The 144,179-nt window shown below is 45.8% G+C and overlaps 1 protein-coding gene and 1 long non-coding RNA gene across 4 annotated transcripts; both read right to left on the bottom strand.

The window, feature by feature from the left end:
• Positions 1-4,165: 4,165 nt before the first annotated feature.
• Positions 4,166-89,008, bottom strand: RCOR1 (REST corepressor 1). 2 transcript variants are annotated; one of them, XM_065063440.1, is made up of 12 exons: positions 88,580-89,008; positions 88,422-88,481; positions 46,825-46,908; positions 28,174-28,226; positions 24,184-24,345; positions 21,424-21,542; positions 17,773-17,851; positions 13,430-13,624; positions 12,527-12,604; positions 11,766-11,823; positions 11,015-11,244; positions 4,166-8,582 (listed from the first exon to the last, which is right to left on the bottom strand). In XM_065063440.1, the coding sequence occupies exons 1-12, from the start codon at positions 88,764-88,766 to the stop codon at positions 8,541-8,543; spliced, it is 1,347 nt and encodes a 448-aa protein (XP_064919512.1). In that variant the 5' UTR covers positions 88,767-89,008; the 3' UTR covers positions 4,166-8,540. The 2 variants fall into 2 exon arrangements, with proteins under 2 accessions (XP_064919512.1, XP_064919513.1); XM_065063441.1 differs by lacking the exon at positions 46,825-46,908 and having other exon boundaries at positions 88,580-88,998.
• A 9,270-nt stretch (positions 89,009-98,278) lies between these two features.
• Positions 98,279-119,426, bottom strand: LOC110361373 (uncharacterized). 2 transcript variants are annotated; one of them, XR_010472747.1, is made up of 4 exons: positions 114,865-119,426; positions 114,109-114,228; positions 109,388-109,553; positions 98,279-106,420 (listed from the first exon to the last, which is right to left on the bottom strand). It is a non-coding gene; the product is annotated as an uncharacterized LOC110361373 (long non-coding RNA). The 2 variants fall into 2 exon arrangements; XR_010472746.1 differs by lacking the exon at positions 98,279-106,420 and having other exon boundaries at positions 109,278-109,553.
• Between the last annotated feature and the right edge of the window lie 24,753 nt (positions 119,427-144,179).

A 144,179-nucleotide genomic window follows, 5' to 3' on the forward strand; every position in this document is an offset into this window, starting at 1 on the left:
TGGACCTGACAGCTCTAGAGAGCCCTCCGTTCCCTGTTCTCACCCGCACAGCTGTCAGCCAGAGCTTGACCCTGGTGCAAGCTCAGACTCTAAACCCACAGCCAGCACACTCTTACACACTCACAGCACCTCTGAAAGCATTGGCCAGCTGCATTGGCTGCATTGGCCCCTGTCCAGAACAGGGGAAGACTACAGATATGATCAGAAACAGGTACGTCTCCTGGAGCACCTTTCCACCAGAAGCTGTTGCCCTGCCAACAGTACAAATCCCCTGACGCAACACCACTGCGCTGCCGGAAGGACAAAACCAGCTGACCAGTAAGTGTGGACCCAACTGGCAAACAGGAGCTTGCCCAATACCCTTCTGTACCAAGAAAAATTCCTTCACAGAAAGGGTTGTCGGGCAATGGAAGAGCCTGTCCCAGGGAAGTGGTGGAGTCACCACCCCTGGAGGGGTTTGAAAGGTGCGTAGATGAGGTTCTTAGGGACAGGGTTTAGACGTGGACTTGACAGTGTTAGGTTAATGGTTGGACTCAATCATCTTAAAGGTCTTTTGCAACCAAACTGATTCTCTGATTCTATGAACAGGGAGCTGGGGAAGAATCTTCTGCCATATAGAGTTTAGCTCAGCAACCACGGCACCTCCCTTACATACTTTCAGAGTTCACGATTATATGTCGAGATTTGTCCCCAAACGTAGAAGAATCACCTCACTAAGGTTATGGACTAAAATCCAGCAAAGCTTTTCACAAACGTGAACCCATGACCCCTGGGTGCCACTTACACAAAACAAGCACAACCCTGCAGCCCTTCCTCCACCTGCCCGAGCAAGCCAAGCCCATTCCCATCTGTTTGGGCAGACCTGACTCCCAGAGGATGAGCCAGGATTGCAGGCAGTACCCCAGAGGAGCTTTCCAAAGCATTGGTGTGACAGCATCAACATTTCTTGTTGTTGTACCTTGAAGTACAATGATGCCTAGTGCTGCAGTGAGGGGTCTGTGTCCTCGCCCCTCCTGGGGTCAGCCCCAGAACCCACAGCACTGGTGTGATTTGTGCCCAGCTCTACATCTGAGACAGAGCTCCAGGCTTGGTCTATAACCTATAATAATAAGAAAAATAAGCTCTTTCACAGGATGTGATACATTAGATCAGTTTTCAACATTTAGCTTAGGGTTAAATTAATCTCACCTTAGAAAAGTTTACTTCTCTCTAAGGATTCTGGACAGCGAGCACAGGCAGTGATAATTCGTATCCACTGTGATGAATCGCACACCTTGTGATTGACTAGTCAGGCACAAGTCTTTCTCTGGCAAACCCATTTCACCCATTCTTCTATTTTATTAATTCACCAAATTCTTCTTTATATAATGATTTATTGTAAATCTTGAATACACAAAGCAGTATCATGAAGTCTGCTGCTGCCTAGATCTTCTATTCATCATTTTCTTTTTGAAATCAGTTCAGTTTTGTCAGACACATACTATCATCTTCTATTTTAAAAGCTTATTCGGGACTTGCTAAGCCATAGAGCTTCATATGCTACATGTCAGAAAAACTATATCTGCTTCCCCAAAGTGTGCAGATGGGGAAAGTTCCTCCCAGTTGACCCACACACATTTTATGTCCATCATCCCACACACCTTCTCCTGTTCCCAGCTACCTTAGTGGAAAGTGCCCAGCTGGATGCAAACAAACACCCCTGGCTCTCCTTCACCGTCACCTCCAGCTGGGAACAGCAGTCAGCATGACATGTGTCAGTTCTCTCCCTACTCCCATTTTCTGATCTCAGTGTAAACTCCTGGGCTGATCAATGGTTTTTCCCATCTTCCAAGTCCTTGCCCTCTGCTGCCCTTTCTGGGCTGCCTGCAGCCTTCTTGCATGCCAACACCTCCCCTTTTAGTCAGGGAAACTTCCAGGTGATTTCTCCATCTTTCATAAAAGCTCAGACCTCCTGCATGTTACTGTCCTCAAGATTTCCCCTCTTGATGGCTTCAGAAACTGGTTCCCTTAATATTTTACAGCAATTCTGTCCCTGGCCCTTCTACAGTAAAAGCAAACAATCTCCTACCCCAGCAGCAGGTTTGAGGGATGCTGTTTGGTTGGGGTTTTTTTACTTGTTTGTTTTTACATACAGGCACATTTTGTTTAGTGTTTACGAAAAGCAAGATGAGAAATTACATTTGCTTTTATTAGTTCAAAGAGGATTTTGGTGGATAAGACAGAGCATGGTTTAGAGGGGAATGAGATCAGCGGTTTGATACCCAGTTCTCAAACATCACACTATCTTTCAGACTGGAGGGTGGTTTATGAAATAAAATCCATGCTTATAGAGTCTTATTTCATAAAGCTGATACTTGGGGATGAGATTAAGATCTCAGTGCACAAACAGCACCAACGCTGAATCCCTTCCCTTTCAGCCTGCACTCGTATCACATCCTGCAAGGCAGCTCCTATCCTGAGGGAGAAAGCGCCCGGTGCTGCCGTGTTGTTCACACCCCACAGCCTGCAGAGGGGAAGGGCCACGAGGACACCCACATGTGCTCTGGAAACTAAAGTCTCCCTATATCCACATGTTCCTCACCTTGGTTCAGGTCCAAAGCTTAATTAACGTCAGAGATTAAAGTCTAAACCACAGTAGTTGCAGGAGTGCTGATGCCTTAAGACTTCAACACTGTAAGTTAACAGACACCAATTTGTTATGTAGGGAACAGGCTATCAGGAATACTAATTATAGCTTTTTAACTCCATTTGGCATTAATTCAACACTGCATTTCCATTCACAAATACATATCATTGCTAGGTAGAAATGTAGCACCTGTGTTTTTATAAGTAGTAGCCTTACCTCTGCTTTACCTTTGCTTCTGGGCTCCTCAGGAGATTCCTCAGGTGTGTATTTGGGCAGATGAAGTCCCCATTTCCTCACCTGCCCGTGGCCCCTGATTGACAGGAGAGGAAGTTCCTCCTTTTTTATTTGTTTCTGTTTGTTTTGCTTTGGGGTTGGGAGGGCACATGGGCAGGAAGGGCTGGGTTGTATTGAAGGTTAATGGCTGAAAGATCTTTGAGTCAAACAACTTCATTGAAAGAGCCCATCACTACTTTATGGTACTGGTACCAGATTCTGCACCACCAGAAAAATGACAAAGACTATTTCCAGTAAGGAAACACCCTCAACTCTTAAAAATGCTGCCTGTGCTTCCAAAAGCCCGACACCAACTCCCTCCCCACCCCCCTTGCTTTACAACATAGAAGGGCACAGCTGATTCCTGCCCTCCATAAACTACAGCATTGGAAACCACCTCAGTATCACAGTGTCTTGCTGTATGAGTTCTGCTGCATTTAACACATGTCAGGAAAGGAGAAAACTCCTCACCATTTGTCCTGGGCTAACACCCAGACTCACAAGAGTGCCCAGCCTCCGGAATGTCCCAAGACAACACAAAGCAGTTTCCCTCGTAATGTCTTGTCTGTGCTTCCGCATTTAGTGCCTGGTTGCACCCAGCACGTGAAGGCAGAACACACCGCCTTCCTGAAACGCCCAAAGTTCAACCCCAGGGCAAAATTTCCCGCAATTCTGAGCATCTGTGATAGCAACATCTACACACTGCTATAGTTGCCTTTTCCTGTACATTTCAAATGCATTTCTTTGATTGCAGGACAAAGATGACAATCTTGTTAGCATGTACAGCCAAGTGCTGGCCCTTTGCATGCAGCAGCCAGCAGGGCTTTTTCTTCTTAAAACAGCGATGACTCCATCAGCTCATCTCCATCCGTTCTCTACGAGCTGGACTCCAGCTCTACCGCCCAGGACCAGCCAGCACCCCAGTCCCACCGCTTCCCAAAGCCGGGAGCTGCCAAAGCCAGCGGGGCTGCGGAGCCCGCGGCTGCACGGCCGGGGAAGGGACGCGCTGCATCCAAACCAGGAGCCACAGTCGCTCCAGGGCCACCGGCACGAGTCCCCTGGGGTGGCTCCAGCTGGCAGCACCCGCTGAACGCGGCTCAGCATCCCCAGAGCCCGGCGCTCTGCCCAGAGCAGCTGCCCTGGGCTCCAACACCTCCGACATCCTGGTGACGTGGTATGGGAAGGGACAAGCCCCGGGGGGTTCTCCTGACCAAAATTTGAAAGGTAACAGGATCGATTACATTTCAAAACCACATTTCGCATCAATAACATTTTACTACATATTTTATTACATCAATGGCTTGAAAAAATTTTATTTGATGTCAGCAAACATTGGAAATCATAGAAAAATGAATTATGTAGAATTTCACAAAGGAATTTACCCCACTATAATTCCTCATACAGTAAAATAATTCAAAACCAAATGTTACTTTTCAGTGGCTAAGCAATTTTATAATGCTATGAACATTCATCACAGTAAGTGTGCTGAATAATAGAAAACAGGCAAAAAAGACATTTAAAATATTACTTACAACAGCATTATTACAACATACTTTCTTTAAAATCCCAACGAGTATTTTGTCACTTCAAAAGCTATACAGCATTTCCATTATATTTGCAAACTTAACCTTATACATCTTTTAAAATCTTGAAAAAACTTCTTTTAAGCAATCTATAAGCAGTTAACAAAATTGATAAAATCTACATAATGGAATACTATACACTCCAGTATAAATTTTATTTTAGGAGAATATGAATGTAAACACTCATTATTATACAACATGCATAGACTATACTGACCTTCCATCTTCTGAACTGTAACTTTCACTGCAATTGTGCTTTACTATCAACAGGAAAAGCTGCATTAATCCAGGGAGTGGCAGAAAAGTATTTGCTTTAGGGGCATTGCACAAGATCACTAGATTTTGACTCGCTGAAGACAAGCTGGAGCTAATAAAAACCCTTCTTTTTTTTTCTGTTAAGAGTAAATATCAGGCCATTCATCGCTGAACGGGCTACGCATAATTTTATACAGATTTGAAAAAAACGCATGCTCAGAAATCTCCTACGATAGTTTTGCGCTTCATTGACTTGGAGATTTATGTTCACAAATCCAGTGATCAAGTTAGTGTAATGCACTGTTTGGCTCATATTTGGTGTGCAAGAATACCAACAGCATATTAGCGATTTGGAGAATAAAAACTGAAATTTAAAGTGACAATGAGCATATTTTACTACATAATGTTTCAGATGTATTTGTACAGGAAAGAAAAATGTTTGTCAGGACATTGCTTTAAGAGAATAAGAGTCTCACTCTTATATTACCTATTTAAAAAGTGTTCTAGTGGATATTTATGGGGTCTTCCTGGTTGCAAACTTGTAAAAATATATTAAGAATTCACTATCCCCATTGGTATTAAATATATCAAGACACAACCGTTGTGGTTGCACTACCAGTTATGGCTACTATGGTCTCAAGCATCTGATTGTACTTTGTTGCTATATTGTTAAGCACAACTGAGGCATGTATTTTTTTCCCTTGGTTATAAGATTATATTACAAAAATTGATCACTGTTTCAAACCAGTTAAACACGAATATTCAAGTAACAAGGTTGTTTTAATGGAGAAGCGAAAAAAGAAGTTACCTAGCACTTTACACAACTACATAAAAATTAAATAGAACAAATGAAATTTGTTTATGCATATGCAATACACTTTTTATATCTTTAAGATTTCTAAAACTAAAACTTAAACTATCATTTTCTTTAACGATACCATATTTTGCACAATAACTTATACTTAGGAGAAATAATTTCCCCATTTTCCACAAAATATATATAATTATGACATTCACATTGATAGTTTAAGAAACAAAATTTAAGTGAATATTCTATCTTATGCAGTTATCTTTGTGGACCCTTCTAATCAGAATGCAACCAGTTGATGTATCTAATGCTTGACCCACGTGAAAAACAAGAAGAGGGTCTTCACCTAAACAAGACCAAATCATTTAAACTTTCAAAAGCTAAAATGATTTCTTCGCATTTAAAAGATAGTTAAAGAGGACATAAAAAACTATATGTTTAAAATACAGTGCTATTATATTGTATGTATCAACTACAATAAGATAGCCGTCAACTGAAAAGTAAACAACTTTTTTCTTCCTAATATCACGAATTATACATGTTTCCCCCTACCCTTTGGGGATGAAGCCAAAACACAACTTTTCTCATCATACAATGGACAGATTGAAGGGCAAAAACCGATGGGAAGTTCTCACAGGTAACTCAACTCTCCAGCAGAAGCCTCTCCGGGTGAGTTTGATCAGCTGGGACGGGAGCTCACAACCCTTTCCCACCAGCGAGGACCTCTCTCCACGCACTGGTACCAGCGGGAGGTTTAATACTAGATTATTTCTAATGAGCGGCGTTGCTTTACACCAGAACTGTCAGCTGAATTCACAGTGCTATTTGCCCATCTTTAATTCATACTGGCTAATAACTAGTGTCCGTTCCCACAAGATACTCCCAACTCCAAATGGACTGAAAGAACATCCGCAGGGCCACCACCAGAGCCTCCAGGTCACTTCAACAGCTGTATAGATGCTGCCACAAATTTGGGATTACAGTTTCCAATACAGATGACAGGGAATAGTACCTTTCCATCCTCCCATCGCCTCAAAGGATCTCTCTGGAGCTACCAGAATGAAACTGCTCAGGATCAGCTCCAAAATGGCTGAAACACTCGAGCTTGCCCTAAGAAATGCCTACCCCTCCTTCGCCTGTGCAGCATTGCTCTATTTCTGATGATGAATGACTGTCCTCACACACGACACAAGGAGGACACCGTCTCAGTGGTACACGACACTACCTCCCCGCCTTTCCTTGGGTTGTGTCTACGCTGCCAGAGGTGCAGTCACAGCTGGCTCTGTTAGCCAGCTGGCGCTCGCCTGCCTCGTTTCAGTACAGGGAACAGAACCACCACAGCACACAACACAGCACAGCCCGGCAGCTCAAACATCAGCACCAAGCTCGGACTGCGAGCTGCAGCTCCTCAGCTGCAGGCCAGGACACAGACTAGCTCGTTTCAGGTTGTGTTAAGAGGCTGGTGCCACACTTCGCTGTGTGCTGCCTTGGCTTGAACCCTCTGCAGAGGAACAGAGGCAAAGGTCCTTTTTTCCCCCACACAAAGACACCTGGTGGTTTCTTCCAACATCATTAAATTAACCATTTTTAAATACTTTGTGACTAGTGTTATTTTGCAGCTTTCCACTGGACAAGAAGTAATACTGCTGCTTCTAGCTTCTCTGAACACTGTCTGCTCAGCAGTCAGCAACCGCCTTGTTCAAGGTGCAAAGTCCTCATATGGGACTTTCAAGAGCAGCTCCAGTTCAAGCCAGCTAGATAGGCCACAGCACATGTCATCCGAGCAGAGGGCTGGGGATTTGAAAGCTGCATGCACCAAGTACTCAGAAAAGCACCTCTTAGATTTTAAATTGCATATTTTGGTTCAGAACATGAAAGCGATGTGTGCTTCAGAAGGGTTAAAATGGCCAATGGAATTAACCTGGTTCTTCTCCATTAAACTTCTAAGAGACCAAAAACTACCTGAAGGTTGAATTTTGTGCTCCAACCCTCATCCAGACTTGCAGTGGGAGAAGCAGTTTGATGTCTTTGGCAAACAGCGCTCTGAAGAGGAATGAGACACTGGGACAGAAAGCGACCTATGGTAGCCAAATGTAAAAAGGCACATATTCCAAAAGGAGAGGCACCAGAGAAAGTTGTTTTGACTTAATCCCGCAGAGGATCAGGAAAAAGAAAGTTGTGTAGCGCTCATTTAACAAGTTACAATGCAAATGCTGAATGCCAGGGGTTAAATAGTATATCAAACAGTTTCAGGTTACTTATTCCCTTTTGCACTAAATAAAAGCCATTAAAATATACAGGAATAAAATGCTCAATTAGGGAGCTTTCTACGAAGCAAGATCACACAAATACAGTGTAAAGAATTGCACAAACCAGACGTGTAATGAGCTATACGTTTACAACCTTGGGCTGAGCAAACCTTAGAAATAACATTTCCTATCACTTTGTGTTATTCAAGATTTCTTGTTAACATGCCCTGTCATTTCAGAACAAATCTGACACCACTGGCATGTGCACAGACCTCTCCTTTATAGAAAGCTCACTAATAATAGTGTCATCGTAAGAATACACAGGAAGCGGAGACCACAAGGCCATGCAGCAATATGTACTTATACCCTACGGACCAAGTATTACAAGAACTCCTAATGTGTAGAGTTACTGTGGGGCTGCTAAGGAGCTCCTTGTTTTGCAGGTTGGTCAAAATTTACAGACAGGTGTTACTGGATCTAGAAATCCCCATGCTTTAAGCAGGACAGGACGTTGATGAAATGGAGAGCTGAGCTACCTGGGTGCTTGTGAAAGAAAGTGGAGGCAGTATAGAGAAAATGAGGGGAGATTAAGGCAGATGTAGCACGGGACTGGAAGCGTTTGCCTTTTTTTGGTAATAGCTGCTTGTCCACAGATATGATGCAGATGGCTGTCTGAGGTTTGCTAATACCTGATATCCTGGATAACACAGTAGTCAACACAAATTGTTCTAGGCTACAGCACCTTCTCACGAAGCAGATGCATATCTGACATCAAGAACAGAAGTAGCCTGGAGGGAAGGGGGAGGGGGGAGAAAAAGGAGATGTTTAGTTCAAAAATGAATACACATCAGCTTTCCTGCATCTCCAAACTTCGCCCCAGATCCACGGTACCAAAAGCAACAAAACAGACAACACTGGCGCATGGGAGCAATCACAGCAGCTTCCCCTACTCTGAGCCACACTGGGATTTGTTGGGAGTATAAACACACAGAATTAAGACTGGAGTTGAGGTTGCTTTATAATCAGCAGTCTCACCTCCCCCCTTAAAAAAAAAAAGGGAACTGTGGCCACTTGCTGTGAAAACACACCGAAGGGGAAAGCCCAGAGCAGTCAGAGGGCTGACAAAGCTTTCACTAGGCCAGCAGCCAGGCACACATAACAGGACAGGGGAGAAAGAACCTGTGGGACCGCAGTGCTAGGCCAACAAAATCTTCTCCTGGCTACTGCTGAGGCCACCTGACTGGACCAGCTGCCTGTGCAAGTGCTGTCAGGAGCAGGCAGGAGCTGCACAGTACTGCACAGCTCAGGAGGGACCAGGAACCCCGCTCCTAGCCCATACAGCTCACCTATATGATAGATAATCCCAGTAACGTTTCACTTTTCCCCAGAACTGCTCAGACAGGCACCCGGTCAGCACCGTGCCCATGTCACCTCTGAAGGCAGGAGCACCACATTTATAGCCAGCCTGAAAGGCAATGTCTGATGTGCTCAGAGAGCATGGTGGTCATTCAATGTCCACTGTGCAACACCCTTGTGTTCCTCCTTCGTGCATTTTCATAAAGAGCTGCAGGCTTGGTAATTAAAATCCCTTTCGTGCTGCCAGCACCTTCCTCCTCCCAGCCGTGACACAGCGGTTCCTGCTGTCCAGAACAGGCTTCAGCAAGAACCACAAGCCACACAGTGCTAGTGTAAGGCATACGTGGTGTGTCACGCCTGGCAGCTCACTGCCGCCCTGGTGCAGGCAGGCTCTGCTCTCATCCCCAACAGTACTGCAGGACACAGTGAACCGCCTGGCTCCCACAATAGCTGCCTTTTCTCTAGACTTTGCAGGTATTCCCACCAGCCCATTGTTTTGGCCCCCTTTCTACCACCCAGCACTCTCTCAAGCTCCAGCCTGGGTACTTTTCATCACTAGTCTGGGGTTGTGAGTGCTGCTCCACCAGACCTTGCTGTCATGCCTCCACTCTCCCTCCTCTTCTGCTAACTTGTCTGGGATCCACACACTTGGCCACATCAGCACATTCCAGCTAATGCTGCAACCATTGTCTTCCTATCTCAAGTGAGACTCCCCTTTTTTGTCTGTAACTTCCAGGATCAAGGGCATATTTGAAGCCAGGAATAATTCTGGAGGTCTCAGAGAAAAAGAGCTCTGCTGTGCCAAGAGGTATAACTTTGCCAGTCACAGGAAGAGGCAGTGACACAAGTAGTTTGAGTTTGGTTTTGTTCATCTGCCATACCTTTGGACCTAGTCCGCAGATATAACCATCTTTGAATAACATGTTATTAGGATTTGTGAAGCAATGAAGTTCTGCTCTCAGTGTCTGAACAGCAACATACAAATGAGCCAACCAAAATCAGGGCAACAAAAATATACAGTATACTAAGAAGTCTTTAGTCCATGTAAGACCAAAATCTGCCTTACACTGTTGACTGTGCTTGCATTTAGAAGATACAGCTTTTGTGCCAAGCTGTCTTATAAAATTAGGCCAAAGGGAGTCCTAGATCGGACATTTTTAAACATACAAACCTCCAGCAGGGTTTTCTTTTGCAAGACTCTGTTAATATTACATATTTGTAACTAATTTTCATTTTTAAACACTCTACAGTCTCTTAGTCAACTTTAAACACACATTGTCTTTGGAGAAGTGTTAACTCCATGAAGCTCCATCAAGGAGAAGCTGTTTCTAGAATTTCTGTCTTCACAGAAACTGCTGTAAATCAAGGAAACTTTGTCTCTAGGTAATTCCAGAACAAAGAGTTTCACACACTCGCCTTGTTCATAGCTTTCTTCCCTTCCCCCGAGTGAAACCACTCCATTGTCAAAAATGAAAGAGTGGCTTTGCCTCAGAAGACTGTACGGTCCCATAAAGCCAAACCTAGAACAGCTTGGAGAACTGAGTGCAGGGAAAACATCCAAGTGAGATAAAGATGTATGGGGCGTCAGCAGCAAGAGGCATTAAAATGTCCATGTGCTGATGAGATACAGTTACTGTCAGAGGGCTGCAAATTAACTGTTCTCTTTCCACTTTCATACATTTCTGGAATTCCCAATTCCAAAATCGGTAATGGAATCTGTATATCCAGAGGAAGTGAAATATGCTCAGACTGAAGATTGTCAAAAACTGCTTTCGCAAAAAGAGTATCTATATAAATATATACATACATTTATCTGAACTGAGCTCAGATTGGGAATTTTATGTGACTTTTAAATTGGATTTACCTCATCTTCCTCTTCGGACATTTTAGTGGAATTATCTGGGGATTTTACAGGCTTCTGGTTATTGGTTCCATTTGTCTCCTCCTTGCCATGCTCTGCCTCCCACTCCTGTAGAACTTCATCTATGTTGAAACGACGTCGATAATTTACAAAAAAGTTTTTCACTTGCACCACAGATTTGTTTCCAATCACATCAGAGATTGCCTGAAAGTCTCGTCCGTATTTCCTGATTGCTAAAACCAACAAAAACAAAAGTAATGTGTTATTTCCACAAAGACTACAAATCAGGCTCAAGTTACAGCATGAGGTCCCTAAGATGAACTTCCGTCAACATTTCAAGCCTTTCTCAGATTAATGCAGAAAAAAATAAAAAGTCTAAAATGGGCAGGAGACACAGTTAAGACCAGCCCTTGGAGAACAGGAGAAAATAAAGATGGGCAGAGCCAAATCTAGAAGACCTGTGTAAATCTGCCTGTACTACTTGAGAAGCTGTGTAGGCAAAGACTCCAGGAGAGTTTCACTTTCTGAAAGCTTGGACAAGCAGAGATTATTTGCAAACATTCATATTGTACAATTTATACTGCCCCAGAAGGGGTAGGGGGTGATAGTGTTTCCTTCTTAAATTCCATTCTTTGGGCTTTAATGCACAGCAATGACAAAATCCTTCACTAGCCGCTAAGGGTAACACATCTCTGAAACACAGTTGGTTTTGATTACCACCAACTGAAGGACAAATAGACTCATAGTGCCATACCTTGCACAGCAAGAAGCTGCTCATCCGTGGTCCAACGGGCATTAAATTTCTGAACGACCTAGACATCAAAAAAAATTAGGTAACTTTATTTACATAAGCAATAACTTTCCCTTGTGTCTAAGCTCATAAAAACCAAACAAGGAATTGGCTGTTCATCAAACTGTATCATTCCTTTTAGTAGCAACAATGTTTTCAACAAAGAACTGCGTTCGGCATCCATTCAGTTAACTGTGACACACACAGTGCCTCTAAGTCATGGGAATACAAAAAGACAGGGAATGGTCTGAGCAGATAACCACAAGCCACGCTCTTCCAAAGCACCTACTTGTTTTGATCACAGACACCCTCTGTAATCTTGGTCAAATTATTTCCAGCATGAGGTACCAGAGTTGGAAGGAAAACAGCAAAAGCACCCAGTGCCAAGAGAAGGATGGGTCGTTAACATCCTCTCCTACATTTCTCGGTATTCAAAGCAAAGCAACTACCTCTCTCACAAGGGCACATGGATACACCACTGACAAAATGTGGCATATCTGGGATACCTGTACTTCTGTTAGAAACCACTTTCACGTGTTAAACACTGCTCTTTCTTCTCATCTCTTATTTCTGTTACACAACAGTGAATATGGTAATGGTCTTGATTCACACTGACAACTAGTAGGGCATTGGTCCTACTTTACTGGAAACCAGAATAGACCTGGTATGTAAACACAGATTAGCATTTATCTCCACAATAAACAAAGGTCAGAAAGTGATCCTACCTCTGGAAGTCTGTATTGTTCTACACCACCTTCAAGTTTTTCTTTGAGTGCACTGTTTGTCTGTTTGATATTCTGAATCTGTAAAGAAAGTTTCATCTCTTTAACAGGGACAAAAGAAATCTTTGGACAAGCCTTCCTCCAGCAGCCCCAGCAGGAACCCCACAAGCTCAGCATTCCAGTTCTACTCACAACTCCCCTTTTCCAAAAAGAAAGTTTGCATATTGGAATAAAGGAATTCAGAAGGAGCTGGTACATCAGGAAATCCCATTTAATTTATTCAATCCAGTCTGCAAGTTATTTGGAGCAAGAATTGCCCCAACTTCCAGGTCTGTATAAAGCCCAGCATAAGAAGGCAGGCCCTGTTCACAAGTAATGAATCAAAGACTGCTAGAGAGCTCTGCTTCTCCCAGAGTGCCAAGAAAAAGGCTTCAGGCCAAAATACCAATTCTATTAAGTTTAATAAAGAGCTTGAGCCAGATCTCTGCTCTAAAAACAGTGAAAATGTTCAGATCTAGGAAACAAACTCATGTAGTAAACCTGTCCATACTAACAGATATTTGAAAAACATTTGTTTAAAAAGCAGATCCATCAGGGAAGCAAAAGGCACCTAGGGAAGTTTGTATGATGCCTGTCTAAGAAAGAATAAAACAGACATCTGCCTGTTCCACAAGTACTGTAGGCAAAGGAAACTGACGGTTACAGCTGGAAATCAGATACTGCTGAAATCAATGTCTTCTGGGGGAAGTCCACCATTAAAACATAAGCAACTCTGAACTGCAAGAAACACTAAACACCAACACATGTTCCTTCACTGTCAAGCTACAAATTCCTGTGAACTACTGCAGACTATGATGGGCACCACCATCAAAACGAGCAGCTATTCTTGAACCATCCCATCCCTACCTGTCGTTTGATTGAGACTAATTCCATGTCCAGTTGTCTGAGTACAGTGGTAGCAGCTGTCGCATTGGCAGAAACGGCCTCCACATCTTCTTGGGAAAGGAACATTCCTTTGGGAGGTTTCCTCTTTGCTCTGTTCTTGGCCTGTGTACTGTGCTTCTCCTTCTTCACCTGAGGAACGGTTTCAGCAGGTGGCACCTGGCAAACAGCAGTCATTTTACTAAACTAGCTGATCTTTAAAGGTCCCTCCCAACTCAAACCATTCTGCGATTCTATGACTTTTAGCCATCCTCAAAGGCTGGAGAATGAAAAAGGTTGCCTGCGAACAGGAAGACATTTTTTACTGTTTGTATGACATGCCATTTATAGCATCTTCTACAAACCTCTCTTCTAGGCAGCTTTCAATATTTACATAGATACTGGTTGTCTTCTCTGCCTCTTCTCAGTTTGGGAGACACATGACCAATTTTCCAGCAGCTATTTTCCAAGACTCCAAAACCTCTATTCTTGCTTCTATCACCAGGCCTCAACACATCAGTTTAACTGAACACCAGAAGGAAACAAAGTGAAGTTTGGAGACAGGGGAAGGACACAACTAGAAGAGTTTACAGAGACTTGTTTTTCTACCTGTCAGGACAAAAAATAAACCCAATTTATTTAAATAAACTCCATAGATAAAGGAGTGAGGTGACTACAAAATGATTCTTAGATCATTACGCTGTTTCTTGGAACTGGCAGTTTTGCCCACAAATAAAAGTTAGGTCTCTTTTGGAAAAGGGAATATTTCACATGCCACTAATTATTTTTGCCTTCTGTATAAAGCAAGGAATTAGGCACACACCTCTAACAGGTAGATTAGCTAGGATGCTACACTACAGATCCTTCAGGAGCACATTCTCTAATACCAAAACCATCTCTTCCAGTAGTTATTTTCAACAAGCAACTCATACCCAAGATTTATTACCCAGTGGCTGGAGCTTGGCCAAGAACACAGAACAGAAGAAGGGTGGCGGGGAAAAGAAAAGCAGAGCGGGGAGGCCACACATCTGAAATCCTCTGCTTGATCACTGCCAGCTTCAAACACATTGGCTTCACTTACCGCTATTGTTTCCCTCCTAATTTGCAGCTACATGTAGTTTTTACACAGTTTGCAGCATTTGCTCATTAGTGAGCATTAAAACACTCACATTCAAATCCACATGAGGCTGAGCACAAAGCCCCATGTAATCATGAGGCTCTGCCTCCCAAAGACTGGAAGACCCCAGCACAGCTGCTGGCAGATAAAAACTTGCAACCTCTTCATGGGCTCAACAGCCAGAGCCACATGGGAGCAGCAATGTGGACAACTGCCTGTTCTCAACATTTTTTTATTCCCCCTTTTAGTGCCAATGACTCTGTGAGAGATGATGCCTAAGGCAAGCCCAGGAGCAAGAAGTAACTATTGCTGTTGCAGGATGGATATCCTATTTCTTTTTGCAGAAGGGAGTGGGGAGCAGGAGAAACCAGACTGGTTTAGCTATGTAGATGTGAGGTAAGCTCAGTGCTTCACAAGTGAGCACTTTGATAACTGAGCCAGGTAAATTATTCAACACAGATAGACATTTCAGATTTATTCATATTTCATCTACATAGAGAATTTCACAGGATGATGCAGTAATGCCTCGCCACAGATTCAGGCTGTAAATTGACCAACGTGCAACACCTGCAGTGCAAATATCCCAGAAGCCTCAATATTAAGGAAAAATGAAAGCAGTTTCAAATTATTATTTTACACAGTTCAAAGAATATGAAGCTCTTTTGTGCTGTGGACAAGAAGCCAGAAAGCCTGAGCTCCAGCAGAATGGTTTTTGACAGCTCCACATGCCTCTAGGCCCCAGTGATATTGCATAGACTCTCTAAACTCGAACGCCAACCCCATCTTGGAAACTCTTGCTTTGCTGGCCACACATGTCTGTAGAAGTAAATCAATTCATGAAAAACAGAGAAAATTAAAATGTAGATATTTAACAGTGCTTCTCTGTTTATTTAGATATTGCCACTGCTATCCAGCACACTTCAGTCTTACAAACCACTTAATACAAAGTTCCCTTCCCCAGATTTCCAAGTGTAAAGAGAAAAGACCAAGCTATCTCAAGCTATGTAAAAGCTGAGACGAAGCGGGAGGTGCTTCCAGGAACAGGGAAGATGCGGAGAAAGCAGCTCTAGTTCATGACCTCAGTATTATAAAGTCACTGTCTGAGGAAACCTGCACTAACACTGAAAGTACCTTAAAAAAAGGGAAGATTCCCCCTTCAATGATCCCCAAAAGAGGAAACAATGACAGATTTCAGATACTCTGAGAAATCCCAGTATTACTTGGCAAGTCATACAGTAACTGACATGTCTCAGAGCTGGAAAAACCATCTCTGCGGGAATCGGACAGGGAGGTTCTTTACGGTAAGAGTCCTGGGGTAGTGGAACCGTCACCACCCCTGCACATCTAAAATGTAACCATCACAAAATACCTGCTTGCTCTCAAGGCATTTTCAATCAGCCCCAGGCTCAGGTACTGCAAAATCACATCAAACAAACAGGCTACACAGGTTATCAGCTTCATTTCACCCACCAGAAAAGCCCCCACAGTGCCTGTCATTGCATATGCAGCCAGACTGCACGTGCTCCTTGAGCTCTGGTCACCTCTTTCTGATTGGTTGAAGTGCCAGGGCCTCTGTTAGCGTGACAGGGAGGGCAGGCAGCCTCCTTGCATACAAGACTTTCTACAGCAATGTCTTGATGGCATCTGTCAGCCATCTGCTCCGGTTTGGCCTTACAACAGAGACAGCCAAGCTGGCAAAGAACCCTTCTCTCTTCGGCAGCAAGTTCAGAGCATGCCAGCATTGGTAGGGAAGGAAGCAATCATCAAGGGGACTGAAAGGAGCTCTCTTACAGATGCAAGCTTTCAAAGAGCTTATGGAAAAATCTAAGCTTGAACACATCAGAATAATGGGAAATGGGATTATAGTATTAATTATTTACAGTGGAGAGCTGCAGCATATGCAGCTGCAACTTAGGCCAGTGAGAACCTTTCCGGTTTGGGTATTGCTGAGGTTTTTGAGAACTCAGCTTCTTGTAAGGGTGACCGCGAGTGGCTTCACATCTGTTGTGCTCCTAGGAAGTCATCAAGGATGCCAGCTCCTTCGGTGGAAGCAACGGCTCGGCTTTTCTGGAATGTCTAGAGAGCACCCTGGCACGGGTGAAGAACAGACTAGAGTGCTGTGATCTCTCAGTTATTTCCATTCAAAATAATTTATTACGGGAATTAACCTCACTGACAGTGACTGGCAAAGCAGCTCCTTTAGGCCCTTGGTTTTGCCTGTGTGCAAGCATGTTTTCAAATAATTCTAGTATTTTTTTTTCCTACATATACCCTTAAAAAAACCCAGAAAGACAACAACCATGAAAGAGAAATCAGGCTACGAGAAATCAGGAAAGGGAGCTACTTCAAGGAGTGAAGGCCTTAAGGTAAACATCTTCCTGTAGCACTAACTCACACATACAACCCATGCTTCTGCTAAACGGCAAAGCTTTTTGATTTAGTAATAACCAGCAGGTTATACACATGAAAATAAAAGCATACACTTTCCTGTTAAGCACCACAGACTGTATTTTCAAAACTATTGCATTTGTGTGGCTCTATTTTTACCTAGAACTGTTTGCCTGCTCAAAATGAAATACTTGAAGTGAGGTGCCAGTGCTACATTTTAAGTAGAAAAAATACTCTGGGCATAACAACAGGCTAAGGCCCCTCTGACAGACAAAATGAACTGGCCACACGAAAGCTTTCTCCTCTACTGGTCACCACTGGTTACATTCCTAGTGCTACTGAAATCCTGAGAACTATCGCTGAAGATTTCAGTACATCAGTAATTTAACTTAGAATCTAAGGCATAGATAAATACACTCTTGCTAGTCTACCTTGAACAGATTAAAGGACATATTTTCCCTCCACCAAGCTAACTCAGTGGGGACACTGAGTGCTTCTACTCCATCTCCATACAGTTAGGTTGATCTAAACCACCACTGACGGTGGTTCAAGCTAGCACAGCCAGGCTTGAATCAAAGAGACTAGAAAGCTTCGCATAGTACGTTATCATGCGATGGTAAAGGCTTAAATTTTCCCAGCTCCATCTATAACAACTTATTTGTCTATGCTTGTCTTGATCTAAGAATAATTCTGAAGACAATTCTTTTCTTGTACGACAACTATACAATGCACAAATAAAGAAAATTAGATACTGTCAGCTTCTACATGAAGCAGCTCGTAAGTAAACACTTTCATTTGTACAGTAGTAAGAAAAGAATTGTACCTCCTTTTTGCTCTCCTTGTTTTGTTCAACTTCTATATCAATAGGGTTATTTCCATTTGCTTCATCCATTTCATCCTCACTGGAAAACAAAAGCAAGCAACACTGTATTAGTTTGTGAGGCACTCTTTTTTTCATAAAGAGCATGCTAAAAGAAATGTATGGGTGCAACAGCAAGTCCAACAGCTTTCCTTAGTTTTATTGGGTTTTTTATGCGGTTGGGGTGAGGTGTTTTTGGTTCGGGTTTTTTGTTTATTTGGTTTTGGTTTAAGTCAATAAATCCTTAATTGTAAAGATACTATGGACCATGTCTTGTAAAGAAAGACTTCTCCATAGTGTACTTAGGCAGAATAAGTCTGCTCAAATGAAGGCAAAATACATGAAACCAATTGCAGAAGTTATCTTTTAAAGAACATGGGACATTGAGAATTTAACTTTAGGCAAACTGAGACAGAAACAAAGAATTACAGAAAGCAGCTAAAACACATATTTCATATAACTCCTTAACATTTAGCAAAATAGCCAGGCACAAGATGAACTCCCCCAAGAACAAGCATAAAAAAATGTGGTCCTTTGTTTTCTTTTGTTTGTTTGTGGTTTTTGTTTGTTTAGTTTGGGGGTGTGTGATTGTTTTGTTTTGTTTTCCAGTGACAGCCTCACATTTCATTCTCTCCTGGAAAAGAAAGAGAGGTTATCAGTTACAGAACAATAATAGGCATGAAACTGGGGCCGTATCAATAGTGACTCTGGCACACCTGGCCAGTTTGGCTTCATTGGAATTTTAATCAGACATTAAATCAAATATATTTTCATCATTTAGAATTTTTGTACTGTACACAACTAAAGTTAATTGCACCATTTGGGATGATGCCCAGAAGAGGAAGAAATACGGAAAAAAAAAAAAAAAAGGCTTTGATTAGGTCAGCTTTTTTTTAAATTATTAATCAATTTTTTCATGTCAAACTTTATATAGCCTGGGCCGAGGAACTCGGGCTGGTGCAGGCAGGTGACAGCGGCAGCACACGGCGGGGCTGCGCAGAGAAACCCCAGGAGAAGCTGTGCCGGGCTGCTGGGGCGCTGGGCTGCGTTGGGAGGAATTGGGGACAGCAGGCACGGCGGGGACTCTGAGCACGGCGGCGGTACCAGGGCTCACTCGCAGCCGTCCCCATGCTGCAGTGACCTCCTGTGCAGAAATACCCCAAGGAGGAACGTGCCGCTGGGTGGTTTGAGCTGGAGTCTGTCTCCACAGGAGCAGTCACTTGTACAAGCCGCTGCTGCTCTCGCAGGCTGCCTGGCTCACCAGCTGATACACAAGGCATTTAGTTCATGTAATCATGATGCCAGAGAATAAACTCACAAGAACTCCCTCCCAGGGCTGCACACATGAAACTCATCAGCTACAACTAAGAAGAGTCACCGAAAACCTGGTCCCAAATGTACTGGGAGCTATTTTAGTGACAAACTTGAGGAGCTGGGGAATTTCCCTGCGAAACCACAGAAGAGATACAGCAGCATTTGACTGAGATACCTCAGACTGCCTCTCCAAAAAAGCTTCTTTGTGTTCTCACCTAGGTTCAAATTTCAGCCTTTCTGCAAAGGGCAAAGCGCCACAGGCTTCACTGTGGTCATAGTTTGCTCTTCTATTCCAGCAAGTTCCCTAGATATGAGCTAGACCAAAATCCACCCGCTCATTTCTGCCATTTTAGACATTGATACTATTAATTGAAGAACATTTCTGAAGTTTTTCAAACACACAATGGCACATTACGACCTCAAAATCTGGGCACCCCAAACTCACACAGCTTTATTTCCATGCCCCGCAAGGCTGCACCAACAAATCCTTTGGGGGTGTAGAGCTCTGACTATTTTACGTAATGGAGGGGAAGAAGGGAAATCAAACACCAAGCTGATGGCCTGGTGCTTAGCATGCTGCAGACGCAAACCAAATTAGACATTTCCAATCCAGCTGCCTTCCTCACAGGTTACACAATTACAGCATACAGCAGCCCATAGTTCTTTCCCAATCACCAGATGGTCTGAGGTGCTGCTTTTCCCAGCAAACAGGCATAGATACCAGAGAGGTGTATTTCCAAATTGCAGTAATTTCATTTATGAGCAAAAAGCAAAGATAGAGAAGTAGTATTAAATGTAGTCTAAGACAAACACATACTTCTTTTAAGAGATTTTTCTACCCCCCTCATAAATTAGTAGGAAAGTTAAAAAAAAAAAAAGGCAGGAGGGGGAGAAGGAAATAAATCCAAACAGCCTTGCAGAGAAAGGAAAAGAAGAGAACAGAAAGAGAGACTCAGGTCAAAGAAAGCCAATGAAATACTGGACAAGTTAGCTGGTAGTATTCTCCCTGGCCCTGCCTGCTAGGCAAGCATTGCTGATCTAGTGGAGAGATGGGAGAGGCTGAGTGACTCACTGGCGTAGTACTGCTCAACCCTGGAAACACGTTTCTTCCCCCTTCCCAAACAGGGCTCACTCATATACCCTAGAGCCAGCGTACAGCTCCTGGAGAAGTGCTAGAGCAGCAAGTCCTTTGAGGGAAAAGCTGCTGCAGAACTTTGCACCATTATGCTAGGAGTTTTCCAAAGCCAAGCACACCCCAAATTTGGTCTGCAAATACATTAACTGCATCTTAGAGCAGGCTGAGAAGGCACCTGCAGCAAGCCGATGGATTTGCTGCTGTTCGAGTGCTTGGTTTTCTCCCCACACGCACCTGAGGTCACCACTTTTCTGAGGCCCTTGTCAGCTCCAGAATCAGGTAAAGTCAGCAAGTGGCAGTTCTAACTGTATAGATGCCTCCAGCAATACGCACAAGGCCACTGCGTGACCCACCTTCAAGGGTTTGCAGGGGTATCCAGGAGGGTGAACTTGCAGACAAAGCTACACAATCAGGAGTCAAGCTCATCTCCTGAAGCTCAGTGGCAGTACCTCCCTAACACCACCACCCTCCCCCAAATCCTAATGTACCCAGCTCTCCTTGGGACACCTCTGCCAGAGAACTCAACTTTCCCTGCGCTACCCTCTTCTCAGTCACTCAAAAATATGGCCTTAACTTCATCTTTCTCAAGGAACAGGGCATTGGCTTGACAGCCTTATACTAGTAACAGTTTTCCAAGGACAAAGCAGGGGAAGTGTGTGCGCATATGCACAGTCTGAGGGGTTCTGCACCGGAGCCTGTTCCTCATCAGCTGCGTGTTCTCACTCTACTGAGCATCACATGGTGGAAACAACAGCAGATTTCTAGCTCTTTCATTACCTCCTTTTACTGTCCTGCTTATCAGCTTTTCTGGCTCTGCTGACAACAGTGCCAATCAGCTTGTAAACAGTTTTAATTCCATTTTCTCCACCCTCAAGCAGCATCAGAGAAAAAGCTTCTAAAGTGATGGGACAGCAATCACTGCACTAGAGGGCAATCGGGAATTATACAGTGTTGAAAAAGGGAGAACACCTAACTGCCAACAGTTTCCTTTTGGCTTTAAGCAAAGTAACACATGCACAGCAGGGAAGATGGGTGGGGAAAGAAGGTGCGGTACCAGGAAACATTTTGGGGGAAATCCTACATGTGGTTTCTTACAAGCTAACAGGAATCTCTGAGAGAGTCTAAAGAAATCAGTGTGCGTCAAGCCTTTCTGCTTGCAAACCTACCTTTCCTCACGTTCCCTTTTTTGTTTACGAGCATGACGGTCCATCACGCTAGTTTTAGTCCTTGTCTTCTTCCAGGAGTAGTAAAATTTCACCAGGCTGGCTATTGATTTGTCAGGAAGCTGTAAATTAAACATGTATCCTTTTATATGTTTATATGTAAAGTATCCCCAGGAGTTCACACACAATCAGTCTGGTTTTGTCAAGAAACATCTGATCTCTCTACCTTGATTCTCTCAAAGGCTCGAGTAAGGCAGTTCTGCAGCCTTTCCAAAAATTATCTGCGGGGGAGTGCTTTGGGTTAGTGCCAACTATTTAGGACATCAAAATCTTTAAGAGCATCTCAGCAAGCCTCCATTCACCAGCCAGGTAGCTGGTTCCCTTCAGAATAGAGGAACATAGCAAGAGCAAATCCAAAATGAGGCCCGGAAACTGAGATAACAGTTTTAAAAGCCAGCAGAGGCATGTGTAAGCAATCACAGTAACTGCAGGCTACATCCTAAGCATATCTTTGAAATTTGGTTAAAAAGCCTTATTCACACCATTCACATGAAGAAGTCTATTCAAAGGTCTCAACAAGAGATGTTTTCAAAAGATGAAATGTTACTGTATGCTGACATGAGGATATGGGAAAAACACGAGTCTCAGATTTTTCTATCTGCCCTCTTACACTAATGCCATTGCCCAGTAGCCATGAATGAAAAGTCTGTCTCCAAAAAGCATAAAACTACATTAAGACTAATTCTCTACTTCACAGGTAGTCTGCATGGATGTTCTTACACAGGACTTCCACAAGGTAGAAGTCCAGACTTTCTTGCTGATAAAATATATTTTAGGTAAGTGTCTGATTCAGCTTGGAGGGCAGGACAGATTGTGAGGAAAACAAAACTGTGAGCAAGAGCCAGATCTCTCTTATTCAGATACTGCAGTTTAAGCCTTCACTTGAGATAAACTTGGTTCCCAGACTGCAGGTTGACTTTAGGTCCTAATAATGGCACCAGAACTACCAACCTGGCCCACAGGTGCACACAGGCATAAATCTGTCTGTGCTGGGAAAGCACAGGCACTGTGTCCATGTTGTGGTGCCAGCAGCCATGCAGCAGGCTGGTATGCTGGAATTAAAGACTTCCATAGAACAAACTCGGGGACAAGGCGATACGTGACAAACATCAACTTGGCTACAAACACTTGGCTACATCAAACAAGTTGACTACATCAACTTGGCTAAGGGTGCCAAAATATCAGAACCAGCTCCAGTAAATCACGTAACTTACTTTTAGTTCTCTGGCTTTGATTATTTTCCCCTCAGTTTCAAGCTGCACTGGTGCTAATGGGGCAGCATATAAAACTAACTAACATGCTCCCGAGCCATTGATTCCTGTCCCCTGCTAAACACAAAGCTTCATGCCATTTAATTCCTCTCACACAGTATGGCTTTTCTGGGAGCAACAGTAAAAAAATATCATTACCTAGGGAACAGTGCATGAGCTTGGCATCCCTGTATTGGAATGCACTTCACTCAGGGACAGAGTCATGCTTCTGCACATAAACTGAATTGAGAATTTCTTGCTTCGGCATTTAACCAAGCAACAGGACAGGCTTTATGTTCTCTGTCTTCCCCAGGACATTCTCCTCCCCCTTTCTTTCCCCCGCTACATAAGAACAGAGGAATAAAGAAGGAAACAGCTTTACTCTTCAGAAGTCCACAACTCTCCGGTCTATATCAGCTGTCCATAGTGTGTGCAAGCCCCAGCATCTGACCCAAGGGAGTGGGAGACCCTAGGACTCCCAGAACATTTGGAAACAAACACTAGTGAAGGAACATTCAAAGAGGACATGAGGAAAATGAGCCACTCCCTGCCACCCTTTTGAAAAGGGACCTGGCAGTTTTGCCTCATACTTAGTTGCCTTTTGCTTTTCAGCAGGATCAGCAACATAGACCTTCACACGTGCTTTAAAGAGGCTGAACAGACTGCAGCAGCCTAGGCTCACTTCAAAGGGTCACAACCAACATAACCAGCTCCTGCTGGAACACTCAAGAGGCACTTTACTGAAGGAGAGCAAAGAACAAAGGCTAGTTCCCACCCAGGTGATGAACCACTTAAAGAAACTCTCAAGATATAATTAATAAAAAAATGTTACATCCCATCCTCTCCCTCTTTTGAAATAAAGTTGTACACACCCCAGTAGTTCCCTTTCAGGCTGAAACCTACCCTTGAATTTTTCAACTACAGTTTTAAAAAATATCACTACTAACTGAAAGCAAAGGACTGAATACTTGCAATGATGTATAAACCTCCACCACAGCATCCACTGACAGTCCCAAATCACATTAAGCACAAACTTCACAGTCAAATAAAATGAATTCCTAAAAAGCAGGCTGTAAGAAAGAAAATCAACTTTGCAGAGAGATGATCTTTACTTTGTGTGTGGTTGGGCACGTGTGTACAGACCATGCCTGAACTCCAGCTGAGACAAACACTACCATGGCACGCAGGGGACTGACTGAAAACTGTAATTTCCAACCAAAAGAATTGCACAGACAAAGTTTATCTTGAATCTTTAAAGCACTTCAGGAAAACACCTCTACTGAGACTCTGGAGGCAGTGTTCTTCCTTTCTATTCACAGGATTATTTTTCTTCTCACATTCCCTTTGGCCTGTTCTCTCCCCAAGAGCATTAGACAGGAGTGCAGCACAATCAGCACTGAAGATGACGGTCCAACCGACTGCTCTGTTTTTCCATTCCTGTGACACCACTTACCATCTGCTGGATCCTGTGAAAGGTTTTCCCATGGAAACTGAAGGCCTGTTCAAACAAGACCTTGTCTTCCACTGTCCACTCATCTGGGAACGGAGTAAAGTTTGGCAGATCTGCCAAAGACTTCTCGATGTTGTGCTTGTGCCAAAACAGCATCCCAAGGGCCTAGAAATAACAAGGACACCAAAGGGACAATTGTAACCACAAGAAACACTACTATATGCATGCTAAGGGAGAGTCACAGCATTTTTCTCAGGCAACACATTAGATGAATGTAATTCTCACCTATATCAGACACTTTCCTGTGTGCAAGAAACCTGGAATCTGAACCCCATCCTGACGGGTTGTGAAGACCAAATTTATCCAAACCACACAGGTAGTAATGTAATAAGAGAGCAACAACAGAAAGGAGGGAGAAGAAAACTGAAGAAATTACTCCAATGTTACTGATCGTGGTGTGCACAGGAAAGCTAAGCAAAGACTTGGGAAGACTACCTAAAAACCAGGCTGGACTAGAATGAAGCCTCTCACCAGCGAGTGCAACTAGGAGGATGGTCTAGTTGACTGGGGGCTGGTTAAGTGGCTCTTTCTGATGGCAAGGGGGAAAAGTGAGAAAGGATGAGGGAAGATCTGGAAGAAAGAAAGGCAGAGAACATGCACAACCTTGACTTGTTGCTAAAGTGTCCCTGGCCTGCAGGAGGAAAAATTCTTGCTTGTTTTGTGCACTCACTGCACTTCACCACCTGCAAACCGTCCTCCTCCCACTGTCCAAGATGCTCACTCACAGCCACCCCTCTCCCAGGGGTGCGCAGCCCCTGTGCGTTATGACACACCACTACATCTGGCATGCCAGCCACCACTGCCAGTCATTTTGGGAAGGCCTAACTCTGCAGAACTAAAATCCAGCCTTTTGCAATGGCTGTAAAGTGAAAACAATCTGTAACATGCTGAGTAAAACATGAGAGTAACCTGCTTGCCATATGCAAACTCAGCTTTGGTTTCACAGCCACAGTTACCCTCATCTAGTAGTTTCGCCCTGGCTGCTCAGAGCTACAAAATCCCTCCAAACTCGGGGTTTCCCCAGTATGCTTTGCTATGCAAAAAGCACTTCCTTTATGGGATCTTGCTCCCTTGAGATTCTGCAGAGAGTAGGCATACAAATTAGTGTTATCCAAGATCTTGTCCTGGCCCTCCCAGCCTCTCGGTGCTGCACAGGCACTCTCTGCTCCTTTTCTCCACCGTGCAGAACACGAAGCAATCTTGGTTGCAGTGCAGTCACTTGAGATGTCACAGCAGCCACTTGTGTCCATCCACTCTGGCAAGCATGAGGCCAAATAAACTATTTTGCAGTCATGAAGGACTGAGTTTTCTCTCCCCTGCCATTCCCCACAGCTTCAGGCATGAGCTATACCAAATATCCCTGTGAGAAAGCAAGGGAAAAGCAAGGAGGGAGACATTTTGGGAGGGCACAGCAGTGTTAAATACCACCAAGGTGCTAGCAACAGCTGAGAGGACAGCTGCTTGCACAAAACGAAAGGTAAACAAAAAGGTTTTCCTTATCAGTTTGTTTAACAGGAGAGCAGCACTCCTCCTCTGCTCCATGCTGCCCTAGGAGAGCTCTGCACTCATCCACAGGCAAGTACACAGCTTTTCCAGCCTCCTTTGTCCCAGGGCATCTGACAGGGGCTGGCAAGAGAGCACAGCACCCAGCCAGATTTGCTGCCATGCTCCCAAAAGCCTGTGACTGCCACAGCTCAGCACAACCACCTACTGCAGTTTGCCCACACCAGCTGAAGCGCGTTTGCCCTCGACCTGGCGAGGCTGCAGGGACTCGCCCCAGCACAGCCCCGATTCTCCAGCCAACAGCAGGGCGTTCGGCCACAGGCACAGGGAGAGAAAGGAAAGAGCTATGGGAGCCACGAGCGGCGCAGATGCAGCCAGCTGGATGGTAAAGCTGCTGCACAGAGGAGTGCCGGTGCGTGCCCCAGCCACCCTGCCAGGCAGCTCGTCCCTCCCATCAACAAACTGGCAAGTCTTAGTCTGCAAAGGTAGGTTTTGGGCAGGAGGCACAGACAGAAGAATGGGGAATCTCTGCGTGATGACTGTCAGCCAAGCCACCTGCACAGGGGTCCAAAGAGAATGGCTGTCAGGCATGTGTAAGAAAGGGCCACTTTGGCCAGCAAAGCCCAGAGACAGTGGCCAAATGCTGAAGCAAGCTGTGACTGGCTTCCAGGGAGTCCACATCGGCTTGTCCAGTTACCCAGCCCACAGCAACCCTGACAATACCTGCTGAGAAGTGTCCCTTGGTGGCACAACAAGTCATCCTGATTTGAAAGCCTTGACACTTGACCCTGTGACACAAAGTGAGTACATGCCTTCCAGAGTGACACAAGATAGAACCTCTCCAGTTATTCCTGGAAGTGCCTCGCTTAGCTGTCTAGGAAATCCTAAAGGACGTGGGAATATTAACTCCAGAGTATTACGTGAGAGTACTAGGGAAGGAATGAGAAATTTTTTAGAAGGAGGGACATTTTTTACAAGCTGCTCAGCCACTTGACATCCTGGTATGGCAATTCCCATAACTTCCAGACACAGAGGAAGTGAGAAAAACTGGGAGAAAGACTTGAAGGCATGAGTGGGAGGTCTGCATTTCTGACATGAAAATGAATGCAAATCTCTGTTAGCCAAATCTAAATTTTGCAAAACAGAAGAATTCAGTGTTTTTTAAAAATTTGCAAGCTTCATTTTGATCAGTCTTCACTCTCCAAACAACACTTCTCCACTAAAATAATGAAATCCATTTTTATTACCCTGAGACCATCTCTTTTGGCAAATAATACCCACAATATCCAATACTAGAATATATGCCTCCCAAGTGAAATGCAAGGTACCACCCTTATTTTCATTGAAGTCTGCAGCCTTTTGGTGTCTTCGTGTACCTTTTATTTCTGTTTCCTGCTCTTAAAAACTATAAATATCAAGTCTGATCATTCCTGGATTTGCTGGAAATTTTGTTGGCTATCTCAACTTCAACATTCTTGTTCTACAAGAAGTCATTTTGAGCGTGAGTACCAACCACTGAAAGTCTGACTCAAAGACAACAGCAGGGTCATTTAAATAGAAACCCTTGCCCATTCAAATCACTGGTTTCTGTGCTCATGGCCTTTACCTAAATAATTTCATTAACTTTCAAGTTTGCACAGAAGCCCTCCATAGAGACAGCACGTGATTTGCCAATACAGTAAGTCATGAAACTCCCCACCTTCCCTTTCCAGGCAAGGAGGAAACTCCACAGAATTCAGAAGTGCTTCCCAGGCACAGGTCTACTTGTCTCCCTGTTGAAATTGATGTTATTTACATGGTGAAGATTAGCACCCAGCCCTAGACCATGTGGAATAAAGGAGAGGTCTGCTCCTCAGACCAGGATTTCCATTCCTCGGCTAAAGGCACCAGCTAACCTCATCCACTGCTACCACACCAACATCTGAGGTGCTCATCTAACGAAATACAAAATGATTTTCAGCATGGGTTTAAGGTAATTAACCAGAGATATTGGTTTGCTTCAGAAAAGCATATAATGGTTCAATAGCTCATTAATAACTGCAAAGACATCCATGAAGCAGAGATGAAGCAGTCGACTGGAAACTGCAATGCAATCAGGCAGCTGTCCAAAGACAAGCCAATCTTTTTAATGTTATTTAGGGGTTCTGAAAGTGTTCAAGACATAGTCACCATAGGAAGCAAAATACTCATGTCCAAACTCCACTAGAATTACAATGGTTTTGTTTTTCTTCTTTTCACACTTGATGTAAAACTAGGGATGAACTCCATATCCCTGGGGCACAGGGTACAACTAGGAACAGTCAGGCTTTGGAGAAGCGGGAAAGGAGAAAACAGATGGTACAGAAGAAGCAGTTCTAGGCAGGCACTTTAAGTCATGTCTTAATACCTGCTGAAAAAGATTTTAAAATAAACTATTCAAAAGGTTGTTACCTGCTCCATATTGTATCCATGCTTCTCTTTAGCAATGGCAATATATTCGTCCACTGAAAAACAAAGAGAAGGCATGAGAGCATTTCATATATATCTTCTCTTCTTCCCAGTCTAAAACCCAGTACTGCAGCTCTGACTTCAGTCATGGTCATTGCATCCTCCACACATCTCAGAATATTATATACATATAATAACATTATATGTCACCAAAACTGTAGACATGAATGTCTCAGCTACCTTTAAAAAATAAATCCCCCAAAACAGTTGGTTTCTTATGAACAAAACCCCCCAGACACAATCCATATGTTCCAATACTGCCAGACTCCTGGTGTTGCACAACCACTGCAGATATCTTGGCAATTTTTTCAGCCCTTATGCCTCAGCAGTTTTCATCTTGGACCAAACCCCATCTCTATATATCATTAAGCCCCCACAAGCTCTTAACCTTTACAATATGAAGATGTCCAAAGGACTTATATTTTGTATAAATGGGACTAAAACCAATATGTCTCTTTCAGTATGACTGAGCTTGTATTATATCTATCAGCTCCCACTGAGAGGACTAGATCAAAGCACCAGTGGTAGTGTTCTGAAGTCTGTGCCCTTGTGCTTGGTCATTATTAAACTCACTGTAATGTTAATGACACCCTTGGAAAAGAATAGAAGCTAAAAGGTGAGATTCCTGCTTCATCTAATGGAGAAGATGATGCTAGAAGCACTGGTTGTCTTGTAGGATCCCCAAGGTGTCAGTACCCTGAAAGGCTTAGAACCGGTACACAGAGCCAGAATTCTCATTCTTATAAAAATTTTGGACTTAAAGATGAGTCACTTCGCAATGAACTCAAAAATCATTCCCCCCTCCTTCTCTGCAGATACCCAAGGAGGGACGCAAATTCCTGTGCTGAGCACCCGACTGATGGGGAACATGCGCAGCACCCTGGAAGGAAACTGTTCTGTGCGCTCTGCAGCTCGGGAAGCCACATTTCCCACCATCTGGGCCTTAGGATTAACTTCAGCTCTCAAACGTACTTCTCCAATGTTTTTTGTCTTTATCAGAACTCTCGCACGGGGTCTTTGGCATCTAATAACACAGCATTTCTTAAAGTCTTTCAAATTGGGACACTCCTCAGTTCTTCTTTCAGCTGAGCAAACTAAGCAATAAACCCAAAAGTTATTGGGAAAACAGAGGATAGATCAGAAAATGCAGAGCAGGAGAGCAACAGCCTCTTATTTTCAGCTTGTCATCAATACAAAGAAATTTAATCTAGGTACTTAAAGTAAACATCCCTTCTTACTAGACAATATGAGATTTTATATCAATGCCGATCCTTCATTTGGAAAGGAGATGCATTAGTTAATTTTCAAACAAAGGTGTTGCAAAAAAGGGTTTTGTTAAGTGCCATGGAAGTGTCCATGAGAACACTAATACAGCCACAAGTTGTGGCAGGAGAAGAGCATGCAGTAAATACAGACAGTTCCACATCAGCAAGGGCACTCCATGAGGTTCTTGCTTTTCCAAGCTCCCACCTGCACACAACAGGCACTCACAAGGGGCTGACAGACCTGTTTGTTGGACCACATCCTAGATGTGTTCAGTACAAGTTGTATTAGCCCTTTGGAGAAAGGTGTGGCCACAGTCACTCATTTGCACCCCAGCAGCACAAATGCATCTGTCTAAATCAACATATTGTTTCTAAGGACCATACTAAACTGGGATGAAAACTATCCCTTCTTACAAACAACCTTTTCTTGCACAAGGGAAACATAATAAAGTAGTTGTACTGACAGTGGAAGTGATAGAAATTTCTTAGGCTGAAATCACTGCATTGCCTAATTGAACATCCTGATGGTTACCAAAGGGTAGAAACCTTGAAAATCAGCTAAAAAAAAATTGCAAAACCACACCCCAAGGTGAGAACATGATCCAGGAGGACCACACAGGGGAAACAGTGACAGAGAAGGGAACTGCCTCCTCCCCACACACACCAAAGAGGGCAGGGAACATCAGCAGGCTGTGGGCAGAAGAGCGACATCAGATGCTTCCAGATTTTATAACCACACCAAAAACAAAGGCTGCCTCTAAACCCTAAGTGGGGTATTTTCCTGTACTTCAGCTAACTGTTCTCGATTTCCTTAGGACAGGTACTGCACATGCAGTGTTATATATTTTGTCTGAGGGGGAGGTGAAGGAAGAAGGAGGGCAAGGAACTAAATTCTCTGAAGTTCAAGGCTGAATTAAGCTCCTGAATGCTAAGTATTGCTGCATTAACTAGCTCGCTTTCACTGTGGAAAGATCTACAGTTCCTGATTTGACTTCAGCATCTTATCCTTTAATAGATACAGAGAAGAGATGAGGTCCTTCTCCTTTCCAGCATATTACATTTCTTACGCCAGATGCTATAAGCAATGAAAACATACTTCCTTCCCCTTGCTCCCCACCCCCCAAAAAAATCATTACAATATTCTCTCTCCTAAGCAAGAACATTAGCAAGGTTCCCCCATATCAATAGTATTTCTTTTGAGTCAATATAGCACAGAGCCTAACAGTAGACTTTGAGTGATCAGACACTATGAAAGGAAGCAAAATGCATTTCTCGCCATAGTGGGATCTGAAACACTTCAATGTTACACCTCATTGTTACAGAGGAGGAAGAGAAAACAAAAATAAGAAAAAGGCAATAAGGCAGTAAACTGTCCAGGAGGAGCACACAGTGATGCTCCTGCTATACACTAAAAGAGTGTTTGTGGATGAAGGAATAAAGGACAAGGAGTACATCATCGTACTCTACTCTTGGCTTGTTCCCTGCCTGCTTACTGACAATTCAAGCCCATTCTGCTTGTCATTTCTTGGCTAATTGCAGGCTCACTCACTTTGATGCTTGCACCATCTAAGAGGTATGACAGCCCCTTGAGCAATCTTTCTGATTGCTCTTTCTTTACCATCCCCCTCCATATTAAGTGAGCAAGAAAGAGCAAGATACCAGCTGAATCACAGGATCCCTTTAGTCTCCCATACCAGTAAAGCCTGGAATTGCCATAAGCTTAATGCTTCACATGCCACACCAGATAAATAAGCGCCCTCTTCCATCGCTGCCTTCCCCATGCACCTCTAGCAAGCCCAGGGCAGCAGGCACGTGAAATTCTGCTCCACTGCATTTCAGTGGCATTTGGTCACGCTCAGCGTGTAACCCAGCAATCTGTTTAGACATCAGAGTTGTGAGCCAGAGGAGCCTGGGGCGGAAAGCTCTGCTTACACCAGAAGAGACAGTTTGCCAGCACGGCCCTCAGTGGCTTTCCAGAAGAGAGGAGGAGCAGCAAAGCAATCCCATCCTGTTTCTCCCAGCATAAGCTACACCACCATGCACTCTTTCTACCAGTGTAACTTTTCTCCAAACAGGGCAAACAAGAGCATCCTCCCCTCCCACCCACCTCACTCCTCTATGCCAGAACGATATTTAAGCACAAACCAGGCCAGAAAGACAACAACGCTTGAACAGTCGTGTGACACGGGAGATGCATTGCTCCTGTGAAAGCTCTTGTTGCTACTAGAAACCAGATGGGGGGAGGAACAGAGAAGAGAATCATAAACTGGTATTTCTTCACCTATTTGGTTACATTGCACTTGCATTACTCTTGCACTCATTTTAGCTGTGTGGGGGTGAGCGGGACACCTCTGTCTGCCCCGCACCCAAAAAGTAGCGAAGACTGGCCCAGAGAGCCCCTTCCAACAGCCAGTCATGCTCAGGAAGGCAGAAGTAGCACAAAAGGTGGGGACGCAAAGGGAACAGAGACCCACATACACATTGTCACCAGCAAAAAGAAGCAGAAAGTGTGCAGATGACAAAACACACCTCTCCCTAATACACAAAGTGAGGTCTACAGTGAGATGACCAATGACCCTGGGTGTAGCACTAAAACAGCCAAAGAGACGAGGGAAATGGAGGGCAGTGGAAAATGAAGCAAAGAAAGATGCTTCCTCCCTGCCATCTAGAGAGGAGAGTTTCTGACCAAAATGGTGCTGTCAGTCCCCTGAATTTTGTAGTCTTGTTTCCAGCTGTCTTTCTCATACGCTCTTTTCTTCTGCTAACCATCTTCCTGCAAGAATTCATCACTAGAGACAAAAGAAAGGGGACTCTCTTGGCTGACAGAGGGAAGGAGAGACAAAAGCAAACAACTGCATTGCTGATTTTCAGTCCCGCATCCTAGAACAGTGACTTGAGAGATGTAAAACAGGAGCATTAATTTCAGGGGGTGAGGGAACTCTAAAAAGAGAAATGCCTGAAAGCAATGATTCCCCTTATCACCATTTGATCAGAGTAAATGACGTTTGAGTGAGTCTTTTGGGAGAATTTCTCCCCTGTACCCAAATTGCTTCTTAATGACCCCACAAACATATCATATTCAGTGGACTCAGTGACCCCAAGGAGGGTTTGCAGCAGAAAGGAGTGTGCTAAAGCCTATAGAAAGCAACAGGAATGCAGAGGTAGAGCTGTTGCTGCAACCTCAGTTCACCCCTATTACTGGGGTACTGCAGGAGCTCTGAACACTTTGCATATTACGTGATGCAATAGCCTGACAGAACGGGGTGAAATGAGGACAAAAGCAGCAGCCTTCACAGCCTCAGTAATGTGCTTCACAGGGTTTGATCAATGCTGGAACCTGTGAGGAATTCTGGATGCTGCTGTATATCTCCCCCTCCCCTTCATCACCCTTAAGAACAGGGGGGTTGGGGGGAAATACAAAAATCAAGATCCAGAACAAATCAATGTTACATAAAGAAAATAAGAAGCATGGATTAGACACATACATGTGAAATTCTTCCCAATTTCAAAACACAATTACAATAGTACACAAACAACTAAGCAGAGTTTTTGCCTTGGCTGTAAAAAAGAGCAGCTGCATTGCTGTCCTGCTGTCCTCACAGCATCAGTGGAACAATCCTGCCACCTCGTGGTCCCAGCATAGGCGAGGAAGCTGCAAAAAGCACAAGAGTTTGGACAACAAGTGTCTAACAAAAGCCAGCTGCAACAGGAGGCAGGGGGGAGCAGGCAGAGATCAAAGCACTTTTTCTGAGGAGAATCACTTAAAAGAAAGGTTGCACCAGATGATGCTTGTTGTCCCCTTCCAACGTGGTATTCTATGATTCCATGAAAAGAAAATAAAGCCTGCCTATTTAAAAGGGTCTTCTGCCTCTGAAAAGCTGTTTCCTCTTATTCACAAGATGTGATGTGTGTCACAGGCAGGAGAGGAACAGAGAGCTGGAACACAGCCGTGTTTTGTGCCCTGTGCTGCACCCACCTGGGCAGGCATACGGCCCCTTTAACACTGTTTCTAGGAAGAGAGAGCTTTAATTACACAGGCACAAAGACTACTTAAAAATCAGTTCATGCAACTGAAGGCAGAATAGGGCTTAGGTCTCAACCCTGCTGCATATGCAGCAGGTGAGGAAAATGTCTGGATGCAACTGCAAGGCAAAGGAAAACCAACCTTACCTGGAGAAACTTACTTGAACAGGAGCAAGAGAAGATACTCTGCAGCAGGGCAGGGTACCTTGAGTCACAGGACCCACAGTATATTCTCAGCCTCCCACCCACTTAACTCTCTGCAGCTCAAATTTTACTTGTAAATCATCTCATCTACATACCAAGTACCATAGGGTGTCATTGCATTCGAAGTCTCTTTTGGCAGCAGGGCCATGTTAGGCACCCCCAGCCTCCAGCCACCCCCTCCCACCTGGGAGCACAAACATTTGCCTGGACCCCCAGGGAGCCGGACTGGGAAACTGTTCCACCTGAAAACCAACCAACCTCCTCCTGCTGCGTTAGGTCCCTCAACCCAGGTGGCAGTGAAGCCATTCAAGCACTGAGCAGTGGTGGTTGAAAGCATGGGGATGCTCTCACCTAACAGGAGGGACAGGCCCAGGCTCTCCTATCACCAGCCCAGCACAGCGAAAGGACAAGCAGGTGGGCAGGAACACACAGGGCTACGTGAACTAGTACTAGTGAGGCAAGGGCTGCTCCTGGAACCTGGAAACCACAGCTTCAGAGGGCAGAAAACAAGGAATAAAAGAGATTTATCCTTTTAAAAGCTCTGATACCTACCAAAAGCTTCCTTTCTCACACAAAGGCAACCAGTCCCCACCCAAGCAGTGCACACTAATAAGCTAGAAAAGAAACTCTAATTCCACACACACACACACTTTTTATTATTAGTTGGTTTGTTTTTTTTTTTAATACTGCTCTTTGCATGGCCTGCATCTAAGGGCAAGTCCAAAGTTGAATGTCTACTGATGGTTAAAGACCTGACTCATCTGCCTTTCGATTTTGCTATACCAGCAAGAAAGCTGTACAGCAGACACAGGTGTACTGACAAATCTAGCAAAGGCTTTTATATCTTGCCAAAACTACTTTAAACTGTTTGTGAGGAAAGGTCTTTTGCTAGTAGACATTTGTTGCTTTTAAAGCTTTTACCAACATATGCTCATTCCTAAAGTTGCACCCTCAGCTAACACATAAAGAAAAGGCTCACCATGGTGTGTGTATACGTGTGGGTTGGTGTATTAATGAAGGCCATACATGGACATAACAGTATTTAAAAGGGGCCTAATAAGAAAGATGGGGACAGACTTTTTAGCAGGGCTTGTTGTGACAGGTCAAGGGGTAATGGTTTTAAACTAAAGGAGAAGAAATTCTGGCTAGACATGAAGAAATTTTTTTTACAATGAGGGTGGTAAAACACTGACCCAGGTTGCCCAGAGAGGTGGTGGATGCCCCATCCCTGGAGACAATTCAAGGCCAGGCTGGACGGGGCTCTGAGCAACCTGATCTGGTAGGAGATGTCCCTGCTCATTGCAGGAGGGTTGGACTAGATAAGCTTTGAAGGTCCCTTCCAATCCAAACTATTCTGTGGTTCTTTGATAAATCCAGCACATGGTAGCTTCTGGCAGAAAGGGAATACTTATTCCCACATATGACCTTCCAAGACAGAGACAGGAAGCCACAGACAGGATAAATGCACAGAATACACACCCAAACAAAGTGAGTTTACAGCACAACAGCTCTTTGCATTATTCAGCACAGCGCTCTCAATTCAGTCCAAGGAGCCCTAAAGCCAGATTTATTCTGCTGTCAAACCATGGCTTGAGTTAACTCTGACAGGTTATAGCCTCAGATTATATACTTCAACTACAGGCAGCAACATGCCCAAGCAATGCAAGTAGCAACATTATCAATACAGTTGTGACAAGGGGTAGAATATATATTAAAAAAACAACTTGATCAAATGTTTCACAGCAGGAGATGGTAACCTGGATGAGAAGAAACCTCCCTCATGCAGATTTTCTTACAGAATTTTTTTCTTATTGCTCTCCTTGAGAATGCCTGATCCAGTGCATCCTTTCCAAAAGCCAGATTCACTAATTCAAAAAAAACAGTTTGACACACGCTGATATCAGAGTCAGTATGGAGACCAGAGATTCAGACTACTAGCAGTCTTATACGAGGCTTTGGTACTCTACCTCGGAACATTTCATCCATGTCATGCTATATACGCTGAAATTCTTGGTCTGTAAAATAGCACAGACTACCATAAAGCTTGGTCAAGCAACCTGCTGCCAACCAGATTCAAAATACACCAAGGAATATCCAGACTCCAAGACCTCTAAAGAGGGTGAAGCCTTCCACAAGGCCCATTTTCCATCCTCCACAAGATTCTGAAAGCTCATGTCTAAACCCAGAACTGTTATATTCCCTGATGTAGTAGGAATACAAACTAACAAAAGTACTGTATCAGAGCCAGGTTTCCTAAACAGCACGGGTAACCACTATTCCACGACACGGGGTCTTTGTGCAGGATAAGGGCACACACACAAGAGGCGTGTGGGAGCAGAAAAGCCCTCAGGTTAAATTACAGCTCATTATTATTGTAACTATAATAAAGCCAGTGACAAAAGCACAGAAGCCATGCTGACCCTCTTTATAATGGACAGAAAAGCAAAAGAAGTGACAGGTTTGGCCCCTAGCTACCTCCTGGAAGGATGTCACTTGGGCAGAAAGGAAGCATCAGGCAAGCCAGCAGGCAGTGAAAGGAAGGAGACAAGTCAGAGTCAGGCAGAGGAGCTGCCCTCAGTAGATGTGCCAAGAGTCAGGAGCTGCCACAGATGAGAGAGACAGCCAGCCAGCCTCCAGCTGTAATCACCCACATCCAGCTCCTCAGCAGCTGCCACAGGAGAACCCCCTGATCCTGAATGGTGAGTGGGTCAGGTCACAAAAGCACCACTTGCTATTTCAGTTATTTCTTGCAGCCAATCCCCTCACTTCCAAGCCCAGCTGTATGAGCAACATAATAGTCTCAGCAACTCAGGCAGCCTCCGCACTTGTGAATAAGTTGCACGAAACTTGTTTCCAGCAAAATCAGATGAACAATGATAGGGACTAAATGGAGGCAGCTTGATGTCAGAGAGGAGCTAATCCTTCAGTTGTATTTTCTGAAGTATTACTGAGATGCTTTTGTTGCTTCTACATCTACAGTTAAAAACCTATTTTCAGATGTTTGGGGTTGTTCCCCTTCTGAGAAGGCAATGGCCTTTCCATAACTCCACTCACTGCACTACTGCACCTGCGTACTAAGAATGAAAAAAATAGGTATCCAACTTGCTTTGAAAGACCCCATTTTCCTCACTTTCACATCAGCTGGATGTGAACAAGTTAGTGGGAAGCAGAACAGAGACAGGACAAACACTTCCAACGCACAGAGCGCTGCACAGCCTAAGGGAACAGCTTATCTCAAGAGCAGCCGTGGCTCTGCCCCTGCTGTCCGCCCCAGCCCTCTCCTCAAGCCTCCTGCAAGAACAGTTCGGCTGCTTGATTCAGCAGCTGCTTAACCACTTAATAAGGCAGGCCATAAACTAAGGCAACACAAACAAGCACGTACTGCAGGTTTAGGTGCAGCAGTTCACGAAATTCCCAGTACCTTACCCCACACAACATGAGATCCTGGACAATAAACAGGTTTAGGTGAAGAGCCCTTTCTCCACCAGAGATCAGAAGCTACCTACAGACAAACTCACAGGGATTACTCCACTGTAGGCAGGGACTAACACTCAACACATCCATTCTTGCACTTGCTTACTTCCTACAAGTCTGAAACCAAAGAGATGCAAAGAAGTGTTTTTGACCCCACCAAGCAGTCTATGCAGAAAGACAGCAAGCTTACACAGCCAGATCATGGACAGTAAGTATAATCTCTATAGTAGACTCAAAACAGAAGTATTAGTGTTATGTTGACTGATATTAAGGTATTCAAAAATACATTAAATTAAGTCAATTTAGAAAAAGTCAAGTTACAGACCCACACAGCACATGCTGAAACGTGGATTACATACAGGCCTTCGGCCTTCAAAGCTGATCCTAAGAGACTGAGTGGAAAAGTCTACAATAAACCAGTGTCTCTAACTAGATCCTGGAGCATCAGTGGTCACACTTTTAAAGCCAAGATTTAGAAGCCCAGTCCTCACTGAGAACTTATTACGCTTTACTACTGATGTTTGCAGTGCTAGAAAATTCACCACTACCCTATCATAATATGAATCTGCATGAGAAGCACATGATGGGGAAAGTAACTTAACATGGAGTGCACAAATAAGATTACAGGAAAAATAATTAGCAGGAGTGGTTCCTAGAATAATTAGAGCATATAATGCCACAGCAAACACATTATGGTGAGGGAAGCTCTGGCACACATTCTTGAGAAAGCCTAGCTGTTCTGCCTCCTGCACTAGCACCTCTGTAAAGGTCACACTCAGCAGCATATGAACTCAGCAAGCAGTTATGACCATGACCTCTTTGCGCATGCCTCAGTGGAGAACATAGCCCACAAGAGCTCCTCCCTGCCTGTTCACAGCTCCCATCACATCCCTATAAACATGCTTCCCGTCGCTGCAGTTGCTGACTAACCTTGCTGTAAGGAGAGAAAGAGAGTTACCCTCCAATCCCTTTCTTTCTTCTTCTTCCTCTCACAGCTACAGTAAGAGACAAGTGGTCAGGGAAAAAAGACCTAGTCCTCTGAAATGCTCCGAGTCTGTTGTTCCCACCAAGACCAGCAAGACCAGAGCACACTGAGTCCGTTCATCCCAGGGCTGGCTCCAAGCAGCACGGGGTAGCTGCAGCCTGCTAGTTCTCGTCATACTGGTCCTACAACTCACAAAGCGCCTATCGGGCTGGCTAAGTCTGCTCCCAGACATGTTGCAGATCAAGGCTCGCTGCCAGGGTAACTCTTAACACAGCTATCATCACTCCATTACATTCACATCATCCTGTCTCTAAACTCCTCTCAGGAGAACAGCTCTTTCCCAGTGCCAGCGTTAGTTCAGTTCCCGCAGCAGCAACGGTAGTGGCAGACGGCATTTTCAAACTGGGTCATCGACACGGTCAGAGATGGCCTGTTCCACGCTGCAGTAAAAAGGAGGAACAAACAGGTGGCAGGAGAGAACAAGGCACACAGGGAAATTCATGACTGTCACCCATCAATCCCATGTGCCCCCTGCCCTCCCAGCACAGCAGCAAAAACTCCTCCAGGGTACCACAGCTGCCTTAGATAAGATATTCTTTTCCTGGATACTCTCCAGTACATTCTCTCCTTCAGGACTTCTGCTTGTGGGTTGTTGGGGTTTTGGTATGGTTTGGTTTTGCTAAAAAAACCAACACAGACACCAACACAATCCACTGTACCTTGGGTGAAATCCATCCCGAACACAGACCCTAGTCCTTTCAAACCAAATTGCTTTCCCAGCTCCAATACAAAACACTGCTGTGAAAGGGTTAAAATATCATCTTAATTTAAATATGCATTCAGGATCCAGAAATATCAACCTGCAGCAATAATGATGAAAGAGCTGCTGTGAGATTTCCACACAGCATTGCAACAGCAACAAGCACAGCAGATGACAAAGGGGAAACTGCAGCTAAGTTTGAGGCAACTCAGCCATTTCTGGGATACACCCATTGCCTTTGAAGCTTCGTATTGTGAGCTTGCTGCTCACAATATTGCTACTATAAGCATCAAAAGTTGCTTCAGCTAAAATGAAAAAATGCATCCCTTCATCTTTTGAGCATTTTTTGAAGTGCGGCAACAGCAGCTGCTGGGAGAAGTGGCCATGACTATATTATTTCTACAGCTAAACTCAAACAGAATCTTAAATTAAACACCAGTTCTCTCATTTCTAAATTCAGAGAGTTGCATTCTTCAGCTACTGTATTTGCATCTAAGCTTCACAGCTGCCAGGTTCACTGCAGAACATGGAATTTGGATTAGGGATAAACATAAACCCAATTCTTCTTTTCCATTAATCCTTTTTGCTGTCACTTGGACAGCCAACAAACTGGTATTTCTAGGAAAGGAGCACATACAAACAGCAAGATCATGAGGTGGTATTTTTTGGTTGGTTTGGGGGTTTTTTTGTTTTGGTTTGGTTTTCTATCCTCACTTGGGTGACTAAAAGCACACAGCTAGCTTCACACAATTATAACCCCTGAAGTCCACCTCTCAAAAACCGAAAGTCTAGACTCTACCTGGCACCTATTTTTTTAAGGCTAACACTATTCCTATGACCAAAAAAAACAACCAACCAAAACAAAACCAAACCAACAACAAAAAACACCACAAAAACCCACAACAGTAACAAAAAACAAACCCACACCTCAACAAAAACACTCAGACACAAACAAGCAGAAAAACTCCAAGCAAGAAAAGCACAATACATAATACATACACTCCATCTTCCAAAACCTTCCACAGCAGTTAAATCACCAAAAAAAAAGAAAAGTATGAGCTCAGCTAAGAGTTCAACAGTACTCTTCTCTCTGGTGGCAAAGCCTAAACAGCTCCCACTGTCCCATCCCTGCCCATGGTTGCTGCACTCTGAGCACCAACACAACCTTTCATGGGGTTGTGTTATAAACCAGGTCACAGAAATTACAGGGAGGGAAGAGGGGACCAAAAATAAAACCACAATTCCAATTGTTTCAAGGATCCTGCTTACAGCATGATGGAGAGGAGGGACCTAAAAAGCAGATTTGCTGATGCTCAATACACACTGGGGTACATCCTCTCCCCCACTGCTACTGCCCAGGCAGGGGTGCCTGTGCACCAGGGAGGGGTGGCTCTCGGGTACCTCTGAAGCACTAATCCCTTCCAGTTTAAAAGCATCCTCTGAAACAGGGGCTTCATTTTCTAAAGGGGAGATTTTAAGATCAACACTCTTTCCCACTTGTGGTTTTCCACTCACATTTATTTATTGCTAGGGCACCATACTGATGATGATAGATGGAGTTGTATGCCCACAGAATTCACAGGCCAAAATAAGTGCTGAAGGAGAAAGGATATGCCCTAGCAGACACCCTTCTTAAAACAGCTACGGCTCAGCTACGCACTGAAAACAGAGACTTGTCACACAAAGCATGATCAGACACACTCAGCAACCTGAGAAGACCTGTCTTCTACTCTAGCAGTCATTTTAAGTTAGAAAATTCAAAGATGATTTCCAAGCTTGTTTAACATCCCCTTTAAAAGAGAAAACTAAGAATAATCATAGCCTGTTCTATGCAAAGATCATCCCTTGAACCATTGTACAGCTGGAGGCAGACTCTTGCCACTTAAACCTGAAATTTGCTCTCAGAAATGTTGGGATTCACCTCACCTTCATGACAGAGGACAGCTACCAAAAGTCATTCCCACCCAAAGGCAGCAGTTGACACACTCAAGACCAGGACACACTTACAGACCTGGTTGGGACATAGGCTTTTGAGATCCTGAACGCCAACTCATAGCTTCTTAGGGTGGAGCACCACTGTTCCACACTCCCAAACCGTTACCCAGCCTGTGGCACAGTTAACTAAACCTCACCCATCCAGACACCACAGGGTTAATATCCTTAGTAACCATAGCAACCAGCACTTCTTCCTCCATCTGAGCCTCAGCTGGCACATTGCTGCCTTCCCAGCATCAGGTTTTGCAGCACATTTAGGGACCCTTCCCATGAGGTTTGGCCAAGCACATCACGAGGATGTTTGTGCAGTCGCTGCTTTACCTAATTCTGGCATTCCTCTGTCCCCACGTCCCCTGGGCACTTCTACCTCCCCCTCTGTAGGGGGAAGGAGGCTGTCTCAGTTCTCTCCAAGTGCACCAAAGCGTACATAACAGAGAGCAGGGAGCCAGCTGCAGCCTTGCAGGAAGAGATGCCACGGGGTAACAGAGGGAAGAACTGGTGAGCGTCCAAATTTGGCACACCGATCAACCAGGTCAAACAGAAGCAGCACTGCAACACCAGGGGACTGCTGCAGACCACAAGCCACTGTCCCATAGGTACTTGGGACAGCACCTGCCTCTTCAGTGACACCCCATAAATCCACTGGAGACGCCCACCAAGACATCAGTGAGAAACGAACTCCCATCTAGCAGCCACATGTATTTTGTTAGGAAAAGAAAAATTACTTTCAAAACAGAGCTTATCACTAGCAAAACAATACATCTTTCTCCTCTTGTAGTTCACCTTTGAACTGCAGATGCATAAAAGCAATCAGCACATCCCATCCTCCCGCCTGGTTCCCATCCCTCACTTCTGGGCAGCTGCAGCATGCCAGCACTTGCTCATTGCTAAACAAACCCAATGTCATTTTTATGGTTCCACCCATTGGCGTACCTGGCACAGAGAGACACCACTGGTTTATTAATAGCTTCATGCTGGCCCAGCTCTATCCTGTGCAGGATTTCCACAGCATCATTACAATGCATTTTTCACTATTTGCCCCCCCCACCTTCCACACCTGCCACTAAGGAGAGCAGATGCCTGTTTTCCATCTAGCTGTTCCCACTCCTCAATGTCACCTTGCTCAAGACCTCACTCCTCCTCTGTCTCCTTCCCCACCCTCCATGACAGTGCCCCAGCACAGCCAGAACAGTTGCCCTCTGTGCACCATGTACTCAGAGTGTCTCTCAGGAGTGTCACTTTAAGAGCAAGCCCTTTGTAAGAGGTGCGACACCAGCCACAGCACACCGGGTATTTGGAGCAGAGCTGGAAGGGGAGCACCATTATTTTAAGTCCAAATGTTTGGTAACTGCACAGTGAAATTTCTTTCTTCAAAAAAAGGCTTTGTAAACTACTCACTAATGGTGGCAACTGCTATGCAAGTGACCCCTCAAAGGCAGAAGTCCGGAAGTAGATACGGAACATGCTGGCAGCTGCCCACTTTGGTATATTGCCGAGAGAAATCCCATCAGAGTTCCAGACCCGAGCGGACGGAGGAAGAAATGCAGCCAACTCAATATGAGTGATAAAGCATACTTCAACTTTATTGCCCGAGATAGCGTGCATTTATACCAAATACCATAATTATGCATACTTGTCTCTATTTAATAGGCTAAGCACATTTACTTACTCCACCTACTTGGGTTTAGCTAGCTATGCGCATCCCACATTCTTCTGACTCTTATCTCTTCAAAAATATCCTGACCCTGCCTTAGTTAGTACTTTTCCGTTCCCCCCTTTCCCACGGCCTAATAGACAAGCTAACTAAGGCCTACTTGTGTCAACTAAAATGGGCTCTGCTCGTACAGTTGCTTGGTGGACTCATGTCTGTGCTCCTTGAGCCAATCCCCGACAGTATATGAGCAAGGCAGTCAGTGCTTTGTACCCAGGATTAATGGTTAACAAGGCACAGGATAAAAAAAGTGATCAGTGTGCCAACACATACTTCTGTTTTCGTCTTCTCTACCACATCCATCATTTCATGGCACCCAGGCAAAAGGTTTCTCCAACATGATTAAAACATTGCTCCAGCATGTAGGGTGCATGGGACCCAAACAAGCTTGAACTAACAGTATGAGCCTAGAGCATCAGGCATGCAGATACCCACCAGGTCCTGGCTGACACACTGGTCTTTCCAGGACTCATTTCAGCAGCTTATAGAGGACCCTCCAAGAACCTCCGCCAGCTTGGCCAGCCCATCAGTGTGCATTACCCTGAGCATCCCCACAGATTTGCTCATCATGTTTTGTAGCACAGATTCACCTTTACTGGAGGCAACTTCCAAGAGCTCCACTGATTGCACAGAACTGTCCTGCTCACAAGAGTTCCCACTTCACCCCGGGCAGAGAGCTAACTGGTGCTGCACTAATTTCTGTTTTCATGTTGAGCCACAGTCACAGGAACAGAGAAGAATCCTATGACTTGAAAAGAGTTCACCACAAGAACAGGCACAGGATGAATTAAAGGCTTTGGAGTACAAATGAAAGTAACCAGACACAGGTACCAACATGCTGCTGATTGGAAGGATTTGTTCACCCACACCTCAGCCTGAACAGCAAAATTAAGAATGGATGTGCTAGCCAGGGTTCATAGTACTTGCAGCCCAAGGGGCTACATCAACCTCCCAGAGACCACAGCTCTTCCTGCTTGCCATTTTACACTGCCAATGATTCCCCCCACCAAGGATAACACACACACCACATAATTCATGGTTTAAAAAGGCATCAAGAAACAGAGAATCCATCACTTCCCTGGATAACTTCCAATAGTCAATCATAAAAAACCTACACGCACTCAGGCATTTCATTTCAGTCCACATGGACTTATTTTGCAGCCTCTTATTTGTATTACACATCTCTTATTATGTCAAAATTTCCCTTTGAGAAAATAATTGACAATAGTCCCCTTTCAGTCTCTCTTCAGTAAGCTAAACAGATGGAGTTTGCTTCATCTCCACTTTCCAAAATGTTTCAGTAGCTCCTGTCTCAATCCATTTCTCAGTTTTTCAACATTAAAGCCGTTATTCTGAGGTTCTTTTCCATGAATGCTACTGAGTGCAGGGGCAGCAAACCATTCCAGTGACTCTCTCTCTTTACACTCCCATCCATTGGGTCACACAGGACGCCAGGAAGCTTTGTCAAATTACCTGCCCACTATGTCCCCAAAATTGCTCTCCAAGTCACTTCATTCCAAACATCAGACTTGATGCAGAAGATAAAGCCAGAGCTTTCAGTACCAATATTCAGAAGCCTGCACTTGGGTCATTAAGAGCCCATTGCGTTGGCATCAGTTCAAGTTAGGACAAGACCCAAAGCACTCTACAAGACTATCGGTAGCATCCATTTTATTTACTGTCCTGTCAGTCTGTGGTTCATCCTCAATTTCTCTCCAAAGCAATTCTGTATCAATTCCCATACCACTGATAGAAATGTTGATCATCAACAGTTCTCTTACACATCCCCAGGGACCCCATTTAATTATGATTCACTGTCAACAATGCCAAGACTTGTCAGTGAACTTGAGATCAGCTGAAGAGACCTCTTGTCCCCTGATGTTAGTTCTTCATAAACCATAAAACTGATTAGAGAACTCTGCTTGTAATACATTTAGTAAGTACTGGTACTTTGGAGGAGGTTCCTGTCTTTTGAAAGGAAGGGGGATTGAATCAGGTTCTCATGCAGTAGCAAATCAATGCCTAACAGCTTGCTGAATACATTAGAGCTATAAAGTTATTTCTACCGATCAATCAGTTTCTAGTCTCAAAAAGAACAAAAGCAGCTACCTTCAGCAGGATTACTTTTTTACAGTTCATTTTTAAGTAATGCCACACAGAGATAGGAATAACTGATACCTTTTGGTAGTGTCAGCTCAAACTGACACAAGACAAATCAATGACCAACCAGCCCACTCTTACCCTGTTCTCATTCCCTGCACAGCTGCCCTCTCCCCATCTGCTGGAGCTTTCCTGTCACCCCGAGGTCCCCTCAGCCACCTCTTCCAATGCTCCTTTGTTTTGCTGGATTTTTGTTTTGCTTTGGGTTTGGTTTTTTTGTTTGGTTGGTTTTCGGGTTTTTTTTTTTACTACTACTAAATGCTCAATTTCACAACTGCATCCCTCTATATTGATTAGGCACTTGGGAGATACTCAGTGTGTCATGTATGGCACATATATGCAATTTCTCTACCCCAAATACCATATGAAATATTTTTTTTTTCTTCTGTATCTTTTTTGGAAGGTGAAATCACAAATGAGCATACACTCACTAAATTTTTTAATCTTACGAGAAATTTCTTCTTGCCCTCTTCTAATATTCATATTGTTTTCCCCAACTTTTTTATTGTACCGGCAAGAGTCAACTGCTACCTAGTTTTTATTTAACGATGCCATGCTACAGTTTTAATTACCTCTTAGGTTCATGACATCTTCTTAGTAGGTATTATATCCTTCTTATGCTCTATAATATCCTTGTATATTTTTGTGCCAACTGCCACAGAATATTTGGGTACAGGTTACTTTACTCAATTCCACGTATCTTCACTCCTTTTTCTTCTGCATTCCCTCTTCCCTGTTCAAGAAACCTGTTTCCTATCAGGCAAAAGTTAAATGTTTCAAAGCTGAGCCAAGATTCAAAAGACTCTCAGACTCGGGAGGCAGCTACAAGAATGCCATGTCACAGATGACCCATGAACAGTCATGCCTTTTGGTGGAGGCAACAATTTCTTGCTTTCATACCTTTTTAGAGTTTCTAGCTGTGGATAAACACTAAATATATCCCTGTCCTCATCAGTCTTATTTAGTTCACCATACAACCACCAGCAGGGAGCAGACAAGACACCACTGGTAGGAGAGAAGGCAGACACAATCCTTGGAAAGCCCTTTTTATCTGCAGATCATAGTACCATCATCCTTCTGTAATTCAAGGGGCAACTTGCTCAGTGGAACAAATGCCCCAGGGCGGAGCCCAGCCCTTTCATGACAGAGCCAGTTTGTGCACAGTTTCTGCTGCCTTAATTTGTGTCTTGTGATGCATCTTAGCTCTTGGGTCTGGGGCAAAACCAGATATTAACTCAACAGTGCCACCACAACTGCAGAGGAACAGGAATGCAAGATTCTTATTCTTGGTCCCAGAATCAGAAAGGAAGAAAAAAAAAAGTACAAACACAAAATCAAAAATAGCTCTGTTCAGCTCCCTCCCCCAAAAGCACTTAGGTGTAGTTACTGCATTCAAGCAGCAGCCCTTTAATCAAGGAGTCCTACTTATTCATGAGAACTGTAGCTAGACAAACCTTTCAAACACTAGTTCTGCCATCTGGCAGCAGCACAGAGACTTGTTCCCAGACACACACAGAGCGCTGGTAATTGCCCTCACGTGGAATTCCAAGGCACTGCAATTGTTCTGCCATTTAAACCTCCATGGGCTCCAGATGTGGATTTTATTTGTGTCTTTGTGGGGAAAAAGGTACTACTAATTACCATATATTCCTCATCCCCCAAATACTTTTCATTTTGCTCTCCCCAGTTATTTCTGTCATCTTCTACAGCAGAAAAGCAGATTGTGTAGGCCCATGGATAAGTACCTTAAAGAATTCATACTAGGGAAGAAAGTGTGCCACATTTCTCCTGGTTTCCCTGCCTCTGTGGATTCAGCGCTCTGAGCAGCTGCCCAGTGGGAAACAAAGTTCTTCTGGGGATTGCTTTGTAGGCTTTTCTTCTTTCCGATGTTTAAATTAATTTCAGATCATAATGGAAAGGTCACAGACATAACCTCTCTACTGAAAGTGGCAACTTTGCATTCTCGTGGTGATATACGTAAGGGAAAGGGGGAATAAAAGTATTTGAAAAGACTTACATTTTGCTTCAGACAGATTCTGGTTAGGTGACCAGACCAGCATGCCGAGATTCTCTCTCTCCTGACTTCGCCGTGCAAGTTTGGCTTAAGAGAAAACAGATACAAACCAAGTTACAGAGAAAGTCATTTCAGATGCAAAATGGATACAAAAGTCACTTACCACATATCTGGAGCTTTTAATCAAGATACAAAACCCATCTGCAGAGTTAAAACCCCATCTTCACAATCAGACCTAAGGCTTTTCCTTGTTTATTCAATGCATCACCCCTATATAACATGACAGATACCGCACACTCAGTCTTTCATGCAGTACACTAAGCAGCATACGTTGGACCTAAATTAAAAGTTAATTAATGTTTCTCTTCCAGTATACTTGATTATTTTTCTTCCAGCCATCATTAAATGTAAAAGGGAGGAGCTAGGCTCAAGCAGCAGGCTCCAATCCCTTGACATCATGAGACCGTACTGTGCAGCTAGATTAACACTTTGTAGGGTAGACATATGCATGAACCTCCTGGGTTTCACTTCTGAGCGCCTCCTCCCCTGCCCCAGCAACCCTTCTACACCTCCATTCCCAGACAGACAGGAATGTCCACCAAGGTGACACCAGGTTCCCCCAGGTCAGAATCAGGTCGTCTACTCAACCGCTCCAGAGAAATTCTTATGCATTCCCTCCCACGCTGGGTACACACACCGACATTCAGAAACCAGGTCTGTTTCTAACCAACTTAACACCTGGTTGGCATGAGAGCTCTGAAAGTCTGACTTGAAGAACCACAGCTGCACGTAGTTTGAAAGAGCAACCTCAAGCTACATTTCAACTGTGAGTTCTTGTGAATCTGCTGTTGTTCGTTCACAAGCAGTCAAGAGGAGAAGAGAAAAACTTGCTCCGTTGAGTCAGCACACGCACAGCCAGCTCAACCACCCGCCCTGGCCGAGGGAAACTTGCAGGTCTTGTTATGAACAAGTGCCTGCAGTGCTACTTCCACTGCAAAACGTCACGTAGCGCTGACATTTTAGGCAATATTTCAACACAATGTTATTTTCTCGGTGCTGTGCTATTAAGACATAACCACCACTTCATGACGCATTAAAAAAATCCACTAACACCGCAGATGCAATGCCAGGACACTGTCTCATGGCACAGGGGTTGAAATCACAACATTATCTGCTCGTGTGTGCCTGCTGCAGCAGGAGGCCTGGCAGCACCCAGCCCTTGCTCATCTGAACACAGCACAAAGTTTACTAATTACAATGCTATGAACACTCATGGTTTGACCATTTTCAACCCAAAATCCACTCAGCTAAGAACAGTCAGGGTTGAGATGATGAAAATATTGTAATATTAAATTTAAATCACAAATAGCATGTATTAAAAATAATTAGTTGCCAGCAACATATTTACACTGAACTTTTTCTTAACTGCCCAAACATTAGTTTACGTTGTTTCTCATTCCTTGCCACAATAAAACAGAAAGTTTACTTTCATGACTAATTTCTGGATTTTCATGACAAACACCATGATTATCTTTCACATAGTTTTTTTTCTTTTAAAGAAGGTTAGCAACCACACATACAAGACATTTTGTGCACTGTGCCTGTTCAGTATTTCCTATGCAAGGCAGAAAAACAGGAATGAGAAAAGACAACAACAGCCTCTGGTGGTGAGAGATGGGGGTGGAGTCCAGATATATACAAAGAACATGAAGGGTGTCTGAATTTGTAATTTTAAATTCAGTATTATAATGATAACTGCACCAAAAAAAAAAAGTCTTGAAACATTGGTGATCAAATTTTACTTTGTCCCTAATTTCAAGTCTGTGTCATGAATGCCAAAGGCAACCTTAACCTTCCCCTCTATCAGCTTCTGCCCCTTGCTCTCCCTACACCACAGTCTGTCCAAATAAAGACTAGTGTAGAGTTCAAAACATGGGAAGAAAAAAAAAGTCTCTCTCCTCACTTTGCATTGCACTGAAAAGCATGTCTCATCCCATAAAAATATTCAGAAATCATCAGTCAGGTCTCCAGGAGGTCAAACACTTTGCACCCAAATCCCAACACACCTCCGCACCACCAGTAAGCCAATGTAGTTCATGAGCCTGATGCACAAATTCTGCCAACAGGGCTTAACACAAGGCACATCATCAGCCTGGCTTTACCACAGACTCATTCACTAAACCAGCAAAACCCACCTAGCTCAGGAAAAGGGCAAAGTTTTCTCCTAGTTTCGCAGGCTGAACATCCTCCCTGACACAGCAGGTGGACATCCCAGCCCAGCTGTCCCATTCTGGAGAACACTGCCTGCTCAACTCATCACAGGAAAGTGATGTTTCACCTCCCCAGTTAAAACCCCAAGTTACACTTTAGGTCAAAGGCAGTGCCTCAAGTCAGGAGCTACCTACCTTCCAGCCCCAAATCATCGCCCTACGAGTCAGGAAAAACACAACTCCCTGTGTCTCACACCCAGAACCAGAATCCCCTGCAGATGCTGGACATCATGCAACCCCCAGAACCCCCTTTTTGCCCAATTCTCACAGCCCAGCTTCTTCCCCTCTGCCTTTCTCCAGTTTCTTGGTAGCAACCATGAGCCAAGTTACACTGCACTTGTAAAAGGGTGTGAAGCAGCAGCTCTGGTATTCCCACATCTCTCCTGCCCTGCCTCTCCACCCAAGCCCATGCACATCCACCCTCAGGAGAGGTAGAGGCCAATGCAAGGCACGCTCTAAGGGTCAGTTAAAATTCTCTGCTGAGGACAGAAGCACCTGCAAAGGCCAACACACATAAAAGGGTTGGGATCCTCTAATATCCGCAGAGGCATAAACTCCCTCCCTAATATCGCTGGTGACTTAGCCTGCGACCCAGCTACTTCACCTTCCAGCACCACATCCTCCCCATCACCCCTTCTCCAGCCCACAGACCCACGTTTACCATCCCTCACAAGCAAGGCAGACACCACAGGCATTCTTCCAAGTCCAGTGTTGACCCCATCACAAATACACACAGCACAAGTATTCTTGCTACATGACGTTAGCAAGGAAGAGATGAAGAGCTTGCTCAGAATATGGGAGCACATTGGAGTAGTTATTTCAGAGCAACAGCCATGGGAGGAGAGGAAGGGGCTTATAGCAGAGCGGTTACTGCATCCCTTCCCTGCACCTTTCCAAGCACAGCTGCAAGGCTCACCAACACAAGGGAATTCTTTTCCCAGTCCCTGCTTCTGGGCAAAGGATCCCAGAGTGAATTCAAACACACTGCACTTCAGTGGCAAAGCTAAAAAGTTAATTCAATTTAACCCAATATGTGTTTCATATAAAAATAGCCATGTAAGGAGGGCAAGGGTCACTCTGTTTTAGGGGAACAGATCAATTTAGGATCAATGGGGTTTGTTTGTTTAAATAACTGCAGTTAAACCAGTGCAGCTTGTGTTTGGAGAAGCTGTACACCGGCAGATGAGATCAACTGACATTTCAGTTAATCCTGCACTTTCATCTGGGCTACTCACCAGGTATTTGTAGTCTCCGCCATAGCCATTAGCTCCCCATTCTAGCTGTTGTGGGAGCACTGTTACCACTTTGTCACTGCTGGCTCTCCTCTCTGTCCCATGTCTGGGAAGAATCATGGATGCCTCCTCCAACCCCAAGAAAAAGACCCTCTATTACAAGTAGCATCCCCGAAACTTAGTTCCAGTGCCAGAATTCACAGGGGATGCAAGTTCCAAGTGCCTTTACCCAAGCAGATGTACAGGCCCAACCAGGCATGCTATAGTGTTGCCTCTTTCACAGTACTTCCCATTCCTCTCTCTTCCCTCATCCTCTAAATGTACCCATATCCAAGGAACCATATGCTGAAACACAGGAGGGAACTGCTCTAAGTTAAAACTCACTTTGTAAACAAAAGGTTACTTTTAAAGTTGGTGCCATTTACAGATCTAGTTTACTGCCCAAGTCCAAACACAGTTCAACTGGCACAAGGGAAGAGATAAGCCAGGGTAGAATATCCATAAGCCAACAGTATCCTAAAAAAAAAAAAAAAAAGCAGCTGCGGGGGCTTTTTTCCCACCCCCCTGGAGATGAAGGCACATCTCAACACCAGCATGTGGTTGACCATACTGTGTGTAGGAATATATTGATTTGCACAGCAGAGAGACACATCGCTGTTGGAGTTTATCACTTCTGCCCGCAGGCTGAGGCTCTCCATCCCTGGGCTGCCCATGCCAAGGGACTGGCCCAGCACCTGCAAGAGCAGAGCAGCACAAGGACGTGAAACCCTGACCTCCAGCAGCTACGGCTCTTCCCAAACTTTTGGAAAGCTGTTGCAAGTCTGCTGCAGAGAAAAAACAAGAGAGGCTTCAACCAGCAGCAACAGTCAGGTCAGACTCCAAGAGGTATTAGGCTGGCAAAAAAACCCAAAAAAACCCAGCAATACACCACACCACGCACACCCCAACCATCTCGACTGAGTCTTTAAAGGAAGCCTTTTCCCCACTGTGAAGGTTACTAGACACAACAGCCTCAGTCCCCAGCATCTGTCTGTCCAATTTTCACTGGCATACAGAAATATGTCAGTCTTGCTCTCCCACTACCACCCACAAAGTTTAAAGCCTCAGGGGTAAATCCACCTTAGACCCCATACCTGAGTGATACCAGCTCACACAGGAGAAAGAGGGGAAGAAAAAAAAAAAAGAGTAAAGAGAGAAAAAATACTTTCTTTTGTCAATACAGAAAAACGAAAACAAAGCACACACAAACAACAACAACAAACAAGCCCAGACACCATCAAACCAGAGTCAAAACTCTTAAAACTCACTCCCTTCCTCCCAGAGCCACACTCCTCTGCCATATCTACTCCACATCAGAGAGCAGAGGGTCAACTCTGCTAGGACTGTCTGCAGAAACAGAGGAGAAAGGTGGAACTTGCAGAGAACTTAAAGCACACCAAAACCCTAAACACTCTTGTGAGTCCTCTGATGTGTTTATTGCCTTAAATCCTGGGTTTGGAACCCTTCCCTACAGCAAGAAATCTGCATGTTTCTCCTTACATCTGAAGGGTTCTTCTGCAGATATTGTAACTTCAAATTTTCTCTTTGGCAAACCAAAGTTGCACCAAGTGCTGTATGAATAAGCTCAGTGCTGAACATGCTGCAGAGTTTGTCATCACGAATACATTTGTGTTGACATGAAACCACAGATCTTTGTTCAGTCTCTCTCCAGAACGTTGCAAGAGAGCCAAGACACGCGGCACATGCCCTGCAGGCTCCTCAGCCAGCACACTTGGCAGAGTTGCTGCAAATGGACAACAAAGCAGGGCTGAAAGCAACAAGTGCGCTGCTCTCCCCACCTCTACCAGGGTGTTGGCAAGTTAGGACACCTACCAAAGGTCGCTGCACCATACACATGAAGTCCCCACTACAGGTCAGAGAGACCTTCCCCAGCCTTTTGACCTCTCCTCAATTTGAAGTTAGCCATGGAACAGCTGGCATCTGTACAGAAGGAAAGCTCTGCCTGGCAGGAATACCACTCCCTTCATCCCACCTAAATCTCTTTTTGGTGAGATGAACTCAGAGCCTCTGAAGAGCTGTGTCAAAAAGCCAGGGGGTGAAGTTTGTGCTTCACAGCTTGAATCCATCCAACACTTCACCACTTCTGAAGGGACAGGAGGTCCTGCTTAGCCAGCATTGTTCTGAGCTCCTGACATGTGCTCCCTGCCTCTCTCCCGTGTCCTGTGTTGACACTCTGGAGTTTATCCCTCCAAGTCAAGCACATTTGCTAGAAGCAACCTGGCAAAATAGAAAGCAAATAGCAATTTCCCCAGTTATTAAATCAAATCAGGTGGCTGCAAGATGAGACAAACAGCCAAGTGCATGCACAGGGAACAGCAGGCCCACACGGACAAGGATCTCTCTGCCTTTAACCCAACATGATAGCTCAGCAGCACCACTGCAAAAGAGGGAGGGAAGCTTTTTCCCCTTCCACCAACACCCACTTGATAAACCAAAGCAGGGAATCTGAGCTAAAAAGAAAACAAAACAACCAAAAAAAAAAAAAAAAACACCCCACACCACACAAAAAAAGCAGTTAGTTTTAACTCACATCAATTCCTAGTTTTCTACCACCTATCCTAAGATACAAGGAAGGGGAATGAGAAAGCAGGGACAAGCAGGACACCTCCGTCAATCACAGCACCAGTTTAGGCTGTCTGAGGGACAGCTGGTGCAATGGCAGCGTACACAAAGATCAGGCAGGAAGGCAATGGAGCCCACCAGTGAGCAGGAGCCGAGAGCTGCGCATCTCCAGCCTTATGCATCCCATTTTATTTTTCTTCAAGTTAGAGAAGAAACGTGCCAGAATAAACTCAGTGGGAGTAGAGGCCTCTCAAAAGAGCCACCAATCACGCTGTCGCCTATTATTTTGCTTCTGTGCAAGGCAGTGGTGCCAGCTCCCGCTTGAGTTCCTGCACTTGAGAGAGAGCTGCTCCGTCTCACAGCTCTCCCCAGGGATCCTGCACGTTCCAGCTGTGGCTGTGAGCTGTTCAACAGCACTTTGTGCTCTGGTTTTGGCACCTGTACTAACCCCTCAGAGGGATGATCTCTGTCTCCTGCAGATTCCAAGACACACTTAGCTTCCAGTTCCATCCTGCCCAAGTCGGGGTGAAGCTCTGCCAGGAGGTCTCCAGCATTCTTCCTTATCCATAACCCTTTCAATATTCTCTGGTGTGACTTTTTGCTGTTGCTGTTTGCACAAGCCCTCTGAGTTTCAAAGTAAAGCACACTAACACACGACTATGTGAGAGCACTGCAACACACACCATGAAGAGTGGGAATTAACTGCTAGTCAGTTCCTCCATTATTTAGAAACGGCAAAGGGTAACTCGGAAAAGCACATCCACTGTCAGGTGCTCAGAGATACACACTTCACTATCTTCTTTGGAAGGCAAACATGAGCAAATCAAAGTTTAAAAAGCACTTGCCATAGAAGTATAGGGAATTCTTCAGGTACTCATCATTTGCAAAGCAACAGGTAAGAAAAGATTTCCAGATTTAAACAACGTATTGAATGAAATTGTTGAAGTTTACTGAACAACTGAAATCCCTAAGGTACAGGATGGCAAGATTCTCATCTACAAAGGCTACTGCATTACTAACAGCACTTACCGATCCCCCCATAACTGCTACAACTCATTTTTAAATCACATACTACAGGTTTAAAAATAAAGACTAAGAAACACCTGTTTCTTTTAATATTTAACCCTCAACATTATATATAAACTTAACCCCCAACACTATATATAAAACATTGTATGCATAAAGCACTGTATAATACCCAAAGGTGAATAGGTGTTTTTATTGCTTGGGGAGGATTCTGGAACTGACATATAACAACTCAGCTGTTGAAAGCAGTTTTGGACCAAGTCTCAATGTATTTACTTCTAATGAAGTGAGACTAAACAAGTGCTCCTGTTCCCAACCCTGTATCTTCTTTATCAATGCAGACTGTACATTTATTGCATATGGTGAAATCCCCTGCTTACAGTACCCATGATGAAACAAAATAAGGCAAAGGAGGAACTGGCTCCCATAGTTTAAAAAACTTGCTCTCACTGGTTCATTGATATCAGTCAGGTTCACAGCGTAACTGTAAATGCACAGTTGCAATACAGCAACAAAACACCCATGTGGCACAAGAGAATTCAAACCAATTTTAGAGTCAGAAGAAAAGCTTTTTCCACCCTCCTTCCCCGCTGCTGGCACTGGCGTCTCAAGCAGCAACTCAAAGACGTCTGAAGAACTCTGCTGCCCATCTCCACCTCCTTCAGCATGTGACTTCTCCTCGAGTCAGCAGATAATGCTTGTGATTCCCTTTCATCCGTGTTTTCTGAGGACTGCCTAGATAGAGGAGCTAGTACCTCACAGAAATACCATCTCTGTACACGCTATAGCAGCATGAAACGCAGCAGATTTTAGACTGGAATAATGCAAGTCGAGGAACGTTTTTTAATTAAAAACTTAAAAATTAAGCAGCAGTTAGCTCTTCCTATACATGACTACACCCGGGTGGCACTATAATCTATATGCAAATAAAGTTCTGAGAGCATTTTTGTATCTGCCTAGGGAAACAAAGGTGACTCTTTGGGTTTCTATACAGAGCAGCAGCACTGGAAATGCAGGCTGAAGAGCTGTATTGCCTCAGAATAACTGTAGGTGCTATGCTACAAAAAACCCACAGTATCACACATTACAACAGTGTGAAAAATATTGCTTCAAAAATTACTCAGTTAAAGATTAATCATCCAGCAATCATTACAAAGGTCACTCTGCAGTGATAAAAATTATTACCATTAGAAGAACTGGAAGAGAAAAATGAGAAACTACAGCTAGCAATACAGTTTCTTTTTCTTTAAAGTAATCGAGTTCAACCCATACTACGTCTGAACTTCACATCTTTGTATTTTTGGTATTTTTCAAATTTTATTTTAAACTTTAAGAACATATCTGATCCAAGATGCCTTTGCAGTCGAAGAGCTAGCAATAAAGCAAAAGCTGTGGCCTACATTTTCCCCACAGCCCAGGCCAGACCAAACAATAAAGCCTGAACAGATGTTGAGGCCTCGCCTTGATTTCTTTTTCCTGAATAATAGGAGTCTGCTCATTCTTTCCTGCAAGCAGGTGGCACCAATGTGCAGCCATAGATGAGGTCTGAATAACTACACAAGCAAACAGGCTTTCAATACACACTTAAGTGTGTAAAATTATTTTTTCTACATGCATGCAATTCCAATCAGAGCTCTGCAGCGAGTTCTGCATACAAAAGCCCTGCAACCCATACAGGAGCAGGAAACACATTAACATAACATGATAAGTATGAATATACCCCCACACGCACTCAGTACCAAGAAGCACACCTCTGCTAATCATAACAGGCTTTTGTCTAGACATGGCTGGGGTTTTGTACTGAAATGTGAAAGGGAATTTGTTTGAACAGAGAGTTGAGTATAAAATTAAGAGGAGAAAATGTACATTTGATTAAGATTTTACCACAGATCTCTTGAAAGCCTTTTAACAATGTAAAAATTTGCACCACTTTTTTTCAACGAGGAGGGCTAGTAACTATACTACAGTGATCCTGAATGTAAAACCAAAACACAGAACAAAGCAAAAGCCTGCAGCACAGGCACTGGGTTGGAGCTCCAAGGCTCGCCTGCCCTCCTAAGCACGTTTCTCCCCCTCAGTATCACCAAAGGCAGCCCTGGCCTCCCCCGGCTGCGCTTCAGAGCCGCAGCAGCTCCAAAGCCCTATCAGGAGGGCTGGGATGGGACTGGACACGTGCCACCATGCTGGTCAGCAGCAACAAAAGCAGGGACCACACATGGGGACTCATGGGCCCCACACAACCTGTGGCTACTGCCCCATAACCCATGGCTACTACACTGGGCCCCATATCCTGGGAACCCCTGTGCACTCACAACCCTGAAAAAAACAAACAAAAACAAAAACACTTTAAAAAAAATGCAAAACCTCCACAAAGCCACACACTGAACCATTTTAAAGTTTGTTAAAAATAGGTAAATGCATGCACACAATTCGTTCTGCAAGCCAAGCTACAAGGAGCCAACTACAGTAGGTTTCTGTTCCATCTCCCTGAACGCTGTCCCAATAAGATTTCCTTCCTTTCCCCCACACTATTTCCCTTCCACTTTCATTTAGGTGACCAAGAAGTCACACAGACACGCCTACACATATGCAAGTAATACCCATGTAGATAATTTAATTTACAAAATAGGAACAATCATCATATAGCACAGTTCTCTCAAGTGCCAGGTCTCATGCTGCCAACTCCGTTGCCAACTGCCAAATCTATCTGAACCCAAACAGTCTACTGATGAGGAAGCAAAGATAAGGCAAACACATCTTCCTCTTTCAATCACAGACCTTGATTCCACAGTGTCCCTTGTTCCTTGACAATCAGTAACTCCTACACGCACAGCTCTGCATTCATATGGTCTCCCATTTCTTCAGCAAGCCAGTCCTCAGCTCTTCCCACCCATTGAATGAGACCCTCTGTTGTGTTTCCTTACCCTCAGCAGCAAGAAGAGCTGTTTGGGCCCAGTCCCACCTGTTATTCACAGGCAGCACTTAGGAATACCAAGACCAGGACCAGTAAAGAGACTTCCTGTGCCTGGCACTGTCTCCGCAACATTGGATTTAATGGCCCTTCTTAGGATCAGGGGGGCAAGGGGGAAAGTCCATCAAATCATCTAATCCTTTTTGAACCCATTTGTAATTTTGGCATCTACAACATCCTGTGGCAGAGTGCTACAATTTAATTATATGTTTATTGTCTGAAGAAGAACAAAGAAAGCCCATGCACAGACTCCCTTCTCAGCTCTGATGTTGCTAGCCAGTCACTTCATTTGGTGGCCCCATTTCCTGGCTTATTAGAAGCAGAGAATAACTGCGCCCCATCCATCTCCTCCATGTCTCTTGCTGTTTCACAGACCCTCTACCGCGCTGCTCTCAGTCATCTGTTTTCCAAGACAGTCTGGGCTTTTCTGCTTCTCCCTCATACAGAGCCAGGGAATAATTCCTGTACTTTACCTAGTTACCTTACAGCTCTGAGAAGCATGTCTGCATGGGGGAGGGATGGAAACGGGGCACAACCAGAACTGTACGCAGTGTTCAAGAAGAGGGTACACCACAGGATTTATAAAACATGCCATAATGAGGTTCTGTTTTGTTCTCAGATGCTTTCATAACAGCTTTTAACAATACACTTGCCTTTTCACTATTACCATTGAGTCGATGAAAAAAAACCACTATGACTCCCAAGATCTTTATCTGGAAAGGCAACAGCTAATTTAGAGACCACTACCGTAAACATACAGTTAAGGGCTGTTACACCCTGCCCTACCCCCCTCCCCAAATATTATGTAGCACATTACAACAAGTGTCACCTGTCATTCCTGTAGCCATGCTGTCACAAGACTAAACAGGTTGCCCATTCCTCCATTCAGCAGATATCCACACTGCCTCTGCAACCCCCTCCTCCCATACACATACTGTCTTTTACACAGACAAAAGGACAATTCAGCAGTTAGTAGTAAAAATAAAAAGCAAGCAACAAAAATAACAAGATATGTAATTTTAAATGGAGAACACCCAAGTGTCACTTTATTCAAAGAGTGAGAAGTACATGGTGGCTCAAACCCCCGGCTCCACAACACCTTGCGTTTCTCCCAAGGCTTCTTCCCCCAGGAGACACGACCAAAGGAACAAGAAGCCAACAGAGTGCTTCTCAAACCTTGCAGTTCCCACCATCCCCTTTCCCACCAAAGCAGCATTACCATTCAGACCACTGACCCAAGCATGTTCCCCTCCCCATCTCCAGCCATCCTTTCCCATTACCCAGGACCCTTTTGGGAGTAAGGGGAAGGACCAGAAATGGAAGAAAGGAAAAGGTGTTTTTGCCTCTGCTCAGAAGCACTACCCCAGATTCAGAAAGCACGGAACATCCTTACTGATACAGGAGACCTGGTTTCCCTGGTAAAGTTTTAAACTTCGCCTGCATAGGCTTGCACAAGCACTGGAAACCCAAACAAGCAGCATTTTACTCATCTTTCCTGCACAATAAGGACAACCTGGCCTGTTTCTATTGCTCAATGCAGTAAGAAAGAAAAAAGAAAAAATTCAGTCTCAAGTGTTCACGAAGCAGAGTGATTATTTTTCTATATTTTTAGCAATACGTCTTCCCTTCCCACCCAAAGTTCACAACAGCATCCTTTTGAGATAGCTTACACTGACCAGTGAAAGTAACAAGTGCCTAGAAAGTGCCAGGGATATATAATGTAGATTTTTGGTTAACATAAAGTAACTGGTTTATTTTTTCACCACACTTCAGAAACCCTTGCCAAGAGATAGTCAGGAACAGATCTGACTAACTAGAATCTGGTCTCCAAAGAGTATGGGATATGGGCACTTTTCTTCTTCCTCCTCCTCACCCTACACCTCAGGAGTTGGGGTGGGGGGGAAGAACAAAAAGAAAAAAAAAAGAAAAAAAATCACAACCAACTATGCTCAATGGCTTATGAACTAAGGCTACTGGGCAAATGTGTTACTGCTTGGCGAGACAGTAGTGTGAAGGGCATGCAGATAGGACACACTGGTGTCTCCAACCAGACAAAAGTCAACTCAAAAGGTCAAATCAGAGAGAAATTCCATGTTACTCTACTCCCACAGTACCAAATCATTTTACACAGCAGAATCAATCAGCAACAGCTAAGCACAGTCAGCTCTCAAAGACAGTAAAGATTTCTCACATTATTATTATTCTTTAAGACCTGGGTCAAATACCAACACTTTTCAAGGCCGTAAGCAGACAAGCCCACCACAGAACAGCAGCAGAAGCATGTCTTCCAAAGCCAGCTGGGTGCTGTGGGGAGGCTGAACAGCCAGGAAGGCATCGGCACTGCTCTGCCCTGCTGGAGGCGTTGGCCCCCGAGGGCAGAACTGGGCCCTACAAGCACACCTAGGGGAGACCTGACCTCCATGCTGAAGTCACCTGAACTAACCCACTGCTACCTGAAGCTGGTTTTGCAGAGGTTACGCAAGCAGCCAGGCTGGCAGAGCAGGAGAGACACCAGCGTCCTGAAAAGGGGGCACAGCCTCTTCTCCTGACACAGCCACCTCCAGCAGCAGATACCTATCCTCAGGCCAACGTGAGCATACGAGAAGCTTATACATCAAATCCCACCCAGCACTGAGTCATGCACTGATGTGGTGTGCAACTGCAATCAACAGGCTGCGAGCATGCCCAGTTTAACCCACACAAATCCGACTTTTAAATGTCTGTGACGGTTGCATATCCTCCTCTCACCCCCATCCATGACAGTCTTTCAGGTCCTTATCCTCACAGCACCCCTACCAGCAGATGAGAGCTTTTATCAACACACACAGGCACACAAAGCACCAAGCACCAGGCTCACAGGAGTTGAGCCAGGTTTCCCAGGCCCCATGTTAGAGCCCCAACTGCGAGTCATCCTTCCTCATTGTCCCACTCTAAGAAACACTGAAATCAAACAGGAACCCATAAATAACATATTTGTAGTATTTCACATCAAATCTTAAGAACCTAATCTGCTTGCAGCTCTCCTTGGAGCTGACTGCCGTATTCATTAGCTCACAAGCTCCCCAAGGCACAGACAGTCCCTCTCTTTCTGTCTGCACGGGGCCCAGCTCAACAGGGTGCTGTAAGGATAATATTCATATCCAAGAACACAAAGTCAGATTTAATGTGCCCTTGAAATGCAGGCAGCTCCTGGATCACATTTTTCTGACAGATTTCACAAGTCAGTTTGTTTTTTCCCCGTTTTTGCCAAATTCAGAGGCACAGTGAGGACTATATTTAAAACGTAGCTAACAATTGCTGCAAATCTTAAAATTGTTTTCAACATTCAACTTCTAGCAAAAGACTATCCAAAACAAGTTATCTGGTTTGTCTCCTTCTCCTGCCTTCAAAAGAGTCTCAGAACTAGTTTGTCTTGCACCTACATTAATAATTTCAGTGCAAGAAAGCAGTATGATAACGACGAGAGAGGCTAGGCACTTAATTCGTCATTGCTCCGCACCAAGCACCACCCTGGACTCTTTCTGCACTGCTGGTCTGCCCATACTCCCAACTTTATGCCAAATGGAACTGATCCTAAAAGGTGCCAAGTAACAGCAAACTAAACCCTGGAGAGCCAGGCGCTCGGCAATAGGCAGCAGCAAGTACGCTTGCAGCCCAGAGGAACAAAACAGGGGCACAGCCCTGCAAAGATGTTGGATTTTCCTGAGCTGCCCCTGCTTTGGGATCACAAATGCTCCTTCTGCAGTGCCAGCATTTGCATACCACAGCATATTCACAAAGAAATCAATCAGGACACAAGCATGAAGGTGAGCATGGAAAAGCAGCCTGTACTGCTTGGGGCACCCTGCAGAAAAGCATGCGGCTGGCTTTCTGTGCTGCTTAGATGCTTCAGGAAAAAGTAAACCAGTTACAACCTATCCACGTCTAAAGCACGATCCCCTTCCTCACTCCGTTTAACAAAGACGACAGAAGTTTGCAGGCGCAAGGCCTTACAAGCTCTCTAAAACACAAGCACCACGTGGCGAGCGTCAGGAGCAGAGCTCACACAAAGAGCCGAGAGGCAGCAGGAGACAGAGGGGAGAGGGCTGGGAAAGCCTCGGCAGCCAGGAGACGGGAGAAGGGGAGACTGAGCCTTATTCTCCAGCCATCACCACAAGGAAGTGAGCACAAATGGGATGGGGAGGCTGAGCAGATAAGGAGAAGGCAGCCGAACATCAGCCTGGCAGTGCAGATAAATAGAGGAGCCAAGACTCTGTAGGAAGGAGAAAAGTGCAGTTCGGCTGAGAGCTGAGGGGGAACCCAGCTCAGCGCTGCCCCGGGAGGGGAGAGGGGAGATGCTTCCCAACAAAGCAGAGGAAAGCAGTTTGCACTATGCTTACCTGCCCTGTAACATGTTCCTCACACCATGGTCCCTCTCACACACACGCAGATACACAGCTACAAAATTAACTTAATTTTACCATGTTCAGGGCCATTAGTCTTTCCAATCTGAGGACCAAGATCCTATTCACCACTTAAATGCCTCTTTAGTGAGGCTAAAAATTCTTCCGTTTTCTCCATTGAAAAAGAAAGTAAAATCCCTTTTAGACATAATTCATGCTCAGAGCAAAACATCCCCTCTCTCCCTTCCGTCCAAAACCCATCATCACAGTGAAAGCAGCCAGAGCGTCCCTGCCTGTCTGTAGAGCCCAAAGGTCTCATTTTCCTTTCCCACAAATTATATAATGTAAAAGAATGCAGTGGCCAGCCCCCAGGAGCTCTTTGACAGGAACATAGCTGTGCCTCCTCACACATCAGTTTTGTTTCCCAGCACTGTACAGGACAAATTCAAAACCAGTAGCTCTCCACAGGGCACCGTATTGTGCCCCAGCCACAGAAGGAGGCATTAAGCAACGGTCCCTGTCCTACACCCAGTGCTACCACCCTGGCCACTCTGGAGCAGCACCTCAACGCTATCATCTTCTCAGCATCAGTGACCCAATGCAGCCTCTTGTTCTGCCACCAGGTCACTTAAAATCCAAACATCAGCTCCACAGCTTGTAGAAACGTGCTTAATGGGGCTTATACACATCCATACAGCAGTAAAAAAAAACACCAAGAAAACAAAAAAAACACACACACAACACAGGAACAAGGCAGCAAGGGAAACAAAACACACAGAACATAAACAGGACAGAGAGCCTCAGGGGAGGGGCAGTATTTAGAAGAGTAGAGTTATTAGAGATGGAGAAGCTAAACCATGCTAAGGTTGCCAGGGCTTCAAAGGGGGGAAAATAAAAAAGTCTGTGCAGAGCATCTTGGTGAACACAACAGCCTTACAGGTGCATATGTGGGCTGGAGCAGAGAACAGCTGAGACATGCTGGCACCAGAGAGAAAAGCAGACTGTCAAAGAAAACTACAAGGCAAGGCAGGCCAGGGAATCCGCACCATTCACCCGCAGTGAGGGGCTCTGCCAAGCATTTTGAGACATTTCCATCTTCCTCAGCAGAAAAGCTGCATGTCCTCTTCATTTCTGTCCTAGCCTGCACTATACTGAATGACTACCATTCTCCCTAACATTTGGATTTTCATATGCTACTATTTCAACAAAAGTTTGCCACCTTAAAGGACAGACTACAAGACAGGTACCATGAAACAGGGACTAACAACCACCATTGTTAGAGCAGCTGAGCTCTGACCCGCGACTGGGAGCTGTAGGTACTGCTGCAGCATTGATTTCACCCTGTGCATTTGAAAGTCTTGAGTCTTCTGCTCTGTGGCACCACTCAAATACAAATTGCCAGGAGTTCAGTTATATCTATGTTGAAGGGAAAGAATCAGTGTCAAAATAATTCAGGGTAAGTTGACTCTACAGGCTTCTCTCTTCTATTCCTCCTCCTACTCCAGAAAAATTCCTCAGCCTCACCTCCCTCTCCATGCACGCACACAGCCCCTCACACATTAAACCAATACTTGTTAGCACAGCCAAGGACACTGCTGAAAGCCCCAGCTCCCTTTACGGCATGCCCCAATTGGTCCAACTTTCTAACAATAAAACTACTTGTAGGCAGATATTCACAATACTGGCAGTAATTCTTGGTATGATTCCATTCATTAATACCTAGCCTGAATATACAATAGCAAAAGAGGAAGAGTCCACAGCCTGTAAAATGTACCAAGCAAGCTCCAGTTAAAAAATAAACACTTAAGAGTACATCAGCTTCATCAAACAAGACTTCTAAAGCTCTATTCCTATCGTGTTTTTTGCAGCATGCATTTGCAGTGCAAAACAACAAGAACATCTTATTCTATGTGTTGATAAGATCCCACAAGAGTAATGCCCACAGAAAGTGCTGGCTGTCTATACTGCGCCCAAATGCAAGCAAGACTCCAAGCTGACTCTTGTCACCACTTCGTACATCTCCACTTGCAGAGCCCTGTGTGAGGGCACCCATCCGCAGCACTGTGACACGTTTGCCCTCCCACACCTCCGCACACAGCTTTCCACTACCCTGCCACAGCTCTGGGACCTTCCTGCAGGAGCACTCATGACATGTGCGGCTGCACAAGGCACAGAAGCAGCACGGAAATGGACTCCCTGAAGCCCCAGACAAAGCCCATTTTTAAAAACCCTGTCATTCAGCAGGAATATGGCCTACATTTTCTCAACAGCTGGATGCTACATCTTTGCACCCAGGTATTTCTCTAGCATCACCAACATAAGCTACAAACACCAGCTCTTCTGTTCCATCAAGGCCTGAACACCAACAATGCTTGCAAGACCTTGGCACAAGGTGGGGAGACAGAAACATCCCTGATGAGCCCCAAGAAATTTGGGACGTTCATTTCCCCAAGGTCATGATTATCACAGGTACCAGCATTGTGTCCAGGCTGCTAAGTCACACACTAGATCAACTCACATGGCTTCTAGCAACACAGTCCCAAAACCATTGGTCTTACACCCATAGCCACCTTTTGCACAGTACTTCAGATTGCCAAGCTGCTGACTGCATGGCCTCGCTTGTTTCTGTGCCCCACCCAGAGAAAGGAAAAAGGAAGCCGCTTACAAAACTCCTTAAAAGACCACCTTCTCATAGCAGTGTTCCAGATCTACTGCCAGCTGTTACAGGCTTGCAGAATACGATGATCCTATTGCATCTGGTGCTGTCCTGAACCAGAGGCATCAACTTACACACAGGAGAGCTTTGATGACTGTTGCTGCTGAGGTCAGTCTAAACTTGCAGACAGAGTCCCCTTCAAAAACCTCCATCTCCCTCCTCTCACAGAACACAACAGTTCAACCACAAGTATGAACAAAAGACATCATTGGTCCAAGAGCAGTTCAACAATGAGTCCCAGAGCCCTGGCACGTCCCCCCACAACCTCAGCACCTCTTTATGCAACTGCCCAACCACTATGTAGAAAAATCACATGAGACTAGCACAGATGCTGGAAGAGCAAGTTTTAAGTTATTCCTGCACAAGAATAATGAGTATATAATTAAGCAACGCCCAATAAATGCCTGGCTTCTATCTATTTGAGGATCCTTGCACTCTTGACTACAGCAATACACCAAGAAAACAGCACAAATATTTAACCTGCATAGAGGGAGTGCTATCTCCAGCAGAGAACTCTGCAGCAATTTCTAGGAAAGATGACACCAGAGCACCAAAGTTTCCACATCTCTGGCATACTGCCCTTGGATAGTTCTTTTTGTGTAGAGTCGATAAGGCTGGAAAACTTGCTTCCATCTGACACTGGCTGGTGATGCAACCTCCACCCCCCCACAGCCTGAGAGCAAAGCCCTTCTGAAATCCCACCCAAGGGACTACAAAGAACAAAATAACTACACCCTTCTTTCCCCCTCCCCCCGCCTCCAAGCCCCACTTTGCCAGGGTGATGCCACTGGCAAGCTAAAGCTTTCACAATGAGTTTCTAGGTTGCTTCTCAGTTCCTAAAACTGAAGGTCACAAGCCAGCAGGCTCAGCTAGTGCCCTGCAGTAATACTTCACAGAAGGCAAGGGCACCATGCCTTTGCACCACCAGCAAGAAAGAATTCCCCCTGTAGGAGCAGGGGAGAGACAAAAGAGACAGGGAACACACCAGCCTATGGTATGGCGAAACAAAATGTAAGCACTTGTTTCTTGCAGCCATCTCCTGACAGCAGGGCACTGCAGAGTAGATCCCTCACAAGCTGTATGCGTATTCACTATGTGGTCAGTAGTTCCCTCATCAAGTTTAGAATTGGTCATGTCCAACTTTACCCTGTGATGCTGGTGCCTTCCTGAACAGAGGTTTCAGTTCACATACATAGGCTAAAGACATGCTACCAACACTGCTAGGAAAGCAGAATTTTCTGCTTTCAGAAGCCCTTCCTCTGCTGTTCCTACAGAACCATCAATTTTGGCCACTAGAAACCTTCTTTCTTTTTTTTTTTAATAGAAGCAGCAATTATCATCCCAGGGTTTGCCATTTAGCTATACTAACAACCTCTTCCCTGGTTCCCTTGGCACTACTGTAGAAAACTCACTTGAAACAATCACACAATGCTACCACTTCTGCTATCATTTTAAAAAACACTGTGAGTTTCCCTTGTTCCTCTCCTTTCTTTGTTCAGGTGATTTCAAGGCCATCTACAATAGTATCATTCTCAGCACTGCCACTTGTGAATTAGAAAGGGAACTTTCCCAGCCACCTAAAATCCTTGGTAGAACAAGGCACACAGGCAGAAGACAGAGGGAAAGGTCCATGCCATGCCCCATGTTCTCACGGGTTAGACACTGTTCTGTCTGGTTACATCCTAACATAATCAGTCTTATTCACTTCATGGATCATCTGGAGGTGTAACATTTCCTGAAGTTTTGAAACACACGGAGTGAAAACTAGGTCTCTTTCTACCTGCCTCTTCTGAGAAGTTTTTGAAGAAGTCAGCTGTAGGAACTCGGAACTCCATTTGCTCATCTAGGAATAAGGAACACGTCATGCCTAGTTGAGTTAGCCCATGAATTTCCATTAGCTGTGCTTTCAAATAAAGCTCTTTAATACAACGTACATTTACCACCATTGAGAAATGAGAATAGAACATCACAGCACACTACAGTAACAAGTGTATTTGTTGCCAGTTGGTATATCTCTAAAATGAGACAAAGGAGGGAAGAAAAGTGTCAGAAATAGAAAGTATCAATATTGTTAACTCAAACAGAAGGTTATGTATCCTGGGGGCTCTGAAATGGTACGTAAATAAAGACCTAGTGTCATAATGCAAACGTAAAGAAACAAGTACAACATCCCAGTCTATTAAATGTGTCCTTCATTGTGACATGGAAACAGCAAGGACAAAAAGTAAATCTGATCCCAAGCTATCACTAATCAAATTCATACATACTGATTTTCTTTTAAATGAAGCAAACATTTGAATTCATCAGTGGCAGAAAACATTCTGAATAACTTAAGTGCAGCAGTCATCTCCATTTAAAGCTTTTCACTTTTAATCCTAAATATATCTCAGGAATATCCCTTCTAATTTTTCAACACTGGACTTACAGAGGGGAAAGTGGATTCTGAGAGCTAATGACTTACTCTTTCTCCCTATCGAGTCCTCACATCTACTACATTGCATCCATGACCTTTCCATAGAGATTAAGTGTTGTTTGATGTACTGAATCTCGCCCTAGAGATCTGTCTGGCCTTCATGAAACACAACGCTGTCATCCATGAACCAGTCCCAGGTATCATTTACTTCTGGTTATAAGGACCTGTGTTAGTCTGACCTTCTGACTTTGAGCCCAGAGTTCACAAGACACCCATAAAACCACTTCATTCGTTTATTAAAACAAACAAAAAACCTGAGGGAATTCTTTTCTTCTCATAGACCTAAAAGATCTGATCCTTGGAATGGGACTCCCTGCATTTCATTACTGATTCATGACAACCTTATCCTGCTAAGTTGCTTTGCAGCCAGAAGCCCCATGTTTTCTCCTCTCAAGCACTGTTACAACAAAAGCTTAGATCGTCTGCTAGAATGCTTATGCAGTTCTGAAGAAAAGGCTGTATGAAAATGGATTTATTTCTGATTACCACAGAAAGTGACTGAACAGGGATGCTATGTGGGAAACCAGGTTTTGTTCCCTGAAGCAGAAGCAAGTAATTTTAACTCTGTTTCCTCTTGCCTTCAACTTGCAATGATACTCAGCACTTGCAGACACCCAAGCACAGGACTAGAAAGTCTAAAGGCCACAATCAGGACAGCATTCTGGGCTCCATGGCAGAAAGCATCGCTGCACACACACAAGACAGGTAAAGACAGACCTTGGGGGAATTCTACCACAGTGCACTTCAAAGTGAGAACACCACAGAAAGTCAACTCAAGTTACCTCCTGGAGGTAACAGTGGCTCATAGGAGGCTTCTATCCATCAAACCCAAAGAATCTCCCAGTATTAACAGTCTACCAACACAGGCAGATCACCATGCCTGCTGAAGAACAACTTCCACAGAAGACTGGGCTACAAAAACTGCCCTTCTGAGAAGGAAGGGGAAGGGGCAAAGTGGAGTTCTGCAGGATAGCTACTGTCCTTTGCTGTCACACCCTCCATTATTTCACAACTTTTCCAGTGTAGCACAACTTTACCAACAGCACCTTCACATCCAGTTCCAGTGCTAATGGGAGTAGACAACAGTGTCAGACCAGTTACCTGGGTAAGTCTCTTAGTAGCTGTGTCCCTTCTTCTTCAGACACAGGTCTTTCCAGGGCCTTAGTATCAGAGATCACCATAAAATCGTTCCTGGCCTGATGAGGAAAAGCAGGAGCAGAAACCATTCACTCCAGAAGGACAAAAGACAGTGTCCTTGGGCTCACAGCCTCAGAGTGGTGTCTAGTAGGATACGAGATGCCTTGTCTACCTAGGAAAGTCTGTAGCTTCCCAAGCATCATTTATGATTTCATAAAACCTCTTTCTAAATAGGAGGTCCCATTGGGAAGGAGAAGAAAGGAAGGGGAAAGCAAGCTACTCACAACTGACTGGAGTTCCTCCAAAAGGGAGGCAGCAGATTAAATTCACACTAGCTCAGCTCATACAGGAAAAGCTTTTTCGTACGGATAAGGAATAACTCAGAACCCTATGTCTCTGCAGATCTGCAGCCAGAATTGTGCTACACAGATTAAGTTTTCCTTAAACTAATAAAAGAAAATAGCAGGAGGATGATACCCATATACCTGAGCTATCAAAAGGAGTTCCTGAAGTTCTTATATCCAGGAATCTCACTGCAGAGTACAGTCAGACTACTTATAGCTGCTACACCAAGCAGGGGCAGTCATGACATAACCCAAATCCCTCTACACATAGGGAAGGTGAGAGCAAGTTAAACTGCACAGTGTTATCAGTGAAAAAGTAGTCACAGCACACGCTGTCCACTCTTGCAGTGAGAGGAAGCTGCTTCATGGTTATACTGGAGTCAATTCAGGAGCAGAACTTCACGAGGCAACTGCAATCCTCTGTGCCCCTCTGGTGCGCTCCTCCTCTGAGGCTGCTGAACTAAGCCTTCTTTCTCTACAGTCGAGACAGACAGGAACCTTCAGGTTGAGTCCAAGGATGCCCTGACATTCTGCAGTGTCTTCACATACGGTACCTTTGTAGGGAATATTGCCAAAATACAAGAGAAGGGCAAAGCAGGACCAACTCCACTCTCCCTCAAATCCCACATGTTTCTCCATAATGAAACCTGATTTGTTATTCTGTGCTGAGATAAAGTCTAGCCCTAGCTCAGGATTACTGATGCTAATAAAAAGGAATTTTAACTCTGGCTGGTAAAAGTTGGATGGAAAAAAAAATGAGGCTGAACTATCCAGTTATTTACAGCACTGCAGACTTCCTGTTTTGATGCAAGTCAGCAAGATCTGGAAAATCCAGGAACAAAAAGCAGTAGTTAAGGAGGATAAATTAGTTACAGAGAAGCTAATGATCTATCTCTGTTAGACTTCAGAACAGAGGAAACTGCCTCTATGCCTGTCCTTCTCTAGCAGTCTTTCAAAGACTAATGTACAGGAAAATGAAGGAATAAATTAGTGAACTAGAAAGAAAAGCAAGCTAGTAGCCATAAGAAAGAATGCTATCTATGCCTTTGCTTATCTATGACTATTTCTACTTCCCCAGTCCATCCTTCCTCATGTGCCACATCAGTTTATTCTAAGCAGGTGCTGCAGCGGCAGGTACCGAGCGCAGAGCCTTCAGGAGGCAGAAGCGATTCCGAGAAGTTCAGAACAGCAAGTCTTACCTCTGCACCACATGAACTGCCTGAAAAAGATCACTGGAGACAGCTATCAAAATGAAAAGCTAAAACAAATAAGGACAAGACATTTAGGTTCTAGAAATATTGTTGGTTTTAACCATAAAATCTCCCAGAGTACTAAAAAAAGCTTTTAACATTGCTAAGATTTAATCAAGTCTCTTGCCAACGTACAATTTTAGAGAATCACAGGTGATGGGAGAAGACAATACTGTGGATTAAAACCTGCTGCATGAAAATAAAAAGTAGAGGAGGGGAGAGGGGAAAAAAAAAAAAAAAGATAAAAAACCAAACACACACACGCCACCACACAATTCTTTCACATCGTAAATTGGGAAAGGAGAAATGGCAATACAAGGCCCAGGCTACAGTCCTTCAACCCAAAGGGACTTGTTCCACTGCCCTATATGGGCTCTGGTTCAATGGCATTTATGCTCTGAAGTTCACAGATTCACTCCATAGCAGTTAAGCACAGAACCATCCCCAGAGCCTTCCCTCTATGTATCCTGTGTATTGGCAGAGCTGTGCTTTGTATGACCACAGCGCACTGCTTCGCAGCAAGCTCTGCTGGTCAAGGGTGGTGTTTGCTGGCCACACTGCACCTACATTAGGGATTTCTGCCTGCCAGCAGCTGACCCACATCTCCAACACAGATGAGCTAACACCATATCCCACCATCACAAGTCTGAATACCGCCAATATTCCAAGTTCATTTTTAAAGCTATAATTGACAAAGCCATGAGGAAAAAGCTTTGCAAACTAGCAACAGAGCCACCCAGCTAACCTTCAATCAGAACCAGTCACAGCGTAGTTAGGAATGATGGGCTCAAGGACTTCTCTCAAAACACCAGTAACATCGCTCCCTGCTCCCCTACAAGCAGCTCTACAGCAGAACATGGTGCTGCACACCTTTCTTCCAAATCCCTGGACCAATTACTGACAAAGATCATTCACTTAAAAGCATAAAACTTCAGAGAGCCGAGAAGACACAAGCAGCAGGCAGCCAAGGCTCCAGCAACTGCTCCTGAACCTGGGGGCTCCACCCAGGCTCCCTCCCCCACACACCACACCAAGCAGGGATCAAGCCAGCATGACACACTTCAGACTCACTCCTTAGCCCACCAGATTGTTCACACTCTGACAATTCAAAAGCAAGTTTCCAGGAATAAGCGGCAGGGGCTTTTGTCACTAGATGGATGGGTGATTTCCACAAGTGTGACAGACATACCCTGCGAAAAGTCTTACGATAACCAAGGTACAGACCAATTTGTCTGAGACACAAAATGCTCTGCATAGCTGGCAATACACCTGAAAGAAATACATTCTCAAGGGACTTGGATGCACACTAGCAAGCAGGTTGCTGAGCCAGTATTCGTTTCATTCTCCTCTCCACAACACAACGTGCTGATAAAGACAATGGCTGTTTGGCTGCTAGACCCAGAAGCAGCTCTCCTGGCTACTCTGACCTCTTTACCCTCTTTCTCTGCTCACCTGCATACTCATCTGTCATAACACACGTCAAACTACAGCCAGGCAGACTTGGTCATAGCCTTGGACCAGCTTCTGCTTGTCCATGTCATGATAGCATCTCTTCACAGTAAAGCAGGTCACCAGGAGGCCTTGAACCCTGAGAGGGGCCTCCTTAAATTATGCTTCCACAGAGTAACAAGAGCCTATTACCCTCAGGGTGCCCTAAGGCTCCATTATATCTCAGCCTAGGAAGACAATTTCACCATCCAACAGACCACGGTTTTCACAGACCACAGCAGACACATTTAGGACCTGCTTTTAAATCTCTCGCTTTGAAGAGCCAACTGAAGACGAGTTCTGTTAGCATTTCCAAACACTACCACTCACATGTTGTACAGATGCACCTTGCACAGAGCAGCTGGATCAAGCCTGAGCTCCACTACCAAGGACTCCTGATGGATGCAGCCAGCACTCAGCACCCTCTGGCTACCTTGCAGGTAGCCGAGTGACAAATGCTGTGATGTCTCCATAGACCAGCTGTGGTCTCATCACCTAGCAGGGGATAGTGCTGGAGTTGTCATTTAATAAAGATATGGAATTTATTTCCTGTTTTACACCATCGTGGGGAAAATAATCAGCTCATAGGCATGAGACAGTGTGACTGATGCAGAGGGTGTTTACTTAGGCAGGCAGCGAGAGCAAGTCCAGGAGAATGGAACATGCTTCTATTAGGATCACTTGGCATTCACTTCTCCAGCTTTTGCAGTAGACGAGGCCTTTAAGTGTGGGGAAATTCTGGGCTTCAGGCATTGCTTGAATCCAGCATGCCAGAACACACTGGCTCAGGAGTTTCCCTGCCTTCTCCAATTTCTTGTATTCCCCTCCCAGATTTGCAGGTGACAGGCCTCCAGATTTCCAGAAACCCTCTGGTGAAATAGTCACAGAAAAAAAAAGCATGGAAGAGAAACTGTCAGGAAACATCCCCTAAACCCTTTGTTTAAGGGAAAAGAGGGTTTCTCCTGACCCAGTGACATTCCAGAAATAGGAACAACACCAAAGCAGTCAGAACACAGGACTCCCCAACTCCAGTGGTCCCTGGGAGCAGTTTTTGTTGCATCATGGCAGCATCATGAACTAGAAGCTAAGATAACCCAGTGAAACATGCCCTTACATGAGCAGCCTCGGACAGCCTAGGAAACCATCCAGTCTCTCAACACTCCATCACAGGCAGAGGGAAGGAATTATACTTTGAGACACTGCTCATATGGCCCAGCACAGGTCTGGCACAATAGCATCTAACCTAACACACATTTATTTGCTATATATTTCTCTTCCTTCCAAGCAGCCTGAAAGGGAAACGTGTAAATTTAGCTTCTGCCTTCCCTGCTAGAGACATCTCTCCCTCCCCCCCAGTGCACAAATGCAGACTCCTCCCCGAGACAGCCAGGCAAGCCAAGCACTGGCTGCACCTGCTTTACTTTGCAGTAAAGCTAGAGCAAGCACACTGTCTCCATGAGGAATTCACAGTGGAATAGTTAATGCACCTTAGTTACCCTCCAGCCAAAAACACTTTTGACTTTTGGAAGACAGATTACAAAGTAAAATTTCTTCCTGTTTTACCTTCAGAACATGAATTAGTCAGCTGTGGTCGGACCAGACTTCAGATACATCAGTTTCTGTTAATAAGACACGCCACAAACACTGACACCTCCTCTCCCCACCTTACTAGTCACCAAATCAGACAGGGGGGATTTCAGCCCTGCCTCATAAAGCACTAACTTTGTTTAGGCTGCTGTTTCTTCTCTAATATCTCTCAATACACACATGCTTGTCCGCTCCACTCTCATCCCCATACTGAACAACACAGGTAGCTTGAACGCAAAACAGAGAAAGCTAAAAGGTTCAGCTTTCTGCCCAAGGTCACACTAGAAGTCAAGCAATGAGGTTCCTGTGGTGAAACACCTGTCACAGTCTATGCCAAGTGGAAATGTTTCTCACATGTCAAGATTTCAGGTGACTTTGCTTAATGAAATCAAGCTCTTTTTAGAGTCGTCTCCCTGCCACCGCCTCTTACCTTGAGATGTCAGTGTTCTCTGCTGCAGAGCAAGGTAACCTAAACCAAGCTTACCTTCCCTTATTAGAAGCATTACCTGTTTCCTCATTTGATAAAAAATAAAAATCATCAACTGGAGGATACTTTTTCATTTTAAGCCACTGGGTCCAAAAGGGGAGAAAGGGAAGAAATATCACCACATTATCTGCATACCAAGCTGGCTCACCTCCCATCTGGATTCTCATTCATTCAAGTCCAGCTTCCACTGTGCAAAGAGAGGCGACCCAGCTGGAGGCTAACAGAATAGTAACTTGATGAAGGCTTAGCTACGGAGAACACACATGGAGAGCAGAGATGTCAACTACTTGTCTTAGTACCTGGATTAACTGTGCACTGGAAGTCCTGCCCCAAACAGGAACAGTGGCCACATTCTGTGTGGCACACAAGTGTCTCAAGCTCCTCTATGTGGAGGGAAGTGCCAAGAGCCACCAATGCCGCAGGCAATAGCATTCATTTTCCCAAATTCCATCACAAGTACTCTTGCAATCCAAATGACGGAAAGGTGGGAACAAGTTGTTTTTCTTCCCCTGCCACTGCCCACCTTCTCTTGTTACTACACATCTCAGTCCTGGAAGGAACCTCTCAGCCAGCTTCACAACCCACCTCCAGCAGTCAGATACACCACAGAGAGCCCTGCAGAGGCTAGTGTCAAATCCCAGCATCCTACGTGCTCTTTCCCCCATCGCTGCCAATTAGTCAGACATCTACACAGAAGGGTCATTTTTGGTGTGCTGACAGCTTCCCCCATCCAATTCATTCCAGGGTCTGTCCACGATCATTACTTCATTCCCTCACTCGCTTCACTAACGCTTTAGCTGTGCTTGGCCGCAAGCAAAGACTATTTATTTATGGCTATTTGGAGGCAGTATTCCCACCACCCCCAACATTAGCCCACACTTCTTCTCCACTCAACTGCAGTTGCATGGAGATAGCACACTGCAATGCAAGTTAAATAGCCACTTAAACATCTGCTTTGACAAGAAGATCTTTGTCACCCTACAGTTGTGTGACACAGACACATCTGTGAAACAACAGGGTGTAACTATACTGTGATCCACGTAAAACAGGGATCTGACACCTGCCTAACAGCAGCAGCACAAAGTGCCTGCTCTTACTGAACAGGGTCCTGGGCACTCCCAGCCAAGTTCAGCACCAGAGTAACCACCTGCTGCAACAAGGACACCACAACAAAGGAGGGACCTGCTCTGAATGCACCGCACAGGAACAGTGCACGAGTGACTGCAACACTGCTTGTTGGTTTGGGGTTTTTTGTTGTTGTTTTGTTTGGGTTTTTTTGGTTGGTTTTTGTTTGGGGTTGTTGTTTTGGGTTTTTTTTGGCGGGGGGAGGAGGTTGTATGGCACAAGGAACAAGAATTGGCATGACCCACGAGATTCACGTTAGGCAAGACCTGCCCCAGCCTCCAAGAGGTCTAAGAATGCAGGTAGTAACAGTATTTCCACCACTGAAAGAAATACAGTGCTTTGCACAGCTCAGGCATGAAACAAGGAGTCTGGAAAGAAGGGAGGTAAGAAGTGGAAACAGAGAAAACCATAAGGGCCCCTTAACCCAAACAAATATTTGGCCAAGAACTTACATGGAGTAAAACACAGAGACCATACTCTCCAAAGTGTAGGAAGAGTAGATTTGCACTCACCTGAACTGGGAAGTATATGCTTGATCTACCAAATTACAAAACAACAGAAGAAATAGCCAAACATCTTCAGAAGATGACACTAAAAGCATGAAACTTTTTTTCTTTTAATTAAGATTTTCCCCACTGCCACTTTTCAGCTGTTCTCAGTTGGTTCTCTTCCTAGTCCTCCCATTTAAGACATTTAGCTCTAGCTCTGCTGGCCTCACAAGCCCTTCTCACATCATTCTTGCATCTTCACTGATTCCTCTCTCCTTACAGTTGCCCTCCAAGACTACAGAGTCTTGCCAAAATGCAGAAAATAAAACACATTTTTGTTGTCAAGTCCACTTGTCCTTTTAACATGGATGGCAGAGTTTTGTTTCATCTTTAACTCAAAGCAACAAAGTTTAGCAGCCAGCTCTCATGATACTACAGAACTTGAAATTTTAGGCTCATTAAAAATAGTGTATTTAAAATTCTGTACAGATTAAAGAAGACTGGAAGCTACTTTAAAAAAAAAAAAAACAAAACTCAAAGGCAACAAAAAGACATGAGTTTCACGCAGCCTGGGAGCAATTCTGCCATTTGTTTTAAGCTTTCTAGTAACATAACATGGCCTTTGAGTTAACATTTCATTTTAAAACACTTTAAAAATATATGATTGCTCTGTGATTGCTCCCATGGACATTTTTATTGGAAAAAGTAAAGTCCAGATATGTATATTCTCTAGTCAGTGCTCACCGATACCCTAAAAAAAAGGGGGCAAAAAACCCAAGGGTATCAAGAGATGTTTCTAATCACTTTTATACTGTTGATGATAAGCAGATATTTACTCCCTGCTCCATAAATCCCATGTGCCAGGTACTGTACAACCCACCAGGACATTCTCTTCCAAACTTGCTTAAACAAGCTTTTGTATTTTGACCATGCTCTCTACCAGGCCCGTACAATAGTTACTAACTAAACAGGGAGCAAATGACACATAACAGAATGGTTCTGTTGAAATTAATTACAACTGTCATTCCTAGAACTTTCAGGTACTTTCTGAAAGCATCCACCCTCCCCATTCCCATCAGACGCACAGAGATTGAAGAGATATACCTCTGCTACAGAAACTTCACAGGTAAGACTTACCCAGGTCTTGACTATATCTTCACTTAGTCAGGAAACAGAATTTTAGTTAGAATGATTATGCCCAGAAAGAAATGGAAAGATGGATTTCTTCTGAAGGCAGTATCCCATATCAAATCCATTTCCACCTAGTGAACAGCTACTTAGAACATTTTGTTCAAACTGAAAAATTTCCAGCCCTTTGATTACAAAGGCAACCTGCCAAGTGAGAGTATAAAATTAGCACATTAGTGCAGCAGTGTCTTCCTTAGTCTGAAGACAGCTTCAGTGCCTCAACTGCACACCATACTTTTACGGGGTAAAACCGAGCTAAGACTAACTAGATTCATTCTTTCCTACTCCAGAGGCTCAGAATCACTTGAACAGCAGTGAAATATAGATATCAAGCCAAATTACATCTACTGATGGAAGAGCAAGAACCAAGCAGCAATAGGAGTGTGAAGGCAACCCTAGCACACAAGGAGAACTCCGCTGCAACTGCCAACAAACACCACAGCAAGCGAGCAGCATCCAACCATTTTATCCCTTCCTGCTGCAGGGCGTATTGCAGCACAGGTGTTTCCCACTGTGCCTTGCAAGCACCAAGGCAATTTTTCAAACCCTGGTTGTAACTGCTGCTCACTTTAGAAATATTAGTTATTTTTAAAATGCATCATCAAAAAAGGTTAAATACAAACCTTTTCCTTTTATTCCCATGTTTGATGAACCTTTCAGCAGGCACCTATCCAACTTAAGCAAGCTCTGCGTGCACACCTGCTCCAAGCTTTGTCCCAGCTCTGGCAGCACGCATTAAATCCGCTGCCTTTATTTACACAGGCACTACATAGTCACTGGAAAGGTTTCTCCTACCCATCTCTTTCAGAGACCCTATCACATCTCCTCCCACCCTCTCCCCAGCAGGCACTGAAATCATTTTGCAAGCAACGCTACTGCACCCTGTAGTTTCCTTCTCTTGAGCTGAAACAAAAGGGCACGCCGCTGCTCGGGAGGTATTGCTCTGGGCAACGCAGCCGCCGCTGCAGAGCAAGCGATAACCAGACAGGGCAGCATTCCACCGAACTGAGCTGGAGACAGTTGGTTGCAAGAGGAGACCAGTGTTTGCTCCCAGAGCCTGTTTGCAAGGGTTCACAGAAGAGGATGTGAACACAGTCCCCTTCTCAGCAAGTTTCCGAGTCCTAAGGACTGCTTCCAAGCATAATTCCCCCAGTGCCTCGTTTAGTTGTTTTATGACCTCTAAAAATGCTCTTATTAGGGGTTTAAGAAGTTCTGTCTTTATTTCTCTCCCATCCTCCAAAATAACTCCAGCAAGATTGGTACAACAAAAGACATCAATTTGCCTAATGTAACTACTCTCGCACATGCTTTGAACAGTTTAAACATTTATAAAGATGCTCTCCATATACAACCATCCTTTCAAACCAGTAGCAGCCAGTCTTGGAGTGTCAAGCAAAGTGAATGCTGCCCACCTCTGTTCCTGGACCAGCCCATGGATGTTCTTCAGTCACAAGCTGCACCAGAGTAAGCTGCAATGCCCCCCAGTTCCACCACTTTTGCTTCTGCTCCAATAGAAAGTGTCATTTTTCACCCAAATCCACAAATACACTCCTAGACACTTGCCAGTTTTCAGACTCTCGTTGGGATGGCTGGATCTGTACCTGCTCTGTTTGGACCACAAGGACAGCATCTGACTCATGTGTGGAGGATAGCTTGCTGTTTCACATGAAATTGCTCAAGAAAAGAAACAAAAGAAACTGATTCCATGCATTAACACTGCCAAGCAACTTGGGGTGTAGGGGAGAAGGGAACTGTCTTAAGGACCAAATCAAGAGGACTAAAAACCCACCCAAAATACAGATACACAATGCAGCAGTTTCCCAGAGAGCAGACCCACTTCTGAGCCAGTACACACAGGAGGAAACAATTTGCCAAGCAACTCATATCTTGGGCTGAAAGCCAGAGGACAGCTCTGCAAAATCTTCCCTCTGCCACCAAGTTCCCACCAGCAAGCCTCTCCCCCAAGTTATTCAATACTTGTACAAAGCCTAACAGGAGAATAGAGGCGATGAGAACTTCAGATGAGATCCAGCTGTACACTGCCAGCACCACCCAACGATGAGCCCGAGGCTGAGTCTACAGCAAAAAAGAAGAGGACAAGCTCTTCAGAGTGCTTGCCTGTCCTCACTGCTTGCAGATTTGAGTCAGCCAGCAACCCCAAGGTTCGCTTTATTCACAAAACCAGAGGAAGATCTCCCCTTCCCTCCTCTCCAAACTGGTAAGATAGGCTTCAGAGCTACTCACAGCAACTCAGCCTCAGTGCCCAGCAGGCAGGGGCTGGTTGGAGGCTCCAAGCCAAGCCCTCAGCCCATCTCCAGGCTGTAGGAGACATCAGCTTTCTCACCTTTCTCACATGCCTGTTTGCTCACAGCAGCAACAGTTCAGAAGAGTGACACTAGTGGCCAAAGAGACAGATGCTCTAGCAGGCAAAAGTGAGGGGAAGCACCTGCTCCAACAAGAGAAGCAGTGCCTTGACGCTTCCACAGGAGAAGCTGAGGCAGAAATTCTTCAGTGATGCAAAAAAAGAGCCTGAAAAGGCAAAACCATCACTATTTAAATGCTTGAAAAGCAGGCAGGCACCATACGCAGAGAGGCGTGCAAATCGTAAAATAGGTTAAGGAGCACAGTTCTGCTACATTTTCCTCCCTTTTAGAGCAAAATTATAACACAGTAAAAATCAGGACCACTTTCTTCCAAGGAACTTGGGAGAAGAACTACAATGTAGCTCAGGCACACAGAACGTCTCTCTCCTACAGGGACAAAGCACAGGGAAAGAGGGCTCAAGAGCATAAATACAGAAATCTGAGCAGGGCTGGGTTAGCAAGAGGGTGGACAGATAGGATCTAGAAGCTGTACACAAATTATAATGAAAGTGGGAGAATCACAAACAGCAACTTAGGAAGAAAAAAAAATGGGCTGAGGCATATTAAAGGAAAACAATGTTTTCGTATAAGAGTTGAATACAAAAACGTGGGGCAAACCAAGCAAGCAGATTCTCACCCCAGAAGTACGTCATTTCTGAAAGGAAAACAGGACAACTGCAGTTTGTTAGGGTGGTCAGAGGGGAAAGGGATAGCAGTGAGCCAAGGTGCAGGGAGAAAACAACTTCAAAGCAGTTGCTGTGGGAGGTTAAATTAGGTAAGAGTGTACTTTGCTAAGAAAAAAAAGAGCAGGTGGTAATTGGAAGCATCTCTAGAAATGGCCTGATTCCAACAGAAATGACAGTCACTGCACAGCAAATGTTTATAAAATAAGAAATATCCATTTAAACCAGTTGCCACAGCACAACTGATTATTGCTGTGATAGAGGAAGCCAACAGCTGCAGGGAGCAAGGTGTGCTGGAGATCAGCCCTCAAGGAGCACACAAAGCCCATCTCTCCCTTAGAGTTTGGGGCTCCAGTTCCCTTCACGCCCCCATAATTTGCCATACATCCTTTGTCAGGCATCAACAACAAAAATAACATGAGGAAACAGGCTGTCCTGATTTCTTAGACAAGAAGTGCCAAGACAGGAGCTCGGGACAAAGCAACTTATCAAGAAGAGATTGCCCAAGTTAAAAGGTCTACACCAGCTTATCCAACATATACCAGCATCTACACTTACAACATGCAAAAGCATTTAAAGTCTTGAAGGTGTTTACCTTGCCTTAGTCATAATTTTAAGTTTTTACAGCCAGAGGTTAGAAGAGATCTTGTGATATTTTAAGCCAGTGACCTTTGTTTAGAGTGTATGTCACTTTTAGCAGTATCTATTTTAATGCAGGCTACAACTTTTAGACTATACGAGCAGTGCAATGCTTTTGCATTTGATGGCACATGACTTCACAGAACTTCATTTTTAAGAAAAGGTGGCATCATAAACTACCTGCTGAAACTCCCACTCACCCAGCCATCACATACTCATTACTTGGATGTACAAGAGGGGTTTTCCCCAAGGTTGCTTGGTGTCAGGGGACCCTTTGGGGTTGGTTTCATTCCGACAGCCTCAAGACAAATACCCAGAATTTTGAACGAGCCAAGTTGTCTTCCCCCACAAAAGAGGCAGAATATCAGAATGGGTTTTGTTGTTGTTGTTAAGACTCCTTCATCCACACATTGAGCTGGGTCTGCCTAGCAACAAGTTGGAGTTTTAAACTTGTATCATCCTACTTGTGTTCCCATGGCTACTGTCATGAGCAGTGAGGTGGCAGCTGCACAATCAGCACAAGGGTCCCAGAAGGGACATCCTTAAGATTCCCAGACAGAAAACAATACCAAGAAAGTACAAACACTACACCTGGTACACCTGCCTGCATTTACAGCCCTTTATCCTCCCAAAAACACCCAGAGCAACCCCCTCCTAGGGACGGATGGATGGATGGATGTCAGCCAGAGGAATAGACACGCATGCTGGTATCTACAGATCATTTGCACTGTTCAGCACAAAAGAAGCTTGATTACAGATGTAGCACTTTTAGCTTCTCACACAGCTGTTGGTAACCTAAAGGCAAAGCTACATACAACTGCAGCCAACAGCACTTGCTGCAGGGGGCTCTCAATACAAAGCAGGCAGTGGGTGAAGAATCCTCCACATCCCCATTCACACGTGGCCAAGACTCAAACCAGTGCTATTGATGAGAACAGAGGGACAAGCTGAGATCCCCAAAGAAGGTGGGAAGATTAAAAACTCCACATCTCAATGTGAGCTGCAAATAAAGAGTTGCTTCAAAGGCAATGCTGTTATGTAAACCAGACTTTCCCAGTCCTGCTGCTTCAGCTCTTCAAGACGGGAGGCCATTTCCTACCCAGGAGAGCTTTTTCTTTGCCTTTAACCATCCCCGGTCTCCCTGTGGAACTAGAATGTCTGTGTGCACTCTCCAGGGACCGGTTAAGAGGGGAGGGCAGGCATCGTGCCCCTGCGTTCAAGCCTTGTTCATGCATATTCCTTAGAGATTTCTGAACCCAGAAGCCACAACAATGATTACACATTTGTTACGTTGTGCTTTCATACTATGGTTATAAAGCCTAGAAGGGCACTAATTCAAGGTCATGTACACTAATAATTATTTTCAATACCAAACTTTCAAACTAAAATCTCTATTTGAACTAAACACCAACCTGATAAGACATCTAGTCATCTAGAAGTACATGCAGATGCTATCATGACAGGTTATCACAGACACCTACTGAGAGCAGAACTGAAAAGCTGCGATAGACAGCCACATGGTTAGACTCCTCTAATTAAACAACTATACTACAAAAACAAGCCATAGGATCTCAGGTTATTATTTGTGAAATCCATCCAGGTGAAGGACACAGAGATATGAGAGGTGGCAAGGAAAATGAAGTAACTTTAAAGACAAAAACTCACCACCTTATCCTCCTGCTCCTAGTGGGGCAGGGTGATATTTTTCTGGAGGTATACCTAGTTACGCACACACAGAGTACATGCAACACCATGCTGATGTTCCCTAGAGATACCTGCATGATAGAAGTACAGGGTTGAAGGGGGAAGCATACACTAGAATTTCCTCCCAAGAGGGGATTTTTGCAATTTTATCACACTGCTGCAGCCTCCTCCCCCCAGACAGCCAACATTTACCAATACTTCCTTTACGAAGTTCAAAGAGCACACTGCTGCATAGAGTTGAATTTTTGAAGATAGGCAGGTTAAACACACTTTAGTTGCAAAATCTTACATAAGAAGTGAAATAAATGTATTGAGTTTGACCTACAGTACTTAAAGGCAGCCACATCACAATCTGTTGCACTTCAAAACAAACAGCAAGAAGAGCACAAAAGCAGCCCCAATTCTAGAATATGCTGGAGAAACTTTCACTGCCTTTACTAAGGCTGAGCACATCCTCTTGCACTTTCGAAAAGCACAAAGAAGTCAAAACTTTCACACACAACTATAAATTAAAAGCTTGTCAAGTTTAAAGAAAGAGACACCTAATCCAACACCCCTTTTAAAAAAGCACTTTTAAGACCAAGTTTAGTTTACAGACAAACTTTGTATTTTCAAAAACTGAATTTCAGACTGTTCTTTCAAGTTTCAACACTTAAGAATGTGGGACTGCTCATCTTATTATACTATCAAGCCAAAGCCTCAAAAAACAAGGTCAAAGAGCGCAGAAACAGGTACAGGCTTCCTAGGAAGGAAACACACTCTAAGTACCCCAAAGTTTTGGTTCTGATTTGGTCTCTAGACTCAATCAGACACTAGTCACCACATCTCAGTCTTACCTTACACTGGGAATGAGTATTGGCCATGACCAGAAATTGCTATACCTGAGGGAAGGAGGGACTAGCATCAACCACAAGTATCTGAGGAGCCAGTTACTTCAGATTTACCTGCCCGACGCATGTTTTAAAAATGCATGTTAAAGTTACAACGCAGTTTAAAAAAATACATATGGATGTTCAACAAAGCATTGTCATTTATACTACTCTGAAGGTATGTGACAGGACTAGAGCCCACTATAAGCCGCATTACACAGTGTACCTTGATCACAGAGGCAAAGATTTCCGAGCTAATTATAATGACTAATCACAGGGAGCTCTAAGCCTTCACTTGGCCAAGTCACAGATCTAACTAGGGCTGAAAACAAGAGTTTTAAGAGCAACTCATTACGCAGCAGGAACCAGCTACGAAGAACAAAGCATTCACTCTACCTAGTATTAATTCCAGTCCAGCCATTAATACATTTGTCAGTACATGAGACAGCTATTACCTCCCCATACAAACACTGCATGTGCCAGGCAGGGAAGGAAGCCACAAGCTTTGGCTGCACTGAGACTTGTTTGTTTACTACAGCAAGGAGAATGCTCCAAAGCCATGCCTTGGAATGAGGTGGAGCAGGAGCAGCCTCTGCACCCCCTTCATGGGACAAGTGAACAGACTGGGTGAAAGCTAACTACACTACCGAGCCACACAGGCTTAAAAATTGTCTCCCTTAGGAGAGTAGACCAAAGGTAAAAGAAGGTATGGCAGCAGATCAACAGCTGTGCTCCTGCTGAAGTGCCAGAAATGTGGATAATGAAGTCTTCACCTTGAGCACTACCCTTCTCCAGAGTGGATTTAAAAAAACAGAGGATAAGCTGAAGTGTCAGCATCTACAAGTCAGCTTCATTCTCCTGACGTAGGTGTACTGGGACTGCACCCTCTCCTGCCACAGTGACTGGACTAGCAGTACGTACCAGTGATGGAACGAGACGAGTCTGAGACTCACCCACACAGCAGTGGAGTTGCCAGCACAGTAAGGAGGTGGTAGAAATCATTTCCCCATTACCCAGGACTGCTGAGGACCAGCCTGACCTCAAGAACCCCCTTTGCTTGTACCTAAACGTCTCTGGGTTAAGACAGCCAAAAAAAACAAGGTTTCAGTAACAGCTTTTGGTGGAGCACGTATTGAAGAACTTCTCATCTGCTTTGCAGTACAGCACATACAGAGAGGCTGTGACTTGCAGAAGAAAGAGGGCAAGACAAATACAGCCCATGAGGGACTAAGAAGCTGAGCACACTACAGCTAGGGGGAAAAGCTCCTCTTCTCCCACCAGAAAACTTAACAAAACCCACAGTACATAAATTTTCCACCACCTAGTCAAGAACACACACTCTTGTTGGGGACAATGCACACCTCCTCAGACCACAGTAAAAGGACCGAGGTGCGCATGGTTTATCAAGATACTAGGCAGCCTCTGTCAGCCCAAATACATGGGGCATTAGTACATTATGGTTTAGCATTTCTGATTAGATCAAACACCCTCGTAACTCTTTTCCAAAGACACTGTAGTACTAAGAGAGCCATTTGAGGAGATGAGATAGCTTTCCAGGATACCAGTATTTCCAGTTTCAGGAGCTTGGTTTTGAGTCTTCCACTTGCTTAGATGGAAATTCCTAAGTCTCACCTGACAAGGACACTTTTTTCCATTCCCCTTCTGATGAGTCCATTCATCTACACACCATTTTCTCTTACTCTTAACTCAGACTATTTGCAAGCCGTTAGGACTGTTAGGAGCAGGACTATTTGCAAACAAAGAAATAGAACAAGCTGGCTGGGAGTAGGACTTGCCAAGTGCGAGTCATAAGGGGGCTTTTAACAACCTCTTTTTACAGTGTTACAGTCTCTATTGTGCAGACCAACAGGTGCTTCTGCCCAGAACCCCATCAAGTAACACAACTTAATGAAGACCCAACTTCATGAAATCTGGCCTTCACAGCCACCAGAAAAATACAGCTATTCTGGGGGAATCAGCCACCCAGGGGCTGTCCCATTAAATACACTTTCACCTTTGAACCTAAATAGGCAGAGGGTGGGCTCACTTTAACAGCCAGGGTTGGATGGATGGATGGATGGATGGATGGATGGATGCACCAGCTTCCGCCCCTAGGACACAGCCACACCACCACTTCCCTATCAGGCATTCCAGATTAGAGACACCAAAGACTATATTTTAGGGGCTTTTTTTTACCCTTCTTAGACACAACTACTCTGACAGAGTTTCTGACTACCTTGAAAAGGGTTACTGGGTTGTTTTTTCTTTTCCCCCTTTATTTTTGGTAACACTGAAACAGTCTTGGCCATGAAAGAAGGCCAGGGAATACCAAGTATTTGTGCAGGAGCACACAGCACACGACTGTGTGGAGCAGAGCGTGAGCTCCTCAAGGATTCTGGCAGTGAGCAGCTAGAGGTGAAAGCACTACAGATTACTTCCTTCCACCATTTTTACTTTAACTGCTACAGTACAACAAAGGAATAAAAAGAAATGGGAAATATTGCAAACAAGTAACTGAAGTCACACATCCCAGCTTCAGATCTCTACAAGACAGTAATGAGTCAAACTAGTTTTCGCTCATCGGTTTCCATTGGAAATAGCCCTAGAAGCTGGTTTCCAAAGATGCCCAACACAACTGATGTCCAAAGCTACAAGATGTGGCTTGTATTTTTATGGCCATAGCAACAAACAAAGGAATCTGAAGTTGTAGTGATACAATGGAGAAAGAAAAGCTCATCTACCTTCAATCTATGTCAAAATTCAAGAGAGATCATTCTCTTCTGGGAGTTATTTCACACTCCTCAAAATCATGGAAGCTTTAACCTTTACTTAAATTCACTGGATATGTTTAAGTGCTCAAAAATGTTTTCTTCCTATTTTTAATGTTCCAACAGCATAAATTAATAAGTAACAATCAGCATAGTCAAGTACAATATCAGTGCTTCCCCATATGAAGGATTTTTATTTAGCTTTAAGATATGCAATGTTTCCTTCCAGTGAGTTTTTCCATTAAGAGGACATGTGGGTTTTGTTTGTATGGATTAAAAGAACCATAATAGTTTTCCCTCTTCACAACCTTCAATATCTCAGACTGCAAACTCACAAGAAATGCTGACCTACCGATACCAGCCTTTGTTTAACACACTGAATTTTTGGCTGGCAAATATGGGACTCTGAGCTCTTTATTAGAGAAGAAATAGGAGAGACAATAGCAATTTTTCACATCACACCTGTGAAATTAAGGCCAAACAGTGAAACACAGGTGAAGTGCAAGCTTTACTGACTCTAGTGAGCTCTGGCATGGGATTTTCAACCAAAAAAGTTTTGCCTATTCTCTCTAATTGAAATGGCCTGTTTAATAAACACATTGCCTCCGCAAAAGTTTTGCCTTTACTGTACAACTATTCTTATTATACAAGTAATAAAAGTAATAGAGGTCTAAGTACTATACCGTTAATAATAGTGGTGTAAGTTTTTGAAAGAATAAAAGAGCTTGGATCAATGCTGTGAGAACTTTCCCAAAGTAAGGAGAAACTGGGATAAGTAAAAAAGATAGCGACATTAATTTTGGCAAAGAACCTACAGGCTCTGCAATAGGTCTTGCCACCATAAAGACTTTTAGTAAGAGCTGTAAGGACCACCTCCTACAGAGGATTCCAGCCACCAGCATTTTTACAGTCAAAGAATCACACCAGGCCCTTGGCCACTGCTGCAGCAAGTTTTAGCCACAAGGAGTATTAGAAACTTGCACCAAGACACTGTAATCCAGAATGAAACTTGTTGTTTTCTGATGCTAAGGATTCAGCAAAAACAAAGCAACACAACCATTAATAATTTTCCTCACATTCTACTCAAACAAGGGAGAGACAAGCACTGTCCATCCTCCCCCACACTAACCTGTGCTGAGGTCCCTCCCTAAACCCAGGCAGTCATTAAACTCAGGCTATACCGTTTGGTACCTTTTTGCTCTTCTCTGGCTATTTAATTCATGAAACCCAGGTCAACATCCCACCACTGCCTTGCTCCACCTCTCTTGTCTCCCATAGTCTCCTAGATAAGGATTTCAGAGAAGCTTTCCTAATTTTATTGGTCTTTGCTACAGCTCGCATGTGGTTGAGAAGTGAAACAAAATTAAATGCTTTCTCTGCCCCTATGCATTGGGAGAGGAACACCCACAGAAGAATGCTGAGGTAAGAATCTGCAGTTACAGATATACCTCAGCCAAACCCAAGGCATAATTATTGAACATTAAGTTACCAAAAAAAAAATACAGAGAAGGCCTACTCTGTGCCGTTTTCCCCTCAGACATAAAGCAGCATGAGCCCTCCACGTTTTATCAGCCAGCTAATCTGAAGGTGAAAGCCTCCGCAACACGACACCAAGCAGCCTTCAGGCTTTAGGATCTTTTGGTCAACCAGTCCCTAAAATTTCCAGTGAGAAACAGATACAGCATCTGTGTGCTCTGATAACACCATTCCATCCATTTAACTTCAAAATTAACAGTGAGACAGGACAATTTGCCAATTTCAGTCAAAAGGTCTCAGTGCAGTGTGTTAAGCTTATTTAGGGTTTTCTTTCTTAAACACAGAAACAAAGAGGCATAACAAATAATACACAACGTGGCTATTTAGCCTTTAGGACCGAGAAGAGATCACAAAATTGAGGGAACAACACTGCATTGTAAAATAATTCCTGGGGTAATTCCACAAGCCAGGAAAACAACTCTTCAATACACAAGCAGATAAAAGTTCACCTCAAACTTCTTAACTAAAAAGTACACTTTTAAGGAAGAAAAAAGAAATAGAGCAGTAGCCCATTCAGATCATTAGAAGACTGATCATTTACTTCGGGTGAATCTACTAAGAGTTTGCTGTACACTGTGCACTCAGAGCGCCTGCTGATGCTGTGTTAGGATATATATTACTCACAAAAAAAAGTGTTTCTCCACATCACACGCTTTCCCCTCCCTTCCACTCCCCACAGCACAGAAAGCAATAACCTTTGTATAGGTCACTGTACATCTATAAGTTAGAACCAGAACAATGTATAACTGAGCACATAATAGCGAGGAAGGGGCACACAGTATTTCCCCCCCACTCTATCTATTATGTTGGAGAAATGAATTACACAAAAGAGTGTAATTCACAGGGGTGACCAAAAAGCCCAAGTATTGTTGTGATACCTGGCTAATAGCCAATGTGATGCGCGTTGTGTGTTACAGAAACGTTGCATTTGACCTACAGATTGAAAAACAGTGTCAACTGCTGCCTAACTAACAGCTCCCCCTCCCTCCCCCCCACTTTTTCTCCTCCTCCTCCTCCCCCGCCTTCCCTTCCTCCTCCTGGTCAACCAAGAAATGGAGTTTCCATGTGCCAAGACCTTGTATCTTTATTTTGTCAAGAAAATGAAGGGGAAAAAGAGTGGGGGGAAAATGATTCTGTAAATAAATGCAAGTAATATTGAACTTCAGAAAAAATCCTCTTCACGTGTCCGCCCTCCCCCCCCCCCCCCCCGACACCTTAACAATTAAGAACAAACATATACGTTTAATAATTTTTAAAAAGCATCCAACATATTAGTCCACAGTCTGAGGACGATCCACGAGGAACCTTTTTCCCGTATCCACACAATAGTAACTCCCAGGGTTATTCGATAAGAAGACACCCGTGGCTTTCCACACCATTCTTTTTGTTTTAAGGAAAGAGGTGCGGAGGATTCAATTAAGTTTGGGCTGGGCAAAGGGACAACTCCAAGCGCTAGGATCTCCAGACAGAAGGAGGGTTTTCGCCAGCTTCAACCTCCACTTACAAAGGAACAATACGAAACAAAACAAAAAAAAATTGCTTACATTTCAAACTAAGGAGGTCAACAGCCTGTCTTTCTATACACGGAGACACATCAGTACTAACGTGCTTCCAGCACCTGCCTTTCAGCACAGCCCCAATTCCTTTGTTTGGTCAAAATTTGCTTCCATATTACTTTAAATTAGCCTGCAAAGAGCAGCAGCAGAATAGCTGGAATGTGAAACATGTTTTTTTTCGGGGCGGGGGGGGAAGGCGAGCAGCTTCCCAGAAGAAAATTAAAATACGGATCCAAGTCGCTTCTAAATACCTTCGAAAAAATTATAGTTAGAACTTGATGCCTTCTAGTTCCACCCCTACCACCGAGCACACGAGTCCAGAAGGGAATAAAAATTTAAAAAAAAAATTAAAAAAAAAGAGAAAGAAAGAAAGAAAGAAAAAAAACCACCCAACTGCCATCTCCTGCCTCTTCTAGCCCTGCCAGCTTCCCTGTTCCTCCCTGCCTGCAAAGCGCCCTCTGGAAAGCATCAAGACTTCTTTTATCAGCCGTGTGTGTTGGGGGGTCCTTGTTCTGGGTGTTTGGGACTGGAATTAGAGGGGATTATTTCTGGACCCCCTCGAGGAGTGGAGCCCCCGGGGGGGGGGGGGTACCCCCCCCCCCGGGGCTCCACTCCTCGAGGGGGTCCAAAGCATTGGATGAAGGGGACGTGCCCCCTCTAAAAATATATATATATATATAATTAATAAAGACTTACCGGGGTCGAAATCAGGGACCACCGCCTGGTACTGCGGCCCGACCCTCATCCCGCCGCCGGCTGCGGGGAGCAGAGGGAGAAGCGTTACCCGCGTGGGCCCGCCCGGCCCCTGCCCCCCCCCCCCCCCGTCCCCCGTCACCACCCCCCCCGCTCCTCACCGTGCTCCTCATCGCTGGAGGACCCCGAGCTGCCTTCCTCCCAGGAGTTGCCGCTGCTGTTGCCGTTGGGGGCGGCGGATAAACTTTTGCTGCCGCCGTTGTTGTTATTATTCGCGCCGGCGGCGTTGTGGTTCCTGCCCCGCCGTTTCCCCGAGACCTCCGGGCCCTTCTCGATCATGGCTGGCATTTAGGGGAGGAAGGGGGGGTAAGGGGTGTGGAGAAGAAGGGAAGGGGGGGGATGAGAGTTTAAAAACTGCGGGGGGGGCGCTGGGGGAGGCGCCGAGGGCGGGCAGCAGCCGGGGCGGTCCGGTGAGCGGCAGCAGCGGCGCTGCTACATCCCCCACCACAATCGCCCCGAACTTTGAGGCTCATCCCAGCCCTGCGCTGGGACTCCGTTCAACCTGCACTGCTGCCTGCCACCGGCCCCGCCTCCCCCCACTCCTGCCCCTTCCCATTGGCTAAACCTACATTTTGGGAGGCCAGCCCGCCTGCCCATTGGGCGGCGTTTCCTGTCCATCGTGGCGGCCCGGCGCTTCCGTTTGCTGGGTTAGGTGGAGGCGTATCGCCGGGCTGTACGTGTGCGGGCTTCGCGATCTCTCCGCCCAGCGATACCTCTCCTCCGAGGGCTGCGCCGGAGCGGAGGAGGGGGAGAGGCGGCTTCGCACGCCCCCGCCGGAGCGGCGCTTCCCGGCCTGGCCCGCGAAGGGGGCGGCAGCGGGGTTCGCCGCCCCGCTGTGAACTCAGCCTCGGCAGGAGGGTGGCGAGGGACTACTTTCCCTCCCTTCCCCCCCCCCGTGGCGGAAGCTTACGGCGTCGTTTGAATGGAGCCGATACAAAGCCCCCGTTGCCCGTGGCTGGGGTGTCGGGGCAGTTGGTGGCCGTTGGGGCTGGGGTTCTATGCCGGGGTTCTGTGCCCGGGTTCTATGCCCGGGCCGCTCGGGACGGTCCTCGCCGGCAGCGGCGGCTGCTCCGCGGGAAGGGAAAGAGCCCTCCGAGGGGTTGGGGAGACTCAGCGCCCCGCAGTGTCCCAAGAAGAGGGGCGGGGGGCGGCCCGGCTGAGAGCGGTGCCGAGGGAACGGGACAGCGCCGGGGACGGGGCGCTCGCCCTTTGCGGGAGCGCAGCCCCGAGGGGCACCGCACGGATGGGGCCCCCGCAGCGGGGTCAGCCCCCAGCGGGGCGCCGCCGGCTGCCCCGGGCAGAGCCGCCTGCCAGGGTGTCTCAACGGGAGAAGCCGCTGCAGCCCACGCCTCGGGCTGCGGCCGTGCTGCTCCCGCGGTCCCCTCAAGTAACTCCTGAGCCCCCCCGTCCCCTCGAGGGGCTGTGCTGCCGAGCCAAGATCCGCTCTTCGGGCCCAGCCGCTGGCCCCACGTTTCCAGGGCTGGAGCCTGGCCAGCCTGGCTCCCCGAGGGACCCTGGCGGCGTGGCTGGGGGGTCGGGCCACGGGGGAGCCCCTTGAGCCCGCGGGGCACAGGCCGGAGCCGGGGCTGCATCTGCCGGTACCTTTGTGCTCCCGGGTTTAACCCGGGTGTGCTGCCCGGCCAGCCCCAGAGACGGGGAAAGAGCCTGGGCCAAGGGCAAGGGAGCGAAACAAAAGGGGAAGCGAGACCCTTTTCCTTGTCTCCGCCCGCGAACCCTGTGCCCTTCTTGGGGCATTGCTCGAGGGGTAAAACGGGGACGGGGGTCCAGACCCGGCCTGACAAAAATGGGCGACAAGAGTGTATGAACTGCTCGGTTTTATTTGCAACTTCATCTGTACAGTGGGGTGAGGGAAAACAATACATAATCATGGAAAGCAGCTTGTGAGGCGTGTCCTCTATTTTCATTCAAATCAACTTATGTACAAGTTTGTTGGTTTTGGGCGGTATTTTTTTTTTTTATTGGCCCGTGCAATTAAAAGTGCAGTTTGAGTAGCAGCGGTTATCTCGTATCGAACTGTCCCCGGCCACTCCCCGCCTCCCTCTGCCATTTTAATCCAAGAGAATTTGCACAGGGGGAGGGGGAAAAAGCTGCTGAGAGCGAGCTGCGGTCTCTAGTGCTGGGATTACCGTTCTTTCTATATATTGTGTTTAAGATTATCAAAATTATTTCAGTTCTAGGTAGTAGTTTGGAAAGGCTCTTCCTTAATTTTCATGCGTTAGTTGCTCCATTAAAATAAGGGAAAAAATATCTTTTATAAACGCATGTTAGTTTCTTTCAGTCTAGTGCCCTCTTTCCAATATTTACTTTCCCCTCTATACTCAGTATATGTGTTGTATGTATATACTGACAAATGCATAATCGGTTTCCTTCATGTAAACCTGCAAGTACCTGTAAATGTTTATTCACCAGTTATTTATTTACAGCACAAAAAATAAGTTTATTTACACTACATAAAGTAACTTCTTCTAGCTCACAAAACCAAATTGTATGATGGCCACTCTTGATCCCACACTCTTTAAAAATATCAGTTCTAAATCAGAGCAATAATTAGTGATGCTCTTAAACCCCAGTACTGAGAGTCACAAGTATTTCCTGGTGCAAAGCATATTAGTTCTTTAGTGTAGAATATATTTCATGGCAGGGATACAAACATGGCAGAGTGTTCATTGTCCTCCTCCATACTCCGATATTTCTATTGCAGAAATGCCAAGGCAGGACAGGAGCACCCAGTTTTTCGTGTAAAAATGAGCTTGAGTGAAATTTAAAAAGTTTTTCAACCTGGTTTGAAGTTCCCAGACCTGAAAAAGAAAAATAGCTCACCCAAGAACTAGACCAAAGCACACCTGAGTGTTCAGCTTGAACCTGAGACCACAGATGTGGTTACCCCAAGACACGTGTGTATGACTTTGCAAATCCGGACCTAATTTTGGTCATCCTGCACTTCCCCTCCCTCCCTCCTCCTCTCCCTCCCTCTTCCTCTCCTCAAACCGTTACCCACTTAGGCCCAGGTTTAAAATCTAAGTCAATCATCTAAAATATTTATAACACAATTTCACTCTTTTAAACTGTTAAAATTACATTTACTGCCAGCACTTCACAACCATTGGCCTCTCCTGGAGTTGAGCCCTGGGCCTGCCCCTCTGGTGTGGGGCTGAGCAGCACCATCCCGATGGGATGGGTTTGGATGGAGTGGGTTTGGATGGGATGGGGTGAGGTGGGATGGGTTTGGATGGGGTGGGCTGGGATGGGGTGAAGTGGGGTGGGATGGGATGGGTTTGGATGGGGTGGGGTGGGATGGAATGGGTTTGGATGGGGTGAGTTGGGATGGGGAGGGGTTGGGTGGGATGAGAGGGGGTGGAGTGGGGTGGGGTGGGATGGGTTTGGGTGGGGTGAGTTGGGATGGGGTGGGATGGGATGGGTTTGGATGAGGTGGGATGGGGTGGAGTTGGGTGGGATGGGGTGGAGTGGGGTGGGATGGGGTGGAGTGGGGTGGGATGGGATGGGTTTGGATGGGGTGGGGTCGGATGGGTTTGGATGAGGTGGGATGGGGTGGGGTGGGATGGGGTGGGGTGGGGGAGCAGCACATCCCCTGCAGCCCCACCGTTGCTTGGCAGCACTGTGACAAATGACACCCTTGCCAAAGCCATCCCCTGGGACAGTGGGACATGCTCTGCCACTCCATCCTGCTCACCGTCACTCGTTATCCGTGGCAGATGCCAAGGAGATGCCCAAGAACAGGAGCAGGTCAGTGCCAAGAGGAGTGTGCACTGTGCATGTGTGTGTGTGTGTGTCCCCAGAGCAGGAAGTCTGGGGCTGTCATCGTCACAGCCAGTCTGCACCTGTCACAGCTGTTGTCCCAGCCCAACACCACCCTCTCCATCCCCAACAGGGCTGTTTTTCTTTTTTTGAACTTTTCTACAGAAACTCATGAGCCATGAATGTACCATCTCTGATGCTGATGGAGGTTTTTGTTTCTAACCATTAAGAACACTTTTCATGTTTGTTTCTGCTTCCTTAACAATGGTGTTTGGTTTCTTTCTGCTTAGGCTGAAAGCCTGAAGTTTTGAGTGTCCCAACACAGCACTACAGCTTTTGGTGGTGTTCTTGAAGAAAACTTGGAAAAAATTTTTCTGGCCATAAAGAAAACTCTTCACAGAGTATAGGCGACTGTGTACACAGACACTACACAAAATACAGCGTTGTATTTTATTTTTCAGCAGCAACAGTGAATGCACTTTTTGCAGGCTCTGACTACTGCAAATGCCAAAAGAGCAACAAATTCACACAGTATCACAGTATCACAGTATGTTTGGGATTGGAAGGGACCTCAAAAGATCATCTAGTCCAATCCCCCTGCTGGAGCAGGAACGCCTGGGTGAGGTCGCACAGGAACATGTCCAGGCGGGTTTTGAATGTCTCCAGAGAAGGAGACTCCACAACCCCCCTGGGCAGCCTGTTCCAGTGTCTGTCACCCTCACTGAGAAGAAGTTTTTTCTCAAATTTAAGTGGAACCTCTTGTGTTCCAGCTTGATCCCATTACGCCTTGTCCTATCATTGTTTGCCACTGAGAAGAGCCTGGCTTCATCCTCATGGCACTCACCCTTTATATATTTATAAACATTAATGAGGTCCCCCCTTAGTCTCCTCTTCTCCAAACTAAAAAGACCCAGCTCCCTCAGCCTTTCTTCATAAGGGAGGTGCTCCACTCCCTTAATCATCTTGGTTGCCCTACGCTGGACCCTCTCCAGCAGTTCCCTGTCCTTCTTGAACTGAGGGGCCCAGAACTGGACACAATATTCCAGATGTGGTCTCACCAGGGCGGAGTAGAGGGGAAGGAGGACCTCTCTCGATCTACTAACAACCCCCCTTCTAATACACCCCAGGATGCCATTGGCCTTCCTGGCCACAAGGGCACAGTGCTGGCTCATGGTCATCCTGTTGTCCACCAGGACCCCCAGGTCCCTTTCCCCTACACTGCTCTCTAATATGTAATTTCCCAACCTATACTGGAACCTGGGGTTGTTCCTGCCCAGATGCAGGACTCTACACTTGCCCTTGTTAGATTTCATTAGGTTATTCCCCGCCCAACTCTCCAGCCTGTCCAGGTCTCTGGATGGCAGCACAGCCTTCTGGCGTGTCAGCCACACCTCCCAGCTTGGTGTCATCAGCAAACTTGCTGATAGTACACTCTATTCCCTTGTCCAAATCGTTAATGAATATATTGAATAATATTGGCCCCAGTACTGACCCCTGAGGCACTCCACTAGATACTGGCTTCCAACTAGACTCTGCACCATTGACTACCACTCTCTGGCTTCTCTCCTTAAGCCAGTTTGCAACCCACCTCACTACTCTATTGTCCAGACCACACCTCCTCAACTTAGCTGTGAGGATGCTGTGGGAGACTGTGTCAAAGGCTTTACTGAAGTCAAGGTAGACCACATCCACCGCTCTGCCATCATCCATCCACCTTGTTACATTCTCATAAAAGGCTACGAGGTTGGTCAAGCATGACTTACCCTTGGTAAAGCCATGCTGACTGCCCCTAATAACCCTCTTATCCTTTATATGCCTTGAGATGGCACCAAGGATAAGCTGTTCCATTACTTTCCCAGGGACAGAGGTGAGGCTGACCGGTCTATAATTACCTGGGTCCTCCTTCTTGCCCTTTTTGAAGACTGGAGTGACATTTACTTTCCTCCAATCCTCGGGCACCTCCCCCGTTTCCCAAGACTTGGCAAAGATGATGGAGAGTGGTCCAGCAATGACTTCAGACAGCTCCCTCAGCACCCGTGGATGCATCCCATCTGGACCCATGGATTTATGCATGTCCAGACTATTTAATTGCTCCCTAACCCAGTCCTCATCGACTAAAGCAAACTCCTCCACTGACCTGGCTTCACCTGGGGTCTCAGGGGTACAGGGCTCCCCAGGACAGCCTCCAGCAGAGTAGACAGAGACAAAGAAGGCATTCAGTAATTCTGCCTTCTCTGTATCTTCTGCCACCAGGGCACCCACCCCATTCATCAGTGGGCCTACATTGCCTCTGGTATTAGTTTTATCTGCTATGTATTTGAAAAAGTTCTTTTTGCTGTCCTTGACCCCTCTTGCCAGCTGTAATTCTAAGGAGGCCTTGGCTATCCTAGCTGCCTTCCTACATCCTCTAACAGCAGCCTTATATTCTTCCCAAGTGGCCAGCCCCTGCTTCCACAACCTGTAAACTCTCCTTTTCTGCTTGAGCATACCCAACAGATCCCTATTCAACCACGCAGGCCTCCTGGCTCCCTTCCTCAACTTCCTGCGTGTGGGGATGCTCTGATCCTGAGAGTGGAAGAAGCAATCTCTGAATGCAATCCAGCTATCTTGGGCCCCTTTTCCTTCAAGCAGTCTTGCCCATGGGATTTCCCCCAGCAATTGCTTGAAAAGGCCAAAGTTAGCCCTGCTAAAGTCCAGGGTTGCAATTCTACGTGCTATTCTGTTCCTGCCACCCAAGATGCTGAACTCCACCATCTCGTGGTCACTGCAACCCAGGCAGCCCTCAACCTTTACTGCTTCGACCAGACCCTCCTTGTTAGTGAGGATGAGATCCAGCAGTGCACCTCTCCTAGTTGGCTCCTCCACCATCTGCATGAGGAAGTTATCATCAATGCACTGCAGGAACCTCCTGGACTGTGGCTGGCTGGCTGAATGGTCCTTCCAGCAAACATCAGGGAAGTTAAAATCCCCCACAACAACCAGGGCCTGTGACTGTGAGGCCACTCTCAGCTGCCCATAGAAGGCCTCATCAACTTCCTCAGCCTGATCTGGTGGCCTGTAACAGACGCCCACAACAGTGTCACCCCTGCCAGCCTGCCCCTTGATCCTGACCCATACACTCTCAACTCGCTTGTCATCCACTCCTGGGCAGAATTTAGTACATTGTAGTTGCTCTCTCACATAGAGAGCAACTGCACCACCACTCCTGGCTGGCCTGTCTTTCCTGAAAAGGGCATAGCCATCCATGACCACATTCCAGTCATGTGAACTGTCCCACCGTGTTTCTGTAATTGCCACCAGATCATAATCTCCCAAACGAACATAGGATTCTAACTCCTCCTGCCCATTCCCCATGCTGCGCGCATTGGTGTACAGGCATTTCAGGGAGTGAGCAGAGCACACCAATTTCTCCCTAGGGGCGTAGGAGGCCACCCGGTCCTCATCAGTTTTAGAATGCTGCCCCACTGGGACAATCCCAGCTACAACCCCATCCCCCTTGGAGCCTAGTTTAAAGCTTTCCAAATGAGCCCAGCTAATTCCTGCCCCAGCATCCTTTTGCCCCTGCGAGATAAACCTTTCCCGCGTGACACTGTCCGGACTGGTGTCTTATAAAACCAACCATTATCAAAAAATCCAAAGCCCTGCCTGTAGCACCTGTCTGTAGCCAACCATTTAGAGACTGAATTTTCCTATTCCATCCCACATCGTCACTTGAAGATGGAAGGAGTAAAGAGAAGATCACTTGAGCCCCTGAGACTTTCACCATCCTTCCCAAGACCTTGAAATAATTCTTCATTCCCCTCCTTCATTCTACTCCTCTGGCTCATGCCACTTGCTCTGGAGAAACCCAATGTGAAAACTTCTTTATTTTAAAGTTCTACAAGGTGGGACAGATGAGGAGGAAACCACATGAGCACTAAGAGGGACTCTGGTGGGCACGGGGTCTTGTTTACCTGGATAGATGCTTCATTTAGACACATTGGACCGTGATTCTACACGTGACCACACACACCTGTATGTCCTGCCAAGACTCATCAAGCTGTGTGTAGGATCAGAAAGAGTTTTGTATACAATCTGTAGCAGACTGAGTCATATAAAGCAAAGATTATGTTTTTTCCTATCCCTTGAGCTTGACTGTAACTTCTGGACATTATTGTAATGTAAGAGTTAACCTGTTCAGCTGTTTAGATATCAGAGCAAAAGCAGGGGGGAGAGGGGAAAGTATTTTCCTTATAAAGGTGGCGTCACTGTTGTGAGTTTGCTGTAACCTAACAGGTTGGACAAGGCAGGACTGTCCTCTTAAATAATTTCTTGAAATTTGGTTATCTCTGTCAGGGGAAAAGCACTTCTCCTTGCCAACTTTTAAATGAAAACTGTTTATTGTCATTAACCCTGTCAGTCTCACAAGTAAAGTACAGGTGAAGTAGAAACACAGAGGGGATTCCCGACAACTGAGCAGCCTTCATTCCCTGAACAAAAAGCAAAATGTCTCCTGCCTCTGCCTTGGTCTCCTCCCTGCCCAGGTGGGTGTTTTGTGCCTCTCACCAGGACAGCGAAGCTTGCCGCGCATCCCTGGGGCTGCCGGGTTTTGCAACAAGGGGTTACAAGAGTTAAAACCCTTCCCATTTGTCTGAGCTGTAAAAAGCAGCTCTCACCTCCTGTATATTGTATTTTCCTTGAAAACATACACACAAAAAATGCTTACCCCAGTGAGAATGTGCTGGGTGTTTACACAAGTAGATAGATAGATAGATAGATAGATAGATAGATAGATAGATAGATAGATGTCTATACACACACATATATTTGGTTGCTAGTAGCAGAAGGGACAATTAATCATGCTTTAGACTGATTGTTTTTAATACTGAAAGGCTATTAATCAGGAAAATGTTACCCTTTGAACAACATGTTTATACAGTCAACACTATGGGTTGGATTTTTCCCCCCATGCTAAGCTGCCTGCTAAAGCAGAGCAGAAATTGGGTTTATAATCTCTTACATTAGAACCTCATGCTCCGAGTTGGACAAAAATTTTGGCTGGAATTCTAAAGGAATGCATGGGAGGTGATGCCTGGCTCTCTTTGCTTTCAAGGGGACCTAGGTGTTCAAAACCCAAATACCTGGAAGTATTTAGATGCCTAAAGAGGTAAACAGACGTCACATACAGATTTCAAAAACACCTCCTTCTGCTGAAAAAATCCCAAGGGACGTCTAATTTCTTTTTAGTGTAACTAAAAGACCTTAAAAAATCTATTTCTAAATCTCTTGCACTCCTTTGGAAATTCTCACTTGTAGCCTTTCAGCCTGAAAGCTGCTTTTAGGGAAGGAATAATACAGCAAATTTTAATCCAAACTTTTATTTCCCACTGGAGACAATGGCTCATATCCTGTAGTGAGTGGGAGGCCTGCAGAAAAATATGGGGAGGACCGTTATGGGAGTGTGAGGGTGCAGAGAGGCAGCTGGGATTGGATTAGGGGGGGCAGGCAGGAGAAGGGCTGCTGCTTGCTGCGAGGGGAATATAGAGTCATAGAATCAGGGAATCATAGAATCATAGCATAGTTGGGGTGGAAGGGACCTTCAAAGCTCATCTAGTCCAACCCTCCTGCAATGAGCAGGGACATCTCCAACCAGATCAGGTTGCTCAGAGCCCCATCCAGCCTGGCCTAGAATGTTTCCAGGGATGGAACATCTACCATCTCTCTAGGCAACCTGGGCCAGTGTTCTACCACCCTCATTGTAAAAATATGGTGGGACCAAGGGAGCTGCAGCAGCAGAGAAAACCCTGTGTTGACCTGGAGTGGGGCTCCTGGCTGGCCCAGAGGGGAAACACCAAGAGCTGGCCCTGGGAGGGGGGAGAAGATGGGACTGAAACTCTGCACAGACAAGAGGCTGGCGATGCTAGAGAGCAGTGGGACAATCACACAGCATCTTGGCGCGGGCAGAGTTGCAGAAGACACCCTGTCTGTCCCAGTGAGGTGTGAATGCAGGCCCTGGTGGGTTTGTTTCAGCATCTGCACGAGGAGCTATTTCACAGCTGGTGAAGCTGATGGGAACGGGAGTCACCCATCTGTACGTGCCACTGTCAGCATCCCCTTTGCAGGGTTTTGGCTCCCGGGGCACACGGCCTTCCCTGTCCCCTTGTGTTGCTCCTACAGGACTCTTCTCCTTTTCCTCCTGGGAGCTTCTCTCAGCTGATTAAACTTAAGGCTGTTGAGGAGTCCTGGTCCCCCTCAGCTCCCCCACCACAGCTCCACAGTGGGGCTGTGGAGCAGGGGCACCCCCCAGCAGGCAGCACCCAGAGCAGGCAGCCCCGCTCTGCCCCCCACCCTGCACCGCTGGGCAGCTCTGAAGGGAGGAGAGAGTGGGAAGGGAGAGCAGTGAGAGGGAGGGAGACAGAAGCCAGGCTCTGGCATTATTAACCCCTCCATAGCTGGTGCCTTCTCACAGAAACTGAGGCTTGTATAAGGTGGGACAGGCACCTTTCCCTTGCTAAGGATGAGGAGGAGGCACGTAGCAAAATTAGAGTAGAAAGTCTCGGATAGCTGATGGATTTGCTCCACTCAGTTCTGTGTTTAAGTAGAAAATATCCATATCAGAAGAGAAACACAAGGTGCGACGAGATTCATCACTCCTTAAAAAAACAAATGGGGAAAAGAGATTTCCTTTAGGGGAGACACTTCACAGTAGACCCAATTGCAGCTAGCACAATGCTTACCTGGGAAAATACCACTCTCTCTTTATACACTTCCTTCATTTCACTTATCTCCATCATCACCACCTCGGCAGCGGGGCAGCCAGTGCACATTGCTGAGGTCTGTGAGGGGACATGGAGTCCCAGGGGACAGCTGCCATTGTTTTCAGGGGGACCGGGTGTCCAATAACTTAATTCTTCTCACAGGAGATTTTGAACAAGAAATACACACAGTCCCTTTGGGGAGCTCTTTGTCACAAGACCTAGTAGGACAAAGATGGGATGCTGTACATTAAGCAATCCAGGGGTTTAGCAGTAGATGCTAATTTTAAGAGCTTTGCACGGAACACGATCCCTTGCACTTCAGCATTTAAATTAGTCTATTTTTTTTTGAGTGTCAGAAGAAGCTTTCTCCAGGAGCAGCTACTCCTTTGACAGATACTGCTGGTGGCGAGGCCAACAGACCGTGAGAAGCACCGGCCAGATCCAGCAGGACAGCTCCTCCACATGAGACCCTCCATGGTGGTGGCAGCTTTCCAGTGGCCCGTGTCGCTGGGATCCATGGGTGGGAGCTGAAAAGGCAGCCCAGAGAGAGGTGTCCCACCCCTGCAGCACTGCAGGCAGCCTCCTGCACCCATGCCCAGGCCACCAGCAGAAACCCTGCAGCAAAGTCCCCCAGGACAACGGTCCCCTGCCTCCCTGGGGCTCCTCTTCGCCTGCCTGGCTGCTCTTGTGGTAATCCCAGCGATGGTGAAGAAAGGTGCAGCTGAGAGGCAGCTGCTTGCTCCTGAAATCCTACCAAAAAAACGCTGGTTTGAATTTCTGCCAACACAACCCTTTGCTGCACCATTCAACCCAGGCTCTTCCCATGCCACAGGATGATCTTTGGGAAATTCAGCCAGGGGTATCCTGCAGGGCCCGTGACCACTGGCATTCCCACAGGAAAGGGAACTGTTAGAAATTCATCTGAAATTGCCCTCAGAACATGTAGTCATGGGTCCAAGCAAACTTCTGTAACAGGGTAAAAAATGTATAGGTTGGTATGTCTGTACACACATGGGAGTGGAGATAACCATCTTATTCACAACCTTCTGACGTACATGGGGATCACGCTGCCTAAATCCCTGGAAATTCCGTTTGTTGTAAAACCAGTACAGGACAGCTCAGGCCCGGTGTTTCTGTGAACACACCCCTAAGGCGCAGCACAATTCATCAGGGCTCTACTGCCAACCTGTGATTTTACATTTTCTCTTCCATTCATTCCAAACGTAATCGGGAAATCTCAAATGCTAGTGATCTCAGGGGGAGGAGAGAGAAATCAAAGGTAGTTCCTCACTGCTACTAGTCTAAAGAAAACCTGCAACACATGAAAACCTGGAAAAGAAAGAAATCAATAAAACCTCAGTTTGGTGTCAAGGGATTAATCACCAGCTAAAAGAAACAATCTTAGAGAATGCCATGACCTAGTACCTCTGAAAATCACAATTAGAAAAAGAGCTATATTCCTATCTGCCCTGGACTTTTCCCTCATTAAACACCAAAGACAGATTCATTTCCCTGTCCCCCTCCCCAGCACAGCACAGGGGCTGGATGGTGTTTCTCAATGGACAACTTGTTAGTACCCCCTCCCAGCCACTGTGCCTCTGGGATTCATCTGGAGACACCAGGAACCCTGCACTGAATTCTCAGTCATCAGACTGAATCTTTCTACTGTAGTCTTCCCCTTGTCATTGTCACATCTGTGTAAATCTAGAGTTTATTCTGATCCGAACCTGCTCAGAGGCACTGGAAGGTGGTAGATTAATATCAAGCGCAGGCATCTGCCTCCTCCTGTTTCTGTGCCTGTGGTATCAATAGCAATTTTGAAAATGATTATTTCTGTACAGGCTATAATGACTTAGAAAGGAACAGTTACAGCCTGTTGTGCAAATGTGAACAATACTTGCTTTTTTAAAACGTGGATTTTTCATGCAACAGGAACTAATGGCCCTTTCAGAGCAGTTATGGTCTATCTTGTCAATTTGGTTTCTATTCATGCATGCTAAGTGAATTTTTATAGCCAAACTAGGAGTCCCTAAAAATGGGCCTTATACTGGAAATGCAGATGTGACTTACTGTGAGTTGTGCTAGGAGAGCATCGCTGCCCCTGGGGAGCCAGAGCCAGTAAATCAGAATTCCCTTTCTCCATGCACATAACATGGCTCGCAGGCACCCTTTCATCTGTGCTGAGAGGCAGGAAGGAGAGGCAGAATTAGCCCCTCATTACAATAATGTTTCTCACACTTTTCCCAGCTACTCTCTGCAGGCATTAGCAGAGGGCCCTGGCTGCCAGGAATGCTGAACACCTACATCTCCAGTTAAAAGAAAACAGAGAGCAGGGTGCTCAGCAGCTCTGAAAATCAGACACACACAGCTTTAAGCAGAGGCTTTTATACTATTAAAAAAAGAAAAAAAATAAAGGACAGACTCAACTTTACTGTGAGAGGTTTGTTGTGAAAGAAAATTGTATGTTTTGCAGACTATCTGATTTCTCTTATGGCTTCCCCACTATAAACTGTACTGCATACATACATCAATACATTTACCTGCCTGCTTCACAGCTGGAAAGAAAATTAAGCTGTCTCAATCATCTTCACATTCAGCAATAGAGAAAACCGACTTTTTTTTCCCCACTCGATGCCAATTAAAATGTGAATTGTGGATAATCTGATCTCCACTAAATATTCCAGTCACCTCCATTGTACAGAGTGGATAAACCTCCATACTCAGTGGCAACCTGAACCCTTTCTAAGACTGGAAAAAGCAAGAGAATAGAGGCTATACAATCTTATTACTTATTTATTTTAAATGTTGCAGCCGTGCCTCCCTTCATCTCTTGGCTTCTTACCCAAAACCTGTGTAATGAGCAACATCACAGGACCTGGTCATCAGCAGGCATGGCAGCTCCACTAAAATTAATGCTTTTATACTGATTTGTGGCAGCTGAGGATCTGGCACAGCACACGCAGGGAATACCTACCTCTCCAGAAAAAAGATCCACCCCTGCCTGTGTCTTCCCAAGGTATTTCTCACAGACCCCATGCCGCAGTCAAGCAGGAGCCATCCCCACCCCAGCTTCTCCTGTTCCCGTTGCTGCACCACCTGCCTGGACACCTTGTCCTCATCACAGGGGCTCTCGTCTGAAAAGGCACAGAGCCAAACCTGGCACGAACCGATCAGATATGTACAAAGGAAAATCTTGACAGCATCTGTGAATAGAGTTTAAGAGAAAGGAACAAAATAATACCACATATGTTAACAGATTGAAGTGGTAGCTATGGTGACCACGGACAGACAAAGAACAAACCATTTTGACTGAATTCAGCCAATTCTTTCTGACAACAAACTGCAAGTCTAAAGCAAACTTTTAAAAATCCCTAATGAAATCATTATAACAAATCCATTCGGCTCTGTTTAGCTTGTTTACTTTTTAAATTTCAGTTTCAGCTGTTACATTAAACCTATTAATCATTGATGTAGTCAAATAGTTCCCACCGACAAAAAATGGGGATTTTCTCACTGTAAAAAAAAAAAAAAAAAAAGGTTTTCATTGTTTGCATTAAAGAAAAGCGGGGGGGGTGGGGGAGGGAATAGTTATTGTAAAATGACAGGCATTCATAATTCTGAGTATTTTCTTGTGCCTGAGAGAGTGTCTGGGTTTTGTAGAGTACAGGCTTGTTTATAGAAGTTGGATTACTTTCCCTACTGCTATATCCTATAGCAGTATAGCTATGAAAAATTACTGTCCTGATGTCTCAGAGTCTCTTTCCCCAGTGTGCCAGCCATTTTTTGCAGCCCTACAGAGGAGCCAATGCTGAGCGCTCCCCCACCAAGGGCTGGCTGGATGTGCCCAGGGGAATGGAGCTGAGGACAACACAGGAGAGCACAGAGCCGAGCTATCAAGGGACAGAAGAGCTGCCTACTGAGAATCAGCGCTGGAAACACACAGGCAGAAGATGGGGAGGATTAGTCCGGTGCCAGCACAGCATAAGGCTGCTCAAAGTGCTGCAGAGCTGCTTGCTTGCTTGCAGACTCCCACCCTGAGGGGTTGAAGGGGCCGAAGGAGGCTCCAGAGCCGATGTCACGATGGAGACTCAGGCATATTGCCTGTTGTGGAGCATCCCAAGCACACCCTGATGGAGACCCCGCTGTCTGCGGCCACTGGGATTTAACCTGGAGACCACTGCAGTACTACCAAAACAAGGGATGCTGCCCCTGCACCCCCTCCCTCCACCCAGCCACATGCGCTGGGTGTAGTTTCAGAGCACGACACAAAATCCTGCTTCTAAGCTGTAGAAAAGCTGCTGTCATTTCCCTGACTGAGTGCTTAATATTTAACTTCAGTATCTTCTGCAGACTGTAAAATTCATAATAATATAGATTTGCAATGTGGCCGTGCTTTTGGTGCTCCAACAGTAATAACTCCCAATTTCTATAGTGTACAGACACTCTCAGCTCTACTCTTGCATTTTTGTCTGCTGAAGTTCATTGTCCTTTAAAGAACAAAACAACAAAAAAAAAGCCAACTAGCACAGAAGTGCCCCCATTCAAACACCACTCCCTTTATCTGCCTGCTGACTGGAGCTGTGGCTTAGCCTTCTGTAAACTGAATTAAGTCCCCAGCTATGCCACCACTGCCTGCGTGACAAGGGGCACTTCACCCTCTGTCTCGGCTCTTCCGTTCCCAATACGCTAAAACGGGACCAGCTTTAAGGCCTTTCACTTCTGCCTAGCATGGCCCTTCCCTGTATTCTCCACCCACTCGCTTTGCTTTCACTCTTGCCGGTGCAGAGGGCACGTCCCTTGGGACTCGTCCTTACTCCGTGGTTACCCCAAGAGTACAGCTGAGCGAGGGCGAGCACGTGTGCTCCCTGCCTTTTGTAAAAGGAGGCCAGAGGAATAAGCATTCAGTCCTGTGCAGCCTGACCTGCTCGATCTGTTTGCTTTAGATGTGGCTCGAGTGCAGCAGGAGCACATGGAGGGGGGTAAGAGGAAAAAGAAATAGCACTTTTTCTTTCAGTATTGCTTGGAAACAGTGAAGAAATGGTTATTTTGATTTTATGTGCAGTAAACCTTCACTAGGTGGCTCCTTACAGCAAGTAAATATATCCCCCACAGAAAGAACACTGATGTGGCATAATCTGTGTGAGAGCAGAGATATCGTGATGCTAACTGGGCTTTATGCTGGCTGGGCATTTTGCACGGAAAAGCAGTATGTAACAGGGCTGTGGGTGGGTGAGCAAGCGAGCATTTACACGAATTACGAATGACACCTCTCCGCGAGTTCCGAACTGTGAGTCAGATGGGCACAGGCGTCTCAGACATCAAAAATGCCACTTGCCCTTTTCTGTAGGTTTTTAAGTTAATTAATTTCACATTCAACTTTCTAATTCAGAAAGCAGAACCCGGCTGCGGTCGAGGGTACCAGCAGTGGAGATCCGGAGATCCTGGGTGGAAAGAGCTGATCCCAGCAGCCAAGGCGGTAGATGGTATTCGGGCTGAAACACCCAAAATTGTGCAATCACTCCTAAAACAAAGAAGCAACATTAATTTCTGAAATGTCCCCCCTTACCATCGCAGTATCGCATTATTTGTAATGTGCATATTGGCAGGATGTTCTGGGCAGAAGAACAAAAAGAAATGAGCTGTCATCTGCAGTTAACCTCTCATTCATACATCACTGTGTGCACTCCGTGGTTCAAGGTTATGCAAGTTGATTGTGCCCTCATTAGTGAGCAGTGTTAATTGGTGTCTATCCCCATTGAGATAAACATGTATATTACACGTTAAAAGTACTGCAGGCTGTGAAGGAGCTGTACAGTATACAAGTTAATACAGGCCCCACGTAAGGAACTGCAGGGAGAGATTGCATTGTGAAATGCTCGGCCTGATTTAAACCCACCAGCAGTTTCAGACTGAGCGGCCCATGGCCCTGCATGACGGGCTGGCGCTGGCTCCAGGGCTGGGTGGCTTCTGCTGGCAGAACTCTGTGCTGTCCCTGTGTTGTCCCCCTGGCTCCCTACGCCAGGTGCCAGCGCTCTGCCTGCCGTCCACCTGGCGAGGTGGATCAGCAGTGCTTCTCGTTTCCCTTGAAGCACCGGGATGGAAGCTCAGGCCATCAGCAGCTCGCAGGCGATGTAACCATCCGTGCGGCAGGGTGAGTAGACGCGACAGGAGATGTTGTCCATCCCCATATAAACTGTGCCTGCTCGGGAGTCACTGGCACAGGAGCTGGGTCAGCTCCTGGTGTCCCTGTCAGCTGCCCTGATGGCTCTATCCAGCCTTTTCGCTCTTGCTTTCCCCTCTGCCCATGTGACAGAAAACAAGGTCTGAAACAGTGGCAAACTTGCACACCATTAAACCCCTTTTTGTGTTGTTTTCCCCAACAGCTGCTGAAAATCAGCACAGATAAGTACTCTGAGCCAGGTCATAATCAACACTCAGCATTGATGCAAATATAAGGATTAGAGAATTACAGAAATTACATTAAATAACTTACTGTAAAAATTCCATTATAAATGCTCGAAAGAAGAGAGTTGCATGTCTCATAAGCAAGCACAAGCCATGTCAGACCAATGCAAGAATTTACTAACAAAGTAATATTTGATTGTTTAATTAACAGCACTGTTATCTCCCTGTGACAACTCAGGGCTTAGAGCTTTTAGACTGTTAAACATTTTGTCTCATGGTTTAAAAAAGAGTAGCACCCGACAGACTTTTCTTTTCTTAGTAGTGTTGCCTTGAAGTGTGGTTGTTTACTTCAGGTCTTGAAGGCCAGATTAAGAAAGGAGATTGTTTGCTTTAAATTATACACAGAAATTTTATTGTCGTTACTTCTGCCACTAACAAGCTATTTAACAAATGTCAGACTGGCAAAGCTCACGAACTGCAAAAGCGAAAGGGTCAAACCAGTGAACCCAGAAATAATATTGAGGTTTTCTCTCTTCATGAAATGTACTTGCAGCAGGCAGTGTTAAAGCGCTTCCAACTTTCATGGCAACCAGGAGGAGCAGCTCATGAGTCAACCCAAAGAGGAAATATGTCATTGCCCAGTGAGTTTTCGAGACATGCTTAACTATCCATATGTCTGTGACATCCAGGGAGGAATTTTTATAATATTGGTTGTAGTCAGCAGTTTATTGGCACAGTCCTGGGTGTGGGCAGGTATCTTGGCGACTGACGCTGTGATTGCCCCAGACACTATTTAGCATTTCACCCTCTGGCTCTCATGTTCCTCCTTTTCAAAACAGGAAAAAGGTGAAACACTCTTTTTTGATAGCTGCTGGAAAGACTCAACCAAGTCCTCATGGTTGTACTTTGAGTACCAGCATTCCCCTCCATCCCCTGTACCGTGCTCGCCACACCAAGGAAAGGGTAGGGCTCTTATCCCAGCCTGCTGGAGTTCCAGCCCTTCTGCAACTGAATGAAAACAAACTGCAAGGAAAAAAAATAATCAGCTTTGTACGTTTTCTTGCTTGTGTAAATTATGCATCACACTCATTATAGGCAAAAGGAAAACACAGATTTGGAAATTAGTTGTGGGTTCCTTCATTTTTCTTACAATCATGCAAGTGTTGCAGCTGTATACACAGGGGACTTTCTTTTTTTATGCAGCTTTACGTCAAAATAAAGGCCCCAGTTGTTCTAGTTGGTGATTAGACTCAATGTTAAGCCTCTGGGAATGGGAAGCACTGGGACTCAGAGAAACAGAAAATTTAATGAGTTCTTTATTTGAAGAAGGGAAAATTTTTCAGCATGTTTTCCAGAGCTCAGGGAAGGTTCTTCCCCCTTTGGGAAGATGCAGCTCTTCCAGGTGAAAAAATTATAACCCTTGTTTGCAGAGCAGCAGCCCCCAAAGGCTTCCTTGCCCACTGAGCCTGTGGATGCACATATTTTCTCACTGGCTAAAGTGAAATCACTTACCCTTATGTGAATCACTAGATCTTTTTACTGATATGGCTCATACTGCCATGTCTCCCTGCAGGAACTGGGATGCACAGAGGGAACACTCAGATCTCCAGCTGCACAACAAGCTCCATAAAGACAAGGAATATGGGCAGGGAATTTGTACAGACGTGCCTTGGAGTGGAGCTTACAAGTGGCCCATGAACCAGGCTTAGGAGGCCCCCATTTTGGGCAGGCTCCTCTAGTGAGAATTGACCCAAGAACATCAGGGATCAAAACGGAAATTGCCACACCACAAGCTGAAGGGCCAGGGACCCTGCCCAGCAGGAGCAATCAGAAAATACTGTCCTCTGGAAATATCTTTGGGAGTTGTGGCACTTCGGATTTTTTTCAGTTTTGAATATTTTATGTAATGCAGCAAATAAAAACAAAGCCCAACCTCAGAATTGCTTACAGAGCAACTGGGCAGCTGGCTGAGCATCAGCAAGGCCAGTCAGTGTCTCCCCGCTGTCACCCAAAGGCAAAGCCTGCCGGTGCTGCCAGGTCTGTGGCATTGACCCAGGGAAAACAGCGCAGAGACCATAAACCCAGAGCCAGCTTGCCCAGTGCCGGAGCCATGGGCCACCCCTGCTCTGAAGCAGCTCAGCTAACAGCATCCCCTGCATCCCTCCCCTGCCATCATTGCTGCTGGGACACAGCACTTCCAGCACAGAGGCATCTTGTTTGGTAGGGCCACCCATGAGCATCTATTGAAGATGACCTTGCTGCCAGCTCTGTCTACACTAGGAGGCAGAGGTGTGATGGTGAAAGCTACTGGATATCTGCCTAGTGCTTCCAAGTGCATTCAAGCCTGCACATAAAATAGGACAGGCGAAATAATAACGTTGCACAATGCTAAGAATAATAGAAGTGGTCACCTGCTGTATCTGGGCTGCTAAGAAGTCCTTTTGAGTAAGTGAAACACAGACCACAAGAAAAATGCACACATCATACGTGATATTTTCTCCTGGGCTACCTTATGTTAGATGAAAAATAAAAAAACTACCCATGCAGAGCCCACATAATCTATAATCTGCAATGCATTAGGACAGAGGGAGACCAGCCTTAACCCAAACCATGCACATTTGCTGTTAAACCCAGCATCACCGGGGCTCAGCCAGCCTGTGTGCCATCCCGCCTGTCCTGGATTCAGCGCTTCTCTCCCATATTCAGCGTTTCTCTCCACGTTCGCAGCTGAATCAGTCTGCATCAGCAGCCTCACTGTGGGTAGCGTTCCCTCTCTGGGGCAGGCAAGCGGTGAGACTTCCAACCCAGTTCCGCTCAAGCCGGCAGTGGCACAGGATCTCTTCCAGGACACCATGTCGGTCTTCTGCAAGTTTATTATTTTTTTTTTAAATCCCAAATTAAAACTTAATCTTCAAAGGCAAAGGTCATGGGGGGGTCTCTTCATGCGGATACTGTATTTCCTGGAACAGATCCTTTAATTTTGTGGTGAGCTGGAGTTGAAGATATTTGTATTCAAATCCTTATTTAGGCTCTAATGCTTTTTAGTATTGGATATAGGGATTTTATACTGGAAATGGCACTCTTGACTTTACTATCACCCCAACCAGACAATCAAAATTTAAGCTGCTATTTCTTTTCCAGCCTTCTTATGCTGTTCCCAGTGCTCTCCCAGAAATTGTAATTATTCTGCCGCGTCTAGTCTACTCATAAAATTTATTCTGGTCTGTGTCTTCTCCCCCATTTTCTTCTCAAGTCTTACACCATCAAATAAAAGAAAGGTTTTTATTAGTAAAGGGGTTATCAGCAGCCTGGGTTTTTACTTACAGTTCTTTGAACAGGCTGCAGCGATGCTAGGTAGGTAGAAATGTACCATAATAGCATACACTGTGGTGCAACCTCCAAGCGTCATTTTGTATGGGATGTCCCATAGTAGCCCTATCCTTTTAGGTTTATTTTTATCCTTGTTGGTGATAACATTTATGGCTCTAGTAATTTTGCTGGATATTTAACCAGACATGATCTAGGTGATGTTCAGGTTACTCATGATGCCTCACCTCACTGTTTGCAATCCTGTCTGAACACAACAGGACTTTGTCATCTCAATGGGCCCTTGTAGAATAGCCCTCACTTAGGGGTCTCTCAGGGCTTTACAAGCTCACATTATGCTGTTGTGTGACAGTTTTAGGTATGAAAGAGCTAAAAACTACAGAGATGTACATCACTGGGTTCTTACAGAGCCAAGGGCAGGAGGAACCAGCAGGTTCCAGCCCAGGCACAAGACCACATCCCTCTAAAAAGACACTGAGTGAAACTGCCTTCAAAGGATCAAACACATCTAAATTCTTAACTATGAACAAAAGTTATGTCGAATAAGCACAAAGGATTTTGAATCTCAGTTTATTCCCCAGTTTGTGCATCTTTTTTTGCTGGTGTCTCTAGGAACAGCAGCTTTTGTGAGCCATCCAGCACAGGATTCATTCTCAAGTGTACCTTCCATGCAGGTGTGCCTCTGGTGTCTCCTCCGCTCCCAGGTGTGCAGGTCTTTTTCCCCCCAGATGTCTGCACCTGAGCTGGGATGCATGGCCAGAGCATCAACAAATAGTTGATTCCCAGGTCCAGGGTCTGGGAGAGTTTTGTTTCATAGGCTGGCTTTAGCCTTGGAAAAAACAAAACAAAACCGAACAAAAATCACAAACAAACAAAAACAAACTACAACAAAAAAACCCACACCACATTAAGTACAAGCTGGAAATAGGCTCTGTGTTCCCTTCGCAGAAAACAGGGACCACAGGGGAGAGCGAGAGGAAATCAAATGTCATTCCCAAAAGGCAGCAGACAACAGTCATTTACATGGTCTCACATTCCCTCATCTAAAACCAATAACAAACACCTTCAAATAAATAAAACAGACAAGTCCATTCAATGCTTTTAGATCTGGGGAATACTGAAAAAAAACAGTCAGGAATAATTTGTCACATTCCCAGAGTGTGGATGCATATTGCTTTGGTAGTAGCTTTCCCTGAGGGCTCCAGCTAACCAGCTTGCCACAGAATGATCTTTGAGCAGCACATTTTAAAAGGAGCGCTAGCAAGTAGTCCCCAGAATACAATGTGGAATAACTATTCATAAAAAAACCCCACACTAGATGTCTAATTTAGGAGCTCTGATCATCCTTTCAGCAGCTAGAAATATAGCACTTCATCTGCTTGTCCAGTCAGAACAAATGTGTGTGACTCACAGGTCGCTACTCAGTAAGTTGTCGCTCACCAATATCATGTGCAGAAGGTCAGGGATCACTTGCAGAAGAGTCCTAAGTGAGAAAGAGCCTGTGTGTGTCAGGGGGTTCCCCCAAGTAAATTATTTACTATGAATGACTTACCCAGCCTTAGATTTTAATTGATAATTTTTCCCTTGATGTGCTCCGTATAAAGGAAATGTTAGCATTAACCAAAGCTAATCCACAGCGCAGTTGGGAAGGGGATTATTTTGCCAATGATTATTTCCTTTAAACATGGAATTGTGATCAAAGCAATATGGTTGTGATTTTTTCCTCTATTTTTAGCTTTGTAGTATGGTTCTTTTTAATAGTAAGTTACCGCTATAAGCATGCTGTGAATTTCCAATATAGCAAAGCTTTAATAATTTGCAGCCATAATTGTTCCTGCTTCAGTCTCCAATTCAATTTGATGTGGAATTCCCATCTCCCAATGCAAAGCTTAACTTGACGGTATCTGTGTGAGACAGACTATGAAACTAGTCTGGTACAATGGACTTCATTAAGGGATAGGCAAATTATTTTCATCTGTAATCTATTTTAAATGGAAAAAACAGCCTTTTGAATAAATATTTTTCATTCAAAAGTTATTAAATTCTGTGGGTAAAGGGGGATGATTGTTGTTGCTCATTTTTCCTTTGTTTTTATAAAAGGTTTGAAAATTATTTTCTGGTCGAACTATTTCTTTGGTTGAAGTAACAAATATTTAAGCCAGGAATGGGAACAGCATCTTTTTATTTTACTGCAGAGTCAAACTCTGCTAGGAGTTTCCACATTTTTGCCTGCCCAGCTGTGACCTCTCCCGATGCTAAAAGCCGGGCTCCCGGACAGACACGACGAGCATCACCCACCTCCGGAGCTCGGTGGCCATTTTTCTGCCTACGTGCAGATTCAGGAGCCTCAAACCATATTTTAGACGAGCCTCAAAGCAGTGAGCTGTTTGATGCTAGCACAGAGATCTGGTTTTAAGAGGCAGTCTGCATTGGCACAAGACGCATTAACCCTAACCTGAACCGCATACACGCACAGGCTAATAACAGGTTGGTGGAGAGTCTTATTCAAGCCCTGCACATGAGAGTAAATTACTCCCTTGATGAATAAAAGCCATTACTTAGTATTTAGCATCATAGCAAGAAGCCTCTTCTGCCTGTTCCTAACAGAGATGTTACAGTTAATTTAGTGTAAAATTATCACCTGCTGTACAATAAAACAACAAACTGCAGTCAAATAATCTCTTAATAAATGAAAATGTGTAATAAACTGTGTCAGCACCACAGAGACTTGGCAAGGCTGAATACCCTAAAGGTACCAATCCAAACAAATTCACCATACAATATATGGCCTGTGTCATTTCTGGTTCTTATCAGAGATGATTCATCTGGGAATCCTTGGCACTGAGTTTTACCTCTAAAGGCCAGGCAGTTATTACAATGATATAATTTCTGCCACATTAATTAAATATAATGTCTGTAAACCCCTTTATAGGGGTCTATAAATTCGTTGTAAACATATGCTGTAGATGGGCATATGTAATCTACGAAATGTAATAAACATTCAGTCAACTTCCTCTCCGTTGCAGAGCAGGGAGAGAGGTCAAATGATTGCCATGACAAAAAAAACCCAAGAAAAACACCAAACAAAAACAACAACAAAAAAAAACCCCACCACCACCAATCACCCAAAGGTAAGCCTGATGTTGCTTCTGCCAGGCATTAAATATATATAAAGATGGACAGAAGCCTGTGTCTCTGTCAGAAAGGCAAGGCAGAGGAGCACAAGCACACAGCTGCAGCAGGCAGGAGCAGCAGCGCCTGCTCTCACAGGCTGCCGGCTCCAACCCTGGTCTACGTGGACAATAAAACCACCCTGAATCACAGCGTAGTTCCTCTGCTGGCATCTTCCGACTGCAGGAGATCCGCAGAAATGCCAGGTGTTGCTAAAAATCTACTTTGCGCTAATTTTCTGGGGATTCAAATGCCCCCCCTGTCTGGTATGAAGAAGAACAAGAGGGGAAAACAAAAAGGGAAACAAGGCCAAGTGAACAAAAGCAGGGTAACACTTCTTGCAGTCAGTCAGACCTGGGCTTTGAGTAGTTTGTCTGAGGTCCAGATTGAGCAGAAATAACAGATTTCCTGCTGCATTACGTGAGAAGGTGAAGGAGGAGTTTCCTCAGCCCCGTGCTGCCCTGGGAAGAGGGAGGCAGGCAGCTCCAGGGGCAGGAGCAGCAAAGGTGCTGCTCGCCCAAAAGTTCAGTCCATCCTTTTGGAAAACATGAAACCTTCAGGCTTTGCCTTACTATGCCCTGACCACACACTGGCTGCTTTAGTGAGTGCCAGGAGCTTGGTGCCCCTTGGCCCCGATGGTGAGAGGCTGTTTGCTGGCATGTGGAGCAAGTTGTCTTCTGGAGCTGGCCCAGGGCATGTCTCCAGAGCCGCTGACTCCGGGCCTCCGTTCTTGGACAGAGCCTGGGGGAGGTCTGCAACACAGGCCATTCACACTTTCACACTGTACTTGGGCTTGTTTTGTTTTGCATAGTTCACACAGCGAGAGCAAGGGACAGCTGGTGACAGCTGAAAATGATGTAGGGTCAGGGCAGGACACAGCAGGATGCAGCTACCTAGCAGAAATTTTTAGATACAATTCACCATCAGAAGCCTTTCCCTCGCCCCCCCGCCCCCCCCCCCCGAAATACCAGTTAAATTGTGAAAAATATGAAAAATTACCTTTGTGTGCAGTGTCTCCTACATAGGTGTTTCTGGTCCCATTCCCACTAATGCAGCAAACCCTGTGCCTTATGATAGAGTCCAACTAGAATTACAGCTTCACTGGGGTCAAATTGAGAGCTGACTGGCACCCCACTGATGGGCTGTGCGTGATCAGCACTGAAATCAGTCATTTCTGTTAGGCATCCATCTGCTAGCCCCTTTATAAAGCAGGTCTTGCTGGTACAAATCACCCTGGTCCATCAATACTTACAACCTCAGTTGGTACTGTGGGCAACAGGAATGACCCTCCCAGTCTACTAGCTCACATCTATCTTCCAAACCATAGCTAGTGTCTTTAAACAGGGAACTGTGCCACAAAACTGCTTAGGTCCCCACGTCTCCACGATGCCTTCTGCAGAAGAGCTATGGAGCAATTTCTCTCAAGCTTTCAGGATGGGGAAGGAGGCTGTGCTGGTACATAAATTTGGTCAGGCATCTGGAGGCCAAACAGCCCCTGCACCCAGCAAGATGGCCAGCATCTCTTTGTCCATGCAAGTTCCTGGCTAGCAAATTGACATGACACCACTGGAGACCTGTAGGAGGTTTGGATACTGCTACAGCTCTGTATGCAACCGCCACATGGGTGTGAGTGGGGAAGAAGGTCCAGGAGCCCATGGGTAACCACATCAACTACCCTATAGCTCTTAGGGAGCACATATCACACGAGGCACGAAAGCTGGAACAAGTCCCTCATGTTGCTGATGCACCCCTCCTGGTTCTTAAACTGAGGGAGCCTTCTAATGGGTGGCTGTTTTCCAAAGACAGGACCCCCCGACCCATGGCAGATGCTGGGCTTCTGAGGCATGGGGGCTTCCACAAGCAGGGCCAGAGGCACCAGTTTATTCACATCACACCACCATGATGGCAAAGCATACGTCCAACACAGCTTACCCCTGTTTTCCCTCTAAAAGGCTGAGACTGATCATCTAAAACCAGGAAATTAAAATGACAACTGGAGGAGACATCTCCTCCGCCCAGCTCCCTCCTTGGGAAACTCCGTTCCCATATAAACATCCTCTATCATTAACCTTTCTGGACAACATCCTCGCCAAGCAATAAGAGCAGAGCCTTTCCTTCAAATTGAGTTAAGATGAGCAAAAGATAAATACAGCATTTTTCCTCAATTACATCAAGCGTTTTTAACAGACGGGATCATCAGGACGTGCCAGTACCTTCTGGTAGGAAGGATGGTCTGTGTGGTGGTGGGGCTGGTGGCTCCTGACGTCTGCCCTTCTGGGGGTCTCAGCTTCACCAGCAATGGGTGGCCAGGCTGCCTCTGCCACAGGGGACAGCTGAAACATAAAATGTGCTGCACTTCAAGTCAATGCTAAGATTTCCCTTGCTTTTAAGAATGCTTTGATCAAAATGGTAAAAGATTCACTCTTTTGAACAGTTTAACGGCCACACATCACAGCACAGCCCGTGCCCTGTCGTACTGCCCTGTGGTCGCGCATGCTCGCTAAGGTAACAACAAAAATAAAAATAAGCAGCGCAGTGAATCTTTTTTTGTCTCCTTATAGGGCCAGAAACAGTCTATATTTTCCTTGTTATTCATCCAGTGTTTGAGAGGGATCCTGCCCGGCCAGCAGTTTGAGGCAGACAGGCTGCTGGTCAGTGGTTCCAAGAGCCAGAGCAACGAAACGGGCCTGAGTCACCTCCAGCAGCTTTCGCTCAGTGTGACACTGTCTGAAGGGGTGGAGAAAGGCCTTGACAGCCAAGGGCATCCTACCTCAGCCTTTAGTTATAAAACAGGCAGAGAAGTGCTCTCCCAACACCAAGCCAGGTTGAGATCAGCGGTGATGCTACTGCAGTGAGGTGCTGGGCTCTGCCCTGGCTCCCAGGCTGACACAGCAACTGGGCCCCTACGGGTAATTCCTGTAATTTCTTCATGTTTTGCAACACTGGATTGTTTTTTCTTCAGGTCTCACCTCCCAAATGCACATGTGATAACCAAGCTTTCCATAAACATCATCTTCTCAGGAAACGGCGGCGAACAACCCAAGCATAACCTTGCTGTTCAAACCCATAATGTACAGAAGTGGACTTGGAAGTGTGTTTTTGGCCAAATTATTTTCCTTCTAAAGACAGGAAGGGGAGGAGTAAAGTGTGTTTTACAACAACTCTTGACCAGAAAACCAGAGAGGTCCCTGGGTGTCCAGGAGGGGACCCTGACACCCCACGAGTGGCTGTGCTCTTCACTTAGTCATGCAGATTTGCATACAGGAGATATCTATAGCTGCTTCTCCTCTGGCAGACAAAAACGAAGTTTGTTGTCTGTATCTGGCACAAAGTAGAAGTTGCCAATAACGGGATGTTATAGAAAACCTTGTCACTTCTGAGACAGGCCAAGCCTGGCTCAGTCCGGTGCCTCCAGCCAAGGGCAGCTAATACAACAAGGGGATTTGGCCACTGAAACACTGCACTAATCAAAAGGACATCACAGCGGTGAGACTATTGATCCAGCTCTCTGTGGTCCCCGGCTGATATCTGCCAGGAAGCGCTGCCTGTGAACCCGTCCACCACAACACAGGAAACAAAACCGTTAAAAGTGAAGCCAACGGCAAGACTGCAACTGTCACCGCTCCCTGCTCATGGATAGTGAAGGTCAGGGACCCAACAGCTCATCACGCTGATCACAGGCTCGTTCATCACAGGCAGCAAGACTATATGTACAACCCCAAATCCTTCCACCCCTCTGCATCTGCCTGCTGGCTGCTAAAACAGTTAAACTGAAACCACACTGATTTGGTTGGTTTATCACGCATCACATACAGCCATCTCAGTGCTCGATCTCTGATAATCTTCACTTTCCTCAAAGCATCAGTTCATCAAAACAAACAAACAAAACCACCACACACACAAAAACAAAACAAAATAAACCACAAAAAAAACCAACAACAAACACACCACCAACCTAATTTGGCCAGGGCAGGAAGTTGGATATTTTTCCAGGGCTATTGGGGTTTGTTGTTTTGGGCTTGGTTTGTTTGTTTTGTTGCTGTTGTTGTTTGGTTTTGTTCTGGTTTTGTGTTTGGTGGTTTTGTTTGTTTGTATTTTCTCCAGCAAGCAAAGTCACTTTGGCCTCCTATAATTGGAGGGAGCAAGGGAGAAGATCACCAAGGTTCAGAGTCTTGAACTCCTGTTAAAGGCAGAAAAGGCAGGACTGTAGTTTCCGTATTCCAGCCCACGTTGCCTGTAAGGCCAGTACAATCTGACTGTATGATCTGAGTCCATCAGTGAAAGAGACACACCACGGCATGCACTTGACTTCTGGCTGCTGCACCAGGGCACAATGCAGGGCAGGACCTGTCTCAGTAAGAGAGTTTCACCCTGCAGCCTTGGCCCACCGAGTCTCCCCTTCCACACAAGATTTCCAGCCTCAGCAGGCCCCTTGCATTGTGTTATGAAAATGGCTGTTAATATGAGCACTATTCGTACTGGCAGTTCAGTTTGATGTGAAATTTAATACCTGGTTTGGTACTAGGCCATGGTGTTAAAGTTTTTAGTTACAATTGAAGAAAAATAGAAGAAAAGTTCAAAACAAAGTAATGTTTGAAATTTTTAGAAAAGCAGGAAACTGTTCAGTGACAATTTTCTTTAGCTTTCAGACATTTCAATTTCTTTTTTTTTTTTTTTAAGAAGAAACCCAGCCACTCTAGTTACGAGCTGTAAAGCTAAGAAAAATAAACAAGAAAAGTTTCACTTAGCCTTTATCTGTTACCAAGTCAGACTGTGCTTTTTTGCCTGCAGCACAGTTACATTACGGCAGAGATGCCCACGTAAGAAGGATTTTCTCATAACACCCATGGTGATCGCCCTCACTTACATCCTCAGACAGGATTCACTTTGCTCCTCCACGATCACCCTGCTTTCCATTTTGCCCAGGTCTGGATTTTTCCTTCCCACATCCAGAGGCAAAACACCTGTTTGCACAGTGACATACATTTTACACCCAGGACAAGCAACAAGGGCAGCAAGACAGCATCACATTGCTGGGGGCTTGCTGCAAAGGTGCAGGGACCCCCTCACCATTTGGTCCAGTGTGTGGCTTGGGTGGTGACAAGGAGCAGGATTTGAGCTTGTGTTACGGCCTCATTATTTTGATAATGACCTCTGCTCAACAGACATTTTTTTTCCTCTATGCTGAGTGTAAGCCTCACACTGAAACAAAAGCTATCCAGAAATGCATTAGAATGCAAAGCTATCTATAATTCACAGCAGGACCCTTTCCACAAGCACCTTTGATAGGCTACATGGATAGTTTTCATTTGATTTTACCAAAGACCCTGTTGCAGTATAAGGGGAACGTATTTTAAGTTATGTGAAAGCTGTTACTTGTTTTTATCAGGTCTGTCAAAAATTCACACACATAAAATTAAATTTAAAAAAACCAAACCAAACAAACAACAACAAAACAACAACACAAAACAAAAAAACAACCAACCAACCTCTTACAAAAAAACCCTGCAATCCAGTTCCCAGGTTACTCAGTGCTGTTTTTCATGGACCCAGCCATCGGTATGGACATAGCTTGTATTGTTCAGCCAATAACTTTTTCTTGAATCAGATGTGAGTTTCCACTGCCCGTGGGAGCACACCAGTATTGATGTACACACCAGGCAAGAATAGCAAGCAACATCTCTACACATGATAGACACATCTAACCAGAATTATAGAGGGTAGATATTGCAGATAGAAATCAAGAAATGAGAGTTAATTACACGGACCCTGATATTGCCTCTGCCCAATGGCAGAAACAGTCCCACCACAGCCACGTCCAAGGGGCCAGCATTGCTGCCACGGTTTGGGCTTCTCTCTGGTTTGAGTGTCTTTCCCAGCTGCATGGTCTGGGCATCACAGATGCACCCAGGGGCTCAGCATCCTGAGCACCGCACACCAGCACAGCTCAACAGGGGTGGCTCCAAAGGGAATGTGAAAAGTCAGTAACTAAAAGCGAACTTTCACCTGAGCTCACAGATAGGTGGTGGAGCAGGACAGGCTGCTGCAAGCATATATCTTCCTTCGGGAGCAGCTCAGGAGGTAGAGCACCCTGCACCATGCTGCTTTCTGAGCCCCACACCTGGCCTCAGGGCTGCAGACCCAACGTAGCCATTCTCTGTGCCCAGTGCTCCTGAGGAATCACAGAACGTTAGGGATTGGAAGGGACCTCAAAAGATCATAGTCCAATCCCTCTGTCAGAGCAGGAACACCTAGATCAGGTTACACAGGAAGGCATCCAGGGGGGTTTTGAATGTCTCCAGAGAAGGAGACTCCACAACCCCCCTGGGCAGCCTGTTCCAGGGCTCTGTTACCCTCACTGAGAAGAAGTTTCTTCTCAAATTTAAGTGGAACCTCCTGTGTTCCAGTTTGTACCCATTACCCCTTGTCCTGCCATTGGTTGTCACTGAGAAGAGCCTGGCTCCATCCTCCTGACACTCACCCTTTATATATTTATAAGCATTAATGAGGTCACCCCTCAGTCTCCTCTTCTCCAAGCTCAAGAGCTCCAGCTCCCTCAGCCTTTCCTCGTAAGGGAGATGCTTCACTCCATCATCTTTGTTGCCCTGTGCTGGACTCTCTCCAGCAGTTCTCTGTCCTTCTGGAACTGAGGGGCCCAGAACTGGACACAACATTCCAGATGTGGTCTCACCAGGGCAGAGTAGAGGGGAAGGAGAACCTCTCTCGACCTACTAACCACCCCCCTTCTAATACACCCCAGGAAGCCATTGGCCTTCTTGGCCACAAGGGCACAGTGCTGGCTCATGGACCAGCCTAGGAATGAAAAACAGCTCCATGGACAAGCCCTGTTCACATGCGCACAGCACGGATGTAACTGAACAACAGCAAAACCAACAGAGAAACAGCAAAACTGTTGTCCCAGTGTTGCTCCAGAGAGAGAAGGGGAGCTGAACCCGCTTCTACCCTAAGAAAATCCAGTTTCAGTCTCTCAGCAATAAATGTCTCTACAGTTTGGTTCTGCTCCTTTGCTCTTTTTCCATTACTTATGGATCTTCATCCTTTTTCTTGCTTTGATTGCCCAGGTTTTCCTCTCAGTGTAACCAAGCGCACAGCTATTCTGAAATGAAATTCTCTTCTACCAGGAGAGGAGACATATAAAACCACAGATTTTCCTCCCTCATTTAATCTCTCCTCTCTCTCATCCCTTTCCACAGATTTCCATTTCCCCTAACCCTAATTTTCTGCTGAAAAAGTCCCTGGAAACAACTAATCCTTCTGCCCTCCCCCCTCTCGTTTTCTCATCCCAGCTCCTGCTTCAGGTTTCTTCCCTTTCATCTGGTTTCTCTCCACCAGCTGCTCTTTCCATACACACAGCTCTCCCTTCCCAGCCTCTCTTCTCTGTTCACCCTATCATCATTTTTTCACTCATGCTAATTAGGCCCTTGGCAAACATCTTTTCTCTGCCTCCCTTCCCCCTCATTCCCTTTTTGTGCCTTCCTAACCCCCTTGTCCTATCATTTTCCCCTCCAGAGTTGCCTTTAATACCCTTTTGGGTTATAGAGCTCACCCAGCATTTCCAGAGGTCTGCGTGGGCTCTGACAACACACGTGAAAGTACCCTTGCTCAGCAAGCTGACCCAGCCCCATCCCCACACTACATGCATGTCTGCCACCCTGCACAGTTCACCATCAGCGAGGAGCCACTGTAATTACAGTCGCCCCAACTGGGGCCCAACAATTAAGATAAAGAGGTCAAATCATTACCAGCAGGTCGGCATGCCAACCCCAGCTCTGCAAGCACAGCCGTGCTGGCTGCCTTTCCCCAACAGCATCCCCAGCATTTCATGTAAACCCCTCTTCTGCAGTCCCAAACCGTGATTATCTGGGGTTGGACATACATGGCTGGACTGCACCCGAAATGTCAGCTGCTTGGGAGGACTGCTGAGGTGCTGTGCAGCTCTTCCTGCTGAGGAGAACAAAGCTGCACAGGAGCATTTTGTGTCAGAGCTGCTATACATGCCACTCGCCCTCAAGGACATACATTACAGCAGCAGCATAACTTATAAACAGAGTCTTGCTCTGCATCCTGGTGGCAAGTTCCCAAGTCTCCAAATAGCTCAGGTCGCCGACAAATTGCACGATTCAGATGCCAAAACCCCAGCATCTGGGAGGGCTCCAGTAAAGAAGGGAGGAGAGGAGGGCCTGCGGCTCCTGAGGAACTCATCCCATTGCTGGGGGAGGAGATGGAGGTAGAGCTCAGAGGCTTTTGCTCTGTACTCCTACACTTAAGTGTGCTTTTGCCAAAACTGGGCTGGAAGAAAGTTTCCCCTCCCCAAAATGCCTTTGAGTTGCTTGTCCCAGGAGTATTTGTCCCAGAGGATCCCCAGGCAAAGATTTCTGCAACTGTTGGAAAACTAAATGCTTACAAAGAAAAACAGTCCAGCTCACTGTATTTAGTTTCAATGTCACTGTCATCTTCCGTCTGGATCATTACTGTTTGTACCATCAGAGCAACCAAAGGCTAGACCCTGACTGCACCAAACACGGAAAGATGAACTCTGGTGCAAGGACAATCATCTAGACAATCAGCTCACTTTTTAGAAATCATTTGAAACAAGAAAAGTGAATTTCTTAAACTTTGAAAACATTAAGACATCACTTATCTGCCAGTAGTAGGCCTCCAGTCGTGTTGCTCACACAGACGATACACCTGAGGATGCGGGAGGTGAGTGCAGGCACTTGCAGCAAGCTGGGTTTTGGGCAGCACTGCCCACAGCACCCAGGCTTTGCCTCTTTCCAGGCTGCCCATAAAGGCTACAGGGGGTAGCGTGTATGTTTGTTATAGAAGGAACTGGGGGTTGAGACATGTAAACCTCTGGTTAGCTGTGCCAAAGTGACACAGTTTTGCTGAGAACAGCCCTGGCAGACCCACACCTCCAGAAGCTCGCTGCTGTGAGCACCAGGCTGAGCAGATGGAGGATTTGTCCCAGTTCACCGCAGCCCCTCCTCAAACCATGAGGAGGGACCCACATGGAGCCAGTAGGACCAAGGACCAGAAAAGGATTCCACTGAACATGCATGAGAGCTGGCACAGGGACACTACTGACCCTCCCCAGCCCCGCAGGGCCTTTCTGAGGACAATGAGCCACCACAGATGCATTTCTGTGCTGCAGCTCTCCCTGCTTGGAGGAACACCCACTTGGGATGTGTTTGACCTGACATGAACCTTCTCCATCCTCCCCTGCCAACTGCAAATGCGTCACTGAGGGACACTGCCAGGGCCAACCCCGGCAAGAAGTCGGGTGCATTTTTAGTGCAAAAATTGAAGAAAACGGGGCAGCTTGCACATGAAACTGTCTCAAAAAATATTTTGACAGGGATGAATTTGTTAGCATTTTTTGCATCACGAGATCTAAGGGATTTTATTTAAAATTTTAAACAAAACTTTCAGTTAATTTCTTTCTCTCCCCTTTTAAGAGCTGCGTTAGCAAATGCCACAATGCAGCAGCACTGCTGTAAGCTCCCAAACAGCCTCCTCATTAACCTCGCAGCACAGGCAGGCAAATGAGTACTGAGGGCACCTTTAAACTGCTCTCTGCTTTTCCCTCTGCCTCCCACTTTCTGCTCCCCAGGATGCAGCTTCCCCTGGATCTGCTGAGCAAAACACAGTCCATCTCCTCTTTCCACAAATATTGCACCTGTAACCCCTCCAGGCTGGGCCTGCACTCCTCCAGCTGCCTCTGGGTTCATGGAAGCTGAGGATCATCCCAGCTCCTCCCCAGGACAGGCCCAGTGGTCCATCCCATGGCACAGCTTTGCTTGGGCTGAGTTACCTGAGCACATCATCAGTCCCCTGTGGTCTGTGTCCCTGCCCACCTAAAACAGTTCCTTCCTCAGTATTTGCCAGCTGTGGGCTGGAATGAGTACACCCATCTCCAGCCACAACTTCACCATCGCCTTTGCCAGATGTGAAGACCAGCAGGTCACCCACAGTGCAGAATTGGTGCTGCTCAGGTACAAGCACAGGGAGGCTGAATTACCTCGAGCGCTGCAGCGAGCTGGGTGCTGCGTGCCAGGGCCCTGCCAGCTGCGGGAAGACGGGTAATCTCCAATGAACTGTGCAGCTGGAGCAGCCTTGACAAACACTATCTGATCTTGCATCAAGCCAGCTGACACAGTCTACTTGTCAGAATGTTTTAAGCCCATTTGGACATGCAGCCGGAGCTCGTGCTGCACCAAGGCTCTGCAGCAAGGGGGTTGCAGCAGCAGCGATCCCATCTCCAGGAACAAATATTCACCGCACCAGCAAACCAAACTCATGGGTCTCTAATCTTCCAGCTCCTGATATTAAAATTTGACAAATCTGCATCACAGCACAAAGCAGCAGCACATTTTAACCGTGCTCATTAATAAACAGCAGCAACAGCACAAGCCAGCCAAAAAGGAAGGATTTTAAGGCAGTGAGTAGCTCCAGACAGGATTAACAGCACATATTCTGGAGAAGAGGTACTGGTGTAAGAGGAAGCCACAAAGACAAGACAAGCAGAGCTTTCCTCTTAACAGCAGTGATTCATCCCAGAAAGTTAACCAAGTAAAGGTTTTTTGGAAAACAGAACAAGGTTTGTTCCTGCAATTACAACAAAAAAAAAGTTTTCATTCAAAAAGAGTAATTTCTAAATCTTCCATTGAGCATCAGCAATTTCCTTGGCCACTCTTCCCAGGAAAACCTTTAGAAATGTTGAGGGGGAGGAAAGAAGGATGACAGGAGCAGGCTGTTCCACGACAAGAATTTGATCATCTGATTTTCTAAGGATTCCATACTACTTTTTGCTGTATTGATTTTTAAGAAAACTGTGCATATTTCCATTTGGACACACTCCCAAGCAGCTATAGAGTGAGTTTTACATGCCCTCTCCCTGAGCCAGGCCTAAACTTCCCCACTTTGACATGGAAATTGCACATTTAGACCTCTGGGGACCATAGCTGCCCTGGAGCAGGTATCACCCAGGAGGGTCTCAGGGCTAGAAGCTCCAAAGCTCAGGTCAGCAGTGCAAGAACCACACACAGAGAGGTAACTCATCCCAGTCCTGGTGAAACAAGGACAACTCCTGGCTCCTGCAACACCAGCCCCGTCTTTCTTTGCCAGCCCCTCTTGCCTCCTGACTATGGGAGCCCATCCAGGCTGCTGGAATGGCCCTGTAGCCAGGTCTGTCCCAAGGGCCTGCTGAGGAGAACAGATACCCAAATGGTCCCTAAGTTATACTGGCAGCCCCCCGGAGGTAGGAACAGCAGAGCAAGGAGTTGAGGCTGGAGGTAGAAACATGTTTGGAGAAAGGAACAGGCTTTCCATAGAATGATTTGAGTTGGAAGGTGTCCTAAATATCATCTAGTTCCAACCTGAGTGCTGTGGACAGGGACGCCTTCCACTAGACCAGGTTGCTCAAAGCCCCATCCAACCTGGCCTTGGACACTTCCAGGCACGGGGCATCCACAGCTTCTCTGGGCAGCCTGTTCCAGTGTCTCACCACCTTGGTGGGTCTGATTCACTGCATCCCCTCCGGCTCTCCACATGGCAGATGCAAACTCAGCCTGGACTGTGGCCCTAGAAGGGAAGCCAGAGTTCGCTCCTCATCCATCCCCTTCAGCACCTGCACACCCGTCACTTGCCACCAATACACTACACACCAAACCCTCACTGAACCATCACCTGTTTGGCTGGCAACTTCTGTCACCCCCAGGCTTTGAGCATTCAGCAACCACAGGACTGTAGGCATGGTGTACACTAACCATACCTTCTGGTGCCATGTTCCTCCAGGTACCCTTTCCCTATGGCTTTTGGGCTGAGGACTATCCTGCCCTGCCCAGCACTTCCAATGTTAAACATTAGGAGATAATATAAAACAATGCCCTCCTTGCCACTGGCAGACACCTGTCGTAGGCTTTGGTTTGTGAAGAAAGGGAATTGGGTTAGCAGGGGCTTTTGATGCCTTTGTGAGCTTCCACCACAAAAATAAAGGGTGATTCAAGCCCACAATCAGCAATAAAATGTTACATGCCTGAGAAGCTGAACCTGAGACTAAGTTGAAATTAAGTACTTTTGCCTTCATTCAAGAGGTTGCATTTCCAGTGGAAGCTTAATTACTTCTACCAGCTGTAGATCTTAAATAAGCCTGTCTGTCAAAAGCTCACAAGTTGTGTTGAAGTGGAAATTTCTGAGGCCAAATTTGGAGCAGATGAAATTAATGAAAAATAAACCACAGAAGAAAAACAAACTAACATAATGTACTGAACTGGAATTAATTTTGCTTTCTTGCTAGCCTTCTGGAAGGAGTCACCAAGTCCCACATGCCTTTGCCCGAGGTGCTGGACAGGAGGAGAGCTTCTACAGTTTTAACGCAGTGAAGACCATCTACCAGAAGTTGAAAATACCCGGAATAACTGAAGTCAAACTTCATTAGGTAACTCCTCAGTCCAGCTGCATTTTATCATCTCCCAAGGTCAGTTTTCCTGTGAGAGAATGTCAAAGTCAGCAATTCACTATTTTTATTGATGTGCCACCTTGCAGCAGGTTCCACAGTAAATGTAGTGAGTGCATTTTCCAGCAGGACAGACAGTTGCTCTGGTGTGTCATTTGTCCCACTGGGAGCCCTTAGCCCTGGCTGGAGCTACCCCAGGAGCCAGCCTGGGGCAGAGCCAGGGCCACCCTGGGTTTGAGAGGTATTTGTCCACCCAGCACCACAGAAGGGGGTAGGGTCCCACAGCCACCCCCCAGCACCGCTCACACTGTGCCACAGCCTTCCCTGGGGACACACTGCCCAGCAAAGTTGTGGATGCCTCATCCCTGCAGTGTTCAAGACCAGGTTAGATGTGGCTTTGAGCAACTTGGTCTTGTGGATGGTGTCTCTGACCATGGCAGGGAGGTTTGTCCTTTCCATCCAAAGCATTCTATGACAGCAATCAGCCAGCATGGACAGCCCAGGGCAGGGTGCCTTGTTGTGAAAACATGAATGCCAAAGCCAAGAGTCACTGTTGAAGCATTAGAGTCTACTGCCACAGCACAGCCCCAAAATCTGGATGGAGAAGTGGCCTTAAACACTGAAAATACATTTGGAGCAGGTCAAGACTCCCCCTGATTATCTTACTCCTCACTTTTTCCCTACAGACAAGGGATGCAGTGCTCAGCCATCCTACTATTTGGGACATTAAGTGTTTGGGACAGCATTTGGCCCTAGAAGACAACCCTCTGCAGAGGAAGGCAGCACCTGCAGTGGAGGTGGGGAAGTTCCACCCATGGGAGGGATCAGCTTGCAGCCAAAAGCCGTATTTGAAGGTGTATGTTCTTTGTAGCCACACCACACAGCTGCTGGCCAGCTGACATAGCAGCTTACCGAGTCTGCTCTTGCTGTTGGCAAAGCCTGGACCTTTTTTTGTTTGAAGGCACCCACATCACCCTCACCTCTGTGCCCAGCCAGCCCCACGCACCCCCAATCCTCCGCCCCACAGCTGGGCTGATCACCTGGCTGGAGCACCCCCTTGCCTCCATTCCTCTCTGGGCACATTCCTGCAGGTTTTGTTGTGCCTGATCCTGTAACAAAGCACAGACGATCAGCTAACCTCCACATCCTTAAAAAGCAAAGCGGAAAAAAACCCCACAAACTTAGTTGTTACAGCTTTCCAGGTCCCCATCAGAAGCCACACTATCACACACATTCTCAAAACAACAGTGTGATATTGTAACATGGTTTATCCACATAGACCAGGGAAGGAAGCTGACTCTCTCTTATATTCAATATATTGAGTAAAATGTAATCCCCCAGACCCTATGAAAACAAAGTGCTTCCTGCACCCATCTTCCTCCAGGGAGGAAAAGTGAATAGGCAACCCATGGCAGGTGCGGTCACCTCCCACCACACTGGATGGTGCTCAAAGCACAGAGCAATCATCCTCAGCATCTCCAGGGAAGAGAAAGATGTGTCCAGAGCAGGCTCCTCTACTCACAGCAGGAACACGTACTTGTGCACATCATCCATGCCTTCACCTACACATTTTCTTTGCCATTTCAGAAGTGCTCAGTGTTACTTTGGGCTTTCCCTTCTGCCTGTTGGTGACATTCATTGACTGTCAAGTTCTTTCCCGTGTCTGCACCGATTATTGGCAAGATGATTGTTTCCTACATAACCAGGGAGGTGGGCAGTGACACGGGAGCTGCTCCCACTCCAGCACTGGGGTCCCACTGGGGATGAGCCAAGCCCTTTACTCAGCCCCACACCAGACCAGAGCCCATGGTCGCCCACGGCCATCACATCCATATGTGCATGTTGAGGCATTTCCTTGCTGGTTCAGTCCCTTCCCCACACCACATCACATTGCCCTCTAGTGGAGCTGAGTTCATAGAAAGACATCAGCTGGCAGTGACAATAACTGGGTAAAATAAAAAAAAAAAATAAAAAAAAAATAATAAAAAAAAAAAAAACCACCCACACCACACTGAATAAAAATAGAAAACCTAAACCAAAGCAGAGCAGCTCCCAGCCAAGCTCCTCCCAAGCATGAGAAGCCACTGTCTGAAGACCAAAAGATCCATCAGGCAACAGCCCTAGCACAGCCAACACACACATGGGGGTATCAAAGCCCCCCATCGCAGGGAGCCGCTGGGTGTGTGATAACAAGCACCAGAGCCAAGCATCTGCCCTTCTGTGCTGTATCATCCTGTGACAAGCAAAGCAGGCTTTACAGAGCCGATGAACCCAGTTTTCAGCCATCCCACAAGGCAAGGCCAGGGCCTTTTACACACCACCTGTTTCCCCTTTGCACCCAGGGCTGACGCCTGTGTCATCTACAGGCTGCTGCATTTTGTAGGAACAAGCAACAAGATTTCAAGAGGTCTCTCCTCTCAGGAGGGAGGCTTTTAAGCAAACAGTTACCAACCACTAAAATGCAAAAACTTTTGAGAGGGAAACACTCAAACTATTCAACCAAGGCAGCAGGTTAGGAATGAAGCGCTTGCTGTGAGCTGCCCCAGCCTTCCAGCAGGCTCATTGCATCGCCCCTGCACTGGCATCCGATGAGAAAAGCGAGATCAAATATCCCCACTTACAGTAAGATTTTAAACCATCTTGCATGACCCATGAACCATTAAGACTGCAGGCTGCCATTCCTGAAGGAATGGCAGCATGACTGGGAGCTGCTGGCCTTACTGGTGACAAAAGTGGCACCCTACGATCCATGGCTGGGGTCAAGCACTTATCTGAAGTTCAGTCCTGAGGCATGAGCACCCTCCAAAGCTTGGGGGAGGCTGGAGCAAGCCCTTTTTCCCAGCAGTGGTTTCAGGTGAATCCCTGCTGGATCCCATGGGGCACAGCCACAAGAGATGCTTCAAATGGGGGCACCGGGGCAGGGGAAGCAAACAACACAAGAGGTGTGACTGACCACTACAAAAGCTGCAAACCCTCTTAAGAGGTTGATTTTCTAATGCAAGACCTGCTTATTCATTGCAGTAACTCTGAGGACTTTGGCACAGCAAGTCAGGCCAACATCAAGGCAGCTCTTCCACTGCACTGGCAAAAGCCAGATTCTCACCAGGGCTTGACGGAAAACCAGCACATGAGAAGAAAACTGGGCTTTCAAGTGACTCTCCTGCCTAAAAATGAAGTTAAAAGAAACAAGGCTATTTTTGCCTCATATATCAGCACAAACCAGCATCACCCTGCACTCCCTGGTAGGTCTCACCCATCCCAGGGTGCCACTGAGTGCACCAGGAACTCAGGGTCACATCAGTTCAGAACGTAGTCCCACTTCACCTTGGAGAGATGGTCCCAACCAGCGTAGTCTGGGCTTTCTGCAGGCCTCCCCAAGGCCCTGTCCAGCAATTTTGGTTTAAAGTTTCTGTTGGATTGTGATCTGGGGGGTTGGATGGCGGCCACTGCCTGACTGTGCCACAGAGTTCTCCATCATGAGTATTTGCTTATGGGAAGCTCATCCAGGCTCAGATGTTGAACAGAGCCTCCCGGGGCTGGCAGCCCCCTCAGGCACTTTCCCCCACACTCTTCCTGAAGTGACACCAGGCATTGCCAACCTCTGGGCAATGCAGGTTTGTGGGTTAAAGCACAGAGATCCTCGTGTCCCCCAGCCAGCAGCACCCGATCGGGATGCAGAACAGATAGATGCACCCCAGCAGGACAAGGAGGCAGAGACTCATGTGCAGAGAGCAGCAAAAGCCCTCCCCTTCTTTTGATCCACCTCAACCAGGAAGGCTTACACCCTCCCAGTTAGCCACCACCCCTCCATGCACAAGTTTCAGGTGTCACATGCTACCGATACACAGCAAGAAATTGGCACATGGTGTCCATAGCTGTTTTTTGGGGTTCAGTTTCTCCTGTGTTCCTTAGAACCATGGCTGAGGTGTGAAGACCCAGCTCTTGCAGGACATGCCCCAGCACCAAACCTATCCAAGACTCAGCAGGAAAGGAAGGGAAAAGGGAGGCAGTGAACCCGTGCACTGTGCTTTTTCCTCTAGGTCTGGGTCAGCGGATAACAGGCCAGATGCCCCTGATGAGAGAACTGTGGAGGCAAACAGCACTCAGTTTTCTCCAATATTTCTGCTTATGTTGCTCTACCTGTACCTGAGTACCTGTGCACACCTGTGTGGTTCACAAGGCTAAAAAAAATAAAATAAAAAAAAAAAATCCTTGCTCGGCCAACACATAGGTTCAGGAATATATTATAAACAAGCCATCTATAGTATGTTAACCCAATCCATTTTTTTATTTCAAAGTAGAGCCTGGACTAAAGGGCACAGTCCTTTCTGCCAGGCAGCGGGACGCAACTGATCACCCACCTTTGGTGAGGACATTCTGTTGGGCTTTACAGCATGTTCCACATGTCCCTCAGACACAGGCCCATTAGTCAGTTCCTTCTCTTTCTTACTCTTTTCCTAGTTTTACTCCTATCACTTTTTCACATATCCACCCAGGTCCTCACAGTTATCAGCCAAACATACACCTGGCAATGGCTCATTTCAAGCATCTCCCTGTTTCTGACAGCTCCCTTGCTGTGTTGGGAACCGAACATCACGCCCTTAACTGGCCCAGGACAAATATTCCCTTTTGGGAATAGCATTGTGCACCCCACTGGCAAGGACTGAAGGAAAAACAGCAGCATTTGACCCTCTAGTACCTCACTCACTACTGCTCACTGATGGAGACCATGTCCCTCCGGGGACAGCCACACACAGCAAGTCCATCACTGGCACCCAGTAAATCTACTGGACTAGCACACCTGCTCCTGTTGAGCAAGGGAGGAGGCAGAGCCCTTCTCCTCCCCCAGGAAAGTCCATCCATGGGAGGAACAACACCAACCCCTCCCCAGCAGCACACTCCTCTTCCTCCCCCTGTCCTCTCTCCCCCCAGCTCCTTCACCCACCCAAAGCTGCTGTGCTCTGCATGCGCCAACATTGCCCAGGGCAGAGAACATTGAAAAATTAGTATTTTTTCCAACACACGCTAATAATAGAGAATAAATAATGGCTATTCTGATAGTGTCAAATGTCGACAGCATTTACCTTCAAATGTCCTGAGACACAGCATCCCTGAGGGCAAAATTTATAAGAGGTCCTGAACAGATGGAGAAGGAATTCAGCAGACTTACACTATTTGGGAAACTGAATCTAAATTTGGAATCAAGAAGTTGCCTTCCTGTTAGTCTTTAGCCATCCGTTTTCCCAGAAGTAGCTGCTTGTGTTTCCAACACATTTGGCAACTTTTCTGTCTTGCTCACATCGCGACAACTTCCATCAGCTTCTGTAAAAGGTCTTTAAATTAAAGGAAAATGCTACAGAAAGATGGAGTGTTCCCTTTGATACAGGTTACATCTTTTACCAACCTCACAGATTGAGAGCAAAAGTAGGATTATTAGCAAGGGTTTTTTTTCCAATGAAAAAATGCATGTTCAATAAAAAAGTTTAAAATATTTTTTTTCATTATTACTAATGACAAAAATCTATATGCGTTCAACTAGTGCCAAGTCGGGTCTTCATCTGATCATTAGTTTAAAAAATCGGTTATTTGGGAATACCACCTCCTCAGAGAATCAGACAAGTTGAGAAAATTTCCCTCTGGGAAGTCACTGATTTAATATTCAGATTCAATTCTCTTCTAAATTTCTAGTCTGACTCTCTGGTACAGTTTGAATATATAGTTGAAGACATTTAGTGTAATATACTTTATAATCAAGCTGAAATTTGTGTTTTGTCTAGCAGCTTGTCAGCTGAGCTGCTAGAAGTAGAAACATATTTTCCTTCCCACCTTGTTCTGAGTCTGTTCCCCCTGTCTGGGACATACTGCACACAGCACCATTACACGTAAGGCTAATTTTGCAATGCACAGGCACTTTGTAACACCATTCCCCACGTGAGCACAGCCATTTGGACACAAAGGTCTGTGCCCCGGAGCCCCACGTAACAACCATCCTCACGTGCAGCCTGTTTCCCAGCCAAGTTGAAGCAACTCAGCCATGGTCATCCAGCTCCAAGGGCAGAAACGCACGTCAGAGGAGACTCTGATGCAACCAGCAGCCAAGGCTGGTAGGAACACAACAAAATACCTTTTTACACCTAAAAGGGGCCAGATATGGGGGAAGGCATACACCAGCAGCTGCTGAAGGAAGGGAAACCTCACCCCCCGGGTGCCCCGGTGAGAGGAACCATTGTGGTCCCTCGGGCTCTTAATCAGGCATTTAAAATAATAAATCTTATTACACTAAGCATATTACTGTTAAGCCTTCAGCTGTTAGTATTCAGACACTGTTGGAAGGGCCAGACCCAGCCACACATCAGCCTAAAAGCGACACATGCAAAGCAGCAAGACGATACTTCCCAGAGAAATAATTACTTTGGCCAGGAAGGCTCAGAGCCAGTGCAGCGACCATTGCTTCCACATGCATCACCAACACCATGGACACAACAACTAGCTGTCATGAAGGACCTTTGGGAGATGTCCCCTGTGGCCAGCTGCCTGCAGATGTGCCTTCATCCAGTCACACACTGCAAACTCACCCACCCAGGACCCACTTGCTCCTTGGATCCCAGCTCTGACTAACTTAGGCAGGCAGGTTTTCCCATACCAGGGAGCAGCCCATGCCAAACTCACCATCGTTAAGCACACAGAGCTCTCCAGCCCTTGAACATCACACAGGCTCTGCTTCTCCATCCTCCAAAACACACAGGAGCCTCATTAGCCCCCAGCCCAGCTCTTACACCCTCCAGGAAGGCAGGAGCCCACCTTCATCTTCCAAGGCAGAGGAAGGCTCCTTGTAGGCCCTGTTCAGCCCTCAGCAGAAAGCTTACTAAAACAAGCTTCCCTCCAGCCCAAATCCCAGGACTACCACACCTCTATTGATCATACCAGCAAAGAGCAATGCCCCAAGGCAGCACCCCATCCTCCAGGATTCCCAAACCAACCCCTGCTGCTTCCAGGTGCCCTCTATAGCCAGCATTAACTCACTAACAGCCATCACCTGGTGGCGAATCCGCAGGAAACATAGGTTGTTGAGGGTTTTTTTTTTCTGTCTAAATGATCTCTTTAAACACCCACCTGGTGAGGGGTTTAGCAATCCAGGTGGTTTCTGTGGGTATCTGGGCATTGATGGTGCAAGCTGCCCTGGGCCCGGGTCTGTGCCCTCCCAGCATCCTGCAGAACCAGGTGGAGACCATGCTGGGCTGTACTCACACCACCTATTTTTCTTTGCATCACAAGATTTTTATAAGAGGTTTTAATATTGTTCAGCTCCTTACATAGCATTTGTTTAAAAGGAAACTTATCTTGAATACTCTATTTTTGACATTATCAGCTGTGATTCCAGCACTTTAAGATAACACTGGGCTCAAATTGTCTAATGTTAAAATTATAAGTGATCTTAAAAATAATGCACTTAGGAGTGTCTTTTAATGTCGTAACTTTCCTAAGCCTTTCTAGGGCAATACTTTAAGTTAGAAGTTGAGAGCTGGAACAGAATTTAAAATAAAAGCTAAGGTTTGAGTCTAATACCAGGAACAAGGACCTGGGGCTCTAAAAGGTTCTTTGAATATTTAAACCAGAACAGTGTTACAAGAACCAGCTGTGCTAAAACAATTCATCTCACTGTTTTTACAAAGGAGGTAGAAAACTACATTTGCAAAGTATTGTACGTGATTTGAGCATCCAATGGGAACTGAACAAGAAAAATCCAACTCTGAAGATCTGGTTCATTGCGCGTAAATAACTGAAAACAGAGTGTCTGCTGATTCCTTCACTTTGTGCTGGACTTTGTCAGCATTGTCACTTGATTTCCTTCTCTGTTCATACCTCTCTGTTTCACAAGGGACAGAGAAGACAACATGGTGGGGAGGAGGGGGGGGAAAGTGTCCTTGGAAGCTGTTGGTCATCAGTGAGATCAGTCAGTGCCTGAAAACTGCAGAAACATCACTGACTTCAAACAAGGGCTTGACATAAGACACAGGTGGGTCCTTGAGATGCTGTTGGTAGGAAACAGGGAGGTAAAATGAGATCTGTGCCACAGAAGAAGAACAGATCTGGTTTCACACCGCCACACACAAGATGCCTCCATCCAACCCATCCTCAGGAATGGCTGTGAACCCTCATTTGCTACCCAGGCTATCCCGCACCCACTGGGGGAAACCAGGGGGATTCCCCCAAGGGCGAAGGATTCCCAAAAAAGTTCTCCCAATGCACGTGTGCCTTTCTCCCACCTCAGGTAAAGGATGCCTGCTAGAGCAAGTCAGGCAGAGGCAGGTGAGGGCAGACGTGGTCCCTCAGCCTGCTGCCCTCTCCCAGGAGCAGCCTCCCCCCTGCCCTGCTGCAGCAGCACAGGAGCTGTGCGTGGACCACCTGCCTCCAGATCTCTCCTGACCAGCCTTTCCCAGGCTGTTTGGGACAGCAACATTAACAAAACCTGTTGAAGGCCCATTAAGTATGAGTCATGCATCCTATGACAGCCTTTGCACACCATCTCCTACTGTTCACTGTGTGCCAGTAGCCTCTAAACCAGTGCCACCCAGTTCAGCACAGTGCCTGTCCTGCCCTATAAGATGCACTGGTTCTTTAATAGTTTCTTGACCCCTAAAAGCAGAGCCCAGCCATGCAGTAATCTCACCGATAGCTTGTTTTATACAGCCTTGGTCCTGCTGAGGAAAACCAGGGCTGGAATAGGAAGCCTGATGTTCAATAGCCCAGGGGCTTGCAGCCCAGGTTTGAGGTACAACCTTTCATTTCTGAGATGCTCTCTGAATCATTATCCATGGTTCAGAAATACAACCTACTCTGATCAGCCCGCAGAGCACAAAACTATTATATTGAAAAGTCTTTGGCTATTCAAGATAAACTGGGAAACCAAATGGGATGAAATACAACAACCCAATGAATGTGGTAGTCTGCTGTGTTATCCCATTTGGAAAGGATGAACTAAATCCAGCAGTGAGAAAAATCTTGATTTCACTCCTAATTTAGCGTTTTAAAGACTAACATGGGATTACACTATGCAAACATGCTGTCACCAAATTAGTTGACCTCCCCAGCTCGATAAGCATTTTGGTCACTATGGCCACATTTTGTTATTCACTGCAGTAGACTTGTGGGTGACTCCACGTGGGGCCAGGTGGCTGTTGCACTTCACAGCAGGAAAGCGTAATTTTACCCTCCTATTTCTGCTTTTTTTGAGTCAAAACTGCTCTTCTCTCCCCTTCTGAGCCCATGCACAGAGGTCTAGACAAGGACATTTCACCATGGTTGGTGAAGACCATCTCTAGATAGGATGGTGGTCTTAAAATGCCAAGGGAGACAAGACCTTCACTTTCCAGTTTCCTTCTCTGCTTTCTTTTTTGTCATTTCTGTTCTCACCATTCCTTTCTCCAGAAAGTCCCCCCAGCAACAAGATCAAATTAATGCTTGCAAAGAGTGTTGCGCCAGACTGCAAATGCTGCTGCTCTTTGTCCTAAAATAATTCTCATATGAGTGATCAGAATACAGATTCCCTAAACTGCGATTTGTTTTACTTTAGCCCAAATGTGGGACCTAAAATTACTAAGGCTTTTTAAAGTGGACCACAAGTTCCAAGAAGTGCCATTTTCTTCTGGAGCGAAGCGTAGCCTCTGCAGGGCACGGCGGTGTCCTGTGCCACTCCTGGGGGTGACTTTCCTGCCCCAAGCAGGGGGGAACGAGTCAAAGCTCTGAGAAGTCTTATTTGGTGCTGGTTGCTCAGTTGATCCCAGGAAGAGCTGCATTTGTAACAGATAAATGCAGAGGGTTATATTTGAAGCTGGTATATCCATGCTGAGCTAGAGGGGAGGCAGCAGCTCACCCTGGGTGATTTTAATGTTTCCAGAGGAGGGAGAGGCAGCGCTCTGGGCATGGGGACATGGTCCCATCTGCTGCAGAAGGACCAGGTCAGGTCTTGTCTAAGCAGATTTAGTTTGTCACCTGCAAATATCTTCTTGCCAGATACTGCGCTGTATTTGACCCTACACGCACATGTGCACGTGTGTTCCATTAGCAGGGTTGCTGATGTCTGTCCTATGCTGCCACTAGGCTGAACACTTTAATTTAGTCACCCAACAGCTAACAGACACTACAAAGTGACCCTTAGGGGAAGTGGGAATGTCCATCTCCAGTCTGGAGGCCCCTGCCAACATAACCACGTACCCCAAACACAGTGCCTCACATAGTCCAAAGCCCAAAGAGACTTTTGGGGTCAGAGACAGGACTACAAGACAAAGCTCAGATCCCAAATCACACAAGACACTGGCAGCAACCAAATCAAATCCAACATTTGCACTGAGCATCTCAGCAGGCCTGTGCAGAGCGTAACATAATCTCAACTCCAGATGTCCTAAAACTGTGGGAAGTTTAAATCCAGAAACAAACCACTTTTACTAAAATTGGACAGTATTTACAGAGTGTATGTGCATGGGTGGGAGTTTATATTTGCATCCTATGCACACACATTTGTCTGCACACATTGGCCACTTTCATTTTTAACAACAGCTAAAACCTAAGCTAGATCTCAAGAAAAAGCATTGCCTGTATTACTCCAAATTTTCATAGGCAAAAATCACAGCTCAGACTGGCACCATGATCTGCTTTTGCTTAGCTCTTTTCCCACAAACAGCATTTGGGGGCACAAATAACCCAGTTCAGTGAAGCTGCAGAGAGCCAACCCATGCCAGGGGCAAATTCCAGGCCTGGCCTAAATGGGTGTAATTCAGATTCAAATCAATTGAAGTTATGCCAGCCTGCTCCAGGACTGGCCCAGCTCCTGAAGCTTTTCTCCCCAGCTTTGTTCCCAGCCTGTCACTGTAATGAGCACATGCACACAGGATTTTGGCCTAGAAGTGAGGCGAGGTCGGCTCTGGTCATGCCAATCAATCACTAAGCTTTACATTTGGCACAACTGAAATCAGTCACTGATTACCGACTCCCAGCCTGGTGAGGCCTGTGACAATCAGGAGCATTTGGGGATACATATTTATGTTCCCAGAAATGAAAACATAGGGAGTTATTAATAGACAAATCTAAAAGCATCCCTGTCCCTGAGACTGTAAGGTCTCATCATCTGGCAACACTTTGCTATAACCCACTCCTGGGAACATAATCATGTACGTCAAATAACGTTGTCATGCACCCACCATCATCGTCAGCAGTATGAGCTCAGCCCCGTTTTGGGGCCAGCTCAGTCTCCACAGAAGAGGCAGCAACATTTTAACCCCCATCCAAGGCACTTGCAAAGAGAATGGGTACTAGAGCTGGGACACAGCCTGGCAGGGTTGGATTTTCCTCTCACCAGCTCAGCTGTTTCCACCTTCCCTTGGGAGACAGGCTCCCTTTTCCTCTCCTTCCAGACAGGCTGGGGGAAAGCCTGGATGCCACCCTCTGGTTTAATTACAAGGGTACATTTGAGAGCAGGAGGGCACCAGTGAAGGATGCTCCTGTCCTGGGCGCAATGACGAAGGAGGATTCAGAACTTAACCTTGTTCTTCTTACCTTGAAATAGGTAAGCCTGGCTGGGGAATTGCTGGACCAGTTTCAGCTTCATGCCTAGACCTTGTCAGCATGTGAACTGGGAAGATGGAAGTACTCACCACCTGCATCCGGTGGGGGGCAGAGGACCAGGTAGGACTTGTCTACACAGGCCAGGTTTTCAACACACTGTGCATCACTGTTCACTAGAAGAAACAGAAACACAATGTCCTTGTCCACTTGCTTTTATGTCCGCTTCTCTATTGCGCCCCCCCCAACAAGTTTCCCTTGAAACCACAGACACAAAAGACTTTGCTTTCCAGCTCTGAGATAGCAGTTATGTAAACAAAGCAGTACAAGATTGTCTCTCTTGAATAACCTCTCTCAGGTCTCTGCAGTTGCTCTGTAGAGGTGTAGGTGTTGGCAGCGAGCAGGCTGGGATACCCACTGCTCGAAGATGAAACGTGGTGTAGCCAGCTGATCCCTGGTTCAAGTGCTCGGTTCCTGGGTATGGCAGGGCACTAAACACCCAGGAGGAAAATATTCTTGTTATTTAAAGCCAAATACATGAAATAAATGAACAATCTACCTCTTCTTTTTTTATTTTTTTCTAGAAACCTGTGAGTTTTCTAGGTAAAACTTTTCTGAACATGCCAAAATACAGGTGTATGACCTCTCCTCTGTTCTCATCCTTCAGTGAGGTATCTAGCACCCCATTGTAAAGCTCTTTTTCTAGAATGTCAGTGCACTATAAGGCTGCTTTAAATAGCTTCAAATTAGTTACAGATATATAAACAATCACATATTTATGTAAAGAGAGGGATTTTTTTTGTTGTTTTTAATACACATTTGATAAGACATTCAGAATATGAACTGGCTGTGTTTTGGGGATTTTGTTCATTTTTACGTTGTGTCTGCCTATTTATTTCATGGGTTCTGGGGAGTGGAGGCTAAAACTGAGTGCTTACAAGAGATCATAAAAGAAAAGAATGGCTATATTTTTCATGGTAGTTTAAATAGCCAGGTTGGGAAGGAAAAAAAAGCAATGCTTTTTATTCACATCTTAGCCAACACTTCTCAGTCAAAGGCAGAAATAAAAAGACACACATACAGAGACCCTAGACTAAGCAGTACTTGCTCATCCTGAGCTCAGCATCCTTTTTTCTTAGCACTGGACTCAGGCACAGAGACCTGTATATTTTTCACACAGGCTCTTCTCCAGAGTGCCTTTGAGAAAAGCCCTTTAGAGCTTTATTTCCAGCTCCATAGGCCGGAGAGCATCTTCTCTAACTACAGCCCAAGGAGTGGAGGGCTGTCGCTATCCCCACCTCAGGGACTGAGACACACCAAGGAGAGGCTGCAAATGGCCATTAACAGCAGGGGCCCAAGCAGAACACCCCAAGACCTGAGCTGTCAGGGTACGTGGCACCATTAAACACTGTATGTTTAAAGCATCACCCCTACTAACATCTGTCAAAGCTGCAGGCACCTGGCACTTCCGTAAATCTGGTTTTCAGGTCTTCCGACATCGAGGAAGTGAAGAAAACACGTTTATAGGCCACCCACGGTCAAACAGCACAGAGGTCTGGACACGAATTTGCACAAACCAGAAGGTCCCTGTGACCAGAACAGACTGAGTACCCAGCGAGCCAAAAGCTCAAATTCCTTGTGTGCAGTTGGTTACGCACCCCCCCTGCACCACCGCTGCTCCTGGTTTTACAGCAAACTTCTTTGAAGGAGCGAAAACAGCTGGTGAATAATTCATCGTGCACCCTCCTGGTTGTACTGCATCCTCCCAGTTGTTTGCAGGCAGGGTTGTCAGTACCACCACGAGCCATTCCTCCAACGCTGCTGGGAACAAAGGCTCCCTTTTCACAGCTGTTTATGCAAAGGACATAGAGAGGGATGCAGAGGAGCTGGGGAAATAGCAGTGGTTGGAGATCTCAGCCAGCAAGGTCCCTCCTCAAGGAGCAGAAGTACTTCCAAGCAGGTAGGACTTGGGACTCGCAGCCACATCCCAGGTCTATCTGCTGGTTCTGTTCTCCTCACCACCAAACCTTCTCCCAGCTTACTGAGGATAATGACCCATCCTCCCATATCAGAATGACTACTTCTCAACTTGGTAATAAAACTGAAATTATGAAAACTAAAGAATCAAGCAAATGATTTAGCATGGTGGGGAAAGAAGGCTCCAGGACACATTTTGGAGGGTGAAGAGCAGGGCTGGGCACCATAGGACGTGATGGGACAAGGACAGACTCCCAGCAGGAGTTGGGGCTGTGCTGGAAAGTTGAGCAAAAGCATCATTCCTCTTTGAAATGTGGCACCAGCTGGGTATGTACCAGCACCCTTTTTCTGGAGAGCTTGGTGGCACAGAGCAGCCCTGGCAGATGTAGCAACAAGGGTACTAGCTCCCAGGAATACTTTTTTGTGGAAATGCTCCAAGCAGGGATGAGCTGTTCCCTGGGACAGGGCTGCCAGCTGGGATAACCATGGTACTTGTCTTGTGCTGAGAACTCCAGCCATCCTCTTGCTTCCAGCTCATCCTGAGCCAGGAGAAATTATTATACTCACTGCACCTTCCAGCTCAGAACTCACACATCCACTAGTCAGTGACACCTTACTCTTCTGGGGCTTTTTTTGGCCTTCATTTGCAGAGCTTTATATCTGGGTCATGGGCTCCATTTCCAGGAGTGGCTGCTTTGGGCAGGGCTGAGGGGAAGTGGGCACACAGCCTTGCAGTGCTCCCCCCACCTGAGCCCGTCCCCCCAAAAAAAGCTGGGGGAACAGCCCATTTCCAGGTTCCCCCCACTGGCCAACAGACGCTTTTTGTGAGCTGCACAGATGCAGTGGGAGACAGAATGTTGGTCAAATTCTGACAGACTTTGTGCTAATTCACCAAACAGCATTTTAGACCATACATGGACCCTTCATCGAGTGTGAGAGACAGCAGCAAACATGACATTTAATTATGGGAAAGAAAAAACAAAGTCTTTTACCCTGGATTTGGCGTTCTCCCAACACAGAGTTAATTGTTAGGAGGGTATATTAGGAGGCAATGAAGGAGAAGATTGAAAACCCTGATTACACCAACGTCCTGAAAATGTTGAATTTATTGAATTTCACATGAGAAAGCACAGTCTGTGCCACGCTGAGGGCTGTACCAGAAGCCAGCTAAGAGCCCAGGGGGTCTGTATGTCCATCTTAGAGGGGGACAAAGTGTCCCAACTGATTCATGAGCCCCTGCCAATTGCTGGCCAAGCTCCATCGAATCCCTAAAATGGAGCAGGTCAAGATACTGAAGTAGATGGCCCTGAAGCATGGGCAGACCTCAGTGTAGGTGATGCACAAGGCCAACACATTGTTCAGGAGCTCCATTTTCTTTGGAAAAGGATCTAACCAGGTAAAGCTGGAAAGGATGTTTCAGCTGTGACCTCTGTGTAATATATTCGGCTACAGTTGCCTAAATTTGGCAAGAACCTGCAGCAACATTGAGCCCAAACCACTTGGGGAAATGCTGGCACAGATGCCCATGAGAACATGAGAGCTGCAGCGCTGGAGGAGGGGGCACCACAAAGTCAGAGAATCTACAGAAATCTTCCCCAAAAAACCCTCGTCACCTCCACTAGCTTCATACTTGTGCTGCGGTGTAGCTTTAGCGTCCTCAGCACATTTCCCCATGAACTTGCCCAGTTTTCCCTTGAAAACCACCTAAACTTTCAGCCCTTTTTTTTTTCTGAGGTCAGGTCACAGGTGAGGGGCAAAACTGCAGCTTAGGCTGACCTGTGGATTTAGTCATTATACCACAGTCCTTGGCCTAACACATCTCCCTGGAAAACTCTCCCAGTCAGGTGCCAGGAAGAAGAAAAGTGCCAATAATTGCCAGTTTCTTCATGACGTTAACAACCCCACCTGTGCTTGCTGAAGTTGGTGGGATTGACTCTGGATTTTTGAGGAGCACGCTGCTTTTTTATGCCTTTTAGAAAAAACAATAATAATACAATCTACACTGAGAAATGTAATCCAGGTCGTGTTATACCTGCAGTAGCTTTAGATGTACTGCAGGGGGTAACCTTCGGCTGCTGATACACTCGCTGCTGCGGCAAGGCAAGTGGAACCAGCCAGCCATGGTGGAAAATCCAGCACGAGCCCTGGGGATTTATACCGTGGTCCCAATTTAATTACAACAAGCTTCTGCTTTTCCTAGTTTTAAATAGTTTAGGAAAATGAACGCTAAAAATAAAATAATTTTAAAAATTAAAAAAAAAAAAAAAAGACAGAATCTGACATTTGGTGTAGGGTAGCTACAATTATTATTTTTATCTTCTCAGATCACATGATTTTTGTGCCTGACCGATGTCACCGGAGATACCCAAATTGAACACCTGAACCTGCCTCACAGAGCAAGGCCATCACTGCAGAGGGAGAGGTCCAACAGAAAACCTTTATTTTCTAGTTTCTAACGAAATACAGTGAACCAGGGAGAACCTAACAGGCCCACGTAACAGAAATGGACTCTTCACATCAATGCTCAAGGAAGGATCCCAGTTCAGAGACTGCTTGGCTCATGCTGAGCTTTGAAGAAACCCCAGCAGCCCCAATGGGAGTTAAGCTAATTCTCGAGCCAGAGGTCACACAACTCCACTTCTCACTGTTTCTATAATACTTGGCCCTCTTTGTGGGATTTTTTTTTTTCTGATGAAGCTGTTTTCCCCTTAAAGCCCTGCAAACATTTTCTTCCAAGGAGCTCTTTGAGGAAGGGGCTGGCTGATCATTTGCAAGAGTGCTGTTCCCCGGGGATGTTTCCAGTGCTGCTCGGCAGGGCTCCAGGAGACCTGGCGATAACTCACCCCCGAGCCCTGCATGCCCTCCGTCACATCGGATTTTCAAGAAACATGTCAGCGTGGAACCGCGTGCCAGGCACTTGATGCCCTGCTCGGGTAGGCTGGAGGAATGTCTGAGCCCACACCTACGGGCAGGTCACACAAGTGGAAATGAGGGTTACGAAAATGTCAAAGGCAGAGAGCAGTGAAACACAGGCAGACAGGTTCCTCCTTTTCCAAGGACTGCTTTGAAATGTTTGCCTTTAGTCTGCAGCAACAACCATTCTTCAGATCCCTGTTGTCCTACCAATGCAAGGGTCCTCTGAGAAACCCAGGGAGACCTCTGGATGTAAGGGAAGAAGGAAAGGTCTCAAGCCAGCATGGGCTTACCAGCAGAAAAGCAATGAGACAAACCCAGGTCTCACTGCAAAAGAAAAGGGGAAAACATATATTTTTTTAATTTAAAAAAAATCTCAGAAATAGTCATCTCCACTGTAACACTTTAAAAATGAAAGTCAAAACAAAGATTTAAAGACCGTCCTGCACAAGAAGCACATTTTCCTGTACAACAAGCAGAGGGTAGCTTCAGTTCAGCAGCAGCTGAGCTGCTGCACAATGAAACTCACTGATGAATGAGCTACTTTAAAAGCAACCAAGCTTTGTCCTCTTGGTGGCTCAGCCTCTCCAATGTCTCCAAAATGTTGGTTTGTACATGGGAAATTACTAACAGACCTTGCAGAAACGAAGGCAGTTGAGGCTTCAGCTTTGGGAAGTCACTGGGGCAGGGGAAGCCCTGTGAGAGCTGGGGCTGGAAGGTGGCCGAGCAGCATGGATGCGGCTCCATCCTCACCACTGCAGGTGACCTGAGAAGCTCAGCTCCTGGCATCTGGTTCAGGCCACCAGAGCCCTGAGAGCAAGCTTGAATGTTGTGTCCTGCTGCTCTGAACTCAGCTCACTGCTTCCCCCAACACCATCCTTACACTCCTCCAAAAAATAACCCAGCCCTCAGACACCTAGTCTTTGAGAGCACAAACCAAGCACCAGAGAACCAGTCTCCCCCAGATGACAAAAAGCTGGAAGCAGCAGCACCAAGAGGCTTGTCTTGCCTTTAAAGCTCCACAGGCTGTCAAATGTGAAACTTACTGATGGTGCTAAAACAGCAGCCATGGTCGGCTTGCTGGCAGGTACCACTGCAGCGGGCTTGTGCCGCCATCCCACGCTGCTTCCACAAAGCCCCAGCCCCTCAGAGTGACCATCCTGCTTATCCCAAACGCGTGCCGTGGCACAGCCACTGCTGCATGCCAGAGACTGGAAACCTGGAAGTCACCTCTAATGTAGGACAAAGTACAGCCCACAAAGCACAACCTTATCATATTCACCAGGAACAGCCTGGACGCTGGGAACAACAGACCAGCACCATCAGGGAGCCCACGGATGCCAGCAGAAACTTAAGCTCCTTTTACTCTATACAAGCAAGCAAAGACCTTGACCTCTTATCAGGCACTTATTACCAGGACAACAGAGAAAGCTGCTTGAACCCTGGCCAAAATGTTTCTCTTTCTGCTCCACAGAACACATGAATTGGAAAAGCAGCCTCTGCCCAGGAGTACTCATGCCTCAGGGACAGCAGCAAGATTTCCAGAGTAAACAGATATGAAATCTTGTGTTTCCTGTAGTCTCAACTCAATTGCAAGGATAAGAGCGCTCAAATACTGGCACCATTTAAAAAACAACAACAAATAAAACAACAAAAAAAACACACCACACAAAATACCACTGACCAAACAGCATTACCTCTCCTGAGCACAGGCATTACTTCAAGACCTACATCCCTCCATCACGCTCCATTGATAGAATAGCCCAGACCCACTTTCCTCAGTAGTTTAAGTTGCAACACCTGGCTGCAAACTAGGGCACAGGCACTTCTTATTGTGCCATCCTTGGTTTGGGGGCAGAAGAGTGGGGTGAAAGACTGGTAGCAACACAACAGAGATGTGGTGAGGGTAAAATGAGTACTTTGTCTGTCTCCTGCAACACTTCTTGGCATGAGCTATAAAGCTCTGGAAAGTTTCATTATTCATACACGTTTCCAGCCCCTGGAGCTGTAACTCACCATGCATAGACCTTTCCTGCTGCTTGTGTTACCTGTCCTTCCTACTGGATTCAGTAAAATTTGTCATTTTATTGACGTGAAATTCTCACCCGCTTTGTTGGGCACTTCAGGAGATGCTGCTGTACCCAGCCCCGGGTGAGCTGCCAAACAGCAGCACCCCCAAGAGCCCATCAAACAACCCCTGTCTGTGATGGGCTGTGTTGGGGTGTGCAGGGTATGCAGACGGGCTGTGTGGCAGGCGCAGACGCCACCCCTGCCCAGCCTCTGTGCCACACCGTGCTCCACAGCCCCAGCAGCAACGGGCTTCGGGAAACCGTCTGAGGGAGCCCAAGACTTTGTTCAAGTGCACTTCACACCTTTCTGCATTAAAAAAAAACGACCCTGCATGGTCCGAACATGCTCTTCAGACCCGAGCAGACCCGCTGCCAACAGGGAAGGCAATGGTGAGCATGGTGAGCCAGTCCCAGCATCCAAGCAGGGCTACAGCGGAGATCCAGGGAGCAGAGCCGAGGGGGAGCAGCCCCTCGGGACCCCGCGCTCACCCTGTGCAGCTCAGGTGGTGGCAGGGAGCCAGCCGACCTTTCTGACGTGCTTAGCACCTGGGCTTGGGTGTTCATCAGCCTCACTATTTATACCAGACTCACTATTTATACCTGGCTTGTTTTTGTCACACATCTCATCTTCCCGTTGCCTTACATCATCTTCTCAGCCCTTTTTAATTTCTGTTTTCTGGGCTGGAGGCATCACAATATACTGGCAACACCTTGGAAACATCAGCTGTCTCATTTCCCTCAATTGCATGTGCAGGAGAAGAGGGAATTCCTGGTACAGGGAGCTGCACCCTCAGCCACTTATTATGCCATTAAGATGCACTAACAGACACATCTGATCTGGCAGTTACAATTATTTCAGTGGCAAAAGCAACACTTCCAAATGGAGAATTGCATAAAACAATTCTGGTGCCGAATCCTGCAGGTAAAATCTATTGCCGTGCTGATTTTAGGTACCTTTACATGCACAAAATGATCCCATTGCTTCTACATAAAGGATAGCTACTGAGTTAGAAAAAAGAAAAGGAAACTCAAAAACCCTACTGTGAACTTGCTATGGTCTAACCTCCTGATTGTATTTGGATTGGAAAATTTTATTAGAAAATAATTACAGAGAAACCGGAAATATTACAGAGGCTTTATCACCAGACCCAGGAGGATTTCTTGGCAGCAGAGCAGCTTCAGGCAGCGCTAGAAGACTTCTGACTATTTTTTTACGAAACGAAAGGGAAAGAGAGATTCTTTCTAAACACCGCTTTGCAGCAAAAAGGCTTTTGACTGACACCCCAACCTT

The sequence above is a fragment of the Columba livia genome, chromosome 5 (genome assembly GCF_036013475.1).
Source record: "Columba livia isolate bColLiv1 breed racing homer chromosome 5, bColLiv1.pat.W.v2, whole genome shotgun sequence".
Taxonomy (NCBI): Eukaryota; Metazoa; Chordata; class Aves; order Columbiformes; family Columbidae; genus Columba; species Columba livia.

Coding starts and splice junctions, on each gene's coding strand:
- RCOR1 (XM_065063440.1), bottom strand. CDS start 88,766: ATGCCAGCCATGATCGAGAAGGGCCCGGAGGTCTCGGGGAAACGGCGG. Junction 88,482..88,579: donor CTCCAGCGATGAGGAGCACG/GTGAGGAGCGGG, acceptor TGCTCCCCGCAG/CCGGCGGCGGGATGAGGGTC. Junction 11,824..12,526: donor AACAATACAGACTTCCAGAG/GTAGGATCACTT, acceptor TTTGATGTCTAG/GTCGTTCAGAAATTTAATGC.